General features: G+C 24.4%; 1 protein-coding gene across 2 annotated transcripts; it reads left to right on the forward strand.

Moving 5' to 3' along the window:
* The first annotated feature begins 7317 nt into the window (after positions 1–7317).
* LOC129613204 (carbonic anhydrase-related protein 10) lies at positions 7318–120465 on the forward strand. 2 transcript variants are annotated; one of them, XM_055527173.1, is made up of 7 exons: positions 7318–7678; positions 82830–83017; positions 83108–83320; positions 91958–92053; positions 92145–92366; positions 118822–118999; positions 120387–120465. In XM_055527173.1, the coding sequence occupies exons 1-7, from the start codon at positions 7621–7623 to the stop codon at positions 120413–120415; spliced, it is 984 nt and encodes a 327-aa protein (XP_055383148.1). In that variant the 5' UTR covers positions 7318–7620; the 3' UTR covers positions 120416–120465. The 2 variants fall into 2 exon arrangements, with proteins under 2 accessions (XP_055383148.1, XP_055383147.1); XM_055527172.1 differs by lacking the exon at positions 120387–120465 and having other exon boundaries at positions 118822–119068.
* Positions 120466–121896: the final 1431 nt, after the last annotated feature.

The raw sequence follows: 121896 nt of genomic DNA on the forward strand, positions 1-121896 counted from the left end.
TCTAAATTTTTAAACACTATATTAGTATATTCATTACCATAAATAATATTGGCCATAAATGAATTCTCAATAACTTGAAAACAAACGAAGTTTTAAAATAAATTTTATTCTATACGATTATTCTTAGTTCAAATAGGTTTGTTTATATTATGTTTTACTTGATTCGGCGAATGTAAAAAGTGACTAACGAATTGAAGAACAAAGATTGTGTGACACAGTAAAGATGAATTTTGAAAATTAACCTATATTTTGCAATTAAAAATTTTAGAATTCCTTTAGAGTCACCTTCATAAGTTGTCAAAATTGGCATATTTCCTTTTTTTTTCCATTATTAGTCTTATTAGGAGTATAGAGCTTCCACAAAGCCTCTCCATCTTTTTCCATTTTGGACAAGCGCTTTAACCTGGGCCCATGTTCTTCCTACTTCTGCAATTTCTTTCAATACACTTCTCTTCCAAGTATTTCTTGGTCTTGCCACACTTCTTGATCCGCCGGGGCTCCATTCTATTGTCTGTCTTACTATGGAGTGATCAGGTTTTCTTAGAATGTGTTCGAGCCATCTGCATTTTCTTTTCTCAATTTGTTTAATTTGCAATTTATCTACGTTTTTCTTGTTGTCTAGCCTGGTTTAACTGCCATATAACATGATGGACTTAACACATTCCATATTTGCGTAGATTTCGAAATTTTCCATAGATTTTGCAAATGTTGCCCTGGTCTTATTCAGCCTGTCTTCAATATCAATTTGTGTGCCTCCATCCGTACTAATTATGCTTCCCAGATAATTGTATTTATACACATCTTTTATCAGTAAGTTTTTTATTTCAAACCTTGGCATATAAATGTCAAAATTGACTTGATTTGTGTCAAAACTGGCATAAATCGGAAATTATTTTTTTGTATATTCTAAACGCTTTGTTGATATAACAACATTAAATTTCGGTGTCTCGCCACTGATTACAATTTTTTCACCTTTTCATTCGCAAGTGCTACGTGCATAAATGTGTATAAATATTTACCAGGTAATGTGTATGCTAATTTGTATGTATGATTACGTTAAGTGTTAAAATATGTTGAATTGAATCAAAATTTTATAAAATTACTTTTTTGATTTTTTAATATAATTTTCGTTTTTTTTTTTTAAACCTTCAGTTTTAGAATTGCAAATCAAGACATAATAAATTTTCTATAATGCTTTTTTTTAACTAACTGTATATAGTTCCTTTGATCTTATTCAATCTAGTATGGGCATTCATTTGAATAGTGTAAGGTTTATATGCAAAAATTTATTTTTCAAGTTTTCGGTTCAAGGTTTTGCGGTTAAAAAACTAAAAGTAAATAATATTTTTTAATAAATGTCTACGTTTTTTCTCTAAGGTTTTGTCACGGACCACGGTACACGAAATGCACTTTCTTCATTTATAATCAATAATAAACCACAAAATATAATTTATATTTCTTTGAAAAGTGTGTGAGCCAGGTAGAATTTATTTTTATGTATATAAAATTAAAAATATTATAAAAAATGTAGAGTTTATTTTTATATTCGGGCGGCAGTAAATGTGTTATTCAGGTCGAGGTTTTTTAGTGCAAAATTTCACATCTATTATGTGTGATTTTTAATTTGATTCAACAGATGCCTTATTTTACATAGTTAGTGAAATTTTCATAATATGTTTAGCAAAACTGTAGGGTTGTATATAAATTAATTTATTGTCTGCCACAGTATTAGTTTCACATTTCCAGATTCCCAAAAAAGCCAGTTTTTATTTCTATAGATGCATTTCTATTATTAAAAATTTATACAAATTGTTTGCAATAAGCCCCGATTTGTGCAAATGATGGTTAAATTTGGTAGGTCTAATAAGAAGAGCAAGGTATCATTCTTATTGTAATAAACACAATCCCGAGATCCTCTTTACTAATTTGTAGCTTTTTTAAAGAAGCACTTTGGGTATCGGCCCGTAAACGAGGTGCCTTCAGTTAATATAGATAAAGCTTAGGAAGTTGGTACCTCCCATTATAATCCGCACTTATGATGTTTATTCGGTTCTACTATTGTTTCTTATGTATACAAAAAAGCAATCAAAATTTATTCGCCATTTTAAAATTTACCATTAAAAAAATGATTTAATAAAATGCTTTTATTTGTGAACGCAAACTGATCTCATAATACCATAATCTTATCTTTATGTCTGACATTCATTGTACTTTCAATCTTGATTCTAGCTTTATTCTTTTATTTCTATGATATATGAGATTTTTACTTTTAAAATTTCTTCATATGGAAAGATTAATCAGCGATAGTTCATACCCTTTTTCATGAGGAACATTTTTATTTTTTCCCTTCACATCTTCTATTATATAAAATCAAAAGCGTTGAGAAGATGAAATGAAGAATAGAATCCATGTTCAACTAATCGTAGAATAAAATTTGGTGTGGAAAATTAATAATTGTAAAAATGAAATATTTGTGTAGGGGTGATGCAACCATATTTAATGGATGTGTATACTTACATGTATGTGTATAGTCATGCATTATTTATATAATCATGCATCTTAGGGTATTATTTTTTATATTTTGTTATTTTAGAACACTTATTAGCTAATAAAAGTGATCAGGTTTGATAAATTTATTTTTCTTTTTATACAATGAAATCAGGGTTTTTGGTGTTATACATTTTTATTAAAAACACAACGTTATAAATTGGATTTAAACGAATTTCGTTGAATTTTCAAAAATTGCCAAGTAATTCATTCGCAAGTTTTTATAAAAGAGTTCTTTGATATGGAAAAGAAAATCAGTAAATTTATTTGAGTTTTAGTGGTTTTAAAACGATAAAAAATATTTTACTATCATACTCGTATATTAGGTTAACGTAAATTACTTATTTCATATTAAATTTTTTTTCGGACGAAGTTAGTAACAACTTGTTAGGAATAACTTGTTATCACGTTAATTCTTCTAGCTGCTCGGTTTTCAATAAAAAATTGTGGAAATTTTCTACATTTTCGCAGCACATTTTTAAATCCCGTAAAAATTAGAAAAACTCAAATTTCCACCAATTTCATTTAAATTATATAAAAGCAAATTCTTTACGTAAACAAATGTCTTCTAATTCTGAAAGTGTAATTAATAATTTCAAGTTACATTTTAATTTTCGTACGGCTTGTTGAAATATCGTTCTCATCCTAAGAGTATGCAGTAATTAAATCATATTAATGATAAAATGTATTGTAATTTTTTTTTTTTGGAAAAATAAGTTCTTTCACTTGGAAATGTACTACTTTACAAGCCATTGGTATTTGATCTTAATTTAATTCTTCTTAAGATCAAAAATAAACTGTTGAATATAAAAGTGTGTAAGTAGTATGAATATAAATGCAAGTATCGATTCATATATGCCTAATTTGCATATTTTATATTTAATTATTCTTTATAATTTTATCTATCTATATTATATGCACAATTATATACATGAACAAATATACAAACATACGTATACGTATTTATATGTGAATATACATTAGAAATATTTGTTATTGGCATCCCAAGCCAAAAACTTAATTCAACTGATCTAATTTCAATTTTAATTTGATGGTACCACTTAATACTATTATTATTATATTTATATATATTATATTGTATATTAAAGAAATATAATATTATATATATGAAATAAAATATTTAGCCAAAAAGGATAATAAAAATAAGAAATTCATCCTTTGAGTTGCCATCTATATATGTTACATATCTTCTTATGTATACATATATATGTATATACATACAAATAAATAAAAGCTATATGAGCGGTATATTATATTTTATTTGTTTGAAAAGGAAATTAAATTTTTTGATTTGAAGTTTTCAGTTTTATTGAACAATAGTATGAAAATTGCATATACATATGTACATATATGTGCACATATAAATATACGTTCTATATAAGTTCTACACTATTTGATTGTTTTATATCTAAAGAGATAAAATAATATTTGAAATTCAAAGAATATTATTTAAGTTGCTTTAAAGGATCACATACATACTTATACATATATATTTGTATGGACATATGCTTTGCTATTTAATATATACCAATAAAATTTATTATAAAAATATTTTGGTATTGAATTAGGTAATAAGAACAAAAATTATTATAGAGTATAATAAAAAGGATAATAAATAATTTGAAAATTTATATCTTCAATTTGATGTTAGTGTTAAATTTAAATATATATTAAGAATTGGAAAACTAATTAAAAAGAATCTTTAATTCGAGAAGCACACTTTGACTTAAAATAATTGACGATAGATATATTGATGATATATACATATAAATAATTAAATATTTAATAGAAAGAATAGTTAAGCAATTTAGAATTCATTTTTGGTTTCGATTTCGAATTCTAAAATATTTTCATATAAAAAACAAGAATTTCTTATTTGCATATGGATGAGATTTGCATGGAATCCTTTTTCTTTTTTTATGTTATATAATATTGAATTGTTGGAATGGCTAATGGCATATCGTTTTCTATATACTATAGTCTTCTAATAATAGTTTTTCAATATGTATTGTTTAAGTAATTAGAAAAAATTTTTTTTTTTTGAAAATTTTTAATATTGAAATTTTTACAAGAGTTGAAGGAAGCAAATTTTCCATATATATGGAATTAGTAAAATTTCTGTTGAGTTCAGTAACCTCATAGGTATTTAAACTTGTATTCAAACCAAAATTATTTTTAAATTTTGAAAAAGGATACTTTTAAAAAGTGTTATTCCACAAAAAGAATTTATAAATACTTAAAATTTATACCTTATCATTCAATAAATTTTTGATGTTTTTTCCAGATAATATTTTGGTTATAACATAAGTGGAATCATCTAGCATTATTCAAGCAATTGTACTGCTTTGTTTATTTTTCTCATTACTGCTATATTATAACTTACAGAGATATCTACAATACACTAACAAACAGAGGTCAAAAACTTTTATTTACAAATTAAAATATGAATAATATTCTTTGCTAATTTTTAATGATTTGTATTAAAGAACTCTATTTCATGAGATCTTATTCTATTTCAGTTTCAATCATTATTTTTTTTATATTGATATTGAATTATTGACTCAAAAATGAGCTTATTACGTAACGCAGTGCATTTATGAGTATACTTGACTTGAAATCAGCTCAAATTTCAAGCGACACTTTTACTATGTCAGCTAATAAAAAATCTAATTTATGACAATCTAATTATGAAAAAAAATTATGTTCTGCATTTTCAAGCTCTCGAACTTTCAAACAGTGTTTTTACTTTAACATTTCAAGTCAAGTAAATAAAATTATTTCATTGACTTGAGTGAAGCCGGTTTCAAGTAACATTTATTTGAACATAAAATGACTTTGATTAGTTTTGAAGTTGTCATGTTGAAATGTAAATGGGTTGTGTGTCTCTTATAAAATTTAAAAAAATACTTTTGAGTCCTTCTTTTTTTTTGTTTTAATTGATAAGTCAACGAATTTATAAACAGACGTTCTATTTATTTAAAAATTTTCAAGTTAATTTCACATAATAATTTTTTTTGTTATTTATTTTTTAGGAATTTTCTATAAATACACTCACCATATTTACATATCAAATGCTTCTATATAAGCAAATCATTAGGCGTTTTAATAAAAAATAAAATTCCACAAACAGTTAAAAAAATATAAAAAAACTAAAAATAAAATTAATAAAATATTAAGTACTTGCATAAAAATCGCAATTAAGCACAAAAATAAAAACTAAATAAATAAAAGTAGAAAATTTAAATAATATAACAAAAATTAAAATAATTGAAAAACGGGAAAAAAATGTAAAAAATTAAATATAGAATAAAAAATAAACTTAAGTGAAGTAGAAAAGTAGCCATGCAGTAAGCAAGTGAATTAAGAACTATGAAATTTCAATTTTATAAACTTTAAATATAAATTTGTATATAAAAAAGAAACATATAATGTAAATGCATTTGCAAATATACAAGTAAATAAAAAAAAAATACATAAATATAAAAGTGAAGTAAAAAATATAAAATAAGTTTTATTTCTCATATACTTAGTAAGGAAAAAAAGGAAGAAGGAAATAAAAAAATTAAACTTTTTCGTCCTTTCTGAATGTCCTCCTAATTCAAAACAATAAAAATAACATAAAGAAAAATAGAAAAAATTTTTCAAGAAAATATGAACATTAAGTAAAGAAAATTTAAATAAAGAAAAAAAAACTGAAGAAATATAGTGAAAAAATATAAAATAATACTTTTGTGTTTTTCATCTTATTACTTGTCTGGTTTGTTTTTGTTTTGATTTTCTGTTGTTTTATATACTTTACTTTCTTCTTTTTTTACTTATAAAATACTATATAACAGTTTTGTATACATGTGTATATACCCAGCATTTATGATTCTATCTCAAAATTTAGCAACATTGTTAATATAAAAAAAAAAATTTTCATCTATTTGACCGTCTTATTCTAAAAAAAAAAATTTTTTTTATATTATATTATCGTGAGAATTTAGGCCAATGCTGTTGATTTTCATTTCAACCTAATTTTAAAAGTGAATAAAAATAAAAAAAAAAATCTTAACGTATAATAATAGCAAACACAGCAGAAACAGTAAAAATATAACCACTACAAATATAACAAAATTAATTTGTGTAATAATAATTGTATTGTCTGTATAACAGTATTACACTTAGTTAATATACATATATGCTACTGTATATATATAAATATAATATTGTTGTAAAAACTTGAGAGGCGAATTTTCAAGAAATTTAAAATAAACTGTAAAAAAAATAGAATATAAAAAAAGAAAATAAAATAAAAAGTGATAGAAAAAAAAAAGATTAAAAAAATATCAAAAAATATAAAAAAAATTTTCAATTTCTATACTTTTTTCCCAACTTGGTTAAGTGAAAATACACAGGTTAGTAAATATTTTCCATTCTATAAAAATTAAAACAAAAAAAAAAGGAAAAATGAAAATAGAGAATTGGCTACGCGAGTAATCTACAAAATATTCTTCTACAATATTTGAAAATTTACAAAAAAAAATAAAGTAAAATAATAAAACAAAAATTTTTAAATAAAATCTAACATTTAGAATAGAAAAAGATGAAAAGCTAAAAAGTACTTTAAAATAAAAAAGAACAAAACGAAACAAATTTTTTGAAATGGAAAAGAAGAAAAAAAATTGTAGTAGATAAAAAAATTATAAATTTTTAAGGGAGAGAAACTTGAAAATAAATAAAATAAAATAACTGTATATAATACACACACAATATAACATATAAAAATATTGTTATATATACATACATACATACTTATTCATTCACGAAATATTTTATTTGTGCATATTTATTTGCAAGAGAGTAGAGCATTTTATAGTATTAAAGAGAAAATAAAAAACAAAAACAAAAAAAAATTTTTTTTTTTGAAAAAGTATAACTTATTGCATTAAAAAAACATTGAAAGAGCGGGAAACAAGAAAAGTGAACTAAGAACGTGAGCACAAATTCGAAAATAATAAAGAAACAAAAACAAGAGAAAGAGAAACAAATAAAACAAAAAAAAAACACGAAATGGATATAGTAACATTTTGGTTTTTATTTTGTTTTATACTACTTTTAAGGACACAAGGTAAGTTATGAAAACTTTTATTTTTTCAATTTAATACTTTGGCAATTTTGTGAAAAAAAAAATTTGTTTAACAATTCAAAAGAGAAATTATTATTTTTTTTTCTTTTTTCGTTTGGTAATGGATGAAATTCACTTAAAATTAATTGAAAATGCTCAAAATTTGAATGTACTTACATGCACGATACCTAATCACTATTTTGAAAGATTGCATATATGCTCTGTACAATTCAAACCTTTTTGGACTTTGATTAAATGATCGTTTTGATTTCATTCTGTTATTTGATTTCGAATTCGGCATTGCGGGTAAATATTAACATCTTCAATTAAAATTTTAAATTATGATGCTCGAATTGACGCGGATCCTTTTGGTAACGTATTATAGGATAGGATTCGTCATTTTACGCTTATCATCTCGAAATTTCGCTTGAAAAAATTCCACCAACTGGAGAGCACACTTCGATTTCACGTCGTAATTTATGTATGCAAAAAAACGACCAAAAATATTCAGTTTGAAAAAAATTTTGGAAAATTCGAATTATTAATTGGAAAAATATTCTTCATCTTCATTTCTTTTGATTATAAACATAGAATGTTTAAGTTGATTTTAGACACCTCCAATGCAAAATAAGAGTTAAAGTAATTTTTTTTAAATTTATATTTATAAATGTTAATGTGATAACTTTTTGTTGATAACCTTAAAATAGGAAAAGGATATAGAAAATAAATGCAAATCTACCAGTACGTTGTAAATTGTAACGTTGAAAAATAAAGAAATCATTTAAAAATTAAACAAAAATTCAGAAAAGTTATTTTTCCGGATAAATTTATTTCGAAGTTTTCGATGCCTACGTTGATCATATTCTGATAAAAAAATACAAAACATAGAACTCTACGAAGTTTTAATTTGGAATGCAGTTCAATAACACTAATGGAATGCAATTCAATAACACTCAATCGACATTTAGAAAATTTAGTTTATTCCAACAGAATTTGGAAAGAGATCAATATTTTTATTCTAAATTTCATCAAGCTTCTAATTTTTTAAAGCAGAAACTAAAATCTGATTTTGAAGACAATTTCAAACCAAAAAATCCTGAATTTTCCTTAAAATAAGTTTAATAAAGTTGGGTCAAACCAATGGTCTGTATTGTAGCACTTTTCCCTTCAACAAGTGAAAATACTGCTTTTAAAAACAATCAATGTATATCCACCACACTATTAAAATTATTTTCATTCATAAACGAAACTGTTTCTAGGATTGCATATATTTAGGATGAACGATTTATGCAGTCTTTGAAATAAAGGAAAAATTAATATAAAGTGGGGTTAACATAATGCTCGATTTTAAGGGTTAATTGTGTGAGTTAAGAAAAATAATTGTATTTTTTAATGTCATGGAATTTACCGTTAGCTTTTTGCGTTTATAGAAATTTGAAAAAGCTTGCAGTTTCGGAAACATAAGGTGTCAAAAATTCAAATTTTACGAATTTCAAGAGGCGATAACTTGAGAGGGGGTGGAGATGGAGAAAAATTTTCTTCTAACGAAATGAACTATTTGTTAATGTCGAAAAGCCCCTAAAATTTCAAGCTTCTGCAGGCTAGGGTATAGGAGAAAAACGACATCAAAAATTTGGAAAAAAAGGACTTTAGATAACGGTAAATTTGAACGGCCATTTTGTTTTTCTAAAGTTTAACTATAATATAGTGCGCTAGGGAAAGCAAGCCGCTGCCTTTTTGCGTTTGCAAAATTTCAAAAATGCTTATGGTTTCATTGCAACAAATAGTTAAAATGGGCCATTTTTGTGGCTTTGGGGGGGTATAACTTCTAGAGGGGGGGAGATAGGTAAAAATTTTGTTCTACGAAAATAAGTTTCTAGTAAAGATCTATACACGTATTAAATTTCAGCTTTCTATCTTTAGAAATGTAGAAGTTTTGTAAACAGACACACGGACAGACGGACGGACGGACGGACTTTTTTTTCAAAAATTTTTTGGAAAAGTGCTAAAAATTATGTTTTACTTTAATGGTTATAGAACAAATTATTAATAAAATTCCAAAAACATTTTATGTCCTAATACAAAATTTATTGAAATAATTTATTATTTATTGTTAATAAATAAATATTTTTGTAATAAAACTTTCAAATAGAAAATTTAATGCTTTTAGTCTCTAAATTTTTTCTTTTAACGAAATTTTTTTCGAAAAATTTTTTTCAAAGCGAAATAATGTTTAGCAGGTGTTGCAAAATTTATTAGGGTAAAATTTAATAAAAAATTTTTCCAAGACCAATTTTGAAATTTAGCACAATACTTATGAAATATAGTTTAATAAAAATTGTTGAAAAACTTTACAAGCACTAGAAAATTGCGTTTGAATGTGAAGAATTTTATATAAAATATTTATTTTTGTGGAAATATTTTGTTAAATAAATTTTAATTAATTAATTATAGCTAAAAATTTAATTTTACCATTAGTGTTTACTGTTTGTTAATGAATTAATAACCACGAACTTCTAATGACTCTATTATTTTAAACTCGCCAAACTCGGGTTATGATATTCGAAGCTGGTACCTAAACTGTATAATAGGTTCTATATTTTTATGAAAATATAGAACCTATTAGTGGTTTATTGCCTCATATTATCGATTTGTAAATGTTTACATATTTGAAAATTTTTTATTAATTTAAGTGAATAAAAATAAATTTTCAATTTCCAAAAGAAAAAAATTCAATTTTTTCCCCAAAATAAGGTTTTTTTTGAATCTAAACAATTTTTGGATACATACTATATTTCATTACTAAGTACCGTTAAAAAATTTCCAAATTTTCCAAATTTTCATTTTTAAACAGGTTCGGTGTCGGAACTAAAAGATCTATGAAATTCATTGTATGCTTGTGAAAGAACTTATTTTATCACCTCTATGACACACCTAGCATATGTTACCTAACACAGCCAAACCAATAACCTATTTTGAATAAGGTTACATAAAAAGAAAATAGAGCTCTTAAACAAGATTTTAATAGCCCCCTTCTTCTATAACAATTTTTAAAGAGGCATATTGTGAAGCACTTCTTTTTCGTTGCTAATAAAAATCTACATAAATCTGGTATAAGTCAATCCACTCCTATAGTGAAAACCATTATTTAACATTTATGTAGGTGTAAAGGCCTCGAACTCCTACTAACATTTATTCATAAGAATTTCTTCTTATTAAATTACGACATTTTTACTTAATAACAAATAGTGGCTCATTTTAGCAAAACAATTTCTGTTTGCTTGCCTTTTAATTTTTCTTTGATGATACTGAAACTCAAATTCAGCATAAAAACACTTGTGAACAACGTACAATATTGCAATTATTAAGCATTTTTTTTTGTAAATTTATGTTTTTCCGACAAATCTTAGTAACTAGATCTATTAAAAATTAACTGTGTATATATGCACTGTGTTATACAAAAATCTATAATAAAAAAATTATTTTCTCCAATTTACATATAAAATAGATTTGAAAATTTATTACAATTGTAAAGGATTTTCCAGGTGTAAATTCACTTACATTTATTATTTTAACACACAAGGTAAAATTAAGTAGAAATTATTAACAAAATATCATAATTGTATATATATACGTACATATTTTACTTATTTATTAGTTCATACATTATTTTGTAAATCCTTTTGTAAAAATAAATCAAAAACAAAAAAAAATCTTTTTGTTTCCTTTTTCTACTATTTATTTTTTTTAAGTCCTTTTACGAAATTATTTGTTAAACATAAGTGTATAGATACATGAAAGCAAGACTTATGTGTATAGGGTGACAGGCGACAGAGTAATGTAACAAATAAATATGATCATGGAACCGTAAATGATCTATTCCGCTATATTACGTAACTGTGTGTATATGATTTGTACTATTATGTAAGTACGATCGGAAACAGATTACAAGAAAAGCTTATTTGATCTCAAATGTGTTATAAAAATAAATATGTAGCTATCATACAGGTAGATAAAAATAAACGACAATGTAAAGTAAGGATTTTTTTTTTCAAATTAATATGTAATGCTGTTTGGAGAACAAAAAAGTGTTAAAGAAAAAATTTTAGTATACTTTTATATTGTACAACTTTATCCTTTGTCATTGTATTTTTGCTTATATGAAAACGCAAGACGGCAAGTGAAATATTTCTTTTTTTTTGTATTTTAAACGTTTTATCTGTTAAAATTTTTATTTTTTTCTTATCTTATTTCGTACTTGTTTTATGTTACTAATTTTTTTTCTTTTTTGAAAAGGAAAAGGTTGTACACGTTGAGCCGATAAGTAATTTGTCGCGTGTGGGGATTCATACATATATATGAATATGTTCTAATACATAGACCTATCCATACACCTAACGCATGGACACGTTTTTAAAGATTTCATCTAATTTTGAGAAGATTATAAGATAAAAAATAAAGTGCATTAACCATGAAATTAGACTAAAGTTTATTTTATTTTACATACTATTAAAAATTATGTTTACAGAACGTCTATATACCGTTCAAGTAAAACAATAAAATTTTTGTACAGAAAATATGTCTTCGGCATTATTTCTCTTAGAAAAAAATTTTTTACGTACCCATCATTACCCATCAGAGTTAAAGTTCTTAATATTCGTGAATATTCAAGTGTTTGACGAACTACTATGTCTAAAGCAAAAATAATTTATAAATTTTGTAAACGCAGGAAGACAAAGCCTATCTATTTTGAAAAATTATAAGCAGAAGAAATGTACTGAATTGACTCTTCAAATTTACCATTATCTAAACCCAGGTTTTCATTAACAATCTTAGATTACTTCCAAATTTTAAAAGTTTCTATTATAAAAGTAGATAATAACATTTTTTTTTTTGTACATTATCTTTCTTCGAGTTTCAGCCTTTTGAAATTTGTGTAATATCAATTATCAAGATTTCAATATCTTTGGTAGTATAAGTGAAATTAAATTTCTAAAAAACCGAAAACATTATTATAACCATGCTCTTAGTGAAAGTACATCCTTATGTCATAATAAAATAATTAGCTAGCAGCACATTAAATTTTCATGTTAGTACTAAGTAAAATAGTAGTATCACTAAGACTTCCCCGAAATTTATGCAATATATATTTAATGATAATTACGTAGAAAAACATATATAAATTTTATTTATTTACAATTGAATATAAATGCATGTTCTAAATTTATAGTTCTTAGATATAAATTCGCTATTTTAAAATCAATCAATTTGATCGATTATATCTTCATTTAATTTATTTAAAAATGATTTTTAAAAGTAATAAAAATAAAATTTTGGTAGTATAGAAGTAATTTTACAGGAATTGACCAGTACCATTAGGCTGCAATAGCCAGTACTTTAAATAAATTTGCCCGTAATTTCAAATTAACACAAAATTGTTTCAGTTACAATTAAAAAGTTGAGGCTATAATAATGAACAAATTATGGATCAGGTCTTAATGCCTGAATTTTACTCTGAATTCATTACTCATTTATAAAAATTACCAATGAATTTACACAAAATAAGCTCACGTTGTGGACAAGAAGTTACTAATGAAGACTTTACAAATAAAGACATGCTTCCGGTCTCAGAAATTTCATTTAAAATTAATACATGGGACGGTCTTAAATCGTACTAAAATTTTTCTATAAATTAGTGACTACTTTATTTGAGATTATTATTTTAGAAGCACCCAGTATATAAAAAAAAAAAATTTTAAATATTTTAAGAATATTTTAATCTTTAATTTTTTCGTTGTGTTTTTGTTTTTTTCTTGTTCATATTTTTTTGTACATAATGCATGTGTATAGTTTGTTTTATTTTTTGTTTAGTATTTTATATTTAATAAAATAAATCCTTTTGTGACATCCTTACATTTTATTTCTATTTGTACATGTTGGCATGTATGTACTTGCATATACGAAATATATGAGTAAACTACCAAATATTATGTGAGTACGAGAAAAGAAATGAATTTTTTCCTTTTCTCAATTTTTTATAAATTTTTTTCTATAATAGCAATAAACAAGTACAGAAAATCCAATGGAAAACTTTTTTTTTTTAATTTTTATTTTTATTATTTGGAAATTTTCATTTCTTATTTTCTTTAACTCTGATATATAAATAACAAAATGGAGAAAAAAAATAAATTTTTTTGTGTCTGTTTGTATGTATTTTTTATTTTATAATTTGGCAGGCGAAATTATGTTATTTTCTTTTCTCTTTCTCTCTCTTTTTTTTTAAATATTTATTTTAATAAAATTCATATTTTGAGATATAAATTTGACACTTATTATGGGTTTAAAAGTTTTCAAGTGCAAAAAGAAAAGAAAAAACAGAAAAAAAAAAATTGAGAAAAACGAAAGAAAGTTTTTCTTTTCTCTGTTTTTATCGGAAAATATAAATAAATTTTCATGTAAAATTGAAAACTTTAGGAAGCTGTAAAATTTAAATCGGATAAAGAAAATTTCGATAAAAAAAAAACGGGAATAACCAATTATTGTGAAAATGATACTAAAAATTCAAAGCGTATTCTTCTGTTCTTGAATTCAATCAGTTAACAAAAAGAAGTAAGAAAGAGAAAAAAGAAAAAATACAGATTTAAGAAATTGAAAAAAGGGGTTCCAAAAGAAACCCTGATTGGTCTTTTAGGAGAAAATAAAAATAGAAACAAAAATAAAATGAAAAGAGTAAACAATTTTCTTATTAATTTTTCAAAAAGAAGAAAAATAAATTTTAAATATTCACATGAGAATTTTATATACGTATATACATACATTTATATATATACGTATACATAAAGAAATTTTATTGGATTATGAAATTTTTAAATTATTGGGAAAACAAACTGTGATTTTCGAAAATATATGCGTCCATGTTAATATATATAGCATTTGAGATATTTTGTAGCTTCTCTTAAAAAATTTAATTTTCGTATTGAACAAACACCTTATTTGATTTTTGTTGGTCTGCGATTATTGATTTTTGTCTCTAATTTGGTCAAGTAAAGAACTAAAGAAGTAAATTAAAGGGAAAAATTTTTAGTTATACATATGTACTCGTACTGGAATTGAAAATTAAATTTATTATCTTAATTCAAATAGAAGTAATTTTAATAATTAGAAATGTAATTCTAAATTTTTTGTATTGTATGGCATTTTTTTTTTTATAACAGATACTACTATTCCCAGAGCAGTTGAAACTGTTTTCCAATAGAGAATAACAATGAAAGACGACCTTTTATAATATAAATATAGCACGAGAGTTAAGAGTCTAAAGTACTCTCAGTGCAGGCTGCTATAAAATGAGTTGAAACACACTGAAAACAATAGTGGGCAATATAGTTTTCTCATTCTCTTTTCGAATTATTGAAGGTCTTCAAGTTTATGTTTCTGAGGAGTTTATATATTTGAGTCAGAATGTATAAAGTCGGTTTACAAAATTGATTGTAAAATTCACAAAATTACTTTAGCAATGGACTACATTTGAAAGGGTATTCATGTAATACTTTTTTAGTCTTGGCATTTTTTGAACAGTTCTATACATATTACAAATTGGATGCGTTATTATAATCAGGGCTCTGTTAAAATGGAACATATAAAAACTTATCTTATTCTATTTTGCAAATATGAAACAACCAATTTACATAGAGTGAGCTTTCCTACAAGCACTAAGAGTTTGTTAGCAATTTACACAAATTCTAATATAAAAATTATGTATTGCTTATTAAATTTATAATTATTTGTCTAACTTACTAGTAATAAGTTATAATTTGATTAATTCGCTTAATAAAATTTAAAGGCTCATTCAAAATTATGTCCTTTATTTCTAGGAATATTATTTATGCTTAATATTTGAACCAAAGAAGTCATGAGCATAAAAATATAAAATAAATTTATAAAATTTGTTTACATTAAATTTGTCTAACTTAAACTATTTTTAACTTAATATTACTATGTATAACTTTCATATTTTTATATAAAATATAAATTCATATAATGTAATAAAAAAAAATTTTCCTTATTTTTTAATCAATTTAATTTTACTTGCGGCAGATTATAATAAAAGATCATAACCGCACTTGATCTGGTATATGCATCAGAATATTAAATATAATTTTCTCTTTATTATGTTTTTATAAAATTTTCAACAACATTCTGAATTGAATTAATGAGATATAATATATTTATATGAGAATATATTTTATATAATAATCCTTTCACATATTATAAGAATATATTAACTATACGAAAAGATATGAAAAGATGAAAGACACTATATGTTCTTATTATATATACGTTTTCTGTCTTAGAGCTCTCTAAGTTCACTAAAATGTTATAATATAAGCAATTTAATATCATTTCATCCTTATCGCGTACTCATTTACCATCATGTACAGATCTTATGTATAGGTTAGATATATCTGAGAAAGACCCGCTATAAACGTATAGTTATATTATATAAGAATACTTTTATAATCTCTTGAATTTTATGGCAATTTATGTGATATTATTCCGCGTCACGTGAATTCTAAACTAATCTTAAAAAAAAAAAAAGTTTTAATATACACAATAGATTTATTTATCATTCACATGTACACATAATATGATTGTGAATATACATATACATATCAGATGTATACAGATCAGATGCTATATACAATATAATATATGCATAATAAAAAGAAAATTTAGATAGTATAGACAACGAAATGTGCCATGAAGATTTGTAATAGATGATCCGTTAGAATTTTATACCGTAAAATATAATAGTATTTTAACTATAACGCTGTCTTATTGTATCAGGTGCACATTTTCTATATATTAGAACTATATAGCAATCAATTTTTATGTATATATGGGAAATATTATTTTGCAGGATATTAGGGAAATGGGATTAACAGACGTTAGCAATAAAAAGTTTTTAATTTAGTTTCTTCAATATAGTGCACAAGGTATATGCAATGTTAGGTTCTTTTGAAAATATTTGTGTTTTTTTTCACTTAAGATTAAATAATTTATTATAAATTATTGGGTTGCTAACATTATAAGGTTATAAATTGACGAAAGAAATAATCTCCATTTCTTCAAGTTCTATAGAAAAAAAAAGCAGTTGATAAGGTATTTGGAAAATGGTAACTGGAAAATGGTAATTTCCAATTTCTGAATTAATAATTCCTAAATATTATAATACATATATGTATATATATATATGTTTTTCGAAGAACTTTTTTAAAGAAGTGGATCTACCTTATAAAATTATGTTTGGACAAAATTTTTTGAGCTAACCGGGACCTTACATTTGGACAAACTTGATGATACGTGATCATTTAAAATTATATTAAAATTTATAATGTTTTTCTAAAATTAACAGGATTTCTTCGAGTCCCACTTGGACATTATATTTTAACATTTAAACAGAAAAGTGCTTGAAAATTGAAGAGCTTGATGTTAAATATTTATTTGATGATCAACATTAATTCTACCCGATCATTATTTTGTTTTAAATTTCTTACTCTCATGAAAGAAAATGATTTATATGAAATTGCAACAAGACACCGATATCGAATCTAGAACTATAACACAATCAATTTATAAAGTTTTTCTTTACAATCACAGAATTGTTTAAATATTTTATTTTAAGTTTTGCATTTGCAAATTAAAACCATATTAATTTTTAATTGCACCTGTATAAACACAGATTTCATAGAAATATTATGGAAATATATTCGTTTAAGCCTAAAACTTAAAAACTTGAAATTGAATTATTCGAATTTGTAAAAGAAATTTTAGTAGCTATGTATATTTTTAAAATAAGTACAATATAATCTATATGTGTATATACAAAATATGAATCTAATTTACATAAATATCAACATACCGGCACAATGAGTATGTATATGTGATATTTTAGGAATATTGGTTGTTTGTTTATTTCTGATGCCTTCTTGAATTCTGGGACAATTTCAATATGGATGCAGCTTTGCAATAAAATGTGCGTAAATTACACAGTTTGATTAATCATGTAAATATTATAACAAGATCCTTATACATACATATATGTACATAACATGTGCTCCTATACTCATTTCATTTTTATAATTTTCATTTAAGAATATTGTCAAATCAAATAACAATAAGTAATAAAAAAGTCTACAATCCTTGACGTTGTCCTTGTATACATGTATAACTTTATTTACCATATTGTTTACATGTGTATATCTATATATAAACCTGCATGTAATATACAATTTTATTTATTTTTAAATGATATTACCATCAAATTCATATATATGTATATATATAAAATATTACACTTAAATCGAGCTTAATAATATGTGAACAAATTTCTCCTCTAAATAAATTTTGTATTAATAGTCTTATTTGGTTTATTTTGTAATTTTAGTATGACAAGAATATTGCTAGTGTCATGCGATATTATGTCAAATTGACATCATTGATATAATTTATTCTATATATGTGCCATCCTTCCTGTTTTGTTTTCTTTATTATTCATATGTGTTATTTATATGTTGAAAATTTTCCTTTCATTTTCTCTCTTTGTCCTTTTCAAATTCATTTTCCTTTTCAATGACTCTTTTACAATATGAAATTGAAAAATATTTGTTGAGTTTTTTTCTCTGCTTCAACCATAATAATAATAATAAAATGTAATAATTGTTTTTTTTTGTTTTTATTGTTATTATTGTTGTTAAAATATTCTTTTATTATTTTGGAGTATATATAACGGGAGGTAACGCGAAAATGTTCTATTATAACCATTACAATAACAATTAATTGTCATTCTGTTAGTGACATTTAGAAATTCTTCATTTATACTTTTATCATGTTTATTAGATGCTTGATTTGAAATGAATATTTGAGGTTTTGATTGTATAATCAATTTTCATGTTGACGTGTTTGAAATTGAATAAAAATAAAAAGCATAAAGAAAAATGGAAAAAATGTAAGCGAAAATTTTCAAAATAAAATGACAATAAATAAATTTGATTCGAATCAATGGTTTGTAAGGCAGCACATTTACCAAAAAAAAATATATATCATAAATATTGCATATTTTTAGGATGAGAACAAAGTTAAAAGAAGATTTAACATTGCGCAGTTAGATAATATCGCCTTATTTACTTAAGTGTTATCGCTTCCTACTTTTTTTGAAATATTTTATGAGAAATATAGGATTTTTGTTTGTAATTCTTTTCGCGAAAATTAATTCGATTTCAAAATATTATTTTAATCGTTCATATAAAATCAAATTTCTCGGCAAATTTCAGCGATCCATGCTTCATTATGCGCTCATTTGCAATAGAAGAAACAAGTTGTTGATTTTGGGCATTTGCCGAATTAAAACAATACGTTTTGTTGTTTATAGATACAATAAAATTGAGAAAAAATCGCAGTTTTAGGACTCTAAGGAGCCGTAACGTTTTGAAGGTATAAAAGGATTGTATCCTTTTAGACAAATGGGTTTTTCGCATAGATCCATTTAAGTATAAAATTTTAGTAATTTTATCTTGAATGGCATAGAAGTTTTGTAAAAATACATTCATACTGACAGACGTTTAGATTAACTAATATTTTAATTAATTATCATTTTTTTTTTTCAATTTTTCTAAAAAATGTGACGAAAATAAAATATGGCACATAAAAATGAAAGGGGAAAAGAAAAACAAATAAATATCAGAATAAAATTAATTTTTTATCGTATTTTATTATTTTTATTATTATTATTACAATGAAATGACTATATTTTAATTTAATAGCTAATAAACAATACCTGATCTATTAATAGAAGGCGCAATCCTTGCTTATCATGTCATTATTATTGTTATTATTAAATATAAATATAGCAAAGGATTCTTAGTATTGCCAAATGTTATAAAATAAAATATAATTACTTTGTAATTACCGCAACAAATTATTTAGTATGAATTTGATCGATTATTATTTTAAATAATAAAGAAGAGCCTTTATTTAATTGAATATTATTATATTGCGTGCTATTATGAATTATTTTAGGCATAGAGGGTAAAATATAATTATTATTATTATGAAGATTATTGAAGTTTATGGCGTTTAATGTTTGGTGAAAATTGGTGACGAAGTTTTCAATTGAAATTATATTCGATTGTATTGAATATACTGTAGTTAGCACTTGCTTGTCTATTTATTTGAAATTTTGAATTTCTGATTAAAAAAATATTCCGGATTCAATCAAATATATTAATTATTTCAATTACCCAATGAATTGAAATTTGACCATCCAAATTGATAGCATTTCAAATTAAATTATTTTTTAAATATTTGGTACTGAAATTTAAAAAGTTGATATATTTCAATACCAAAGTTTTTTTGTTTGAAAGTGGTCAATTTTTGCTCTGATGTTTCTTGATATTTGTGGTTATAATGCACTTTTCAAGAAGATTATTAAAAATTTTTGAATGAAATTGTTCGGTTTGTCATAAATTAGTTGAATATCGTTTGGTACAACGCAAAGTGGTACAAAAAAATACTAAATTTATAAGATTTGGCGTCAGATATTTTCAACAGACTTTATTTGTTTCTGCCTTCGCAAGGAAATTAATCAAGATTCTAATTACATTCGTGCGAGTAAAGAAAACGTAAGAAAATTTAAATTGGTCTGAGACAAGAAATGAAATTGTTGTTTCATTGGGTAGTTGTTATCACATATGTTAATTCATACACCAAACATAGTTCACAAATTCGTTAAATGCATAACTATGTCATGTATTTTTATTAGTTACCAGTCAGTGACATAAAAGCACATGCACAATATATGATTAACACATATTTCAAAACAAAAATCGTTTGATAAAAGTATAATCACTGCCAAATCAATCATTCATAAAAACAGATTTGTGAGAATTTAAATGAAAACTTTTGCAAAATGATAGGTTTTTGTAATGATAAACCGGGATAAAAAAGGATAACTTGATGAGTAGTAACAAATGATTGTGACGTTGTCCATTTTTTTGTTGTTTTTTGTTGACAAAAGTTGAATCCTTTATGAAATTAGTTTTTCATTCTTCATTTTAATATCCTGTGTTTTTCTTCATACAAATATATATATATATAGGTAAGTTAAAAGGACAAATATATTTTGCAGGGGACGGGATTAAAATTTGGTTTTTCTTTTTTTTTTTCCCCAAACAAATTTTCGCTTTTTTTGCATATCGTTGTGCTTGTTGAATAATTGGAATCAATTCCAGAATAGTTTGAATTTAAATTTGAAGCCATTTCAGTTGAAATGATTTACGTTATTTGCTAAATACTTTTTCTATCAGTTGCATAAGTTATAGTCAGTTTGTCATTGCAGACAAAGACGTTTAATAATTGGATTAAAATCTTTTAAAGAATTCTTTAAAGATCTGTTATGATTGCAATTGTGCATTTAATCAAAAAATTTGTGAGAAGAAAATCTTCTTCAGCGATTACTAATATTTTTTTTTTGGAAATTAAAATTTGAGAATTTTTTGGAAAAATATTGTATTAACCATTGCAGGATTTTTTCAAAATTTTGAAATTTTATAATCAAAAAGACTTTTAGTCTATTACCGGAGTAGGAGGAATGATGTTGAAAAAATTCCAATATCTCAAGAAAATCTACGAAATGTAGGAAAATGAGAAGAACTCGGTCCCCATTGATTCAGGCTTTGTACTCAGATATAACATGATAAAAAATACCAATTTGCTTCTTCCTAAAGTATGATTTTACCCCACGACGTAAGAAATCTAGATAATTAAACAAATTCAATTGAAGAGTTTAGATATATTATGTAAAATTCGAAATAGCACGTCAGAGAAAATCGTAATTATTAAATAAGAATTTTTTGTATTAATCGTACTATTCAAGTACCTACATAGCATTATTCTAAATATTAAAAGGGACAATTAGTATAAGTGATAAATTAAAATTTCTTTATATTCAGGCTCGAGAATTTACTTTTATTCAGATGATTTTTTAGTTATATATTAAGATTTTAGATTTTCATCAAAATTTTGATCACCTTTATCGTTAGCTTATGTACATTATTGTGTTTATAACTTTAATCGAATATTTTTGCGTTCCATTCTATACAGAAACGTTTATCCTTTTTAAATTTAAGTTTTTTAATTCATCAAAAGAATAAAACCGAAAAGTTTATTTTTAAATCATTTTTAAAATTTTTTAATAGATTTTTTTATGAGTACGCATATTTGGTGATTTGAGTTCAATAAGTTCATTTAAATCGTTTTAATTCAAAGGGATATTCATAAGAGATATTTATAAGGGATATTTGTGATAATACAAAGTTCGTTAACATTTCTAGATACTGAAAATTCGCTATGGTTGTTAATTATTTATCTTCGATAAAGCACCCTTTTTTTATTTTCCTTTGTATCAAAGTAATTTGAAAGGACATTTAGTCAAATAAAGAATTAAATTCTATTTTATATTCCTTAACATTTTAATACCAAAAGCCATAGGTCAATTTTATAAAATTCAATAGACATTACAAAGACACCAATGTGCATTTTCTATTATTATACAACTGTAATGTTATACATATAATGTTAATATAGTGCTTGTTTTCCTAGTATGTTGTGTTCAACATTGAATTGCAAAAAAGCATGTACGAAAAGAATGATTTTTTACATTCTATCAATCTGAAAAGAAAATTTCATATTAGATGCGAAAAATCCTAGAATTCAGTGTGAAAATTTTTTTTTCTGTTTACTAGATCATGCTTATATTATATCATATATATATATATATATGTATATATACATAAATATAACGCTAAACATAAGTGAGTATTCTGTCCAATATAATATGTTATATTGATAAGGATTCATCACTGATAGCAATATTAAACTAACTATAAGACTAATATGAAAATATCCTTGATAGAATTTGAAGAAGAGTTTTTTTACTTAAAGTGTTAGATTGTACACAGTACACATACGTACGGATATAGTTTTTGTTTTTTTGGTTATTTTGTATTTCTACCATAATTAAAATTCAAAGTTCGAAATATTTTTAATAATAAACGTGATTGATGCCTTCTATTAATTTATTTGATTCCTATACCGTACGGTACGGTATGGACGTGCGAAATTTTTGGAATTTTATTCTTTATAATTTTGTTTTTATTTTTTTGTAGATTTTTTTCAGGTTGCAAGAGATTATATTTTATTTTATTTTCTACAGTATTGCGTATTTGTAGGGTTCTTGTTGTATAACATTTTGTACTCCTATACAAGATAATACTAGCTTGGAATCTGATAAACGTACTATCAAATTGGGAAATTAGAAAGAATAACGTTTTTTTAAAGTATATCTAAAAAAAATATCAGAAAATGTGAAGGAAAAGCTTTTGATAAATTTTCGAAAACTATTTTTTGTTTTCTTGAATTTTTGTCGTTTAAAAACTTTATTCATAATGCATAGGAATTTTTTAAATCTTGTTTTGTCTTTAAAACATTTAGAGATTATGATTATAATTTTCCTACAAATATCAACTTCTAGTGACACAATTATTTATTAGGTAGCACATAACTATAAGACCTAACGCCATTTTGCTTGATTTCTTTTGTTTGCACATTCCACGAAAACAAAATATCCGTTTACTTTAACGTTCCCCTTAAAGGATGCAATATTTCGAAATTTAAATTTGTTATAATGCAATTTCAAATATGTGAATTTAAATCTCATTTTTGTCGATCTCGGGTTCAGCTACTTTACTGGGTATGTAAATTTATAGGGAAATATAGGTTAATTAGAAAGCTAAATGACTTTGTGATAACCAAGGCATCTGGTGGGCATCTGCTGCTAGAGAAATTTACAGATAAAACTTATAAGGAAATAGCAAGGTAGTTCGAAACTCTGTTAGAGGCTAGTTGCACGTGTCTGATTACAGGAATAATTTGCAAAATTTTGGTATCCTATCGGCTATGTTTATTAAATATTAATTTAATAGTTAATATATTGCAATTAACGGCATCGTTTCTGATATCCTGTAAGTTAAAGAAAATTTTTTATAGGAACAAAGCACGTTTTAAGGATTTTATTTATTTTTGTTCTCACTCATTTGTCCTACAGTTTCGTACATGAAATCTAAATTAGACTTAAAAGAGTAAGATTTTATTTCGAAATTTGTATGTTTTCATATATTTGCAATACTAAACAATAAAATTTTTAAGGCAAAATTTAAGAAATAAAGAAATTAGGAAGTTTCTTTCATGATTACCTTTTCAAATCTATGACAATTTATGTGTTAAGTGGATTATGAACACGACCACTTTTTAAGGCCCGGAAAATAGCAACTCCGCTAACGTGAGAGGAAACCCTACCAGTATTTTCCTTCTTCTATGAGCGAGAGCATGTATGAGTAAAGTAAGTGCTTAACAAAGGAAATATTTTTATTTGGTAAAAATTAAAAAAGTATTTTATCACAGATTTGTTGCCGCAAATTATTCGGAAATTCAAAACAAAAAAACGCAACCTTAAATTCACAATTTAATTAAGTATCTGGACAGAAAATAAAATCAAAAAATTTACAATTAATTGAACTTTTCGGAACCGGCAAGTTGTTGTTTATCAATTTGGAGATCAATATTTCAAGCACATCTCATCCTCTTCTTACCTTCAAAGCTACCAGAGATTTGTGATAAAACCATAAATGCATTTCAATTCATGAAAGTGTTATGGACATTGTTAAGATAACTACACTTATTAAATTTTGACTATTGATTTGTTTTTTTTTTTCACCATTAATTTCATTCAAATGACTTTTTTGCCGTAACACTTTCGAATAATCAAAAAAAAAAAGGCAAAAAGAACTTTGAATTCAATTTATTCGATGAATTTTTTTTTTGCTGGCATGAATTTACCATTCGTGTGCATGTGCCTTATGCCTGTGCATAAATAAGTTCATTGCTATTAGAGAACTATAAACTGATAAATTTGACATATAAATGAACATAAAACGTGACATGTAAAATTAACGATTTAGGAGTACAACTTTTGTGGTTTTCTTTTCTATATTCTCGGCATGAAATAGAAATTTTTGTGGAAAAAGTTCATAATATGCACATACTTTTTTTTTTTTACAGCTTATTTATCGTTTTATATTCATAGACTATAAAGAGTGAATTCATGACGAACTACTAAAAATTTTTTTTTTTTCGAAAAATTGGTTTCATATGTATGAAAAGTTTATATGCTAAGTGTTAATCTATTGAAATTCACATGTAGACGGGCCAACTATACTGCATAATTAATAAAAAGAATGTTGGAATTTTTTCTTTGTTTTGTTGGCATAAAAACAATTTAGTCCAATGTGAATCGATAAAAATTCAACATGAATGGCAAATATTCAAAAAGAAAAATAATTAAAAAAAGGACAAAAATTGTGGCATATTTTTTTTTCTAGACAAAACTTTTGGTGATAATTTTTAGGTTTCAGATGCTTTTTTTTTTCTTTTTAGTATTTTAAATTCATTCAATATTATGGTTTTTTAATTATTTTAGTTTTTAATAGTTGTTCAACCATTATTAAAAAAGAATTGGAACATTTGTTCGTAGCTGTTGTTGAAGAATTGGGTTCATTTTATAAAGTCTTATTGTAAATCACACTTCTTATTTTCCGGTATAAAAGAAAAATACAAAAATGTTTTTCAAAATTATTAATTTCTATTAATATTAAAAATGTGAGTGAAAGTTTACACAAATTTACTGGTTCTGTTGTAGAGAGTTGCAAATTGTACAAATACTCGGTAATTTTTGATGGTATTTTAAAGTTAATGTGTAGAATTGTTCTTGAAATTTTACTACTATGAAGGGAAATTAGAATTTTAATTGAGAAAATTAGAATTTTCTGAATTAAACTAATAAAAATCAGTGCGAAATTTGTTGAGCGTTGAATTGAGAAATAGTATTTCATAGTTAACAGGGTTCGGTATATTGCAAGCGAGTAATTGAAAAAAAAAGGAGCTTTTATTTAATATAATAAAAGAGCATAATAAAATCAGAATAATTAAAATTCAATTAATGTGATTGAAATATTTGGGGAATGTGACTATTAGTTGCTGTAATATCTACGTATTGCTAGTAGCCAGGGAATCACTAGAAATTGTGATAAAGCTGGTGCAAAATGAAATGTTTGTAAATTTGTTTTATTAGCACTTACGCAATAATATTAAAAAGCCATTTCAAAAATGACTAATTCTTTTATTATCAATATAAAAACTGAACAACTGCACTTTTATAAATTTAAAAATAAATTATTTACTTACAATTTTGAAACAAATTCATCGAACCATTCCTAATAAAATTCTTTAAAACAACAATTTTTCATTCACCTTATACTTACAAGTAAATTTATCACCTGCAAAATCAAAACAAAAAATTAAAAAATCTTTAAATCTTTATTTTTACCTGTCATTTATATTGGAAATTTTTATTTCTTCTTAATTCACTTCAAAATAAATGTAGATACAAATTATTTAACGCTCTTATAATTTAATTATAAATTCTATATATGTACATACATGCATACTTGGATTACAAAATATTTATATCAGAATTGATTTATAGTGACATGAAAAATAGAAAAATATTATTTTCGATAGCATCAAGGACATAAAATTTTTCATATATACATACATAGGAATAGGTATTTGAAATTATATACAAAATATTATATTGGTGTTTATTATTAAATTAGAGGTACATGTGTGCCACCGTGAATATAGTAAAATATAATATGTAGATAAGTGTGTATACTGGCACACATTCAGAATTAATAAAATAATATTTGTGTTACAATGTTCTAATATCCTGCTTAATATTCCAAAACAAATATATTTTATGTGTAGTTAGAATTATCAAAGATGCAAATAACATGTATGTATAACATGTATTCAAAATAAACATTTATACATATTATGTTTACTAGTTAGCTATTGACATTTTGGGTGAATATGGTTTTGTATAAGTTCAATATGTGTATACATACAGCGTATAACAATATTAGTAAATTTTACCTACATATATTATAAGTGAAGTATTTAGAAATGGGACGTCAGATCACATAATTAAATTGTTATTAAATAAAACTAATAAATATCGAAAAATGTCTTGAAACGTATTTTTATTTGTGACCTCTGTATTCGGATATATATACATACATTTGCATGTATGTATACTTGTATGTAGTACAATTTGATTAACAAAGTTGAATTGGAAAATTTTGTTGTTTACAAATAGTTTCTTTTTTCATTTGACTGGAAATTTTATCCTGATATGAAAGCTATACAAGTGCAAAATGGTTGGTAATCCTTGTAAAATTGTGTCTTCAGTCGAATTTTTATAATATAACAGTTTTAAAAATTAAAATTACATATAGATCGAGTTATAAAATTTTAATTCAATGATAAGGATATGTAAGGATATCCCCTATGGAGGAAGCAAAACAATAATATTGTAAATAAAGAAAATTATTTCAATTTCTCTTCTCTGTATAATAGTTTCCTTAATCAAACTTGTTGTATATATAATTGAAAATAAAAACCATATGAATGTGTTTGTCATTTATGTATTAATTGCAATAATGTTTTTTTTGTTATTATTTATCCGAATTAACAATAATTACGTATACATACATGTATGTATGTATTTATTATGTACCTACATTATAACAGCTCTCAATTGAGAATTTACTTAAAATTGAAAAATCAAGGTTTTTCAATAGAATTTTGAGAAAATTTAGATTTTGCGATTTTAATTTAAAACGAAACAATTTTTCTTATGAATTTAATAGAATTATTTAAAAGAAATTTATTTTAAGAATATTATTTAAATTAAAATAATTTACGGTAATGCATAATTAAAATTTTGCAATATTTTTGGCTATAGCGCTCTTTACTACATTTAAAGTGAGCGAGAGTAAGAATTAAGAAGAATAATTTATTTCAGAATTCAATGTTTCTAACCAATTCGTTTTATGGTATGTATTTATATTTACATTATTGATATATAAGTATTCTCCATAAATTGAACTTAGTAGGCTTTATTCTAGTTTGATTTGAAAAAAAAAACATCTTTTTTATTGAAAAAATTAAAATTTTTGAATCTAAAATTATTATAGCACTGCTTTCCATAATTAAATACGAAAATTTTTGTAAAATATTTGACATATAAAAATTTTGAAAATTTATTTTCAATGTCAAAATTTTAAACAACGCCAGTTGAATGTAAAAATTGACTATTGCAATTTTTTCAATTAAAATTAAAATTCAATACTAGAAGCCCAAATATTTTAAAACATTATTTTTGTTATCCTTTAATTTTTTAAAGAACATAAGCTCACTACATATATGTAGGAATAATTTTTTATTATGTATTAAAATTATAATTCTACTCGCAGATTAAAAGATTGCAACAAATTTGTTAAATAAAACTCCGTAGAACATAATTTAGACACATTGCTATGGTGAATTAAGTTTAGTTGCAATATAGTCATAATTCTTATATTGAAAATTTCAGAAATTAAAGTTGAGTTTAATTTATGTAAATTTAAATTATAAAATAATATGAAAAAAATATCACAACAATATTTAAATTAAAATCAGGGGAAATATGCGAGAAAAAAGAAGCGGGAAAAAAGGAGTGCAACAAAAGTTAAGAGAAACTGTACAAGAAGTAAAAAACAAAATTTTAAAACATAAATATGAAATAAAAATAGCAACAGATGGTGCTGATGGTGAATTAAAAAGTAAGAAAGCTGAACAAAAAAAAGTGAAACATTTTTTTTTTTTATAGTGATGAGAAAAAAATTAGGTACTTTAAAAATAGTAAACTAAAGTACTTTTTTCCTCATAAAAATTCGATTATTTTTTTTTTTTGTTGTTTGCTTTTGTTTTATCATTAGAACATTTTTTTCATAAATTTCTTTAAAATAAATTTATGTTTTCCTTTATTTTAAAAAATTAATGATGCTCATTTTTTTAGATACCTCGTTAATTCAAAGAAATCTGGAACTAATTTTACTTCTGATTATAAATTTAATTTTGTTGTCGTAGTAGAATACGTCCATACTAGTGCGAAATTCAACTTAAAAAAAAAATCAATTTCCTTTTGATTACGAGTATGAGGCTGAATTTCCGAATTGTAAATATTTTTAAGAGACATGGGAACTTTACTGGACTAATATCAAATATCCTGTATTCAGACAAAAAGAGTTCAAGGGTATGTTTATGATGAGTTACAAATTGTAATATTAGGTATGTGCATGTATATGAAATTTATAGGTATGGGAAATAATAGGTCAAAAATCACAAATGCTGTTGAAATATATGTTAATGCCAAGTTCCGAAACAGTATAATTTTAATATTTACAAAAATTAAATTAAATTTTTGTTACAATTTAAAATTTTTTTTAAAAATTTTGTTAATCTTAATTTGGTAAATAGATTTAATTGAAATTTTCACAATTTGAGGGATGTTCTTAAACAGTCTAAACTGAATGGAATTGATATTATGATTGCTTCTACAAATTTCAACTATTTTCACATTTTTTTTTAGTACTTGAAGATATTTTTGTTTTATTTATTTGTTTGTATTTGACGCAGTGGAATGATATCTTAAAATAGTAGAATCTATTTTGTAGAATTGTACACAAATTAGTTTTTATATCGAAAACGAAACTGTCCGCCATCATTTATTAAGAAATTTAATTGTTTGAATTAAAAATTTCAATTACTTTTAAAATAGCATTCAAGCAATTATTTTGAAATTTTATGTCTACATTTTTTTTAAATTTGATAAAATTTTGCATACTTATAGGATTACGTGTATTATCGAAATTATTTTATTTTTCATTTGATAATAAGGTTGCACTTAAGTAAGTAATTTAATATTTATTTAATTTCTGAACTTGAGCCTCACATACAGATATACTTTATTATCTATGTATGTAATTAGTAAATTTACATACATATTTACATAAATTCATTTACTTATATAAAAAAATTCTTACTCAAATTCTCAGTTGATTTTCTTCCTATTTAATAAAGTTAATTTATTTTCTTTTAATATTATTTAGAAACCCTTAGCAATCTTTTGTTTTATTGTCAAACTATTCAAAAGTTAATTTTAAATTAATAAATTTTTACTATTGTGGGATTTAAATTTAAACATACACACTTACTTGTAATCTTATGTGCAATATAAAATAAATTTCATAAATACTTACTGTTAATATATGCAATATAGGAAATATTTGTATGAATATGTACATATGTATGTATGTACATTATATGATATTAGAAAGTTATTCTAGAATTGCATTAACATTAGATACATACTCGTATTGTAGGTTAGATATTTGCCTAAACTTATTCACTTGTTCATGAATATAATTGAAATAAATAACAAGAATTTTAGAAATTCATTAAATTCAAATTCATATATCAATTAATATACAAATAAATGGAAACCCAAAATAAATTGAATAGATCTTGAAAATTTTGGTTATAATATTTACATTATGTACGTATGTATGTACGTATTTATATTTATTCTTACGTATAAATAAATATTTGTAAATTGATTATTTTTATAAAACAAAAAGTGAAGTTTACAGAAACTATAAATGTTACAAATATGAAAATTTTTGATCTTTTATCGTAGTATCGTAGGGTTGAGATTCATTTATAGATACATCGTCAGGAGCACTGGAATTTTTAAAAAATTTAAATATAATTTAATGCACTTTATAATAATAGACATTAATAGTTTTTAATTTCGAACAAAAGATTTAAAAACTAAAAATTGTAATAAGGAATTTAGAAATATTACTTACAAAAAATTTAAAACTTCCTTTTAAAATTTCCTGTTTTTAGGACTTTTCCAAAAAATTGTTCAAAAAAGTGCTTATTAGTTTCATTCTGTTCGTCCGTTCTGTCTGTTTACAAAACTTCTACATCCTTGAAAATAGAAAGTTGAAATTTTATACGTAAATAGATCTTTACTAGACACTTACTTCCGTGGAACAAAATTTTTACCTATCTCATTATTTCATCAATAGTGACAAATAAATTCAACAGTGACAAAAACTAAGTCTACGTAAAAAGTATAATTTTAATTAATAGATAGCTAGTGCGTACATAAAAATTCTATTGTATGCGCCATTACATCTTCAAAAAGTCACGAAAAATATTGATCTTTACCCAAGAACTGCGAATTAAGAAATCCAATCTTACTCCTTACAATATTTTAGTCCAGATTTTTTAATTTTAACTACGAATATTCGAACTTAATTAAATCAATAATCTTAACTTTTTTAACCTTAGGTATATTTCGAATCAAACACCGTTCAGAGATTATAGAGGAGTGAAAAAAGAAAATTAATACAAATTGATTAATTGTTAAAAACTTTTAATCAAAATGTAATTTTGAAATAAAATTTCTTGTTCCATAGTTATTTATGGCTTTTAAGGAGTTGTTTCTCAAACAAAGTCAATATTCTTCAAAGTAAATTTAACATTTTAAAAATCACATGGTATTAAATAAATAGTTGTGAAAACCAAAAACTCAACTGCAGTTAAAGTGGCATTATTTCAGATGTTTAAGAAGTTTGATATTTATTTTAAGAAATTTTTTGTGCTATATTTGACTGTTCTTGCTAGAAATCTTTCTATATTCCATTATTTACAATTTTTGCATTATTTTCTTCTCGTTCTATTATTTAATATGAAAATACTTTTAATGCCTAATACAGGGTACTCAAATATGGTTTAGGGTTGAATGTGAATATGTGTTATGTGAATAATAAAATTAAAATTATTTCGATGCAATGCAAATGTATAAAAATAAAATTTTTATTAATTTTTTAAAGTAACGTAGCTAGTTTCCATTGAAAATTTTTGAATATTAAATAGAAAATCTCATTATAAAATAATGTGAATGATGTTATTCGCAAACAAAAAAAAAAATAAAAATTTTTTTTTTCGTTTAAAAATTGATTTTTCTATGAAATTTAGAGGTTGGTTTTTTTTCTTCTAGTTATGCATTTACCATAGAAATATGCAGATTTTAAATTTTACATAAAAATATTGAGCATTTATTTTAGAAATTTTTAGATGTTATTAGCTTATATTACTGTGAATATGCATTTGCACAATTATTATATATACATATAAGTAAGTATATGTATGTACATTCTAAGAATACAAGTTTTATGAAAATTACCACAAAACCATGCATTTCAAAATTTAATATCGTATTTTATTTTATAATTTATTTTTATTTTTTTTTTTCTTAAAATTTTCCAAATACATAGTACATTAATGCATCAATATACGAGTATACATACCTGTACATAATATTAAATATCGTCGGCTGAGTGCTATTTTGATCCATACGCCACTTTCACGTTTTTTGACTTAAGACCACTTTCATAGGTTTTCGGGGATGATCTTTCATTTTATGAAATCAGTTTTTCGCTATCTCATTTAGTTTCATAGATACGCAGATGTCATTTTGATCCACCTCCACTTAAAATTCAATTTGGGATGCATTTTGATCCATATCCAAAATCGTTGGCGTATGGGTCAAATTTTCATGTAAATTTTTCAAAAAATTTTTGAGTGCTATAATGGTACACGTACATATGCATGGAACGTAGATCGCAGAAATTTTTTTTATTTCTGTGCTATTTTGGTACACATCCATAAAAAAAGTTGTATGTTGCAATATTCATCATTGATTGAAAATATTAATGAGTGTAAAAATTTGATATAATCATTTATTTAATGTTTTTAAAAATGCACAATATTATGTGTATATCTTCCATGACTTTTATTTCTGTACGTGTATTAATTTTCACTAATTACAGTTACATACGATATGCTTATTTGCATCTCGTATTGAATAAATATAATTATGTACATTTTATAGCCGTTAAATGTTTTTATACCTGGTTAAAGTGAAACTGAAAAGTATTTAGTTAAATTACATATTATATTATCTTTATGTATGTACATATTTTGACACAAACAAATTAAAAAAGTAAAAGTAATGTGCAAAAAATTTAATTATTAATTATACCAATAAAATTTCAAACAGATAAAAATGCCTTTGATTTGTTTCCCTGAATTTTCTCAATTCTTAACGCCTGATTTTAAACTATTACAAAATAAACTAACAAGAATATTAAATATAAAAAAACAGGTAGCTATTTAGCTGACTTTTGAAAAAAAAAATTATTCCAAATTCTTATGCACATGCAGAAATCAGGTAGTTTTATATAATCGTTAATATATTTTAACAGGTGCATATTACTAAATTATAAAACTGCAGATTCCCAAACTAATTTCAAAATTCATTCATTTTTAATAAAAATTAGGTGTGGACGAAAAATTGTCAATCAAGTACAAATCATCATTTTCCGAGATTAATTATAAAATATGTAGTTTATATAAGCCTGCGAAGAGAAAAACCGTAGCAACTCCAAAGAATTTATTAAGGAATCCAGTTATAATACTTTGTGAACATACGATTTCGAAGGAAAAAGAAAAAGATCTTAAAAATCTTATTCCGTTTTTACCACCAGAACACCAAAATTATATGCGAGCTATTTTAAAGATGAACTTATAAGTTCCTAATTATGAATTGATTAGTACAATTTCTTTTTAATTTAATTTATTTGTTAACTAAAACTTACTTTTATACTTTGTAATAAAAAACTTAAAGTATACGTCATTATAGTGGAATCTATTTATCTGACAATATTTAATAAGATTATATAGATATAAATCTCAAAAAATTAAAAAAAAAAAAAAACATTTAAAAAAAGCATAACGTGAATTTTATTTTTCTTAATGTTCACATAGCAGTAAATTTGTATGATATAGATAACAATGATTCTTTTATTTATTTGTGCTATTTTGATCTATATCCACTAATTTTTTGATCCACGTCATACAAAATGAACATTTAAGGTCAAAAAAGTGGATATGGATCAAAATAGCACTGGACCTTTTTTACTTAACTTGTTATAGCTCTCGATCCGTTTCATGAAATTGAATAAAACTTTATAGTTAAACTCTTAAAACTATAATAAACCTACTGACGAAAATTTAAGAAATCCCATCACGCAGTTTTGAAATAAATAGTTTCTAAACTTCAAACGCGATTTTCTCGATTCAGAAGTTGTGGCGTATGGATCAAAATAGCACTCAGCCGACGATATGTAAATAATAAATTATTTTTCAATACAAATAAACTTTTCTATTTTATGTCTTACAATTTTTAGAAATTTTCCTTGTAATCTATAAAAAGGAGAAGAAACAGAAGAAGAAAAAAACAAGTAGAAAATGAATTTATCCTGTCTAAATGTTATTAAATTTATATTTTTATATTTTTATGAACATACATATACGTACATAATATTCTTACATAAAATTTAATAATTTTCTTACTTGATCTTTATAAATTTTAAAGAATATTTTAGTAAATATAGAATATGTAAGGTGTACGGGATGTGAATTCATTTATGATCTATTTTTGGAAAAAAAGGAAAATGCATTTTGCAAAGGCAGGATGGAATGAAAAAAATTTTACTGTATAGTTAGTCAAGTAAGATATTTATACTTAAGGGTTATTTTTATTACATTGTATGAAGATAAATTTGCGCTTTCATTTGTAGTACTAACAAATTAAATTATATGATGTATAAAAACTAATTTTGAGTCCATTCGCATGTCTCATCATCGACGGTCTGTATGTCGATCGTACATAGCAAAACCTTAAGAAATAATTGAAGTAATCTCATTAAATTGTTATCAAAAATAGTTTATAATAGCAAATATCAATATTTTAATCAATTCTAACGCTACAGAGATAGTAGTTCAAGTACCAGTCATACATAATTTAAATTCTACAGTATTGAATTGTTGAACATTGAGATACTCGAAAAAAGGATACGAGTATAATAATATGTTGAATGCTCTTATTTAATATAGTTGAGGTACCATGTGTTTTGTTGATAGCTGCTATATAATAATTTCATATAGAGATAGTCTAAATTGTATTGCTATTTAAGACAGCACTATCTACATTAAAAATAATGTTAAATACGTTTTAGAAAATATTTAAGTCACAGTCTTCAAGTTTATTACAGATTATTTTAATAAAAAGATGGCAGTCGTTTTGTATTTTTACAATAGATGGTATGAGTCCATACGAGAATTTATTATGCAGCTCTTTAACTAAATTATTTATGATGGAAATCACATGTAATTAACGCGATCAAATCTACATTGATCTCATTATTTCAGAAAAATAATAAATTTTCTTATTAATGTAATTTTGTAACTATACGTATATGCACAAACATTCGGTTATAAGAAGAATTTTTCAAAATTTTATGTTCAATGAAGTCTAATTGAGCAAAATTTAAATAAGCCTTTCAAAATATTATCAGAAATTTGTCAAAAATGTTTTAAAAATTTTTTTTTTTTTTGCTTGTTTCTATAAATTTCAAATGCACAATACTTGTAAAGGTAGAAAATATTTATAAATGTTTTAATGTGATAAATTTAAAATTTATTTTATTTTTGGTATTTTTGACAATGAAATATTTTTGACGTGTATTTGTGCAATAATTTCATTATAAGTGTAAATATTATTAAGGAAAATGCACATAATTATATTGAGAAAAAAGAAGGTATTTGAGTACAAATTTTTAATATTAATTTTGGAAACTATGTATGAAATTAGTCGCTTTATTAAGCATTAAATGATAGCTCATAACTGGAATTGTTACTACGTTCATTTGGAACTTCGATGAAGATGACACAAAGTTTTTGTTTCAAATGAGTCTTTATTGATTTGGGATTTTCATTATCCGGTCGTAATTGCAAACTTTTTTTGTTTAAGGAATCTTGATGAGCAGATATGAGTGTCATAATATTTTCCAATTGTAGTAGAGTAGTATTTGAATCATTCGAATTATCGCGTACATTTACTAGCGTATATTTACTTTTTGTTAAAAACACCAGATAATTGTCCGATCTAATAAAAATTTTCAATTTATATAATATATAGCGTGATTCAGAAAGGAATACAACAATATATACCATTGGTTAGAGGATCAAAAATGGGTAAAAAATTTGTTCTAAACTGCCAAATCTCAAGGGTTTCCGAGTTCCAGGGATTTTAACGATATTTCACGAAATTTTTCCTTGGAATATGCTATTGTATACCTTTCAAAATCACCCTGTATATACATGTACTATATGCATACATGTGTACATTGGCACATTTAAATGTAGGAAATGATTGGATTTTCCCTTTGCAAAATCATGTACACGCCTTAAATTACATAAAGGATGTTGTATAAAAGTCAAATAGGAAAAATAAAGAAAAAAACTTATAGGTAATTAGTTTACCTATACGTATACATACATACATATAATAATGAAACAATATTATGTTATTAAGTTCGAAAATTATCGATAAAATATCTAAGATTAAAAGAAATTTAATTTTTGTAGATTAATTTCCTTCCTATTGACGTTTTTTTTCTTTGTCTTTATCAAACTGTGGCATTTTAAATAATTTATTAAAAAGGAAACTCCTTCGGAACCAAACAAATTATAATGCATTCAAAAAAAAAAAAACTAGAGACCTTTATCAATAAAATTAAAAAAAAAATTAAAAAAAAAAGAGAATAAAATGAAATCCAATACAAATTTGAAGGCCAAATTTTATACACGCATAAGTTTGCTATTTGATAATATCTTACTTTAAGGATATTTACTGTTATAACAGAAATTAAAACCTTTGCTGTTTTTCTATTTTTTTCTCTCTCTGCTAGTCAATGGCGTATACAATTCTCTTGGTTTTACTTATTCCCGATGTTGCACAGTAACAAAACGTTAGCGATAATTTGGTCTTGCTTTAAGCACGTTGATGCATTTTAATGTCTCGTTTAATATTGAGTTGGATGTTTATGATTCAGAAGTATATGTACTATTAAATTGTAATATAATTTAATCTCTCTTTAAAATCTTAAAGCTCTTATAAAGCGTTAATAGGACAAAGTTAACGAAACAAGATATTACACTTACTTTCTAAATTTATGTCAATTCAACTATGTAACTTAAAAACTTAACAAAAAAATTCTCTACTAAACGTAGAGATTTCAAGAGTCAGATTATTTTAGCCATTTGAGGTATATTACGACGCATGTAACACTAACAATTTATTACGACGCATGTAACACTAAGAAGGAAACATTTGCGATCCTACAAAGCATATATATTTTTATACAGAAAAACTTTAAAACACAAAGAGCTGCACACAGATTTGTTCGGAAGATTAGTAGGATTGACCCCTTCCTAGGAAGTGGAATTAAAATTCGTGTTTTCCCAATGTCGATTCGAATGATGTTAATTCGATGTGCGAAATATTGCTATTTTAAATAGCAGGCGATAAAAAATAAGTGTCTGTTTTTCTTCTCAATTTATGAGATCACTAAACCTGTTGTGTGATCTTCCATCAAAATGATCTTTTATTCAAGTAATGTCCGCCTTTTTATGAAGAAAACAATCGGGAAACTTACACAATATCGTTACCAACAAGAAAATTTGTTTCCCTTTACAAAATTTTCATGTGTAAATTATTATTCTTATTTTCATCTCATTTGTTTTCCTTCATTCTCTGTTTTCCTTTAAACATAATAGCAATTTTATTACTAATGTTGTCTTCTGTCTTGGCTAAGGTGTGTCCATTACAATTTTATGTTATGTTTTTTTGTTCGATGTTTATATTTAAAATTCGAAGAGTTACAAAAGAAAAAAAAGCCAAGAACAAAATGCTAGAGAAAAAAAAATTACGAAAAGATAGTAAGGACATTTTATACGATAAATTATTATCATTTTATAAAATATAAAGAACTATTCAGAAAATAACAGAAAAAACATGAAAGAATGGCAATACCTAAAAAAAAATTAAGAAAATAAAACAAAAACAGAATGGACAACCATGTAAACACATTGACGGTTTTGTTAAACAGAAAATAGTAATAATGAAGGTATATAATGGCTAAACAATAGTTAAAAAAAAATGAAAAATTATATATGAAATACAACAGATTCGGAAGTAGAACGTTAACAAATAAAGGCAAACAGAAAAAAAAAGATATAAGAGGTGATTTAGTTGTTCTGGAAACGTTGTAGAGGCGCTTTTGTAAGGCAAAATTTCAGTAAAATTGAATATTAAAGTTTTCTTGCTCGAAAATTGAAAATTCTTAGCAGATTGGTCATTTAATAAGAATTTGACCAAATTTTAAATATGGTTTACAAATCTAAGTGTCAAAAAATTTTTTTTAGGAATTTTATATGAATCTATCAAATGATACGCTTGCAACACTATAACATAAACTTATCAAACCTGGCAGCTTAAATCAAAATGATGTAAATCCTGTTTCTTTCTGTTTTTCAAAGTACAGAGAAGAAATCAACGTTAACATTCTTTATTGATTGTTTTTTAGGACAAAGTAAATAAATAATGCTCTGTTTTAAAGATTTGTTGTTCACTCTGTCAAAATAAAACGTCTTCTAACTAAGAATCTTCCATTAATTCAAAAAAAAAAAAAACGATCCCACTGCCGCATGAACTATAGTCAATAGCCGCTCAATTTTTTTAAATTTTTATTCGATTTTCCAAGATTTAAACGAAAATTTGATTTGCATCAAGTGACTGTGCCGCAAAAAATTGACAAATTTGGAAGAAATACTCGTATTATGGGTAAATTCAAAATTAGTAGTGAATATAAAAAATATACTCTCAAGATGACGACAGTAATTTAATCAACTCTGATAGGTCACAATGCATTCTTACCTGATAATTTTTTGCAATTTTTAATTGTACATTATCTTTTTGTAATAAAAATAATTAACTAAATAATTTCATGTTTATACCGTTATAATAAAATTTTAGCTGTACATTCTATGAAAAAAGATCATTTCAATTTATAATACCAGAATAATTTTATTCATTAATAATACTTTTTCTTTTTTAATGGATTAAATATAGACGTATACACAATAATAATAGAGAAAATATAGAAAGATATAAAAACCATCAGAAGTTAAATTGAAAAATAAAAAGTAGAAAAAGCAAAAAAATAATAAAATATTAAAGGACGGACGACATTCAATGGGCTAGGCAATGCTATTATCTGTGACTTGATTTGTGTTGTAAACTTGATAGCTTTCTATATATTGATATCTTCTTTGACATACAAAACTAAATACATACACATAATATAAAATACTTAATTTTATTGTAAATATAGATGTAGATGTAAGTGTGTATCTTGTATTGACTAAGTGGGAGGGGGGAAATCATTAAAAAGCTAACATAAGGCGACTATAAATGATAAAAAAAAAATTTTTTTTCTGTTTTTGCAAAATTATAACAAAAGAACGAAGAGAAATGAATGAAATCTAAATTGAAAAGCTGCTCCTCTTTCTAGGAAAAATTTTGTAACAAAACAAAAAGAAAATAGGATAGCAAAGAATGGAAAATTAGGACATTTGCGAATAATTTCACTCTTTTGGTATAAAAACACACTTTACACTCGCATATAAAAATGTTTTTTTTTGTTTTCTGTCAGAATATGGTGGTGTACAATCCGTTATTACGGTCCGTGATATAAATATGTTATACGTGCACGTGATACGTGTATGTGTGTATGTAGTGCGGAAAGGACGAAGATTAAAGACAAAAGAATTGATAAAAAATGATTTTTTTTTTTGCTTTTCCTTTTATTATTTTAATTTATTGTTGTTTTTTAATAAATGGGAAATTGTGAACTATAGATCTTTTTTTTTGTTTACTCATAAATTTTTTTCAAATTGTTTTTTTTTTGTTTTTTTGAGTTGCCTCAATCCTTATAATAGTTTTTAGATAATTTTTTAAAATTTATTTTTTATTTTTTTTTTATTAATATTCAAAAATGTCATTAATTTAATAATTAATTTTAGTTTCATCATAAATTTTTTATATTTCCCCAAGAAGATTATATTTCTATTAAATTATTATGAAAATTTGTTCACAATTAATATTAATAAAAATTGATAAAGTCAGCAGAGGAGTGGATTTTATTAATATGCATTTAGTTCCACTAGTAAAATATAGATGGTTGGTGGACGCATTCAAGTACATAATTCGACTTCAATTGTTATCAATAATTGTATTGGAAAATTGTATGCTATACAAATAGAATCAATTTAATTACGGGAACAATAAAAATGAGAATCGGAACTAGTTGCTTAAAGTAATTAAAGTAATTGAAGTGAAAATTAAAGTTAAAGTAAAATTTACTATAATTCAACTATACAGCGCGAAACTTTAACTGTAATCCAAAAATAAAAGCCATTCCTATTATTTGAAAAATTTAAATCGATTTACATTAAATGACATTTTATTTTTGAAAATCTTGGAAATGTTCAGTTAAGTTCATGTTTCTACACCATTTCAGGATCTTATATGCTTAGAATTACAATTGTGATAGAGCTAAAATAAAATCCCATAATTGTCAAAATGCAACAAATGTCAACACTATGAAAAATATTAAGACAATTATAGCAAACATTGCCAAAATAAAAATTAGAACACAGTTGCTAATTTTTTTTCATGAAAATTCTGTGAGCATCTTCTTCAGAACTAAATAAACTAAAAACAAACTGCTACTGTGAAGTATTGCTACAAAAAATGGGCTGCGATTGCAGTTCTAACTTTGTACTTTTTCTTGCTTTTGCTAATATATCGCACATTGGGAAGAATAACGACACAACTTTGACTTAAGTCTGTATTCTCGCAAATGTGCAATATGAGAATTGACTTAAAAACAAAGTTTTTGGTTTTCTCAATTATGCTCTCAAAATGTTAAGTATTATAATTTTTTGAATTTTCGTCAATCTAATAAAATCAGTACTATATTATTGTCAGCCCGATAACACTTATTGACAAAAGTCAGCACTGTTGTATAACAATATTGTTGAATGAAATTTTTTTTTTTAAATACAAAAATATTTCCAAATAAGTATATATATATGAATATTATTCCGATTAAAAATCAAAGTACATAATTAATTAAATAATATTATAATAAAATAATTAATTTATAATAAGATTTACTGTTAATAATTCGAATTATCCCGTAAAACATATTACTTATTGCACATTAAAATATTTCAATAATAAATGATATTATTGCAACTTCCGTTTTTTTTTTTTTTGATTTTATGGCACACATTCACTCATATATAAAACATTATACACTATTACGTATATATGTATATTACATAACATTTTAATGCTTGAAATCAAAAAATTAAAATTACAATGAATTTCTACAACTATATATATGTGTGTATACATAGAGTGTTGTCGACACATTATAGCAGGCTAAGCGACATATTTTCCAAAATTGAGTTGAATTGATTTTGATATTTGATAAACATCAATAAATAAAATGCTCAAATATGATATTGGATAAAGAATTGAAAATGTTTTGAAATATCAAAAATCTTTCGCATATATAGTTATTGTTATCGCTATAATTATCGTACCACATACATACATGTATGCCATTACGCATAACACTGCGGCAAACTTTTAAATTACTGTCCTGTAAAATTTAATGTTTGCTACATTTCATTGAGCTACTGTAGGTTATGGTGTGTCAACAAATCCGTATGTAAATTACACATACAACAATTAAGAATTTTATTTAAAGTTAAGCACAACATATTAAAAACATAAAAGAAATTTTCTTTTAAATAAAACGAAACAATTGAAAAATCGGAAAAAAAAAAATAATTTTCTTTTGTGTACGTAGGCAAAATGTTTATAATTTCCTTATGTTCGCACGTCCATTATTTTTTTTTTTTTGGAATATTTTTAATATGTACAAATGTTTTTTCACCTTCTCCTTGTTTTTTTTTTTTATTTTACTGAAAATTTTTCATGTTTATTATTATTTTTAATTTACATTGAAAAATTCATATTTTTTAACATTTTCATTTCTTTTTTTTTTTGAAATATTCCGCTTAATTTCATTTACAAGCTGCTTACTATACAGAAAAGTACAAAAAAAAAATTCACAATTATTATTATTTTTTTTTTATTTATAAAAAAATCTGCATAAAATTTTTTTGAGTGGGAAGAACTGAAAGGCGAAACTCAATTTTACATTTATAAGGAGGAGGGTAAACTATTTGGTATAGCAATAATTTTGTTATACAATTTTTTTTTATGGTATATAAAATATAAGGAAAATGAAAATTACTTCCGGATTGCAAACAATTAATAATAAAGTCGAATAATGTCGGCACATTAGTTGTTGTCGATTAAATTAAAACAGAGAGAAAAAAAAATAAAAGAATTCTATGTATTGTGTATGGTATGTCTGTATATATTTTCATCACCTAACCTGGTCGTAAAAAATTTCCTGAAAACACCTTTTTTGATACTTTCTGAATATTATAGTTATACTTAAATAGACTCATTCCCAAGTGTCATTTAATGCTAATGACCCTAGGGTTGATAAAGGTATATAAAAATTTTTTTTTTTTTGTTTTTTAACTTCTCATTTCTCATACATAATATGTTTGTAAAGATGTATGTAATTTTATTCCCATATCGATATACAGTAGTACTCATAGTTATATGAACATGCACACAATAATGATCAATCAATTATGTGAACAATTATTATTTGTATTTAAAAAATTATGTGAAAAATTATTTGAATACTCTGTTTTTTGAACTAATGCCCACTTGTATAAACATAATGTAAATTTTGAGATAAAATTTAAAATTAAATTATGCACAATAACACAATGTACAAGTATAATGGGTGTACAAATCTAATATTATTTAAAATTTAAATTTGAATTACTCTTTATATCTATTTCAAATTTCTTTCATTTGTATTAACAATTCTAGTATCTGAACCTCTTCTCACATTAATTAGTTCATTTAAATACGAGTTTACTGTATTATACTATCATATTGTTATACCGATATGGTCAATTCAAAAATATTCGCTTTATATTTCGTTATACAATTACATTTTTATAAATATCTTGTAATTTTATAATGCTTTTATAAAAGTATACTATATTTTATACTAAAAAATTGCATAACAGTTGAAAATAACGGTAAAAATATGAAAATATTATTACTTAAAACAGAGTTGAAAAAAAAAAAAATGAAAATTATTACCATGTCATCAAAATATGAATTGCGTGCCATAAATTGTTAGTAATTATTTCATCATATTAAATTAGCTGAAATAAAATGTCACCCACCCATAAAGTTAGCAATTATTATATAAGAATAATACGCGAATATATATATACATCATATATTCCTCATAACGTTTACGAATATTTCAATGGGGATATCAATTGTATATATACCATTGAATTAGAGCTGTATTTATACATTGACTGATTAGTCTGTTATCAAGCCCTTATTGTGTTAAAATATTCAAGAATGATAAGTGTTTTTGAAGGCATTGTTAATAATTTTACAAAACATTTTTATTAAATCTTTAAAATGCATAATTTATGTAGGATAATGCAAAATAATATCGATCTCTAACATTATCTTGAACTTATTAATATAATTACGAAAATTGACACAAAATTGTTGAAGAACTTGATTGAAAATTTATCAATAATTGAAAGCAGCCTCAATTAAATTATTGTCGTTTAAATTGTTATTTCATAAAAGAAGAATACCCTGCCTATGAGTTCATCTATCACAATAAATCTTTTCATTTAATAATTTTTCATATTATGTAGAAAATTGAGCACTATAAATTATAATTACTTCTTAACTATTAATTGTACACCAGAGCAGAATATTGTTACTTTAAGGAATAAGAATATTTGAATATAAAAATTATGTTATAGGGTATGCAACTCGCTTCAGGATCCAATATAAAGCAATATCTAGAATCCTATTTTGTTCCTTAACATTTCTTTCAGAATTCTCCAATCTTAGTACTTCTTAAAGCTATTTAACTTTCAATTTAGAAAATTATTAGTAGATATAAGGTTTTTTTGTCAATTTATTTTCTTTTTTGTCATATTTTTTTTATATCCTTAGTTAAATTGTTTTTGGCCATACCAAGTAAAATTCAATCATTTTTGTTTCAGTATCAAATTATGAACACATTAACCACAGATCTATTAGAACTGTAGCTTACTGCAAGTTAATAACCTCTTCTTAATTCACTAATAACTAACAATATTATAATATTAACAGTTTTTTACAGGATATTCAAATTTCACGCGAAAAATTTCTTGTGTTATACTTTCAATTTCTCTTTATATAAAGAATTTCCTTTGAGGTGACTTTAATGACATTTCATGGCAGAAGATACGGTAGAATATATTCAAAATGAAAGAAGGTAGAATACATTATAAAAATGTCAATAATTAATAACGAGGTGCATTAATAATTTGTGCAGTTCAACTTTTAATGGGAAAAGTTTAAATATATAGTTAAGGAGAAAAAAAACTATAAGAAAAATTTAAACAAAATTTTTTTTCATAATTTGTCATAGTTCTATAAGTAAAGCTGTTAAAGTTTTTACTCACTGGCATATAGGCTAATATCAAATTATTTGCATTTGGCGAAAAGAAAATTATGTTGTCATATTAAGAAATTATGCACATATTAAGAAAATTAGCAAGTGAACTGCAAATTTTTTTAAAATAATTCTTTCTGATCATGTCATTTCTATGAGCAGTTGCTCTTTTCCATATCAGTTTTCGATTATATGTATTTCTATTTTAGGCAATTTACTAAATTTTCAGAAATGAAATTGGTATTATACTTATTGCACTATATTAATAACATGCATACTTTGCCCTACATCTACTCTTATTTGATAGTCTTCCGAAAATTACTTAACAAAAACAAATCAGAAAAATTTAATTTAAATTGCAAGCACAAAAGAAATAATAAGGAACACTTTAATTTCAATTACAAATTAATTATTTAACAGAAAAACATGGAAATTTGAAAAAAAAGGCGCACAAAATCTATAAGAAATTTTCCTAATTTCCACAATTCTCCCAGAAAATTTTCTTTCGAGTGAATTTCAAGCAAATGTTTTTGTTTTCATTTTATTAAAGTTTTACAAAAATTATTGTTTTAATATTTCAAAAAAACAAAAAAAAATTGCAAAAGGAAGAAATGTAAAAAAAAATCTAAATTTTAAGAGCAATTTTCAATTAGTTACAATACACAGGAAAAAAAAATATAAAAAAAAGAAAAACTAAATATAATTTGAGAACTTCTTAAGCTCAAGGTTAAAACTTACATCATAATAAATATTTTTCTGTTCCTTCGTTTTTCTCTTTTACCCCGGCTTTCCACCCTCCTTTCCCGTGAAATATAGCTTACACTGAAAATAACAAAACACAAAAAAAACTCAAATTTATTTCGTTCATACTCTAAAAATGTTTAAAGCCTTCAAAATATCATAGGTATAGGTATACCTTTAAAACAATAAAAAAAGGAAATGAAAATATCCATTAATGAAAATAACAGTAATATATAGAAGGAAGAGAAAATAATAAACAAATGAAAAAAAGAAATAAAACGGAAAAGAAAAACAAAAAATCAAAGTTTTTCATGCTGTCAGTAGTACAAAAATATGACTTCCGGTTCGGTCAGGTCTTTTCTCTTCCAGGTTATGTTTTTATAGAAACTGCACCTATAAAAGCGAACGATAATTGTTTCCTGGTTTTAACACTGCTGTTTACCTTTATTATGGGCGAAATGGAAGAAAAAAATTTTTGTTTCTTTCATTTCAAAATTAATTTTTTTTTTGTTTTTAATTTTATTTCTTAATGTGTTTTTTTCTTTCTTCTTCGCCTCTGTATTTTCTCGATTCTTCCCCTATTTCGGGATAGTTTTAGGTAAGCAAGATTTACAGAGTATATTAATAAATTAAAATAGTTTTATAAGTACTCAGGGCTCATGTCCAGATTTTCGGAAAAAGAAATTTTTTGATACGTACTTGAGTTTCATTTGAAATATAGTGAATATAATGTGGCATTCAAGCCCTCAAAAGATTTTAGGACTTCGGATCAATCGATTCTAAAAATTTTTGAAAAAAGAACATTCTTTAAATGCATCGGAATTTATGTAAGATTAGATAAGTTTTATAAAGTATGTAACGCATAAAGGTTTTGATCTTGGGTTCCATAGTATCTAGTCTAAAAATCGAGCATTGAGCTATAAATTTCTGTAGATTTTCTCAAAATTTAAGCAAATAAAGAGCTGGAAAAATATTCCAGTGTACAATCCAAAAATTCATCATTTAATATTTGAAGCGAATTGCATTTATTCATTTTGAATTCGCTTTATAAGGATTAAATAAGTTTAAAACGAACTACATTTTGGAAATTTAAGGATTAACAATAAAGCAGTTTCAGGCATAAAGTAAATGAAGCAGTCATTGCTAAACTTAAAAATTTTTAGACTCTGTAAAACCGAAACCATATTAAAACTCTATAACACCGAAACCATTACCAACTCTTTAACTAATCCGGAAAAAATAAATGAATTTGGTAGTAATGTTTATATAGCCGTCACTATTACAACATAGATTTTCTTGTATAGTGTTGTAATTTGGCAGCATTGAAAAGTAAAAAAACAAAAAATAAAAAAAATAAAAATCTTTTATAATGTTTGTTGTTGTTTTTTTTATTGTTTCCATCCTTGCACCTTCAATATATTTATAAATAAATATTTTACATCATAGAAAAAAAAGTAACATCGAAATAAAGGATTTTTCAAAATCGTAAAAGAAGGAAAAAAAATCAAAAAGGATTTGATTCGGATATAGAAGACATAAAGAATTTTTTTTTCTCTTCGCATTCCGTTTTTAATTTTGTTTTTGTTTCTTAAGAAAATTTCAACACCTAGAAGAATCTATTCTTCTTTTTTGTTTTTAATGCTCGTACAAAAAAAAATTTAAGGAATTTACGGGATTTTTAAGAATTTATTTGTTGTCTTTGTTTTTTCTTCAGATATACGCAAAGCAAGCAATCTTTGATAATATTTTGAAATTTAAGAAAAATCTAAATAAAAAAAATTTAAGAAAATTTTAAATTCATTTTAAATTTAAATTTTTAAGAATTGAAAGAAAAAATTATTTATTAGAAAGTATTAAAATTTTTTAAGTAAAATTTGTTAAAGCTTTAGTCTAAAAATTTTATTTAGTTATAAAACTTAAAACGAATTTTAAAACTAAAGAGAATTTAAAGTAAGACCAGCCAAGGTACGTTTGTTCATTAATAAATTACAATCAAGTACCAAGTTGATCTTACCAAATTATTGATTCAGTTGTATAATTTACGGTAAATATAAAGCTTCCGCGACCGTAGTAGTTTTTTAAATTCTCAATAACAAAAACAAACTTTTGTGCTACAATAATTGAAAGTAATCGATCCAAAATTAATATTTTCAATTTAAATTAATAAATTCATGATTTAAATAAATTTTTAGAAAAACCAATTCACAAAAAATTTTCCATCGCATCTACTTTAAAATAAATTTCAATTTAAGAAGATTTTTATTAAAAAAGTTTTCTGAATTTTAATTTAAAAAATTTGCATGAATTTTATTATTTTTATCTTGAAAAAAAAAAAAAAATTCAATTATACGCCAACAAAAAAAAAATAATAACGAAAATTCTAAAATTGATACTTGACCTAACTGACTTTTAATGCACAAGTTTTTAACGCACAAAAATAAAAAATAACAATCTGATATGGTCAGTCCATAACCAACTGCAGTGTATATTGTCTAGTTTAACGAAAATATTATACACTTCTTTATAATTTTAAGGACACAAGTAAGGTTTTCGTTCATCGTATTCCGCGGAAAATGTAAATTTGGCTCTTAGTGCAGTTTTGCTATGTGTGATTCGAATTTTCTGAAAAAATCTCCAGTTAACAACCAGAACTCAAAAATATAATTCGGTAACAACCAGAACTCAATTATCAAATTTCAAGAAATTCCATCAATTAGTTCCGTAGATATGATTCAAAATTTAAAATTGGCCCGCGAAAAAGTGCGGTTCCCGAGTACAAAAATTATATCCCCCCAAATATTTAATTCCCTGATTTATCTCGAAAGTTGATCAATTCGTGAAATATTTCGAACTCACACATAAAATTTCAACCTCAAAACTGGAACACACTAGAAAAGTGCGTTCTCACTGGAAACTTGACATCCGAAATTTGTTGCTATCACAAAACTTCCCTTATTGTATGCAATGCAATTAGTTAAAATTAAAGTTGTAAAAATAAAAGTTGAAATTTTATCCTAAAGATATCACAGCATATTCAAAATATTTTTAATATTTCCACATCTAGTGGTAATGTAGTTTTAATGTTTTTCTCCCCGGAAAAAGGATAACTGATGAACAGTTTTACGCCTAAGGAAAATGCTTACTATTTTATTACATGAATGAAAACACAAATTATAAAAATAAAAAAAAGAGAAGTAAAAACCCATTGAGTTATTTTATCCGCAATCCTTGCAATCCATTTATCTTCAAACTCTTGTTCCCCGTGGTCCATGTAAAAAAACATAAAAGGTTGTGTTCCCCTAACTAAAATTTTGAATTTTTTTTTTGACATTGTAAAATTTTTTTTCTAAAAATACCTAGTATTCGAGGATTCTTCCATTAATTTAAATTTGTAAATGGCTAGATAAAAATTTATTCAAATAAAATTTGAAATTAATAAAAAACAAGAAAATGCTGGTTTTTTTTTTAAATAACAAAAAATTTTGAAATTTGCATAAAATGCACATTATAAAAATATATTTTAAATTTTAGGTACACACATAAATCTTTTCAATTCAATTGTAAATTCAGCAAAAAAAAAATGATAAATTTTAAAATTGAATTTAAATATTAAAACGAAGCTTAACAGTGTTAATAAAATTCAAATTGATTGTCAATTTTTGACATAGATTGCAAAACTTTTCTACTATTGTGAATTCTTAAGTCAATCAAATATTATAAAATATAGTAATGCATTATCTACGTTAATTTACATAACAAAGTTTTTAAATATTGATAAAATATCAGAGACACCCTCTCCTTTGTCTATTATTCTTACTATTATTTTAAAAATTTATAATATGTGGGTGAGTTTTTGGTTGAAGTAGTGCGTTCCGAGTGTTCTGAACAACCAAAAATAGGATCGGAATGGCGACAATTATAAATTTTGTATTTATGAGTATATTGTAACAAATCGTTGTGTTGCCTATTGATCTGCATAATTTTCCTGCACAATATTCTTATTAAATCAATTAAAGAGCTCAAAAAATCATGATTACAAAATAACATGCAAACTATTTTAAAAAAATTACATAAAATCGCATAAAAATGACGTATATGATTATTTTAGAGAGAAACAAATAATAGAGAGAGAGAGTGCAATGTTTACATTATGTTAAATTTTTATTCGATTTAAAACGAAACAAGGAGAAAAATGACACCTAACGCTTGCTACTTAAAAGAAAATTCTAGAATGAAACTGTTTGTTTTTCTAAATTTCATTAATAAACGAAAAATAATTCATTTCCGAGAAAATAGTTACTTTATTTTTCGAATTCTAAATTGAATTAATAAATAAATTCTGCAGATTTTAAAAAATCACAATGAAAATAAATTGTTAACAAAATCAAATATTAATCCTAAAAGTATGCAATTTTTTCGAATTAATTATTTCAGTTTTGCATTTTATTTTGAACAATTTTTTTTTTCTAAAATAATAAGAAAAAAGAACAATAACAATAAAATAAGAAAAATTTGTGAAAAAAAATTAAATCAGTTGCGTTTTAACATTGCTTTTTTTTGATTACTGAATGAAAATTGCCAAAAAACAAAAATGACAAAACAAAAGCAAAAAAATATAGGAAGAAAAAAATTAAAATTGAATAAAAGAATTGTTGTGGGCGAATGAAATAAAAATAGAAAATTGTACAACACATTCATACACAAACTCATATACAGGGTGTATGTTTTTGCTTATATTTTGTCCTTTTTTTCTGTTTTTTTTTTATTATTTATTATTACTTTTTTGAAAATGTTTAGATAAGGTTTATGTAAAAATGATTCACTCTTTACTTTTGATTTCGTGCATATTTTTTTGTTTTATTTTTTCCTCTAAAACTCAATTTTCATCATCGACATTTTTTTTTATTTTTTGTTTTTTATTTTTTGTATAAAAATAAAACGCTTCTAGATAAAAATTCTCGAACATGAATAAAAAGTAATTTTAATAAAGGTGTGTTCAGGTGGTAGCAATTTACATAAATGAAATTGCGAAAAGCACTTCGGTTTTAATAAAAATAAACAGAAAAATAAAAATAAAAAAAGCGAAAAAAGAAGCAGGAATAACTACGTATATAAAAAAAAATGTTTTTTTTTTTATTAATAGTTTTATTTTTAAAAAACATAGAAAAAAAAAAGAGAAAAATCAATAAAAAACAATAGAAATGAAAAATTTTTGAAAATTTGTTCAAATAAAATTCATGGAATGATAAATAAAAAGTTTTTGTCAGTGATAGCAATCAGAGCGAGTTTATTTTGAACGAATAAAATTAAATTTTTTTTTTTTGAAAAATTTTATGCATTTTATGAAGGATTTTTAAGGATTTTTGGGATATTTTAAACTTTTGGTTTTTGTTTTTTCTGTTTTATTTGAAATTAACAATTTTATAATATAAACATGCAGCTTTTTAAAATGGTTCTAGTATTTGAATAAATTTTCAGTTTTCAATTATAAAATTTTCGAATTGATATTTAAATAGTAAATAGCTACACAATAGAAATACTAGAAATAAGTATTGTGATTTTTAGTGTACGAAATAATTTGTTTTTTGTTAAAAAAAATTAACAAATTAAAATATTTTATGTTAAACAAGGGGTGGTTAAAGTTTTTTTAATAAAAATTTATTGTATTTCTTGTTAAACGTTGAATTATTGAATTTAAGAAAATCGACAGAGTAGACTAAGGAATTTAATTTTTAACCGGTTTGTGTTGTCTTTATTCCAGTATTTTTGGAATTTGAGTTTTAATATTAACTTTTAATTTGTTTAGAAAGACTATGAAGTTGACCCACGGTGTGTCTAGTTCTTATTTTCTTGAGCTAACAGGAACTGTTTTTCATTTTGAAAGTTCTCGGCTTGGTGAAAAAATTTAACAACTACATGTAATACTTATTATAAACATTGCATGCTTCCAGCTATTTCACACTGTTTCTCATGTGAATCAAACATGTATTTTAATTTCATATAGCTACGTGACTGTATTAGTTTGATTGAGATTGCGTTTGAAATCATGCACTATAACAAAATTAATAAGCCAAAAATATATTTTGAAAATTTTTTTCACATTTCTGTACTTTAGAAAATATTAGAAATGCTTTTATAAATGAAAATATTAGAATTTTATTTTTGCAAGACAAATCTTATATAAAGTTTCATTATAAAATTCTTTAAATAATATAGAGCCATAAGTTCTAAAATGAACTTAATGTAGAGCCATAAGCAATGCATTAAGTTCTAAAATATTAACGATTTTACAAACGATTCATAATCAATTTATTTAGACTTTGAAGTTTATGTAATGTGACAAAAGCTAGGCTTGAACACGGCGACCCAAGAATATCATAAAATTTTTTCGAATGAAATCTTTAAACTAGTTTACCAGCTACTAAAAAATATTAAATGCGACAATAATTAAAAAAAAACCGAATTTTTTCTTACCTATACTGTTTCTCTCAATTATTTTGGTGTTTCTTCTAAATCATTTATTTCACAAATAAAGAACAATTATTTTAAGAGACTTTAATTAATTGAGATATCTATAATGACTAACATAAAATGCGCCTACACGGCTTGCTACAAATGTCAAAATATAAAGGGCGAAGTAAAAGCTATAATGTAGATAACGAAATAAGTCCATTATCTACCATTCCATAGTGTTAGCTCTGGCAAAAACGTTGTTAAATCACATTTAATTAAAAAATGAAAAGAATTTATTTGTTTTTTAAAGAATTAAAAATGATAAAATTTTGATTAAAAAATTTATTTTTTTTACATTGCTTATTACACTAAATAAATAAGAATACAATTAATGTACAGTAAAACTAGCACGCATTTGCGCCTATGTATCAAGATTACCTTCATAATTTGATCAGATTTTTACTGCTCTTGAACGTTCTATGATAGAAAAATGCTTCTTTAATAAGACCACCTTTTAAAATTTGGAATAAAAAGAAACCTATTGAATCTGTATATGGATCAAAGCTAATGATGACCAGTGTCGACTATATATTCAATTTAATCTGGACCATTTAAAAATTTATGATAATTTTTCTTAAGAAATATTTCTATTTTATAAGATTTTAAAGTTCTAATAAACGCCTATTATACTATCGCTGAAACCAAGTTTAATTTTGTAAAGGTTATACAGGTAACTACTATGTAAGAATTGTAAAATCTATATTGTATGCCCTTGCAGTGTTTTGGTTCGTTTTTGGTAACAATATAGCCTTGAATTATGCAATATTATCGAATTAAAAAAATTAACAAGAAATTTCATAATGTCCTTTCATTTTTACGCATATTTTCTGAATAATTTCATATTCGTCTAATTTTAATAATTTTCCTCTAGAAAGTGTTGTGATAGGTAATTGATACTTACAAAATTTATATAGAAACTTAAAGTAGTTGTTTAGTAAAGGTTTGGGTAATAGTTCAGTCACTTATCATGTAAATTAATGCCGTTATGTTTCTTTAAAACCTTCAATCTCTTTTCTACTCTACCTATACAATATAATAATTTAAAAGCCGACAAAAGACTTATTAAAACAATAATTTATTTAAAAAGTTATAAAAGTTAAAGTTATATTCAAAAAAAATATTACCATAGACGAACAAATAGATTGAATAATAGTCATTATTAATAATAAATCTATGATATTTGTGAAAAATATCAATGAAAATAAATAAGTTTTGAGGTTAATAAAATAAATTTTTATTATTCATGTTCAATTTCATTAAAATGGATTACAAAAAAAAAAAAAGAAACAATGACCACGTTGAAGTTTTTTTCAATGAGTAAAGATGGAAAGGAAAATTATGAATTTTTTATTATTTCGAAAAACAATTCCAAAGTAATAATAAAGAGAAAAATGTATGTGGGCATAAGAAAATGTCATTTATATATTTGGGTTAAATAATTTTGACCTTTATTCAGTAATTTGGTGCCATTAAAAATATAGGTTATATTTGTAATATTTTAAGTACAATTTAGAAGTTTAAATGGCATTATAATTCACAAATTTCGCTTATATTGCGCAGAGTATATTCTAAAATTGTTTTTAATAAACACTCATATTAACAAATATGAGATAAACATAGAATATTTATTAAATATTTAAAATTTTTAATTATCACGAAATTTGAATTATCATAATTTGTTTTCTTGAGTTGGTACATTTTTGCCACAGGAGTTGCGACTTATTCATTTATTTGATAAACTCTAGATTTCTTTAAAAAAATTAAACTCCTGTTGTTCAATCATCAGCTCATGTTAAAGTTATTGTACTTAAAGTACTGGCTTGAGCATTCTCGACTTTTTATTCTTATAAGACCATTATTTTTTTTGAGTTCCGTAAGTGCAATTCTGTAAACGAACTTCTATAGGGGTGGGCTTCTTTTTGGGTGCCAGACTTCTTCTACATCTGTATATTTTAGCTGAACTTTAAAAAATAAAATGGCAGTTAATATTAACTGTTACCTAAAATCTTTTTTCTCAAATTTTTAAAAATCGTTTTTTATTTAGACAGCTGCATGTAATAAGCTGAAATTTTTGCTGGTTTTAGATATTAACAAATAATGAATTTCTTTGGAAGTAAATTTTTTTTTCACCTATGCCCCATCTCAAGTTATCGCCTTTCGAAATTTATAAAATTTGATGTTTCGGCAACTTATATTTTCGAAACGGCAGGGTTTTCTAAATTTCTATAAATGCAGAAAACTAACGGTAAATGGCTTTTCTAAAAAAAATTCAGTTATTTTTCTTAACTCGCGCAATTAACCCTTATAATAGAGCATTATATTATAAGTCTTTTTCATTTGTTTTTTTCTCATCATCCTGAATGTATGCAATTTTTGAAGCATTTTTAGATTATTTTTAGTAGCAATATTTTCATTTTTGAAAGGGAAAAGACTACTTTACAAACAATTGTTTTGATTTAACTTTATTAATATTATTGTATATTTTGTGGAATATTAAAGAAAAATAGTTTTTATTCCGTTAGATTGCAGGCAGAGTCCACTTCATATAAAATATCAGATGTCTCTTAAAATCTCTTTTGTTTCACATCATAATGACTAATAAACCCAATACATGTGTTGTAGTTAAAAATTTAATTAACTAGCTATATAAATAATTATTTACGATATAAAATATATGTACTCATAGTTCTCAATTATAATTAATATTAGGTTAATTAATCATTAGTCAAATAATAAACATTCATAATTATGCATATCAATTTAAAAAAAAAAATTATGTATGAAATTTATGTGCAATTAATTGATATCATTAAATTGCAATTAAATTTCCATACAGCTGTATGGATGATGAGTTCAGTAATTGTTATGTAAATACACTCTTGTACATTAATTAATTATAATTAATTAAATTTTAATTTTTCAATAAATACTTAATCATTTGTAAATTCAATTAAAATATCAAAGGACACTTATTACCTTAACAAATATGCTGGTTGTAAAAAATTATTATTGTATAAGGTACCTAATATTAGATTTCTAACGATTTTAATTGTATTCATAAAGTTTCAAAATATTTTCTCTTTAGTTTGTATAAGTTTTCTATTAAAAAATCATTATTAGCCTTACAATGAAGTGAGTCATGAATAATATTTGCATTCCTAGATTTTAAGTTATGTATGGAAATTTTTTATAATTTCCCCAAAAAAATACATTGAGAGAAAGAAATTGTAGTTTTTCCTCTTCATTCCCTTTAGAATTGATTTTTTAATTCATAAAATTCTTTTTGTTTTTTCTTGTTTTACTTTTTCATTTTTGGAAATTTTTATGAAAACAAAATTCATACAACCTTGTTAAGAACAGTATACAGAAAAAAATTAAAATAGATTTTTTTCAATAATAAGGAAGGTATTGTAATATTATCGAATTTCGCATGTTCAGATTAAATCAGAAAATAATATGGGGTAAGTGAATTTTTAGTAATTTTGAATTCGAGATTCGTTAATATTAAGGAGGTAGAACTTAACTACGAACCGAATTTATATTTTTAATTAAACAAATATTATATAATTGTACTTACATACAAAATAACGATCTACAATTTTTTATAGAAATCAGGTTGCCGAACGCTCGACGGGGTAAAATTATACATGCTGAATCTAAGTGTTTTCCATAAATTAATTAATTTCCTAATATATTAAAAAATTATCGATCAATTTTCTAAAAATTAAATTTTCAACTCTTGTTACTATAGAGCCATAAATTAAGAAGTTTTTTAAAAGTATCACCGGTTACAAACCGAACTTCTACTACAGACCTATTTTAAATTGTTATACTGTATACGTACAAGGTAATTAAGAAGTTTTTCAGGAGTATCAATGGCCATAAACCGAACTTGTACAGACCTATTTTAAATTCTTATACTTTATACGTACAAGGTAATTAAGAAGTTTTTGAGGAGTATCAATGGTCGCAAACCGAACTTCTACTACAGACCTCTTTTAAATTGTTATACTGTATACGTACAAGCTAATTAAGAAATTTTTCAGGAGTATCAATGGTCGCAAACCGAACATGTACTACGGACCTATTTTAAATTGTTATACTGTATGTGTGCATACAGTATAACAGTATAACAGAATTTCTCAAAATTTAATATATGAGCTCTGTTTTTCAACACCAAGCTAAATGATAAACGTTTCAGAAATATTGGCTATGTGCTGACCATATCAGATAATCTTTTTATTTTTTAAGACCTTTGTGTTAATATAGATGTATATGTTTCATGAAAAAAAAAATTTTATAGTTCATCAAATCAAATATTTATTGAAATCAAATCAAATGTGTATATGAGAAAAACGCTACCATTTTTATATAGATGATTATTACAAAAAAAAAAATTTAGTTCAAATTTTTCGAAATTCCTATACCTCAAATTATATTCATTAAAAAGTTTCAAAGAAATAAAGAAAACACGTAGGTAAATGAACTTTGCAACAAAATAAAAAATTTGTTTCTCGTTTTTATTAAAGTTTTTAATTGCAAAACTTCAATGTGAAAATTATTGTTGAAAAAAATGAAAAAATGAAACAAAAATTTTCTTAATTTGATTTTGAATTTGGAAAAATTATATTTTTTTTTTGGGTATTTTAAAATTAAAAATTTTCCTTAAAGGTTTCTGAGACAATGTGCGAAAAAAAATTGTGAAATTGTAAATAAATTTTTTAACTATTAAAAATTTTCATTGAACTTTAATTAGGGAAAAACTGTGTTTTTTGTTAATCAAAAATAGTTTTGCTTTTAATTGGAGGTTTTTTTTTCCATTTTCTTCCAAAAACGATATTGAAATGAAAATTTTCTCTAAAAACTAAAATTTATTTAATTTTGTCTTACTTAATTTCAAAAGCATTTTCTCAATTAGTTTACGGAAAAAAAAAAGAAAAGAAATTATTTGAGACCTTGATTTTTAATTTGTTGAAAAGGAAAGTTTTTTTTTTACGGTAATTAAATTTATGTAAGTTCCCAATAATGGGAATTTTTATTTTTTTGTGTGTTTCAATTTTGTTTCAATTCTTCAAAATGGTATAGAAGAATTAAATTAAAAGCAATAAATTAAGAATTTTTCGTGTGGGATTTCCAAATTTATGCAATTTATTTTATTGAAATCATTCGCTTCTTTCAGTTCCAATCAAGTTGCTGAAAACAAAATAATGAAACTTTTACATGATTGTTTTATGAAATTAGAAAAAATGGATTTGAAAATGTCATCATTTTTTTTCGTATTAGATGTGTGGTAACTAGGTAAAAATTGCATAATTTTAACTATACTTGGATTTTATTAAAACCAATATTCAAACGTGCGTTTAGGTAAAAGTTAGGGAAATTTGTAATGAAAATCGATTTTTTTAGAATTAAGATTTGCAAGTGCCATTTATTGTTGAGATTGTTGAGTTTAAAAATTTAGACACTTGAAAATATTTTTAAAAACCGTAGAAAACCATAGAGTTGCTGAAACCTTTGATTAAAACTTGATAAAATAAAGTCAATGATTAAGGAAATTCAAATACATATTGTAACATTCCTATTTGGCGCGGATTTGGCTGTTGCCGTTTTCTGTCTTTACCAAAGAAATAATTATTAACTTTTCTTTTATTTAATTATTAAAAAATCCATTAGCAATTTTATTTGAAAAATTATTGTTTTTCTGAAAATTTCTTAATTCAAAATTCTTGTATATATCTATACGCGTACCAATATCATTTATTTAAGCTTTAATATGTAAATTGTCGGCATGTCGAATTTTTATTACGATACTAATTTTTGTTCACATGTAAATTTCTGACATAACGACTGCCAATCGCATCTCTTTGGACGTGACGAATAACGAAATGATCGTTATTCTAAACCTGAAAGTGTTGAAAATGTTAAACTGAAAGTGCTAAAACAACATCTAAAACCTGTACAAGACCGGAAATCTAATAAATTTTATTTAATATTAGTTAGTTTTCAAGTAAAATTTGTAATATTGAGTGAAATAAATTTCAGTTTTTTACAATTGAGTTAAAAACTGTTAAATAACTTGTACACTAGCTTAGGGTGTTGACATATCATGAGAAATATCATCGTATAACCTCCATATTTTATTGCAATTTCATTTGATGACGTCTATTAGTAAACAACAACGACATATTATGGTGAACATAAAAATAAATAAAAAAAAAAAAACAATTCTAATGTCAAAGTTGATTTTCATAAATCAACGACCACAATTTATTATTTAAATTTTTTTTTAATTTGAATTTATTTAAAATTATAAAATTAGTTAAAATATAAAATGAGTACATTTTAAAATATAAATAAACAGTTATGTATGCGGAGAATTTAATGGTCGATTTTATGTCAACAAAAAAAAAAAATTTTTATTTAGTAAAACAGTTATTTTTTGTTTGTCATGTCATATGAATGTCAAAGAAGAGTACTTAATTTATTGAATTTATTTTATTATTATTTTGGGAACATTAATATGTCGCAATAATCAAATGTGTTGCAGCAGAGATAAAAAATATATTTTGAAAAAAAAAAAAAAATTGTTTTTTATTATCCTAACAAAGTAGCAAAAAAAAAATAAATAAAACTGATGAAAATTTTAATTTAGTCACTGGCGAAATTATAGTTTAATTGCTGACCAACTAATTTAATATAAAAAAAATTTTTGAATGAGAAATTAATTTAAATAAAATTTATTAAATAAAAAAAAAAAACAAGGGTTTTAAAATTTTCTTAATTATTTATAACAAAATTTAAATCATAAATAATTTATAAAATTAAATTAAAAATAATTTGAAATTAATTTAATAACGTTAGAAGTTTAAGCAGTTTATATGTACGCTATGCGAATTTTGAATTTAAAGTATGAAAAGTTTAAGTGCAGAATATTGTATTGGCCTTATTGCTTCTAATTTGCAGCAATAAAAATATTTCTAGTGGATAACGAAAAAAAATGTAATTACCATAGACGCAAAATATGAAAATTTTCTTAAGAATTAATACGGAATTTCTAAAAATTCAAAATATTATTAATTAACTAATGTTTCCTACTATTGTTTTTACATGTAGATTCATTGCAAGTGTATACAAACACACAAATCATTAATCCATTTGCCATAAGAATCAAAAATATTAAAGCAAAGAAATTATATAACGCCAAATATATTGCTTATGAATTTTGTTTGCTGGGAATTTGATGGTTTTCTAATATTTCGCTCAAATACTATCCACGAAAGTTTACACATCCAACTTTCAATCAAATCAGATATAAGACCAATGTATATATGACATAATATTATATTTTATATTCTTTCATAGTGGCCCCCGTTGTTATTCAACGCCTTAATAAATCAAGTGGCATCAGCATCTCAAAATTAAGCAAGAATTATTTTATAAAACAATATTTTTAAAGGTACTTTTTTGTACCTTTAGAATGCATATTTTCTAGAGGGTGTTTTTGAAAAAATTTCTTACCCTCCGATTAAAAAATTTTTAAATTGAAGGGAACTTTAATTTAATATTTATAAAATTATTTTTTCGAATAATTTCAAATAATTTAAGCAAACACATTACGAGTGAAACTAATACAAGCCATGTACAATAATAATATTTTACCAATAAACATGCGGAAATAAACACAAAAACAAAAAAAAAATTTTTAATTTTTATTTTCATATTTTATTTTGTGCGCCTAATTATATGCAATTAATTTTTATTGCGAGTAAGTGTTTTGAACTTTGTTATAAAATATTTTTATACAGTTTATAATTTTTGCCACTTTTTTTTTATATTTTTAACATGTTCTCTAATAAATCAAATAAAACAATTTATTGAAATATTGAGATTTTCTATTTGAAATTAAAAATACAACAAAAAAAAGAAAAAAGAAAACAACAGGAGAATGAAAAAAAAAATGTAAATTAAAATCATAAATTAGCAGTAATTTATTACAGCAAATGGGTGTAAATTACGATAAATATAATGTATACAATATATGTATGTGCGTATAATACAATATATGTATGTGCACAAGTATACAGAAAGAAATATTAGAGTAAAAAACATGTACTTACATATTTTATTATTTTGAATAATTTTATAGTATAATAATTAATTTCTTTAAGATTGGTTTTCTATGGTTAAAAATGTGTTGATGTGATGGAATGCTGACTTTGACACAATTCGAAAAATCATAATTATTTGAGTTCATTTATTGCTTGAGCTTCCGTTAAAACAATATTGAACTAGTAGTTTTAATTTCAATAGTAGTAATTACTCTACTTTATTCGTAGCTATTCAAGAGCAACTTATAAATTCATTTTATTTCATTGTATTTCCATTTGATCAAACTCATAGGCTTTTCTTAAATTCTTTGATTTTCATGAAAAATATTAATGTTTCCATGTTGTTGCGAAAAGAAAAAAGTTCAGCTTCAGATGCAAACTGTTTAATAGTTTTCTATAAGAAATATTGCAATAATTGCGGAGGAAAATCATCTGATTCACCTCACTTTCTCCTATTTATCAATTATTCTAGTATTTTTTTCTTGATAGAAATAATTTTCGAATAAAAGTATATTGAATGAATCGAGAAGTGCATAATGTAACGCTTGCATGGTGGTATAGAACAAAATCTCTATCCTTTTATAAAAATTAAACTTTAAATAAAATATTTTCCTAATTTCTTAAATATAATAATTTAAAGAGTAAGAAAATTTCAGAAAATTTTACCAAAATATCGACTTTCACACATACATACATTGAAATAAATAAATTTAAAATGAAAAATTTTTATATCGAATGCGATACTTTAAAATTTATTCATTAATAAAGTTGTGGTTCTCTTCCATTTCCAAAATTTAAACAGAAAAACAAAAAACAAAAAAAAACAATTTCAATATTATTTTAAAATGAAAATTTATTAAATTCTAATCAAATAAATTTTATCCTTTTATCAAAAAATTTTCATTGATTGTATATTCGGAAAATCGAAAGAATCGTTCTCGTTTAACATTCGAAATTCCAATAATCGAATTATCAAAATGTTTTTATAAAGAATTAAAATTGTTTTTTCATATTTGAGCTCTTTAGGAAAATTAATTCCGTATGAAAAAAAAAAAAACAAAACAAACATCTAAAAATAACTTTCAAACTTTTTCCTGTTTTTTCCTTTATTTTATAAAAATACGAAAATTAATTTTTTGTTCTCTTTTCTTTGTTTGTTTCTATTCTAAGTTTTTCTTTTTTTTTATTATTATTTTTTTACTGCTACTCTTCACCATTTTTAATTTGCATTCTCTTTTAGTTTTTTCTTTTTTTTTTTGTTTTACTTGAATTTCGAGTTTTCCTCGGCAAAAGAAAATTTACAAAAAAAAAAAATTCTGCAACAATAAGAAAAACGTTTTGTCTTTTTAGCGATTGAGTACACGAAAAAATTCGAAAATCTACAAAAATATTGAAATGAGATGGAACAAGGAATTTTTAAATTTTCTAAGTTTTTTAAATTGCCTTTGTATAGTACATTTTTTTTAATATTAAAATAATTCCTGAATTGTATTATAAATAGGAAGAAACTTTAGATTTTAGTTTTTATTATGCGAATGTATTTGTAAATCTGTAATAACAGGGCAAGACAATTTAAATGTAAGTTAGAATTGATAGTTTATAGAGTAATGAATGAAGATTCAAAAGCATTCTTGAAAATTTTTGAGGATTCTATCTAAAACTAAGGCTATAAAAAATTTATTTTAAAAATTTTTACTCGATCATTTTATTTATTTCCTAAAATATGAGATAATTAAAAAAGACTTAGTGCCTTACCATGTAATTCGATTTTCGTATTTGCAGATATGGAAAGGTGTATGTACTATATAAATTGATTGATACTACCTTATTATTTTTCCGAAAACGAAAATCGTTTCAAATAATCCAGGGACCTTAGGACTTAAAACTTCCAATTAAATTTTTAGAAAATATAAAAATTCACAAAAATTAAAATTCTTCAATAATTTCAAAAGAAATTTTTTTTTAATTTAAACAATAATTTTTGTTTTAAAATTTTCTTATTGACATTAAAATTGAAATTGATAACACTCTAGAAAATTGTCGTTTTCATATTTGATTATCATTATTCTAAATATTCGCCACAATTTGGCAATCTTGTAATTATTTTGTATTGACAAAATTCAAAATTGTTGTGATTAATACAAAATTCAGCGATTACAACTCATCAGCTGAATCGTGCTGATAATCGTACTGAAGCAAGCTTTCGCTCTGAAAAGATGTGGAAAAGATGTGCCATAATTTTAATTTAAGTTTTATAATTTAAGTCTCCATCTGCTCCAGCATTAGACCTTTTCAAAATTTTTTATTCGAAAATTATTTTTTTTTAAATTTTACTCTTATCAAATTAAATTGGGGCGTCATTGGTTCGATTAAGTAATTGGGAATAATTTGTATTCGCACGCATTCTCTAATTATTATTCTGTTAAGACCGTATTGAATAGACTGTTTATGTTTTCATGCTTTTTATTTTGCGTATCCTAATTAACAGGAACAAAAAATGTAGGTCGAACATAGAATTTTTCAATATTTCCTTTTATATTTTGTTGATTTTCTATTTTATTTGTGAATTCCTGTTACATTTTAGTGTTCCGTAACTTATCTATATATATTTACTAAAAATACTTTTTTTTCATCTTAGCTTTTCTTATACACTTACGTCCAATCTAGTAGTTGCGTACATCATCTCAGTCATATTCAATTTTTTATTTTTATTTTGAATTTTCATTTGAAAATTCACTAAAGAAAAAACACAAAAAAGTAAATAAATTTACAAAAATGAAAACCTGGAAAAAAAAAATATAAATTTTCGATTTGCAATTACTTAACCTTCTCGAAATGAAAATATGATGAAAAAACAAGAAGACACGAAAAAATAAATAAATAAAAAATTCTATAATATGAAAAAAATATTTTAAAAGAAAATTAAAACAAGATAGAACGAAAATCGTATTGAGAGTAATAAGGAGAGAAAGTGATAGAAAAATAATATTCTCAATTTCAAATAAACTATATAACGGGGTATTCTTTATGCTTGTAATACAAACCTCTCCAAAAATTTATGTTTCCTTCCTATATATAACGGGTATTAAATTCCTTTTTAAAATTCAATTCGTTCCCTATGCATATATATATATACATATACAGTTTCTCTCTCGCCTTAAGAACATTTCGTACAATATAAAAAAAAACTCTAAAGGATGCCGGTAATTTTTCACTTTTCATATTTTAACCATATTTTTTTTCCATTTCAATTTTATAGCTCTTTTCTTTTATTTTTCTTACTAAAGAAGAGCACATATTTTATGATTGAGTTTATACAGTAACAGGTAGCGTGCTATAATCATACCAATAAGTTTCCGGTTTAAGTTTTATTTAAAAATATAAAAAAAAAAACAAAAATAAAAAAAAAGGAAAATATTAAGTGGAAAACTTAAAGGTGAAAATGAAATAAATAAGAAATGCCGTTGTTCTTAGCACTTCAAAGATAAGAGCGATAAGCGAAACGGGACATAAAAATGAAGAAGAAATAGAAAATGAGCTTTTCAAGAAAAAAAAATTATGATATTCCAAGATATTCATAAGTTTATATGTATATAAGATGAAAAGTGCTCGATGTGTTCAAGGAGTCTTTGAAGAACAAAATCAAATTGTTTAGCTTAGTTAGGAAGAACACAATTATAAGAAAGAGCTGTTATTTTCCAGCTTCCTTGCATCCTAAGCAATGCAGCACGGAATATTTTAATTTTATTTCTTTTATAGAGTAAATATACTTACTCTTGAAAAAATCTTGCTGTTATAATTAGGCATGGGCTCAATCGTTTCTACTAAATTACTACTTGATCCAAATTTTCAGGTTTATTTCAGAAAATTACTAAAATCTTATTAGTCAAATAATTAAATATAATTTTTTGTGTTTTTATCTGAATATAAGCTATATTTTGTATATAAGTTTGTTATACAATCCTTTTCAAGATCCGCTATAACTTCACTTTTTGGTCAACATTAGCTTTAACGTTTGGTTTTTGATTCATAAAAACATGTTTGTTAAATTTATTTAGTGCTCAAATTATTAAAAATTTTATTTGCTGCTAGTAGTATGACAATCTCATATAAAATGAAGTGCATGTTGAATTTGCAATTTGTATAATTCATTTAATTTGTTCACGGTTTTATATGGCAACCTTTAACTTTTTCTTTTTCAAGGAATACAAATTTATTCTGGGTTCCTTCAGTCTTTATGCAATAACTAAATGAAATAATCCTTGTGTGGGAACACAACTAACTTAATCATAATACAAAATAAATTTTCTGAAAATCTAAATGTGATTTCGTTTAAAATTTTTAACGCTGAAGGTGTTAGCGTTTTGGCTAATTTCTCTAATACAAAAACATTTCTTGTCTTTTCCTGATTTTACAATGAATTATTTTATTATATTTTTAGATTTTAAGTGGTCTACTAGTCCAAGTTACAAAAAACATTTTAGTATATACTGATAAAAAACTAATCAATTATAATTGTGAATATAAACTTAGCTAAAAATATTGTGAGGATTTTAGAGTTAAAAACATAGTAATTTCGTAGCAAAGAAAATATTCATCTAAAAGTACAGAAATCAGGATGATCTTCATTAAAATTTTTGATAAAAAAGTTGCTTGCAACAAAATTATTAAAATTTTCGCGAACTTTATACGGATAGTCAAAAAAAAAATTTATTCATTTAGGAGTCCTTATTTTCTAAACTAGTTCCGATACCGACCTGTTGTGGTACAATTTTTTTACTTACAAACGAAGATCTACCACATTGTTTCAGTAAAAATTTTTATAAATGATGGAAAATATTCTCTTTTATTAAAAAATTTGTAAAGCATGCGAGTTATTGTTTTTCATTATTTCTAACAGCTTCAATTCAAATATAAATTTTCGGATTAAAAATTCGGAGTATTTTAGTCGAAGATGTAACACGTTGAAATATTTTAAGTTACAAATGAATTGTATTTTATGTAAATTTAAAAATATTTAATTTCTATTTCATTCTGACAAATAAGAAGTAGTAAGAGAATTAATATTTGTTAAAATTTAAAAAAATTGCATAACTATAGGCGTGTTATAAACTTAATTTTTAAAATTTTCACAAGAAATTTTGCAAAAGGCTATTAAATTCTGAAAAAAAATAAAAAACTAAATTAAATTTATATTTTTTAATTTGAATTTTTGTTATTTTTTTTCTCGAATTACTGAATTTGAAACAGTTGCATTAAAATATTTTACAATATACTTTTATATGTATGATCGTGAATAATTCAATAAGAAATACGAATATTTTGTTGTCTGTCTATACAATTACATTTATATACATACACATTATATTATACATACATAATTATATTCATATATATTCAACAATTATAACAATATATAGAAAATATTTGTGTAACATTTTATGAATTCTATAATAAAATAATTTTGAAGAAAAAGGAAAAAGGGTACAAGTGAGAGTATAATAGAGAGGAAAAGAGAGAAAAAGAGCTAAAGAAAAATTATTGTTGAAGGAAGTTGAAAATTGTTAGATTGCTTGCGGAAAATCAAGTTTTTCTTCTTTATTATTATTTTCTTAAAAGCCTTAAAATATTAAAGATAACATCGAGTATACTAACTTATATTTGCATATGGTTCCTATAAAAATGAGTATTATGTGCATGTTAGTTGATATTATGTGTATGTAAACTTGTCTTAATATATACTAAAAATTTATGATAAAATAATATATATAGAATTTTTTAAATATTTTCTACTTCATTATTTTAATAACTGAAGTGAATAACCTACACCTATTACTGAATATTTATGAACGAAATTTTATTTTCTATTATTTTGATAAATAACTAGAAATTTTACCGGTTGCTCTATAATAAAACTTATTTTACAAAAATAAAAAAGGATAATTATTATTTAGTTTTATATTTGTGAATACAATGTTATCATTTTCACTTAAATATCCTGGAACAATAATTAAAAGTTTTCTCTTATATTATTTGTCTGGAATTTTAATAAAATTCAAATGAGGTAGTTTTACCCAAGTAAATGTGAAAGTCTTATGGAAATATTTTGAATTATTTTAGGAAATTTTTTTGTATTATAATTGTAAAATTAATACTTAATTTGATTAATTATTATTTTTTGAATTTTTAAAAAAATATTAATTTAGCGCTTTTGATTTTACAAATATTTGTCTTTCATTTAGTTTTAAAGTGTAATAAAATTGTTTTCAAGTCTGTTTTTTGAATTAGCTGCAGATTATTTTATTAAACTTACCTAGCCGAAGTCCTGGCGATTATAAATTTGTGGGAATTGTGGTATTATTCAATAATTTTACTTACAGCAGGTTAGGTACCGATTTTTTCAAGTCTTTTGCTATTGTGACAAAATATTATCGGAAATTCCACTGCATAACTATGAAATAGATACTATAATTTAGATATGTTTCCTACTCGGATATACACAAGTGAACACTGGGAAGGAAAAAGGATATTCTCTTTCATCGACCAACGCTACTAAAATAGATGCATACGGAACTACAGTAATTTCGATAAACCTAGGCTTACGTCGTAATTTCACGCATATTTTTGTCATCGCCCGTGTTAATTGTGCAATTTTAAGTGCTGATTTCTTAGAAAAGTTTGGATTGATCGTCGATTTGAAACAAAGGAAATTAATAGACTTATCAACATCTCTTTCTATTAGAGCTTCGGTGGTCTTGGTGGATACTTCAACTCCTATAACCTACTCTTTGACGAATAATTTTGGTAAACTTTTAAAGGAATTTTGAGTCCTAACAGTTTTACCCGATTTCACTCACGTATCGCAACATTTCGTTGTCGAAGCTTAGAACATTAAATCACAAGAAGCATAGGATCGCAAAGAAAGAATTCGAACATATGATAGAGTTAGGGATTTGTATGCCTTCATCATAGAAATGATTTTGTGCATTGGTGTCCCTGCAAAGACTATCGCCGATTGAACGATGAAATTTTATATGTTGATTTTAAATAATGTTTAAATTAAATAGTAAATTAAAAAGCTACTTGTTCCAATTTGTCAACTCTTAATTTAAATTTCAAATAGAAAATTAATATTTTACTAAAATTGAGAGATGATAGATTAAATAAAGGACAATAAATAGATTTTGAACTTGCATTTTAGAAGAAAAATCGTGCTAAAACTTTAAAAACAGACACGACAGTACTTAAATTAAAGATGTACTCAATAATTGTGTATGTACAACATCTATTTGATTCAACTATTACATCCTAATTTTTCCATGTTTTTTTTTAATTACAAAGTACTTTTTTTGCGTAATTCAAAAATGCTCTATCTTTTACAATTGAACCCGAACCTATGATAGAGAAAATTTAGAATATTTCTGGTCCTACAAAAATAACTTTTAAAATTAAATTAATTTTCTTTGAAATTTTTACCTTTCTATTTCATATATTTGTGATTTGATGCTCAGTAGGTTGAATTATTCCTTGGAATTTTTTGTTTTTGGAAATGTCCTAGAATGCAAAAATTATTAAAGATTTTTAAATTTATTTCATTGCTTACAAGTTCTACTAAAATTTAGTTTTATTTCTACAATTAAAGCTGCTACAATTTTTAAATTTTATATTTTTGAAAAATTACATTAAATTTGCAACTCCCAATTAAATAATTGCAATTTGAAAGGAAAAGGTACTTTACATTTTCTAAATTAATATTAGATCAGATAAAAATTCGATAAAATTCAAGTTCAATTACCGTAAAATATTTAAAATTTAATATTAGATCAATCATAATGAGAGAATAATTATAAAGTAAGTTAATAAAGACAAAATTTATTTAAACAATAAATTACACTTAATTTGTATTAAATTTATTATTTGGAATTCAATTAGGCGAAAATTATTCGCTACTCTATTGGTAATCATTTTAAATGAAAGTGCATAGAATTACTAATTATTTTAATAGAATTTAAATAGTATAGAGAACAAACTAGAAAAAGTTGTAATTAAAATTTTTTAAATTGGATTTTGACATGCAAATCAACATGAAATTGCTTTACTACATAAAAAGTATATAGAAATGTTGAAAATTTTTAATTATAACAAAAATTTTTATCTATTATCAGAATTAAAGAATTTTTTTTTGTGAAATTATTTACACTTGCATAGCAATATGTGAGCAAGATATTTACTAATGTTTACAATTGTATTCATTAATTTCGGGCTATAACACAAAAACAAACAATTGGTTTATTTCTGGCCGATTATTTAATATTGAATTTAACATTTGTGAGGCCTTTTACATTGAGTTGTTTACATATTAAATTTGTAAGAACTGGACCATCTGAGTAGTCAGCATTGCTATTTATATTGAATAGTAATTGCAGCATCTGAATACTCAGTATCGCTATTTGATATGAAATATTTGTATTTCGCCTAATTTTTTTTAGGGTATTTCCTCGAAATCGTAATGGTTTTGGTAAAATTTTACCAGAATTTTTAAGTCTAAATTTCTTAAAAATAATTTCAAAAGTGTAATTTTCTTGTCTTATGGCGCTAAATGTGATTAAATCAAAGGTTTATAATAATATAAAAATATTAGAATTTGGAAGGATAAACTTGTTGATAATTATTACAATTACAATTACTCAAAATTACAATTAATTATCACAGTCTAACACATTATTTGTCATACCAAATCATATATGCACACATTGCATTTTGGGTTGATTTTTAAAATGATTTTGTTCGTTCCCAAATCTACATGTTAAGAATTGTATACTGGGAAAAAGTTGTTTACGTTGCATTATTCTCAAATACTTTCATATTTTATAATATACCCTACAGTTGCATAGAATTTAGACTTTGTATTTTTCTCTATATTTAATTTTATTTGTTAATTAAAAATAAAATTAAATAGTTTTGTAAAATTCCAATAAATCTTAATAGTTTTGAAACATTTTGTTTTTTGTTGAGTGTACATAGCTAGTTAAAACTAAAAATTAAATAAAAGTTTTCTGATTTGTTAAATTTATCGTTTTGTATTTTCGCTTTTTTTTTTTTTGTTTTTCCAAAAATTTTCATTCTCAGTGTTGTGTTTAAAATAAAAGCAACGATATTGTTTTATTATTATTGTTACATAACAATTGAAAGTTATTTTGTTCGACAACAATTATTAGTCTCTTGGCAATATAAATTTAGTTAACAAAAAAACAGACGTGATAATTGTTTATCGTTGAAATGGACGATATTAGGATTATTAAATTTGCGTGTGATTGAGAAATATTTTAAATTTATTTATTTATTGAATAGCAGCCTGAAATTTCTGGATTTTAGGTATAGTTTTTTCCTTATTATTGAGTTAAAGATTGCCTTAAATAGACAAGATTACTTAATTTCTTTTGGGTTTTCACTGAAAAATCTATGATTCTCAAATATTGTACGAATATTTTTTTAGAGATAGAAATTTAACAAAAGATAAAATAAATGCACTTGCCATTTTCTAATTGGAAAATCACTATTTTAAGTGATTGTATGTCCCAATTACACTAACAATTCTGATAAATTTGAATTCTTTTAATACGTTTTCATTTGAAAATTTGTTGAGCTGCCCGACATAATCAAAATTTCAATTTGTATGATTTGTTTTCGTGTCATTTTACTGCTACCAAATATTCTGAAGAGTAGTTGTTATTGTACGTCAGATGTATAGAATATTTCAATTTTGTTCTTTAAAAGGTATAGAAATTTCATATCACAAGAATTTCCAAGTCTCCTATCACATAACGCCATTAATTTGAACTAAATTCAAAGACCAATGTTCTTGAAAACTAAGCAAATCTCATTCGAAGGTTACTTGAGCTTTCATTCATTCGGCATTCAAATATTTCGGCATTCATTCATTCGAAACGAAAATTGTGATTCATTAAACAATATTTTCGATGTTTGTTTCTCCGTTAATAATTTCAAAAATTTAAGGTTCACTCATACATACATTAGCAATAAAATATATAAACATTTACTAGTTTGTATCATATGTGAATACAAAGGTATTGTAAATCAACAAATTTCTTTTTTTTATTTTCCAAAATACAACAATAACAAATATAGCAAAAAAAAAAGGAAGCAAATGGGATATAAAAAGGACATATGGTTTTATTATTTTCGCTTGTTTAGTTTTGTATAGCTAGTTGCCGAATACAAATAAATGCGTTCACATAACTATACACACACATGCATACATACATATTTCATTTTATATACACTAAAATGTGTGTAGAAAAAGCAAGAGAGGGAAAAAAGTTAAAACAATAAAATTAAAGATTTTTTAAATGCTTTTACAATGAACAATTTATCTATTTATTCGTTTATGTACTAATAAATATTTGGGGAGTAATAAAAAAAAACAAAAACAAAGAAAAAAGGAAGAACAAAACTTTTAACATAAACATAAAAAAAAATGCTCCATTTTTTAAAATCGTTTTATAATACTGTTGAGTATCTTTGTTTTTTTTTTAGGAAAATTCAGAAAAAAATAACAACAACAACAATTGGAAAAACAAAACTATGCCATTATTTGATTTGATTCATGGGAATTATAAATTAGATTGTTCGCTTTCTAAAAAAAAAAAAAAATTAAAATAAAAATTTTCAACTAAATCTACTAGCCATATAGAGTCTTAAAAATTAATTCGTTTTAGAATACAAAAGAGACAAACTATTATAAATTTCATAAGAAAAAATACAAAACTGCAGCAAAGGAACCAAATGTGCAACTCTAAACTGCAGTTATTTATTTTCATCAATTTAAAAATTTACTGGGGGTTTTTTTTTCCTCTATTTTTAATGCTGAAATTTCAAAATTATTGGAAAACAAATGCACAAAATATGCAATTTGGATGCTAGATAACATCACAAATGTGTCGTTTCTAAAAAAAATAAAAAATATTACCCTCACTTAAAAAACAATAAATTTAAGCATATTGACATCATAAAAATTAATTGCTCATTATATTTTAATTATTATACTGAAATTAGTTTTTTTTTTTTTAAATAAAAATTTTGATTTTTTGCATATTTATTAGATGTCAATTGTAAAATAATTTGTTATTTTGATTAAATTATGCAATTTCTCTGAAAAATTTCAAAATTTTTATTAATAATTTTTAAAAATGTTGATGAAAAATAATGAAGGTTTTTTTTTAAGAAAATATTAATATTTTAGTCAAGAGAAAATATTTATCAGAGCATTTTTAAGGTGGGTCCTGCTCTAAAAATTGTAATTAGTATTTTCGTGCAGCTTTCTTTAAGGTACCACTTTTAACGATTTTATTAATAATAATCGAATAATTATAAATCTGAAGAGAACTAGTTCAACCAGTAACGGGGTATCAATAAAAAATTATTCATTATCATAAAAAAATTAAAGGGTCTATGAAAATCTTATATTTAATACCGAAAATGGTTTTATCCTTTTATAATTTAATATCAAGATTTGAGTTCTATTTCAAAAAGAATGCACAATTCATATAGAACAAATATTTTTCGATTTCTGTCAAATTTCTGTCAAATTTCAATGCGTGAAACCTTTAAGTTTTCCCAAAGCTTTATACAAATTTACAAATTAAAATACAAATTTCTTTTTATTGATTGCTGAAGTTGGCATTGTCCACAAGTTTTGTTTAAAAACAGTACAGCCTGTTTTAAAATTTATTTCTCTTTTGAAATTATGGTATAATTTTTGTGACAGTGACAAATACGAAATTAAACTGAGTCAAATATGACATCCTTTTTTTAAAACTAACCGTATTACAAATTTTTCTAATTTCTTTAAAACACACCGTCAACTATATTTTTGTGTTTAATCGACTCGTTATTTGTTTAAAAAACGAGTCGATTAAACGAGTCGGGGGTAAAGATTCTCTGTTTGAAAACTTCAAAAATATAGGATATTCATGGTTGCATATTTAAGAAGAAGAATGACTCGAACAGATGTGGTTACTAATAATAGTTTTTGTATACAAAAGTGTCAAATATTTTGCAAAAGATTTGCCAACAAAAATTCAGGACTGATAATTGGAACTTTGATTTAGAACAAAAATCAAATAATGTGTACAATTACGGTACAGAAAAGGTTAATATGTAAAAAAGAGGGAACTATTGATATATTTTCCACGAAATTTTCTTGAAATCTTCTTATGTCTGAAACCTTTGACACCATCTCAAACTGAATATCAGAACTTACAATATATTTTCAATTTTATTAACTATTAAAAACATAGCAAAAAAATGTGCTTACTATCAGTCTTTTTTTCCCTTTTTCCAGCAATTTATTTTATCAATCAAAAATTCAAAAGATGCAAAAGATACACACTTATTCACACAAATATCTCTATAGTTCTTCTACCTAGCTTACTATAAAATTTTTTGTATTCGTAATCACTATCATAACATTTTTTTTAATTCATTAAATATAATAAAAAAAAAAGAATACGAAGATTATAACTCGGTCATTAACCTTGCAGTACAATGAAATTTATTAAAATTTCTTTTATATTATATAGGATTCACAAAAAAAAAAATAACAAAAAAACAAAAAATATCCTTTAATTTTACGGAAATATAACAGAATGTTAAATGAAACTAAAACAGAATTCTTCTGCAATAATCTACGATAAATTACAAAAGGAAAAAAGAAAGATTGTAAAATATTTCAAGCACAAACCATTAATTTTTTAATGTTTGGTATAAAAAGAGAGAGACAGAAAAAAAGACAGAAAAAAAAATCTTTATAATAATGACAAAAATATTTCATTGCGTTCTTTTAAGTGACCAAAAGTCTCTATACATGCTTTAAAAAAAAAAAATCATTAATATGCCATTATGGCTGGCCTTTTTCTTTTTTAGTGTTTTTATGATGTTAGAGTAGAATTTTCATTAAAATTTTATGAAATAAAATAATTTATAATAATTTTTTTTTCTGGTTCAATCAAAAAGCTATGGCAGTCTTTGCACTTAAATCTAATAAAGTTTTCAAAAAATTTCAATAGATGGAAGAGCAGTTAAAATTATCATTAACAATAAATTTATATTAGAGGATTATAAGTTATATTGCATAGAGTGGCTGGCATATCGCACAGAGTATCTAGAAACTCCTTGGGTTTTATATATGAAAAATTGGTGGTAAATATTTAAAAAAAAATAAAATTATTTTCAGTTTAGCTATTAAATGTTTAGTTCAGTGTTCAAATATTAAATTATTAGTATTCAGTATTAAATTAAAATGAAAATGGTTAATTATTTCTCTTTATATACGCAAAAATGTATATTTGGCCCGTAGTAAACGTCCAGTTGCTAATGCCTGAACAGCAACAGTCAAAAATGTAAAACAGGCCCGCTAAAAAGTGCAGTTTTCGAGGCCTGATATATCCCAAAAGTTGATCAATCCGTGCCATGGTCGAAATAAACCTATATATAAAATTTCATCAAAATCGGTTCAGCCGAACTTGAGATACACGTAAGCACACACAGACCGACATGTTGCTAAAAATAGTTCATTTAAGCTTCCCCACCATGGAGAAGTACATTCCCACTGAAAACTCGATATGTAAAATCTATTGCCATCGCATAACCTATACCTATTGTATACACAATACAAAGTGATAGAAAAATAACTGGAATTTTATTTATTAAAACTAGTGTTTTATTTAAATTTATTTTGCAAAATAATATGGAATTCGTTAGGGATAAATAATCAAGAAATTGGATTCGAAATTCATCCTTAGGCGAATTTAAAAAGTTCCTGAGTTAGTATTTACTCTTGGTTTCCGATGTCCGAATATTGTGTTTCTTTAGTTGCTTAATTATTAAATTTATACAGTGATAATCATAGATTAGAGATGCCCATATTGTTCTTTGTTCTTCCAATAACCTATTTTGTTTATACAACGTGCTCATGTTCTCCTGCTCAAGGATAAATTGAAGAAACATGGCGGTGTATACAAAATCGAATGCAATAATCGCGACAAATTTTACATAGAACAAACGAAGAGGCCTGTTACAACAAGATTTATGGAAGTAAAATGTGATGTAAAACATGCAAGAAGATAACGAATTAACAAAAATTTCAATTCAATGGTTTCAAAACACATTTTTGAAATAGATCACATAATTAGGGAAGGTAACTTGATGGTACTAAAAGGGATGAAAGGAAAACACAGGAGACCGGGTCATGAAAGTATGTAGATATACAAATCAAACATGGACTGCCTACTGAACACGGATGAAGGTAACGCGGCTACTTTAAATTAATTATTAATAAAAAAAAAATTTAATTTTAGATTAAGTGAAGTAAAAAATTAGGTTTAGTCAGGTATAATATTTCCAATTTTAATAGATTTTAATTTTATTGTTTGTTATCTTAATTAGAAGATCTTAATCAGCGTATGTAGCTTTGATAAAGTGCGTATGTAGCGCACGAAATATATATGTAAGCAAAAATAAAAGTGTTTTATTCCGAATAAAAGGGAGTTTTTTTTCATATACCTAGAAAAATTTCAGTAAATTATCATCATTTTCATTGAGAATTTTTTAAATGCGTAACTGCTCAACTATGCCTTTGTTTAGACTGACGAATTTAAGGTGTACAGTGCTTTATGCAATTAAATAGAACGTTATGCGCGTTCATATTTACATCATTTTTCGTAAGAAAACTATAATTAATTTGCTTATATAATAATTTTGAATATAAATTGAGTATATCAATTAACACGGTATAGGTTCATTGCTTCAATACGAAAGTAATGAACTTCATTTAAAATAAACTTTTCATTATAAACTTCAAACTTTCTTTTATTTACAATTAAAAACGATTAATATCAATTATGTATTATATTGCACTTTTATTTTGTATTATCGACAGTTTGTTCATAATAATTGCAAAATATAAAAATGCAAAATCAATAATTCAACATTTATTTTATCACTTTTATCGTTTTAATTTATATATGAAAAGTACAATTCTGTTCAAGAATGCCGAGATATTATAATTTTTTTTTATGAGTTCGAAAATTTTTATGGTGATTGTGGCGATGAAATTTCTGCATAAAATTAATTGAAAATAAATAAAATGTAATGCATAATTACACATGTACATACACAAAATAGTAAATACATATTATTTTAATGTGCATGTTTGTATATGTTTACTGTGGGCAAATGATTGCAAATGAGAAAGTCAATGAGCCTAATTAAAAGTACATATATACATTTTTGTACATAATAAATGCGTTATACATACTGTTGTTGGTATAAAAGTAATTAAAAATATTTTAAGTTTTGCAAGAATAAAGTGAAATAATTGTAATTAGTTGAGCCTTTATATAATAAGATATGTTTAGTGCGTAAATTTAAAGATTTTATATGAAAATAAATTTAGAAAATTAAAATGAAATTGATATTTTTGTGATATGCAATGAATAAAAACGATATTTTTATTGATAATTAAGACAGTTCACTCTGCCAATTATAATAGTTTCATTTCCTGCTCTTGTACAAGAATATCGCTTACGTGTTCATTTACACGTAAGCGATATTCTTCGTACACGCATACTAAAAATTGATTTCGAGTCAAACTTTAGACGTTTTGACAATACCATTTTTACAACAATTGAGAAAACTCTTCAACTTAAAGTTATATTTGTTTTTACTCAAAGAGATGATTAAACGAACTCTCCTGCCTTCAAAGTTTTGTATATGTACTTAGTAAAATTGAAATTTTTGATTGATGAATAATTTTGTCTGCCCATTCAGCAGAAGCCCATTTTTAGTGTTCAAAAGTCATGATAAATATTTTTATGTGAGAATGACATTTGAGGAATGAGAATTAGAGAATGACATTTAAATATTATGACATTTATATGTTTTAATGTTTTACGTCATTACTTTCAATCTTTATATTTTTCTATAAAATTCTCTCTACTTTTATTCTCTCTACTTTATATTTTTCATTCACAAGTTTTGTAATTTTAGTAATTATTGCATTCTGTCAAAGATGTCACCATACAATTTTTAATAAATAAATTAGTACTTATAAAATTATTACGATAAGAATAATTAAACTTGTTAAATAATTTAAAAAAGTTTTTCCTTTTTAAAATTTTTTTAATCACATAACAATCATATGTGATATTTTACTTAAATGATCTTAAAAAAAAAACGATAAGTGACATGATTCAAATAAAAGTTATGAAAACTGTTTTGAAAGAAAACTTTTTAATAAAATCATAATTACGATATGGAATTTTTTACATGGAATCCTCATGAGTGCAAGGAGAAAAGAAGTATTTAACTTATTTTGTTACTTGACGACAAGTTGGATTAAAAAATATTTAAGAAAAAAATTACCAACTCAACATTTTTATGTGAATGTGCGTTAAAGGATCTGCGAAAAAGGTAAGAACTGCTTTTGTTAGCTACCTATGTAATTACTATTGTAGCGTTATACTGTAGTGTTTACGTTTATTTTCGATTAAAATGTGAGTATAGCTACAAGTGAACCTTTCTAAAATTTAGAAATGAGTCTCCGCAAATTTCACTCCTCGATTTTGTTGATAGCTTCTTTTACGAGACTCAAATTCTTAAATTATTTCATAAAATTAATTGTTGCTTAAGAAAAGAAAATACATTTGTCAATCAAAATTTGGTGTATTCGAGACTTGAAATGAACTCGTTGAGAAAAATTAATCTTATTTTTCAATGTGAGTAATAAATTGCATCTCTCTTGAATTTATTGGACTTACCGTTATTAAAATTAATATTATAGTAAAATAAGTAACGATTACTTATAAAACGTAAGGAAAAGTTACGGTATGCGGTACTTGTTTTATTCAAAGATTTAAAAAAACAATTTAGATTGTATTGAATCAAAACTTACTCTGATATCTTTAAGTTTTCAGATAAAAGTCCAGCAAATTAGTAAATCTGAGGAATAAAAATGTTCTTTAACATAAAGGTTATAATTCCATTCCATCTTGATATTTAATGCCATCATATTTATTAATGTTATAAGCTTAATTTCCACTAATTTAAAAGGGATGAAAGGAAAATCGTGTTCGGAAAAAGAAAATGAAAAAGAAAAACTTTTGCAAAATTTACTTTCAATCAAAAAAAAAAAAGAAAGTTGTTAAACTTTTCTAACTAATTGTAAAATAAGTTTGATGTACGTGTGCATTTTAATATAAGAATTCTTTGTAAAGGGTCTACGTATTTATACGTTTTTATATAAGTAGGTGTGTTGCAGATACAGTCGCTATTAAAGTAAGTGATTAATGAAAGTTAAAGATGAAATTGCCATAATTTTAATTATAGGTATATATATTTTATATGGAATACAATAGAAAAACAGAAAAAATTTAAGTTTAATTGTTTGTGATTGAAGAATATGGCATACACTTAATGAGGTGCAGAAAATCGAACGGCATTCGACTCTCAAAATAATTTTGTTTTCCATGATAAAGCAAAATTAATTAATAAAGGAACTTAGTTTTTAAAATGATGATTAAGAAATTTGAGAAAATATTAAAGAGATCACATAATTTTCGCCATTTAAGAAAAATGTGGACTTGAAACGAATTAATCTATAAACTTGTTCACTTGCTCTATAAAGACATTATTGAAAGTAGTCACGCAATTCAAGAATTTTTTCAGCAAGAAGCGTAATGGAATTTTATTGAAAATTTTTAAAATCACTCTTTAAAATTTAAAATGAAAAATAAATACCGTTCAAGACCCTCAGATAATATACATATATGTATAACAATAGCACTTTTTTCTTATAAAACTTTAACGTATATGTCATTATAGAAGTCATCGATAAAAAATTTATTTGATTTTTAGTTATTCTTATCATTTCCGCAATTTTCAAAATGTCAAACTTCAATATTTTAAAAAATGACAAACTGCGATATAAGAGATTTAAAAGTAATGATAAATATACGAGTATAACAATATGGCAGAAGATAACGGAAAAATTTTAAAAGAGACAAAATATAACAAAAGCAAAAGTATTATAGGGATGAAGGATTGTTGTATACTATTATTTATGTATAATACATTGTAGTATTTTAAAAATATTTATTTGTTTCTTAAAGTTTGTTCAAAAGTGCGTGTGTTCGAATATCGTATAAATTCTGTATGATTCTTGTTTTGTTTTAAATTTGAACCATTTTTCCATCTAAATCTTTCTTTTTGTTCAATAGTTTTTTATTTTGAATTTATTATAATATTTAAAAAAAAATAGTAAAGAATATTCCGAATGACAATAGTTTAAGGATCAAATCATGTTAAAATAGAATACTGAATAAATTTTTTTAAAAAGCAAGGCAAAGCAAATAATTTCATATGCACATTAGCATCTGTAAATCAATATTAAAGTATGTAGGTGCATGTATTGTTGGAAAAAATAATAAAAATTCTACTCACGTCACAGCATACTTGCTGTCAGTTATGAAAAACTTTATTTGCATCTTGTGTAAATCATTTGAAACAAAACAGTAGGGGCTTATTATTGAAAGTCTCCTGTAAGAAAATAGTGAACATGCAATATTTCAATAATTTTATGGAAAAAATTGGATTTTTATGAGAATAAATTGACTTTTAATATAATATTTTAAGCTCATGGTGTGCGGGACCATTTCAAGTAAGAGGTAGTGATGCTCCTCGTCTATCATGAGGTAGATATATGCCATGGTGGTAATGTCGCTCCATACATATGGGCTGTGGCTTCAGGCAGAATAGTGACATTGGAAACAACAAGGAACATTTGCAGAGACTTGCATTCATATTTATTACTAGGGCTATAAGGACGAAACCAACCGCGGCAATGTATCTGATTTGAGACAAACCCTGCTGCATTTTGTTGTCGAGATGGCGACATAAAACCAAATTTTTCGAACCTATGTAGACGTATCCCATGAAATAAAAAATTACGGGATTGAACATTAAAATGTTTTACGAAATTTCAAAATAAAATTGCTCAGAAAAGATTTTCCCAAGTGAAAATTACTCACAAAAGCGTAGTATTTTCTCATATGAAAAAAAGTAATGTTACCCTAGGAACGTGAAGAGCTATCGTCAGAGTGTATTTTACGCTTACGTCGAATAATTGTAAAAAATTGCTGAGTTATCGATAATGTTGCGGCATTTTACTATAATTTTATCAATTGGTAAAGATAACTTATGAAAACTGTTATATTTCGGCCGAATTGGCTAAAATTTGTTGGTATATAGTGACAAATCTAAAAAAAGAATGTAAAAAATTTGGACATTTTTTACTGTGTCGAAAACACAGAAACTTTTTTCATTTATTTATTTTATTAAATTTCTCAAAAAAGAGCCAGCTTTCTGCTATCTCGTATAAAGTGTATAGAGGAGTGTTCTGATATTTATCAGTAAATTATATTAGTAAAGACTATACTCCATTTTATGCAAATATTTTAAAAACATTTCTAAAGAATGAAGCAATTAACTCTGATATTGATTCATGATTTCAAGGAAGTGCAAATTTTGACATTAAAAATTTTTATTATTTTTTTTCATGGTAATGAAAACACACTTTCATCTTAGAGGCTTTTATTTCTCAAAATTAATGTATTTAGTTCTATATTTGTGTAGGAAGAGATTTTGTTCAATCATCTAGTGAAAATGCATTGTCATAAACTATGCCATAAAATTCTTTTATAAATGTCTTAAGTATACAGTACCTATGCTTTATATGTCAGCAGTAAAAAGACTCATTTTTTTTACTTTTTACATTTTCTTACATAACCCTTAATCCTTCGTCATTTTATTTATTTATAATCGAAAGTTTCAGGAAAATTCTTCTTCAATCTTTTCAATATAAGAGCATGATTATTTTTTTATAATTTTTTTTTTATTATTTCCTATAAAAAAAATCGTCATATAAAATAGGAAAAAATCAATAAAGAAAAAAAACGTAAAATAAAAATAAAGAAAATTTTTGAACGTGATTAATGAACCGTTTTGATTAAATTTAATCATTGTTGAAATATTAAAATATTCATTTAGTTGAGATTTATCTAAATATATTATAGAAAATGTTATAAAATAAGTGAAAAAATTAAAACATTTTTGCATAAAATTGAAGATAAAACGAGAAATGAAAGAGTTGACCATGTCAACTGTGTGATAACCGAATACAAATGTTTTCTAGTTTTTGATCCCTGATAAAAAAACTTTATCACTCTACAATATATAGCTTCCAACATGTTACAAACAAAATGTTTTTGAAGTTGTATAATAGCTGATAGAACTTGTAGAACAATATTGTGAAAAGATATCAAAATACTGGCCCTATTAAACAAATTCTGTAAGCAAAATTTGAATACGCTTAATTTCAGAGTTTTCAATACAATATTATGAATTTTGTTTTATTATGAGTTTTGTTTTGAATTTTTAGGCAGCTATTGCAGTTGTTGTAAAAACTTATACGACCATTGCCAAATTTTATTAGAATAAAAGACTTATTACATATTTTTTGAATTTGAATACTATCGGGGCTTCAAAAACTAAATATATCGAGGTGTGTCGAGTGTATTGTTATCCACACTTGTAGACAAAATTCAATTATGTAATAATAATTGCAGCGAAATAAAAATCAGTTCAAAATATGAAATTTGACTATTTTAATTTTTCAATGGACAAAACACATTCGTCCCCAATCATTATAAACGAATTAATAAAATTTATTATACCTTCCATTTGCAGGCAATATTTGCAATAGTATCTAAAAAAAAAATGAGAACAAACACAACTTAACAAAAATGTAAAAAGGAAAAAGAAAAATTGATTTGACATGAAAAATTACAATTTTTTTTTTCCTTTCCACAACTCGGAAACTCTTATTAGTTTACCATTTTATATAGATATTGCATACTCATTCAAACATTTATTATTCTTATTGGATACTATCATCATTGAAGCTTACAACCATTAAAAAATATAAAATTTATAATAAAATATAAGAAGGATGAAAAAGTTTTAAAGAAAAAAAAAAAAGTTGGAAATGAAACTAGAACGAAGAAAGTTCAAGGTTGTTTTATACACGAGCACCGAGAATATTTTGTAAAGTAAACAGATTTTAAAATAAAAATGAATCTAAAAATGTTGATACTTTTACATTTTACTTTCAAAAACTATTTTAAGAATGCTTTAAAATAGCCATAAGTTTTTTAATATGTTTAATAGTTTTAGGACAGGATCATTTTACGAAAATTACTCCTTTTAAGATAAAAAATTCAAATTACTTAAACTTTTCGAAACTTACAAAACAAAAAAGTTGAATAAAAAGCAATGGAAGGGTTGAGCAGGAGACAATATTCTAATTGGCATAACGTAGAACAAAATTTATTTATTGAAGTGCACTACAGAGGTTTTGGCTTCTGGTATGCACATACCGTACGAAGCTCTTTTGATTTAAACAGCTCATGCAGAATTAAAAAATTGCATGTAGAACTGAGCCTGTTTTTTGTGTTAGCATTACGGGAAGCAAATCGTCAAACATATTATTGACACAGATTAAACTTCAATGGCAAATTAAACCTTATACGGTATTGCAGTTCTCAAAATCGGTATCGATATTGCAGTTCTTAAAATTTTTCATCCCTTACCAGAACCTAAATATTTTTAATATCTTAAGTTGAACTACAGACAGAACTTCTCAAGTTAACTAGAGATATTTGGGACTCTCTATGAAATGATAACAGGCGTACGTTGATATGAGCTCTCCCAAGAGTTCTTAGAATAAATGCTACAGCTTTAGAAAATTTGAGTGTTCGAGGCAAAAACACCTGTAGGTTTCATATTGAAACACCTGTATGTTTCATTATAGAGAAGAATTTCATGTACCTTCAGAGGACTTGTTTTTTAAAAAAATAAGAAGCAATAGCTTCGTTCTAGCGTCAAAAGTACTACAGGGCATTTTTTCCACTCTGGAGTAGTGCTTTCATTAGTACTGTGTCCGGTTCTTCGAAATAATTGCAAGCTACAACAACTTTTCAATTAAATTTTTTATTGTACACAAAAATATTTTGATATTTTCAAAAACAAAATATGTAATTGAGAATTGTAAAAATAAAGGAGTAGAAATTCCAATGATAAATTAAAATATTTTAGAAATATTTGCTTTTTTGAGTACTTTTTGAGAATAAAGTTGATGCCACTATAAAAACCACACAGATACTTTTATATTTTTATAAAAGTTATTTTAGTTTTGTCAACAATTTTTTGTTTTGCCTTCATTGAAGAGAAAAATTATAACAAATTTAAATATAATGAAATTACGAATGGTAATTAGGTTAATGAAGTTGATTTAGTAATAAAATTTTAATTTAAAAAAAAAAATTATTTAAGTGAGTAAAAATTATTTAAAAACTTTACGGTTTCTGTAGTGAATTAGGAAAAATTTTTCGTATAACATGCAAAAGTTGTTATAAATCGGTTAGAATTTCGAAAAATTTATTTTTTAAATGAAAAATTAAGGATGAACAGTTTTTAAGGATGAAAAATTATTTTGGAAAAATTGAACTAATTTTCAGTAATCCTAGGGAATTGCATTTATACGTAACAACCCTTATATTTGTATGGAAATAGAATTATTAAACTGTTTAGGTAAATTAAAGCTCATTGAACTTTAACAATGAAAACATAGTCAGAATAAAATCCATTTGAAATCCGAAATTAGTTAAGCACATTCCTTAAGAACAGTTGAGGGCAACTTGTATTGAGAGTCAAGTAACTATAATTATATCGAAATCTAGAAAAATTCAATTTTAAATAACAAAATGATCGTCATAAAATTTGTAAAAAAAATTTTGTTTTTTATTATAAAATTTTTATTAAAACTTTGAAATTTTAATCATAAAATGAAAATTTTAAAAAAGAAAAAATTGTACTTAAAAAAAAAAAAAATTTCCTCTTTTTATTTATCTAATTAAACAGTTGCTTTAACAGTTAGCTGGGAAGAATGGTGGACATATGATGGTATATCGGGACCATCATTTTGGGGTCTTATAAATCCAGAATGGTCATTGTGTAATAAGGGACGAAGACAATCACCTGTTAATTTAGAACCTCAAAGATTATTATTTGATCCTAATTTAAGGCCTTTACATATCGATAAACATAGGGTAAGAAAATAATTTACATATGTATTTTTAAATACACCTATACATACATATTATATAAATTTACATTGATATTTTATTGATTATTTTAAGATAAGTGGAACCATAACAAATACTGGACATAGTGTTATTTTTACAGCTGGTAATGATACGGAAGCAAATTATGATGGTATACAAACTCCTATTAATATATCTGGTGGACCATTATCGTATCGATATCGTTTCCATGAAATTCATATACATTATGGTTTACATGATCAATTTGGATCAGAGCATAGTGTAGAAGGTTATACATTTCCAGCTGAGGTAAGTTTAAATTAAATAATAATCATATAATATTTAAGGATTATATACATTTATAAGGAGCAGCAACATACATATGTATATATGTATTCTGAAATTGTATAGAACAGTTTTGATATAATTACAAACTGTACCCCAGAAATTTATTGACAAATTTATTAGCTACGTTATTTTCGATACAATTACTCTCAGCTTTGCTAATAACGCAAATATTTGTCTAATGTCTGCGCGTTAATTCAATTCTATTTTCGAAATTTTATACTTCAAAATAATTTCAAAAATTTTTGGAAAAATTATTGACATAATTACGAAGTTATTCTGAGCCTACAATGTACACATTACTTGTTTAATTGTTGAATTACCGTACACAAATTAAATGAAAAGAAAAACCATATACAATGAACTCAAAAAATGTATGATATTTGGGCAAAGATATCTGCTTTTATATTTTACTAAAGAACTGTGTAAGCAGTAACACAATTAATTTTCAATTCATGTACCATGTTCTTGTAATTACGGGAATATAAAATACCATGGATAATTTAACACTGCATATTTTCCATGTGTCGTTTTTTTCATACACATACAATAACTTTAATATTCAAAGTTAATTTAAATAAAATTACTATTTACTTTAATTTTAACCACATAATTTTAAATTAACAATATTTTTTTTTTTGCTTTTTTTCTCTCTTATATAAAATCGGTTTAAATTATTATTTTAATTCATCATTTGATTTGTGTCCATCTCCTATATGAAAGTGGTGTGTGTATGCATATAGAAAAATTGATGTTTTTACTGGTGGGCAATTTAAACAGAGTTTTGTGTATGCTGTTAATATCCTGTCGTTAATTAATAAAACTTGTTGTTTTTTTTTTTCATTTAACATTTTTATTCTCGGTCCTTTTTTATTTATGTTAATTTTTACCGCAATTGGAACAGCAGTTGAAATGAAAATAACGCAGATTAAGGATATGAAAATATTTTTGTTAAAATTTAATGTAATTTTCGAAAATTTTGGTTAATTTTCAATTTTACTTTTATTGTTTTAAATTTTTTTTGTAAATATTCACATATTTCGAATTTTCTTCAATATGGTGAGAAATGAAAACAAAAAAGGAAATGAGTGAAAATATTTTAAATGCGTGAGATTCTGTGAGATTAACGTGAAATAATTTTTAAGCATATTAAAAATGTATAGTGATAATAAGAAGTAAAGGGCCGCACAGCCATATGTTTTTCATAGATTATTGATAGATGAACAATTTTTGTGATTTCTGAGTAAAGGTTTTCAAATTGTTCACTTAATTTTTTTAAATTCTATCGCAGATATGCCCAGAAATTTGAAATAGACATCTAGTAAAAAGTGTATTTCTTGGTGGTAAGAATTTCCTCAAAAATGTTCCGCTAATTAATAGGGTCGATATCAAAAACTTCAATAAAATGCATTCTATCAAAATGACGGTAAAAAATGTGAAAATTGTTCTGCACTAGTGAAGAGTCAATGACCTAATTTAGTCGAATAGTTCCCATTCATTGAGTTAACTCAAATAAAAATTCTCAATTAAATTATTTCAGTTTAAATTAAGACACAACCAGGCTTACACATAAGGACAAGCTTTAAAATTGGTAGACTGACTTAAGAAAAAGAGAAAATAGTCTAGTTCAATGTTCCTGATATGAAAAATTTATTTTGAAAACTTTTCTTTTTAAAATTTGTCCGATTTTTTCCAGCATATTTACTTTAATTTTTAGTTTTTATTCTTATTTTGTGATTGGGGTACAACAAATACTGTGTAACACTTGAAATTAATTTCATACCAATTTAAATATCTGAGCCTTTATGACTCAACTAATTTAAATTATTTTGATAAGAAAAAATATGGTCTAGACCAGGCATGGGGAACCTGCGGCCTTAAGGCCGCATGCGGCCTTTCAACTGTTTTTTAGTGGCCTTTGTCCTTAAAAAAATTTATTTCTTATATTTCTTAAAAATTAAAATTTTGCTGCCAAATTTTCGAAAACAAATCAAACATTTAGAAAAATAAACCGTGCACATAAACTTTCAAATTTGAAAACTAAAAATTGGAAAATTCAAAGCCATGAAATTTCTAACAACGTTTGAATTCAAAATTTACATACATATTTGTTTGAAAACAAACCCATATTAATATTTGAATCCTATTAATATTATGAAATAAACTGTTTTATGTTATTTTTTATATTCTGACATAATTTTGTTTTCATCAACCTACACAAAGCAAAAATTTATAACCTTTGGACTTTTTTTAAACTTTGCGGCCTGATTGACTTTGCATTGACTAAAATTTGGCCTTATATAGAGAAAAGGTTCCCCATCCCTGGTCTAGACAAAAGTGAATTGAAAAATACCCAAGATCAATACCTTGCACGTATTTTATGAACTTTTAGGTATTCTACAGTACCTATAATATTTTACTCATGGAATTTCAAAACTCATATATCACAGATTTAGTAATGTGCCCTAATTATCAAAACAGTGATTAAAATTTAAACTTTATTTTACGTACGCCGTAAAAATTTGTAATTTATTTCTAGATTGCATATAACAAACAAAAATTGTGAAAATATAATATGTACACGCGTACGTGTATTTTACCTATATTAGAAAATTTGAATTATTTTACGAAATAAACCTTTTGTAAATTGATTCTTTAAATTGAAAATGGCATATAATCAATGAACTCGTATTTCCTATGCAATGAATTTGATGGTTTTAATCAACTATAGCCCTATAGTTAAAATATATCACTATAGCCCTGCGTATACATACTATATAAATACACACATGTAACAGTGTATGCAAATAATGATTAACGATAGAAATGAATAGCGTAAAATATTTATATTAAATATCAAAGTGAATACATAGAACGTGTATGTGTGAATTAATATTGGGCAGAAACGATTTTGAACTATTAAATTCCCTTTGTTTTTTCTCCAAACCACAAAAGTTATTACGGTCTTGTTCCGTATTATTAAAAGTTGATTTTTTTTTGGAATTGCACACTAAAGTATTCCTTATAGTTTTGAGCACGTGTACTATATTTTAATTTATTTTATTTTCCAAAAATTTCTAAATATTTCCTTAACTCTTTATAACTTTCATTGATTGATTAATTCTTTTTCTTCATCTACTTTATGAAAAGAAAAACTCTGTGATGAGAAAATATCTTTTATACAGAATATAACATTATACAAAAATTCTTGTGTTCTGTTATCAATATCATCTGCTATTTACACCAAATTACAATCAGCAATATTTCATAACAATGTTGCAGTTTCTATAATGGAAAATTAAAAGCAATCGTAGTACATACACTATGCTACCACAATAAAATCCCTATATGAATATAAATGCAGTTTGTTTACTATAAACAAAGTGTAAAAACAGATAGATTTTTCATACTCTTTGAATACCGTATCTTCATAACACATTAAGATCCTTTTCAAGTTCTTGGAATAAATTTCATTCATTTATATTAAGTTTTCCACTTTTTTTTTATTTAACAGAGTAGAAGTGTATATGTGTACATAGGTATGTAATTGGTGTACTGAGTAGTAGTGCAAGGATAATAATTTAATTATCTTTTTATTATTAAAATTTTCTTTCTCATTTCTCTTCCTTTTATGTTATTTTTCTTTCTCTATGAAAATTAAATTATTTTAGACTTTGTAACGTTGAAAAATAATATTAAGCATATATATTTATAGATTTGTAATTGTATATGTTTGTTATGTATGTATATGTTTATATAGAGTTTAATAAAAATGCTGTGGAGTAAATCATAGATAATTCGTACAATTCTCGATTTGTACAATTAATTCACAATTGTTTGTAGAATTTCCAGATTTTGAGTGGCTTTTCATGTCAGCTTGGCCGGATTTAAAGCGAGTTGTAAAAATGCAATAGTTTGTACTCGATTCTTCTTATTAATTAAAACTCGTCTTAAAATTGAGTTTTCGGATTTTAGCAAATTTTTAAATGGAACTTAATTTGGAAGAGGGCAATTTCTTGAAGAATAAAATCAAGATTATTTGAAATTTTATAAATAAGAAAAATGATCGTAAAATATAGAAAAATTCTTCTTCATTTCGAAAACAACTGCTTACCAAATTCTCTTCATTATAATGGCGAATAGCGAAAAAAAAAATTCATCTATTTTTCTGGTTTCTTTTTTTTTTTATAATTCTAAAAGATTTTTATGGTTCACAACCACCACTAATTCAATTCATTTGGGAAATATAAAAACTTATTTTTAGCGTTAAAAATTTTTATATAAAAAAAGAGAATAATAACGTCGAATTAAAACGGAGAGAAGGATGGTGGGGTCATAAACAACATAGACTAAACCAAAAAAAATGCAACAATGATGAATATTTTTCCTTATTTCTAACGAAAAAAAAATATTAAGAAAAAAAATTTGTGGAGAAAAGAATTTCGATTGGATTCGAACAGTTATTAATTTGTTCGTCCGTCTGATCGTTCTTTGTATTATTTGTTACAGAAAAATTAAAGCACTTTTAGATTATTCAATTCTCATCTTTTTTCTCGTCATCGGCAAGGTTTCGAGATTTTAATAAAGTTATGTTAGAATTTAATTGAAATATTGTCAATTGGATGAAATTTTGTAATTTTTGTATTATTTTGTTCGAAATATTCCTGAAGTACAAGAAATTATCAAGGAAATATTTGTTATTAAAGAGCTGTCGGCGAACTGTGAGTTTATTGAGTTTTCTCTATTACAATGTATAAGTAAGCAAGCTAGAGATATGAGATAAAAGGTGTTTGACCAGTTTTTTTATATTTTTCATAAGACACGTGGTTAGATGTAAGGTCAAAAAATTCTGGCTATAACAATCCAGCCTTGTACAGTAAATGTCGAAGGTCACAAAATTTTTAAAAATCTTTCCCAAATTCTCTACAATTTTCTTGTAACAAATAATATGGAAGGAGTCCCTGGTGTTAAAATTATTAAAATCAAAATTCTCCTAAACATTTAACAAATAATTTCTTTTTTAAAATAAAATGTGCTTTCCAATATCACTTCTTTTCTTCTCATTGACTCTACTCATACACCCATATACATTTACATGTGAATTAAGTCATTGAGTAATTAAATCTGATAAAGTTAAACAAAGAATTAAAGTTGTCTATGGTCTGAATATCACCATTTACTTTGTAACCGAAGATTTTCTCTTTTCATATTTTTGTGTTTTTTAAACAAAAAAAAAAAACTATATTTTTTTTTACAATGTTTCATAATATAGACTAATAAGCCATAGATAGAAAAAATTTACAAAGAGAAAACATGTATGAGAAGGATAGGCAAAAAGATTGAAAAGGATGGGAAGGGATAAAAGAGCGTCATTTATAGCTTTGTCTATAGATTCAATTATAATTTTTTTCTCCTTGCGCATACATCCTTTCATAATTGTATGGGATACAAGGAACATATCATACAGGAGTAAATGCCCTTCAGATATTCATTACTGCAATATTGTTACATTGTTATTTTCGTATATGAATTAAACCATTGTAAAAATTGATTTAAAAACTTTCAATAGCTTTAATAACGATTAAACCCGCCATACCATATAGTTGTCATTAAGTTAATCAACAAACGTTATATTGATAAGCAATCATAATGCCAAGTAGCTTGTGCAGCTCATGTTTTAATAAAAAAATTTTCGAAATTTCATTATTTTAGTTTTGTTTTTTTGATTTTGTGTTATAATTTGTGATTCAAGTTAATTCTTTTAAAGTTAGTTTTCCTTTCAATTATTACGTTTCTTATCTATCGCAAATAAAGAAAACTATAGTTAATAAAGTCAGGTAAAACCAATAGTTTGAAAATAACGTTTGACTTGAACAAGTGCAAATTTTTACATAAAATTCATTTAAAAAATTGCATATAATTAGGGGGAAAAAAATATTAAAGAGACATAATGCTAGAATTTGAATAAAGTAATTATACTTTTTGATGGAATGATATTTACGATTACCTCTGCACATTTATAGAAAGTTGGAAAAACTTGCAGTTTCGGAAATATAAGATGCTAAAAATTCGAATTTTATAAATTTCGATAGGCGATAGATAACTTGAGAGATAGTGGAGGTGGAAAAAAATTTTCTGTTAACGAAATGAAGTATTTATGAATATCTAAAAACTACTAAAATTTCAGACTTCTGCAACCTGACATCTAGAAGAAAAACGACATCAAAAATTTGGAAAAGACGGATTTTAGATAACGGTAAATTATAACGACCATTTTGGTTTTGTGAAGTTCAAATATGGTATGCCATCGTAGAGGAAGCTAGCCACTACTTTTCTGAGTTTGCAGAATTTAAAAAACGATTCTAGTTTTACTGCAATAATTATTTAAAAATGGTTTTTTTTTTAGCTATTTGAGAGGGTTGGAAGAGTAACGATAGATGAAAATTTTCTTCTACAGGAATAAGTTTCTAGTAAAGTCCTATGTACATATTGAGGATGTAGAATTCTTGTAAACGAAAGGACGGACATAGTTAAACTAAAAAGCATATTAAAATATTTTTTTGGAAAAGAGCTAAAAAGTAACACAATTTTAAAATTTAATGGAACTACATTATTTTTGTTTTTATCAGGAAAAGATGAAAATCTAAATTATTAATACAATTTTTGACTGTTCTGTATTTAAGAATAAATTCTGCTGTTGCAATATGGCCATAATTTCCCAAAAAATTGCGTATGTTGTTGCATTTTAACAAATATTTTTCTGCAGTAGAATACTACTAACTGGCTTGTTTAAGCTCCTGTTTATTAAATGTGAAAAATATTCAAAATATTTAAAATTTCATATTTTTTCCAATATTAAAAAATGTTTAAAGCGCACTTCAAATATTTTCTATTATAATTTAATTAATATTATTGCAACACCTTCCAAAGCTACCCTTGAAAAGACATTCTTAAAATATTTCATCCTTTCTCAATTTTATTCTATTACTATAAATTAATCCATTCTACTTTAAGAATTGAAATGATGATCTTGCAATTTAATTATTGTGGTCAGCATAACTTTAATAATAGTATTGTTCATAAATGCATATGTCATGCACATTTTTTTGCATATTTTTTATTAAGTACAATTCAATAATTAAAACAAAATATATGAAGACATTTTTTTCCTATATACTACACCTATGTGTGTAAGTTATGTGTCTGTTTACTAGTACCATTGTATACCAAAACAAAATTATGAAAATTCTTAATATTTTTCATATATACACAATTTTTTATTTTAATTTTTTTTTTTAATAATGTTTGCATATAAAAATGCAAGTTAATACCCAAGATAATACTCAAATATAAAACAAGTAATTGTGGTTCTGCATTATATAATATACCCAGCCCAAATCATACTACACGTATAATATAATTATAACTATACAAAGGAAGAAAAGGAATTCTCTTTATTATTTACTTTTTATTCTTGAAGTCAAGAGGTTAAAGTAATTAGATAAATAGATAATGTATAATATAAATGTACTTGAATTCATGAAAAAAAAATAACAAAAAAAATATGCAATTATAATAAAAGTGAAATGTATGTATTGTTGTTGCTGTGAAAGTGAACCTCATAATGGTTTACAATAGAAATTATTTAAATGAATAGATAGAGAAATGTAAGACTTAAATTGAGTTAAATGGAAAACCTATTATTTTTCCCCCCATTTTTAAAACAATTACAGTGAGTTTATTAATTATTTAATTATATAAAATAAAAACTGTCAGTGAACTTAGAATAGGAAGTTGGAAATTGCCCTTTTTTTTCTAGAGTTAGTTAGTTGATCTATTTATTGCATTTAATTGAAATCATTATATTAAGTCCATTATGAATGAAATTAATGATTATTTTGTATTTTGTGTTGATATCTTATGATAAGAAGATTGCTTTCTATCATAATTTTAATTGCGAGACGAAAACTCTTAAAATCCTTCGACACAAACAAAAATCATATTAATTACTTAAATCATTAACATTTGCCTATCCAAAAGTATCAAGATAGTTGCCTGAACATATTCCTCATATATTCACCTTTGAAATGCCTACTCAAAAGTTGATCAGATGTAAGTTTCATTACAACATATTGAATTTTCAAATTTGATTAATTGAAATGTTTACGGTTCGTTGCTTTCATCCAAGAAACAAAACCATTCGTGCAATTTTTCCCTTCCATAATTTAAAAATGTCAGTAAATATTTTATTTCATGGAAATTTGTTTTTATCTCCTTCTCTTCCTAAGCCATTCTGTTTTAAATTCTCTTGAAATGCCATTTACACTACGTTACATTTATCTCCTATTACTCCTGCTCAGCTTAAGTCATCTATTAAACTTCAACTAATAGAACTTTTACAAAGGCGAGATTTATATGCAAGGCGAATTTTGTAGTTAATTCTTTTCGATAACATTGTGATGGTTTTCTTAGTATAAAATTTAATTTAAATTATGTGTAGAAATTTTCTTGTTGAAAGAATATTTTTTTGACTTCATTAAATTTCTTATATTTTTTTAATAAATTGTGATTTTCTTTTTATTTTTTTTGTTTTTCAAATAGATTCAAATATACGGATACAATTCACAACTCTATCAGAATTTTTCAGAGGCTTTAAATCAAGTACAGGGAATTGTCGGTGTTGCCGTACTTCTACAGGTATAATATGATAGTTTTTGAATTAACATTGTCAATTATTGAAAATAATTACTGTTATATTAATTGGAATTTTTTTTTTTGATTTGTGTAGCTTGGTGATATGTCAAATAGTGAATTAAGAATATTAACCGATCAATTAGATAGAATACGTTTTGGTGGTAATGAAGTTTTAATTAAACGTTTATCTGTACGTAGCCTTTTACCAGATACAGAACATTATATGACATATGAAGGTTCAACAACGTCACCAGCATGTTTTGAAACAGTGACGTGGATTGTTGCTAATAGACCAGTTTATATTACAAAACAACAGGTAAGTATTTTAATTTTTAATTAAAATTATAAAGTAGAATGAAGTTTCTGAATTTAAAAGTTGAATGGAATTTAGAGTGATGTTCTTAACAATTTGTTATATAAGGCTACATTATAAACAGCTTTTTTCATTCTCTTATGAATTAATCATGTTAAATTGCAAATTAAAATTGTGTATTTCGGCAATTAATTTGATCGTTAACGCAAAATATTTCGGTTGAACCATGTAACATCGTCACTGACAATGACATTTCCCAATAAACTCAAATTTTAATTTTCTTCTTTGAACTATTTTTGATGCTGTTACCATTTTCACATTTTATTTACATTTTGGATAAATAATTTAAAATTATTAAGATATGACAAGGATATTCGCGAAAATCATTTCCAAAAAAATTAAAAATCCAATTTTTGTTTTTATTTTCGAATTTCATTCTCTTAAATTCAATTTAAATTTTTAACGATCAACATTACAATACACAAAATTTTTACTTAACCAAATAATGAAAAGGAAGAGGAAAACAAAAGCGAAAAAAACAAAAATTATTGTTAAACTTTTTGAAATTTTTTACTTTAACCTATAAAAATTTACTTTGTATCATATAAGAAAATAATTTCCTGTTCGTAATGAATAATAAATTAAGTTTCCTATTAATGATAGTTATGACTTTATGACACTTTTGACCGAAAATAAAATAGGAAAATAAATCAAGTTATGAGAATAAATGGAAAGAACTGAACTTAAACAGGATAATTTTGAAAAGCTATTATGACCTCTTCAGAAATTCTACAAAAATATGGAGAAAAAAAAATAATTCCAGTTAAGTTGGTACCAAAAATAATAACCATTTTTTTTTTGTTTTTCTTGATTGTTTTTGTTTATTTTGCTTGACCTCAAATAGTTTTTATAACTTTCTACTACCATAACTAGTTATAGCCAAAATATAACAATTATAAGAAGGACAGGGATGGTTTAAGAAATACAAAACTATTGTAGAAATTTTCTTATTTTATTAAAAAAGAATGGGGTACAGTTTTGGAATACTTGATGTTTTCAATTTAACACGTCGTGTATCGTACAGTTTGATACGTAGAACTAGTTCAAGTCGTCAATTTAACAAGTACAGCTAACAATCAATACAAATTTTTTACAGTCAATAAAGAGTTAACCATTTTCGTTTTCATTCAAAACTTTTATTACCCCGCATTAGTAAAGTTTTCAAAAAGTCTTCAAATTAAATTTGTCATTTTTTCAACTCGATAAGTCTGAGATTTGGTTCGATTACTTTTACAAATTTTAAAATATCGACAAAAATGGTCATCTTTCAAAATAAAATTCCTGAATTATTATGGAATACAAACTGGATTCGAAACGTTTTCTTCTAATTTGAAATTTAATACACGCAAAAATTTATGTTCTCACTCAATTTTGTGTGTTCTTTTCAGTTCCCACTTAATCTACTGTGAAAATTATGTTATTTTAACTAACACATTAGTTTTCAGGATTAAAAAATTAGAACAGGGTCAAATTAGGAAAATCTCAAACGATTTCATTATATAAAATAAAATATTTTTGTCAGTATTTTCCATATTTTCATCCCAGTCTCGTCACTTCACAAAATTAATCAAATTTTAATTTTCTATTAAATTCTATAAAGGTATGTGTTTTATCGAATCTTTGTAAAAGCAAGGAAATAGCGAGGACATATAATTATATAATATTTTAAAATAACAGTAATTAATTGTAAAAATTGTTCCATAATTATGTTAATGCTAATTTTAATTTTCGTTCCCCTAAAAGTAGACAATGCAATGAAATTATGAGAAAAGAGTAAGAATATTCATTGTAGTTTTACAAAATAAATTATAATGCTGAATATACTTTAAACAAACCTCATTTAAAATTCTAAATAATTTTCACAAAATTTCCATCTTACTTATTTCTTAAATTTCAAAATTCAAAAGAGTACCATTGAAAATACTTCTATTATTGAATATTATGTACGATCTGTTATCGCCTCTGACAAAATATTATTATTATTATTATTATTTCTATATTTCTTTAAGCACAAATTTAATATTATTATGAAACTTTAAGTATATAGATAATTTAATAAAGAGCGTAATAAATTTTTCTTTTATTATTATTGCTACACGCTATATACATACATACATACTTAAAAAGTTTAATCAAATGCACATATCCTAATTATAAGTGTAGTTACATTTATAATATGCCTTGAGTTATCATACGTTCAAATTCTTGTGTAGCGAATCCATGTACAGTTTAATCATAAAACTCCTATACTAGGATAAATTCATTTAAGTACACACATATTAAATTAACTGGAACCTGAAATGTACGTTTATATATTGTTAAAGGATAATAGTTTTTTTTTTTAGTTAAGTTGTTAAAACTAAAATACAAATTCAATATATTAAGAAAGTTTAAAAACAATTTTGTTTTGTTTTTTTTTTGTTTTTTCAAATAGAGCCAATTTTCATATACAGGATAACGGACTGAATATTATAAATTTAATATCCTTTTTTCATGTTTATAAATATTCAAATATGCGCAAATTATAATGCTAACTACATGTATAATATTAAATTTCATATGAAAAATTTTGCACAGCTGTATTTTATAGTCACGAGTATAGATCTAATTTTAAACATTATTTTATGTATGAATTTAAAATTTTATTTTAAGCGAAAAGGATATTTTAAATAATAATAATAAAATAGATTAAAAGCGTGACCATATTTTCACTTTTTCACATGTTTTTAATTTTTTTTGAATAATATTTTCAAAATTATCTATATATTCTACTCCTATATACATACATATGGGATAATAAACTCAACAACTTTTTCTTGTTAAATTTCCATTTAAAGGAAAAGTTAAATTTCATGTAAAGCGTACATTATCATTAAACTTTTGAATAAAATAAAATTTTTTTTTTTAATTTAATAATTTTTCAACTATCAAATTTTTTAAATATTTTATAATATATATAAAAATGAAAAATTAAGTGGATAAATTGAGGAAGGAATATAAATGGGAAATTTTAGTGAATTTATAGGAAAAAAAAAATTATACTTAAAGAGTACGTGTTTATTAAGGCTAATATGCTCTTCTATATTTGAAAAGTGAAGGCATGATTAAATATTTTTTTTGTTTAAAAAATTTCATTTAATTAAATTAAATAATTATTAATTTAATTTTTGGTTTAAAGTTAAGTATTCGTGTTATTTGAGAAATTCTACTTTATAAAAATGATTATTGTGAATTCATAGCAATATTGAAATATTGTGAATTGAAAAATTTCATAAATGAAATTTTTAATATTTTATTCAAATATTTCATTAATTCAGAATCAAATTTTGAAATTGTAATTTAATATTAGAGTTTAATTTTTTCACATAATTATTCACAATAGTTCAATCTGCCTAAAAAAAACGATTACTGAAACATTGGTTTGTTTTTGCTTCTTTGATTGCTATATTCTTAATTCTTATTGTGTTGGCCCGAATGGATAAGGTAGTGAATTTTTAAAAGTTTCACCTACTAAATAAGTTTTAATTACGAAACCTATAATTTTGTGTATATAAATTATAAAATTTAATCATAAATCATAATTTTTTAAAACTGTGTATCTATTAAAATTTTAAAAGAAACACAATTTTTCTATACTAAAAATTTGATTTCTTCGAAAAATGTTATTAAACTCATAAAATGAATTCCTTGAAATAATGAAATTTCAATTATTTTATTCAATAGAACCCTATGAAATTCAAGTATATTCAAATAATATTTATGTATTATTTATGTACAATACAAAATTTATTTTATGGTGCATACTTTCAATAAAATTAATGGGAAAAGTTTTCATAAGTATATTTATTGCAAAAGGATGTGTTTATATTCCGGGGTTATAATAATAAAATTTAAAATGAAATTTTGAATTTATAAATATTGTTTTTTTTTGGCCAATAGTTTAATAAAATTTTAATAAAATTTCAAAAGAACTTTTGAGAAAATTATTCCTTTTGTTTTTTGGGTTTTTTTACCTATGAGATTGATTCATGATAATTCAATCACTTTTAAAATCAATTGAATTTGGTTAATTTTGAAAAAATTATTTTAAAGTACAAATATAGACACCCTCAAGCGGTATTTCTCATAAAACTTTTCTATACTTTTCTATATAAAAATTTGAGCATCGGTAAAATATGAATTGAATATTCTTCTTTCATATTCATAATATGGTATAATTTATTAAATATTAAATAAAAATTAAATGTTTGTTTGAATACGAATATGTATAATTATTGACACCCTGGTACAACTATTGATATGGTATAAAAGTACAATATTATTGTCATATCTTTATGAGAATAATAAATATAATTTCAATTTATAAAAGGCCGTAATTAGTTTTATATTCATTATTATTGTAAGTACTATAGAAAATTCACAATACTTAGAAAGTACTGGAGAAATCAGGGTTTGAGTAATTGTACCGAATTTCTAGAGTGTCAATTATTGTACCTGTAACGCTATGTATTTTTTGTTTTCGAATTTACTTAAAAAATATTGCATACTTTCAGGGAATGAAATACACATAAGAGTATATATAAGATTTAATAGTTGAATAATTGAGGTTATTGATGAATAAAAAAAAGAAACGAAATTGTTTTTGAATTCAAATCTTCAACAATATTTGGTAGTGTTTTGAATATTCAAAAATTACAAGTGAACTTCTTAATATTGAAAATTTTGATAAAATTTATAATTTTTTTTTAAATTTAATGATTAAAACAATAATTTGGACATTCCTATAAATTTTTCAAATTAAATTTTCTTTAAATTACAAGAATCTCTAAGCTTCACTTTCTCTTACTTAAATCAACGTCATTGTACAGTAGCTTGATCATTCAAACCCATGCTGCAACTTTAATATCTTTATTATACTGCCAAATTGTTCTTTAGAGCTGACAAATTGGCTCTACGTTTGAAAAATTCCATAAATATTTTAATTTTTTTTTAATTTTTTATATAACTTTTATGAATAATTTTTATTTTACATACATACATACATGTAAAAAAAATTTAATTCATATTAAAAATAAATTATTCTACTTTATTCTACTTTTATATTGAAATTTTCTTCTATTATTATTATATAAGTATAATAAATTTTTATCATATTTATGCACTGCATAAAATTTTACACTTTATTATAACAGTTTTATTGTATATAGTAGAGTAAATGCATCACTATATTAATGTTATTTTTTATGTACCATCGTCATCATTGTTATTTACAATGTTAGATTTGGTATAATAAATTTTTTTACCTCCAATAAATTTTCGATATCTTAAAGAAGAATAGTTTTCTTTTAAACCCAAAAAATAATAAAAATAAAGTTAGAAAAAAAATTTTATATTTTATTATTTTTATTATGTTTTTCTTCTTTTAAATATTTTAGATCCTTGTGGAAGTGCATTCATATGGAAGTCAAAAAAAAAAAACAAAAATTTCACCACAATACTATTGAAAAATTTAAATTTTTTGATATACCAAAAACATTGGGATATGCAAAAATTTTTATTTGAAAAGTTATCACTTAAAGTTACTGAAATTTCGGAAAAAATAATTGATATTTTCAATGGGAACTAGATGATATAGGTTGTAGATACAAATTTATTATTGTGGTGACGATACAACATAGCTTCCACAATTTGTTGTGGCCCCCTTTAAGTATTCAATTTATTGACCAAAAATTTCATTGTACCTTGCTTAATGGTTTTTCTCGGTAGGTATTTTGTAGAACGACGCGTTCACTGTTAAGAACTCACACTTGCAGCCCTTTGTTTTATGAATCGATAAATAACATTGCCTAAAACCGTGCACTGGAATCTTCATTTCGAATTATGTCCCCTTATAAAACGTAGAAGATTGGCCCAATAAAATAGCTATTAGAAAGTGTATCAATGTTCTTACTTGATTGCTGTTCATTCTAAAGGTTATTGCAGAAACTATTTAAACATTCTAGAATTAGAAATTTAAAGTACCCTTTGTCTAATTTATTGCTTTCAATTTGAAAATTTAATTAACCTAATTAAATACTGGCTCTTGAAACTAAATCAATGGGCACTAAAAATTTTGTTCAAATACTCCACAACAATAATTGCCAAAATCAATTCAAATTCATTCAAACTCCTTCAAATTAATTTTACTAAAACAGACATTTTACTATTAAAATATTGCCTAACATGGTGTTCTTGTGAATTTTTAGCAAATCTTGAATATTATTTGTAATACACAGCGAGAAAATATTTGTTAATTTTCTATTATTTACTATATTTAATTCTAATTTACTTTATTATGTGCATTATATATAAGTAGGAAGTAGTGTAGGAGAAAGTAGTATACATAAGTAGAAAGTTCGGTAGGAAATTATCAAATACTCATTTCAACTTCATAATGCATACAATCTAAGTAATTCTAAATCTAATCTATTATATAAGTAAGAACACAGAGAAAAAAAAATGCTCAAGAAAAGAATAATAAAAAAAAAATTGAATTATTTTGAACTTTGAAATAAACTATCAAGGGTGAAATATATTTATGTATAATATGAAACGCTCCCACAAAATACAAAAACCTAGAAAAAATAATAAAAGTAAAAGCAAAAAAAAAAAAAAACAAACATTTTATTACCTTTTAAAAAGAGATAAATTCCTGACATATGCTAAAGTTATAGAAATATTCCCATATTTATGCAAAATAGAAACTTAAACTGGCAAGCTGCTGATGTTAACTAAAGATAACAATACAATGTTGAAAAAAAAAAACCGATTTTTTTTCAGAAATTTTTCTTTATACATCCATTATGTGTGTGTGGTTGTGCACTGCATATGGCATTTTATATTATATAAGGAACCTTTATTCACTTATACACATACACACAAACACCTATTTCTTAAAAAATCACAAACCAAAAGATCAACAATAATATTTTGGTGTTGGGTGCATTTTCACGTACAAAAACTGTATAAGAAGCAGACAAAAAAAAAATATGTAACAAAAGTACTCAGTATAATGAGAAGAAGAGGAAAAAAACGAAAACACTAAGTTTACAAAATATTTTTCCGTTCTATTTGTATATGCAAAATAAATATTTAAATACACATATGCATATTATTATTATTATATCCTTGTTATAGGTAACAACAACCACCATAAAGAAAATTTATCCTTTTTGGTACAATATTTAATTCTCTAGACACCTTTTATACCACACTACTACACTATGGTTTTTATACTCGAAAAGTAAAAAAAAATTCAAGTAAAAGTAACAAAATAAAAAAAAATCTATTATATTTTTACTGTTATACAAATTTATAATCCGTTATATAACTACATATTATATAACAAAAAAAATTTTCGTAAAATTTAAAATAAAAAAATATTATAAAAAAAAATTATCAAATATAAAATATAATACCAATTTTATATTAGAGTTTCCAATCACCTGGAATTCTGGTGACAAACATTTAAAATTAAAATAATTTTACACCAAATGCTCATTTTCAATCCCCTTGTTTCTCCCTTTCAGCTATAAGTTCAATAAGTTTTTTAAAATTTTTAAGCAAATAAATCGTACTTCTTCTTTCCGCCTCAAAATATGGATCGTAAGTCCTAAAACTCGGAATTTTCGCCTACTTATTATTATCAAAACTAAAAACTCTTTTTATATGTAAATGTCGCAATAGTACAGAAACGCTTTTTGAAAACAACAGAGGCAGTTGTTAAACAGAAACTATCGTTCAAATAAATCATTGCTCTAACCACCATTTTTTGTTAATTTTAAGACCGCATTTCTCTTAAACGATAAAAACAAGGAGGCTGAAATTTTACTAGCTTCTGTACACATTCATTTTATAAAAAACAAATTTTGTTTTGTCTTAGGAAATTTTCAATAATCGGTAAATCATTTTCAAATACTACATACAATAGATTGAGATTAATATGTGAACTTCTTTTAAATATACTCGTATTTGCTGATCCTAAAAGTATGCTATAATTATTATCTACAATATAAATAGAATAAAATCATAATAAAACATCCATTTTGAAAACAAAGGAGTTTTCTAAACAACTTGAATTATTTTTAAATAAAATTTCCTACTTTACAAACAAGTACTTCACTTCCAATTCATTTATTTTAAAAGAGAGTGGTAATGGCAACCTTTAATACTAAAATTCTTCTAAAAATTATAACAATATTACTGCTTTGTACTCTCATATAGTTATGTTTTCTTTTTTTACTCTCTTTTGTCAACTTACACAAAATATTGCAATGCATATATTATTTTTCTTATTTTTTTCTCTTTTAGTTTATATTATGTGAGTATTTTTTTTTTGTTCTTGGAAAAACTCGTGCAATGTGCGAAGTTAAATCAGACATGAGACATTGAACATAATGAATTATCCTTATTGCTTATGATCCTGTTCTTTAACTAAATAATGTAACTTGCAATACACAACCCAATGTAGTTATATATATATATATATGTATATATATGTATATTACAATAATAACAATATAAAAATGTTAGTTACTTTTTGAAATCTTCAATGGAAATTTTTTTCAAGAAGACAAAGAAAGAGAAAGAGAGAGAGAGATAAAGAGAAAAAGTAGTCAGAGTAAAGTAAAAAATAACTTAATTTTGTAAGCGGTAATAAACTTATTTATTTTAGGTTACATTTTATTTCATTTCATGTTGATAGTTTAATTTGAGAGTAAGAAAAAAATATTACGACTTTCGAGCGAAAGGGAAGCAAAACTTAATTTTAATTTATTTTAAATAAGGAAATCATTATTATATTTTTTTTGTTTTTTTTTTGTTTTTGCTATGAAATATGTAATAAAATTTCTCTCTCTTTCTCCTTCTTCTATACTTCTTGCATTGCATCACTAATTCACTTTTTGATTTATGAAGAGAATAATAACGGTTTATAAGTATAATTCGTATACAATATGAGTATAGAATTCGTATAGAGCGTATGTTTATTTAATGTGATATCTCAATATTTAAGACAATGATTATTAGCTATGTACAATATTTAACCAATTTTAATAAGTATAAGAACTTTAAAGAAATTAGATCATTAATTTTGTGATACACGTACGCGTGTAATATTGTATTTTGTGTGTAAATTGCAATAATTTAAGTCATTTTAATTTTGGAATATATTTAATCTCTTTTTTGTGAGAGTGTAAGTTCTTTAATCTAGAATTCAGTAATATGGTAATTAAAGTTAATGTGGAGCATAAAATGTTGCTAGTAATAGTATGTATCTATCCATTCCGGATCATGTAAAAATTGGCAAACTTAATCATGGTTTGAAGAAATTATTTTTTGAAGTATCTTTCAACATTTTGTATTAGGCCAAATTTTAACATATTAATAATATTTTGCATAACAATTTGGGTGTTTTATAGTAAAAAACTGTTCGTTTTTCCTGACCGCTCTGTTATAAATTTATTCAAATTATAAAGATAGCACTGTTACTGGTGTGACAAATTATAATAATTCTAAGTTAGAATAGTGAAAGTTATAACACAAAATTTTAACATTTTTAACGTACGGAGCCTGTAAATTTACGTTTTTTTAGTTACGTTGTGTTATTTTTTAAAATTACGTTGTGTTATTTTTTTTTTGTTTTACGCGCATTGTGTTATTTTTTCTTGTTGCCTTGAGTAAGTTATTGCACTACGCCTGTCGGCGTAGTTTTGATTTGATTTCTAGGAAAGACAGAGCAGATTCGACCCGTTATTTAAGTGTTAATAAAAGATATAGTAATAAATTTTTATAATTAGTTCAACCAAACTATGCGAAAACAACTAAATTTAAATAAAATTCAAGTGTACTACAATTCACATAAAAATTCTCTATCATTGTTGAGCCGCAAAGACCACCCTTAATTTTTTGATTAAATTAAAAGTTTAAAAATTAAAAATTTACAAATTATTTAGATTTTATATTTTAATTTTTAGGTTTAGAAAAATTTACTCTATAGGAAATCTGATAAAAGCCAAAAAAAAAAGAGAAAATTTAATATTCATAATTATGATTGAGGATAAAAAAAATGCCTGTAGTGATAAAATTTAATCACCTTTAATTTAAAAATTTTTTTTTTAATATTTTAATTCATAATTTTGTTGTTTGTATTTTGTTTTTTCTATTAATTTTCATAATGAAACTTTAATTGCATATTTTATTTTAAAAATTTCAATGGATTTTTAATTATATAATTTAATTTACAAGGATTAACATTAAAAAAAAATTTGCAAAAACACATTTTTCCTTTTTTTTTTGTGCATTAAAATGGATTTTTTTATGTATTCATTGTTTTTGGGGCATTTTTTATAGAATTTATAGGCAAAATATTATTTTTATAGAGAAATATTTAAAAAACTATAAATTTTATCCTTGCAGAAATTATTTAAAATATTTTAGTATTATTGTTAACAAATGATTTAATTCTTTAGTTAAATTGTTTTTTTTTTTAAATTATGCTTGTGAATAATTTGTGATTTTTATTGAAAAAAATTGGAATTGTTCTAATATTGAAATTTTAAACAATGGTATATAAAAGCCGAAATATTTATAAATAATTAAAAATCTGTTGTTATTGTGTCGACGCTACTCAGTTTAAGAGTAATGATTAACAGATCTCAAGTGATTCTTAACTGTTATACATAACATGATTTTCAACGATATAATGAAATATACATGCATTTATATTACTAAATATGTCATATAGATATAGGTCACCGTGTCAACTCTGTGAGACCCGTACAAATAAATTATTTTAAATATCGGATATAATTTCCATACAGTTACATACAACCTCCAGCTTTTCATATGTCTAGTGCTATTTTTTACATATATGGTAATTAGCCTAAAATAATGGCCACATCACCAATTTTCTCTGTTCAACATTTTAGGTTTGCAGTTTCAATAGTTTTTGAACTATGAATAAACAGATTATGAAATTGTATAGCAGCTACTACAAACAGTAATAGTACATACTAACTTAACAATACATGTATTTGGCTGTGCAAATTTCTGATATACGGTCAAATAAATTTTGAAGTTGTATGGCATCTACCAGAACGAGCCAAGCAATTTTAACAATTTTTAGTATACACAATAACTTAACTGAACTTTATTGTCACAACTGAATTTAATTCAAAGATTTCCACTCTTACAATATAATAAATATGGGTAGGCAATTGATTTAAAACATCTCTATATTCGTGTTTGTTTTGGACACCATTGAGTAAACTTATAATTAACCATCAAAATACTATCATTTTATATAGACCTATTCCTCTAAAACTAATTGTAAATCTAAGCCCCAGGTAATTAAATCTTAATACAAAACAAACAAAATCTTAAAATGAAATTAAAAAAGAACTGTTTATTTGTGAACTTTAACACACTCATACATCTATGTGGTTTTGGTCAATTTAATGTACTCATATAAATATTTTTTAATATAAGTATTTAAAAAAAAAAATTTTATTTTGTATTTTCATAAATATTAAATTAACTTATTATAATTTTAAATTAGTTTTAATTTAAATTTATAATGTTCTCACCCTCAATTTTGTTTTGTTAATAAAATAATTTTTAATGCCGGTTTAATAACGTAAAATAGTTAATTATTTTAAAGTCCATATTATATACATTTCAAATGTATAATGGTGTTTTTATGTGTTAACAGGCATGCCCATACGAATACAATTTCCAAGTGTTAATAAATATATAAAATAGGGTAGAGTTCATGTTAATCAATTATAAGGTCTGAAATTTTCTTTATTCCCATATGATTAGTAAATTTTATTCTCTACGATAAAACCAAGAAGAATTTAACTACTTATGTTACCGTTTTCCCTTTTATGTTTCAAAAAAAAAAAAAAAACTTATTAAATATTTTCCAATTTTATAAAGTTTTAAAATTCAGTTAGTAAAATTTAATTTTGTTATTGTGAATTTTATTTCACTATATATAACATTAGGTCAATGGGCTCATACATACACTGATACAGATGATAAGAAATTCAATTACAAAAACCATAGATAAATGAAGGGAATTATGTTTATATAACAGTTTGTGTATATAAAAATTATTAATAAACATGGAATGAAACATTATGTGTGGAAATATAATTCTGATATACCTTATAATGTAATATATAGGCTCTGTTAATTTGAGTATATGCATAGAGAAATGGTACAAACCAAAATATTTATGTGAAAAATATTTATTACATACCTATATAAAATGTGCATATATGTAGGAATATATATATACTACGTATAGACCAAATTTTAATTATCTGTTAAATTTTAATTAGGTTTCGAAAAAATATTTTCCATTTTTTAGACAACATATACGTCAAAAATAAATTCATATTGGTTTTGGTTAGACATTGGTTATTAAAGTTATTTAAATTAATAGTTTTGACATTCATTGTGTAAATTTAGCACGTATATAAATATAAAATGATTGATTCTTGTTTAAAATTCTCCTACACAATAATAATTTTCAACTTATTGATTTTTGCTTCCCCTAAATGTATGCAACATTTGATAATTAATATAAATCATTTAAATGAATTTTTTTCGAACTTCAGCCATTAAAATTAGTTTTGTGGGCCACCTTGATAAATGTGATATATCGTAGATGAAGATATGTCAAATATCGTAAATTACAAATATCGTAAATGTCATATATCGTAAATGCACATACCGCTATAAAATTATTAAATTCGAAAATTATTAGCCATTTTTTAAAAATTTAATTTGATTATACAAAACAGGATCGTTGGACGTGCACTAAGTAGATGCGTAACCGATAATAACATTTTTCCTAAACATTATACGATATTGTTTATACAAATAATGCAATACATACAAAGTTTATACAATGTAATAATGTAAAATTTTTAGGTAAATCTAATTAAAATGTAAAAAAAAATAGAAAATATTTAATGATATAATATAAAAATAATTCTAATTTAATGAAGCTTAAATCTGCGCGTAAATGTGTATATATACAAAAATGTGTAAAATTTTTACCAGGTTCTTTTATAGTTAATTATAATCAGATATAGAAAATTATATGTTAAAAAAAAAATATTTTTTTTTTGATAATTTTCTAAATAAGTTTTAATATTGATTCAAAAACAAATATGCACACAATTATATTTTGCCATACATACGTGGACACATGTGTAAATTTTTAGGGAAAATAGATTTTGTATTTAAATTATTTAATTATTTATTTTAAAAGTTTTCTCTCTCTCTATTGTCAAATAAATTAGCAATGTTGTCGTTTTTTGGGTAAACAAGTTAAAAAAAACAAATTAATTTTTTTTTTGTCATGAAAATGATGCTTTGGATATTTTTTTCGTCAGTTTTTTTGTGAAATTTGCAAATAATTAAATTAAGAAAATTAAATATGAAATTGAAAATTAAAATTGTATTGCACTTTCTTAAATGTTGATACTTAAACTAGTTTGTTTTTTAATAAATGCAATTAATTATAATTCTTTGCTTCGTTATCCTATTATATTAAAAAGCCGGAAATTTATTTTAGTAGGAGATGGTAGATTTGCAAAACCGTGTAATAGGGCACCGTGACCACGCATAAGAATCTATTGTGCTCCCCCTGTTCCCCCTGCCCTGTTTATTTTAAATGTCCTTTTTTATTACAGGAAATTTTATAATCATCAGACATTTGATTATAAAATTTTACATTATTTTCTGCTTGAATTATTAACAGGCACGTTTATTTGTTAAGAATTTAAAATTAAAATGTAACACGTTATTATGGCTAAAAAATTTGTACTCTTTCACTAAAATTTTGTTTATTTAACTCATAAAAAACACAATCAATTTAATAATTATCATGACACAATTAATTAATAAAGCTGGGTCAAACTAATGGTTTGTATTGTAGCACTTTTCCCTTCAACAAGTGAAAATACTGCTTTTAAAAACAGTCTATGTACATCCACCACACTATTAAAATTATTTTCATTTATAAACGAAACTATTTCTAGGATTGCATATATTTAGGATGAACCATTTATGCAGTCTTTGAAATAAAGCAAAATTTAATATAAACAGGGGTTAACATAATGCTCGATTTTAAGGGTTAATTGTGTGAGTTAAGAAAAATAATTATATTTTTTAATGTCATGGAATTTACCGTTAACTTTTGCGTTTATAGAAATTTGAAAAAACTTGCGGTTTCAGAAATATAAGGTGTCAAAAATTCAAATTTTACAAATTTCAAGAGGCGATAACTTGAGAGGGGGTGGAGATGGAAAAAAATTTTCTTCTAACGAAATGAACTATTTGTTAACGTCTAAAAGCTCCTAAAATTTCAAGCTTCTACAGTTTGGGGTCTAGAAGAAAAACGACATCAAAAATTTGGAAAAAAAGGACTTTAGATAACGGTAAATTTGAACGGCCATTTTGTTTTTCTAAAATTTAACTATAGTATACCGTGGGAGGGGAAGCAAGCCACTACCTTTCTGCGTTTGCAAAATTTCAAAAATGCTTATAGTTTCATTGCAACAAATAGTTAAAATAGGCCGTTTTTAGTGCTTTGGGGGGGTATAACTTCTAGAGGGGGGGAGATAGGTAAAAATTTTGTTCTACGAAAATAAGTTTCTAGTAAAGATCTATGTACGTATTAAATTTCAGCTTTCTATCTTTAAGAATGTAGAAGTTTTGTAAACAGACACACGGACGGACGGACGGACGGACGGACGGACGGACAGAGTGAAACTAATAAGCACTTTTTTTCAAAAAATTTTTGGAAAAGTGCTAAAAAGGAGAAACAACACGTTGAAATGTAAAATATAAGACAACGTCATCTATTTTTCATCACAGTTGCAACAATGTTGGAAAGAAACGAAAACCTAAACACTTTTCAAACTATTAAAATTTAGAAAGATAGAAGTTTGTTTCTTCTAACTTGGAATAACATTTAATCAAAGACATACCATTAGAAAATTCTCATTGAATTATGAACTTGGTTGCAGTTTTTTCCCATTCTAAACATATTTTTGCTCTTAGACAGTATAGAAAACCACATATAGAATAACACTAATTAGAAAAAAAAAATATATTGCAATAATGAGTTGATGAACTCTTTGATTCCAAACCCTCCTTTAATTCTTTTAATTTTATATTAATTTTTTACATTCTATCAATAATATTTTCATATACAAATCGCAATCGGCTTAGCTCATAGCTCAAAATCATTGTCACAAATTTCATTTCATGATAGGTTTTTCTTTCTGAAATAGTCACTTAATCAATAAAGGCTGTAAATTACTGGATTTTCATATATGTAAGAAATGTCTTCCTTACTTTTTCTTCTCCAAATTGGAAAAAAAAATTTAAACAAAGTCTAAATTGTTTTACTCATCTACATTATTAGTTTCATTATTATTGTTTATAAATTTCAAACTTATTGGTACATATTCATACACATATTTTATACTTTTATTGGAATTATTTTTCTTGCCTTTTTTGTTGAATTCTAAAAAGTAATTAAAAGTTTCCTCTAGCGTCTATTTAATAAATAACAAATAATCTAAGCTAGTCCTTATATTTAATTCAAATATATTTATATTTTATTTAATTCAAATAGAATTATACACTTAAAATACAAGCATATGCGTATGCGTGTGTTCAATATTAGTATATATATGTCAGTATACATATCATATTTAGTAATTTAGTAATAACTAATTTTTCTAAAATGCAAATTTCTAATATGCAGTACAATATTGCAATATGCATACCTATACATACAGATACAAACCTCTATACGTAGACATGAATAATAAACAAATTGTAGTACAATATACATATAAAAAACACTTACAATAAATAATTCCTTACATTATAGTATAGAGTATAAGTGCCTAAACTATTATTTTTTTTAATTTACAATATATTTTCTTTTTTCAATTGAAATCAATTCACAATCTGTTATATAATAGGTTAATTTTTCAATTTTACAATATTCATGAATATTTTTTTATTCATTTTAATTCACAATATAAATTTTTAATATCTTTTGTTCCATAAATTATTAAATTCACATTATATATGCCATTATGAATATATATATATTGTTTTTTTTTTTCAAATTATTATAAATGTTCTCATTTTCCATATCTCAATTTATTTAGTAAATATTCACACTTTCAAAATATTAATTATTTCTTTCTGAAATGCACAATATCTGATGCTTTATGACATACAAATATTCTTATTATATATTGTGTGCCCCGTATGATATGCAATTTTTATATATATATAAATATATTGATATTGCATATTATTATAAAAATATAGAAAGTAAAAATCATCATAATAATAATATTCATATAAAATATAGAGAAAGAGAGTCTATTAAAAAGTCCTTGAGCATTTGAAAGAATAAAAAACGTACATATATTATGAAGATATCAGAAAATAATTAAAAAAACCTTTTGTATAAAACGCATAATAATAATAAAGGATATGACTTTTTAAATGATTTCATATTTTTCTGTTTTATTGTTTTGTTGCTTCTATTATTTGCACTCGTATAATGTGAGTACATAAAATACGAAAATGTTAATAAAGGATGTTAAAAATAGTTTGTACTCCATCACTTCATAATAACGTGTTCAATATATATTTTAGTTTTTCATAAAATCCAAATCAAAACTGAGAACATATTGGTATTACCAATCTATTGTATAAATGTACATACACACACATACATAAACATATAAAAAATAAAATATTACTTGATTATTGAAAAGAGATTTTTTAAAATTACTTCCTTTTAACTTTTTCAAATTCTCATATCCTTCCTGTCAATTATATTGTACATTTCATATTTTAATACATTATGTATGGAGCCATATAACGTTTTATAATGATGATAAAACATATTTCATATGTAATTTTACAAGAAGTGTAGAAAATTTTTCAAATAATACCCTCTAATTATAATGCCTACTTGATAAATAAAATTCTTAATCATCATTACATTGTTATGAAATTGTTTTTAGATTATAATGATGAAAAAATTTTACATTTCTTTTAGTTTCTAACAAAATTGCACTCTACATTAAAATTAGATCGAATAAATCGGTCACTATTGTGTTCAATATCAATTCTATCTACAATAATTTGTCGTATATGCAACAATATGCATTCTAAATTTCATTTTATACCGTGAATAGCGAAAAAAAGAAAATTTTGCTCATTATTGAAAGCTACTCACGAAGATTTTATTTGCATGCATACGTGGACGGTCGGAATTTTACTGAAATTAAAAGAAATTTAAAATTATTTTTTTTTGCAAAAAAAAAGCAAACTTAGTCGAAGACAGCGGTCATATATTTTGAGTTTTTTACTTAGAAAGAAACCCAAAATTAAAGAAACTTAAAATAAATTCGGATCAAAGAAATAGTTTTGTAAAGTACCAATTTTCCCTTGAACAACTGAAAATACTTTTTATAAAAAATAATTTTTTACATAAATAGAACCTAGCTATTACAATATATCAAAAACATTAAATAGGTCGTAATTAAGTAGCAATTTAAATTGCAGTCTCAAATTTACTAAAAAAAATTTTAAATTATTGCATACATTTAGGATCACAAATCTAAAAAATTAAAGAATTAAGTAAATTAGTTAAGATGAAAAATTACATTTTTTTTATGGCACGACATTTACTGTTAGCTTTTTGTTTTTATAAAAACTTGGAAAAGCTTACAGTTTCGTAGTAAATACAGAACGCAAAAATTTCCGAAAATTGAAATTTTGTAAAATTCGAGAGGTGGAAAACTTAGGTTGGAGGTAGAAGAAATATTTCGTCTAATGAAGTAAATTATTTATTAGTGTCTAAATAAATTGTTAAAATTTAGACCTCTACAACCTACCTTCTAGGAGATTATATTAAAAATTTTCAAAAAAAAAATGATTTCAAATAAGGGTTAATTTTAATGGCATTTTGTTATGGTGATGTTTGAGCCTATACTGTTTGTAGTTCATGGAGAATAAGAAATTAAAAAGTTGGAACTTTAACTCATAAGTTAATCGAATGACACCAATAAATGTCATAATAATACCACAATCGTCATAATATTGAAATTCAAAACGCAAGAATATTGAAAATTAAATTTCAGTAATCGAAACAATAATAATAATTCTTGCGTCGAAATTCGTGCCAATATAATATTATTGAAATCAAAAAAATGTAAACTATTAGAAAGAGAATAATGGACCCTCATTAATATTTATTTTTGAAAAATATTCTTTCCAAAAGCAATATAAAATGCCCATACCAAAATAATCTTTGCAAAATCAAATTTTGCATTTACCTACGCATTTTTAATTGTGTATTTTGTTATTATTACTGCCACAACACATTAAATATGAAAATATATTTTGTAGTGTGTTGATAGTATTTTACGTTATTAATGTTATAGTGATTTGTGTTGATTCCTTATTGAAATTACCTTAAAACTTTTCAAATATGTAAGGATTTATGCACGAAATTTCTGTATAAATGCATTATTTAAATAATCATATAAAAAAATCTGATGTGGTCAGCACATAACCGACCGCATTGTGTATTGTCTAGTTAAATGAAAGTGTATAGAATATTATAAAAATGTCTGTTAAATACTTCTTTCCAATTTTTAGGACATTAGTAAGCTTATAGTTAACATACTTAGAAAAATGTAAATTTGGCTCTTAGTAGAGTTTCGCTTTGTGCTACCCGAATTCCCTGAAATGCTCGCCAGTTAGTTGCGGTAACAACCAGAACTCAAATATCAAATTTCAAGAAATTCCATCAATTTGTTCTGTGGATATGGTGAAAAATGTAAAATCGGCCCGCAAATCAGTTCTCGAGCACTGATCTTTCCAAAAAAGTTATATGTTCATTGCTTTAATATGAGGAATTCATATATTAAATTTGAATGAAATCGGTTGATTATTTCTCTTTATATACACAAAAGTGTATGTTTGGCCCGTAGTAAACGTCTAGTTGCCGATGCCTGATCTTTCCAAAAAATTTACGTGTTCATTGTTTTAATACGGGGAATTCATATATTAAATTTCAATGAAATCGGTTGATTATTTCCCTTTATATACACAAAAATGTATATTTGGCCCGTAGTAAACGCCCAGTTGCAGATGTCTGATTTCTTCCAAAAGTTAGGAATTTTTGCGTATGATCGCGCAAAGCTTATATATGAAATTTCAAGTAAATCGGTTGATTACTTTCTTTAAAATGGTGAAAAATTTAAAATCGGCCCGCAAATCCGTTTTCGAGCCCTGATCTTTCCAAAAAATTTATATGTTCATAGTTTTCATACGAGGAATTCATATATTAAATTTCAATGAAATCGGTTGATTATTTCTCTTTATATACACAAAAATGTATATTTGGCCCGTAGTAAACGTCCAGTTGCTGATGCCTGATTTCTTCCAAAAGTTAGGAGGTTTCATCGCCGATAGAGCAAAACTTATATATGAAATTTCAAGTAAATCGGTTGAATATGTTCTTCAATATGCTCAAAAATGTAAAACAGGCCCGCTAAAAAGTGCAGTTCCCGAGGCCTGATATATACCAAAAGTTGATCGATCCGTGCCATGGTGGAAACAAACTTACATATAAAATTTCATCAAAATCGGTTCAGCCGAACTTGAGATACACGCGTGCACACACAGACCGACAGACCGACAGACCGACAGACCGACAGACCGACAGGTTGCTAAAAATAGTTTATTTACACTTCCCTACTATGGAGAAGTACGTTCCCACCGAAAACTCGATATGCAAAATTTGTTGCCATCACATAACCTACCTATTGTTTACACAATACGGTCGGTAAAAATGCATATAGAATGACTTTAAGTCAACACGTAAGTTTCTACACTTTACAGCATTTATGGTAGAAGAAATCATATAAAGTGTTAAAATTATTCTAAAATTTAATTCTTCACTTTAAGAACATACCATTTGTTCTTCAATTTAACTATGCATATAAGATGCAGTGTTAAAAATACACTACATTATTTCATGTTACATTTTTCCCTTTAATTAATCGAAATTTTGATATTATTGTATGACTATTACCAATTTATAATATATGTATGTAAGAGTATTAAAGTTTTGAACATTAAATACATTTTGTCTATGTACATACAATCGTTAAAACCACATATACAATATTATTGTTGCAGTTCATTTTGCAGTTGAACATTACAATATTGTAAATGTAGTTTAAGAAAATTTTACTGAAAACCACTTTATCCTTATTATGATATTGTAATTAAATTTTAAAATGATAATTATAAAAACATTGCAAAACCGATATTCAATTTACTTTACATACTTTGTTAATGCATACATATAATGTGATAAACGAAAATTTCTATATAGAAAACTATATAGTTTAAAGGACATATTCAATCCATTTTTGTTTAGTTTTTAATATTGTTAAATGAGATGAAAGGAAACAGAAGCTTAACATATTTTGTAATAAAATTTCTATGTATTGTAGGATATTACATGTAAATGGGCAAAAATTTATTCATGTAAATGTTAAATTTATTATGTAAGTTTTTTCTTAAAACAATATTCTCTATTTGATCTATAAGTGAACATAGTTTTGTAACAGGTTTTGTAACTAAAAGTATGTGATATATGAATAGATATTCTTAAGGTGACAAGTTTTGAGTTGTTGATTGAAAAATATACGAAAATATTCATTTTCGCTCTAAATTCTAAGACTACTGACACAAAACGCAAGGGAAAACGCAAATTAAGGAAAAAATTCTTGTAAGAGAGCATTAAGTATCTGTCAAATTACTCTCTTCACGATTAGTACGTTCTTTTAGTTTTTCTCATTATAGCAAAAATATATTAGTACTGTAAAATGTGAAAGTATGTGTTTAATCAGATGTCAATACTTTTTTGGTTCATCTTCCCTTGTCACTTGTGTCATATTAATTTAAAAGATAATTAAAACACTCTTTCTGATTTTAAATTTTTCACTTGTCAAAATTAATATTTTTAAAATTCGATCTTAATCTGTGTATTGTGAATGTAACGTAGGTCGCAGATAAACATAAATGTGGCGATTCCACATTACTTGAATTTAAATACTTTAAGTACTCTAATATCTCGGCAATAATTTTACGCTTTCACTTTTATTAAGATTTAGTTAATTCTTGAATTTTTTGCAGAAGTCAAGGAATGAAGCAATTACAATTTTTTGATATTAAAAATATCCAATTCTGTCGTGGAATTTTGTCCATAAATTCGATTTTTATTATTGTACTTATGTGGTTTTACAAAACATTTAAAAAATATTTACTTACAATTTAATATACATTATTGTACACAATTACACATACCTTATTAATTACGTATATTTGTAAAAATTTCATAGTAATATGAAAGAAAATTCTTTAAATACAAAATATTAAAAGAAAAACCACAAAACGTTTAAATTATTTCTATGGAAATTAAAAAGTATTTGTGCAACTTATAAACCTTGTAACTTGAAGTTCTGCATTATTTACAATTTGTACAAGTACATTGTATATAATATGTATATATGGAAAAAGACAGCTTAATTAGTATCTCATGAATTTTCTGAACTTATTTATTGCGTGTTGCTCAGAGGCAATGACATTTTTTAATAAAGAATTCAAAAAAAAGTGGAGAGAAAGAAAAATATAGAGAGTTCATAAAAATGTCGCATGACAAAAATATTTTCTTCCTTAGAAAAAAACAATAATAATTGTATACGTCATCTACCCTTGTATGCATTCATTTATAATATTATATGTACAATACTACTTTGTTGAACTATATATATGTATGTATGTGTAAGTTTCATATATAAGTACAATATAAACAATGGAATTGTATGAATGAATAACAACATGCTATTTTTTTTATTGTCAATGATGAATCGAAATTCATTCCCGTATATAGAATCGTGAAGTACGAAAAATTTACGAGTGTATAATAAATTTTTTATATTATAATATGAAATTTTTTTTTTCAATTCACAATATTAAGTGAAATGCAGTCACCAGTGAATAAACAATAATTTGAACATCATTGATTTTAAATTGTTTAAACGGAAAATGGAATAGTAGAAGAAAATTTTCAATTTTCTTAAAATAAACTTGGATAATAAAATATAAGGTTCTTAAGAAATAAATGAACCGGTCGGGTATGATGGCACTTTTATGAATAAAATATAATAAAATAAATTATTCGTGAATTTTATATTAAAATAGGTGTATATAGCGTGTAGCCTTATTTTTTATAGAAGAACCAAAATTTTTTAGGTCAATTAAGACGTGCAGAAAAATATGGAAAATGATTATGTAATTTAAATAACTCAAGAGCGAATATATTCAGTTTTTCCAATTAAAATTTTAGGTTTCTCTGAAGAGATTTTAATATACAATGAGTGTATTAATTTTAGAGTCATAAGAAGAACATTAAAAGACCAACGTTATACTGATTTGGAATTAATTAATAAATTAAATCACAAAGAAAAATTACATTGATATTTTTGCAAATGCAAGAAGATTATCCGTTCCTGTAAGATTTTTAGGTCTGCTTTAATCCGCTTAGTTGTCTGGAGGTATTGTGACGCATTATTCCTAAAGATCTTTGATTATACATAAAATAAAAATTAAATATTATTTAAATTTAAAAAAATTTTTATTATAATATCTTGTTTTCAATAGCCCATTATTATTTGCGTATACTCACAAGTCAGAATACAAACATACAAAAATTGTAGTTTGAATATTAATGAATGCTAGACGAATTACAATTTGCATTTGTACGAGAAAAACCTCCAAACAAAATGAAGAACGTGTACCTTAAATTAAAAAAAAAATCTCGCTGTAAGTTCGTGTAACGTACTTGGTACTAGTATGTACGAGAATTTATTATATTCATTATTTTTGTTGAGCAGATACTGACGAGATACTGCGGAACCCTTAACTAAAATTAAACACTCAAGAATTTCAAGTTTTCATTTTTTTTTTTGTTAGTTAATAAAAAATATGATAGTCCACATATTAGAACTATATATAGAGTAGTTGAACACATTATGAAAATAAATTAGGGATACCGCTTTATGTTATTTATAATTCCCAAAAGACATGAATGGGAAATTACATGTCGTCTATATGGAAATATTTAAGAAATACTTACAAAATTTGATAAGTTCTCAAGATTAACAATTTGTGAAAAAATTTTTTGAATTAAACGAATATTAATAATTTAGTTGAATAGTGTGTGTTTCGGTATACTTACTGACCATCATATGTGCTATAACTTTATCGTTATGCAAATTTAATTTTTGTTAAATAACCACACAATTTGATTATCACTCTATTATAAAATCCAATATTTTAATAATGGTCTAGGGTTTTTAAAAGTTTTTTAAAGGCAAAAATGGAACCAAATCGAAATTTTGGTCAAAAAAATTTCAATTAAGAATGTTTGATAAACAAACTCTCAATCGCGGTTCAGAATAAACTGAATTGTTTAGGTAAATACATACAATATTTTCATCTTCTCCTTCTTATACTCTCAGAGACCATTGAGCCAAAATTAAGTTGGCTACTCCTCTTTTTTTGGCTATTTAACAGTATCTTGTCATCTTTAACAGAAAATCTAAAACAATTATTCAAAAATTAACAATGCTAATGATCTCCATTGAATTTCGAAAAATCAAATTATTCCATTTGCTAGAGCTTACAAGCATGGTGCGAAATGAAGCGGTAATCTCTAAAAACATGTTGCTTGATCTATAACAGCTTAAAACACAAATATATTTTTTAAGCACAATTTTCTAAAAATAAAATAACAAAATTACAATTTTAAATAAAATGTAATCCTAAATTTTTATAACTTAGATTATTTGCATGAATTTTATGCAAATCCTTTAACACCTACCCAAATTCATGCACATATGGGAACCCTAAAATAAAAACTCTGTAGTCAAAAAAAAGTTTCTTTATTTTTTTTTATACTTTTAAGGCTCTTATGTATGGGTTTTCTGATATTTTCTGTTTTCTATCACATTTTTCCTGGTGCAGAGCTAGAAAAATAAAAAACGCAAAAGAAAAACAAGAAAAAATTTTAGGGTTAAAGTTAAACCACTTTAATTATTTGCTTGCTTTATTAATTAATCGTTTTTACCCCTGAGATGTTGTGTTAGTAATTTAAGTTAATTAAAACACTCTCAGTTTAATTTGTATGTCTTTTTTTTATCCTTTTTTCCTACTCTCTTTCTCTATCTCCATATACCTTTGTTTATACACTACACACACATATACCGTTATAATTGTATTCGTTTTGAATATAATAAATGTGTATGCAAGCAGGCAAGATAATTCATAACCATAATACAAAGATAATAATGTTAGGATGAATGAATGGATGAGTACAAGAGGATATTATTTTTCTAGATAAAGACAAAAAAATAATTCGGGGGAAAAAAACTAAAATGAATTCTGAATAAAATATTGTAATAAAAAGTAAAACAACAGAGAGTTTTAGTTCACAGAACCATAGAGAGAGGAAGAGAGGGAGAAAGAGTCAATAAAGATAAAAATGAACTACATATACTGATAATTTGGAGAAAGTTGAATAGGTAAAAAAAAAAAATGAATAAAAGTTTTCCACTTAAAACCAAATTTTTTTTTTCCGGATCCATTTTTGGACTAAATAGAAAAAAAAAGAGAAAAAACAAAAATTTAATTCGGGGTCAATGCTATTTCTAGTTTATTATTTCTATTTATTGGAGAATAAGAGAATGTGGCAGTCTATTAATTATGAAAATTCCCTGCCTAAATGTTAATTAGAAAATATTATAATGAAAATGATTCCATTCACATCCAATAATCAAGACTCTTAAAATAAATGAATTAAAAATTGGTTATGAGTGAGAGTTCATTGAAGAAAAAAATTTTAAATAATAAGGTAAAATTAATTTCACTTCCAAATTTATTTCTGATATTTTTATAGAAAACACTCTGGAATAAATTCACTTTCATTTCCTGAAATTTTGTTGCTCTTAATTAATGAAAATAATTTTTAATAATAATAAAGAATTTAAAATATAAAATTTGAATTAGATCTAAAATAAAAACTAAATTAGGTTTTAATTTTTGAAGTATACTAAAATTATCATTACCGTTATCTTAAGATTATTCGTAAACTAATTTAATAAAAATATTGAGTTCCTTCCATCTAAATTAACTTGGTTACAAGAATGACCTTGCAAGACGTATAATGTCGATGGTAAGGTGAACAGATATGCCACGTAGCAAATTGTTCAAAATTCGTTTTTTACACCAATACTAATTTCCAACGATCCTCTTTTTTTGTCTCTTCCGAGAGGGGTGTGCTACAAATGGGTTAGGTGCACGATCGAAATAGCAAGAAAAGGTATAGTGCTTTCTTAGAATGTTTCTATTACAAGCACATCACTTGGTATTAAAAATTGATTACCCATTTTAGGCTAAATGCACGACCTTCTCTACAAAAATTTACATTTTATTAAATAAACTTATTGGAAATCAAAAATTAATTTAAGTTGTTAATTAACTGACTTCATTTCGCAAAATTTGCAAACTTTCTAAACGCTCCCTTACAAAATTTTAAATTTGCTACTTCGCATATCTTTGCACTTCACCATCGATGTACACTTGTAATTTAACTAATTACGAAATTTTAAAATTACACAATGCAGTCGAAATTAAACTAATATATTAATAATCCGAAAAATTATTCAAAATTCAAAAGTATTAAGTGTATTCCAGTCTTCACAAGCAGCATAATATTTTCAAGCAATGATGAGGGCTGCAGTTCTATTAATTTCGATCCTTACGTAGTACACCACCGAGTTATTGAAAATATTATTTCTATACAAGTACTTGACCCATCATTTCAAAACTTTATTCAAATTACAATATTGTTTAAGTGTTCCTAAAATTTTATATCTTATATTCAATTATAAGATTCCAAATAAAAAAAATCCAATTTCTGTTATAATTGGAATAAAATTCAATAATTTATTGTAAAAAACAAAAATAAATATTTTAAAAATATTGCAATTTGAAACAAAAGTTTATGAAAGTTTTAGTTTTTTTTTTTATTCCCAATTTGTAAAAATATTTTTTATTGTTTGCATACAAAAAAACTTTGAAAAACTTTTAGGTACTTACAAAATTTTGGTATTGAATATTATATGTAATAAAAATTTGTAATATAATATTGTAATTTCAGTTGCATGCCTTAAGACGTCTCATGCAAGGTGGTCCAGAACATCCAAAAGCACCATTAGGAAATAATTTTAGACCACCTCAAGCATTACTCCACCGGCCAATTAGAACAAATATTGATTTTAAAACAAAACAAAATGGTAAAGTTTGTCCTACAATGTACAAGGATATGCATTATAAAGGTAAAAATTATAAAATCGAAATTAATAAGACAATATTTTTCTCGACAAATAAAAACTTGTGAATTTTTTGAAAAAATAATTAAAAACCAAGACCGTGTGAATACTGTGATACCCGTACGAATGAATGATTTTGAGTATACTGTCTGTTAATTGCCACAGTATTTCATATGTAATCCTGCATTTTTATTCGTTTATGCAAAATTTCAGCACTGTAATTTTAATAGATACCATAATACACGACTAAATGTGTTTTCAAAGTTATATAGTCCATCCAATCAAATCCAATTTACTTAGGGTTCCGGCATTTACTATTATAAATCGTTTACGAAAATTGCTTGGTGAGCTTAGCTCAATTAGTTTTTGAATTAACGGACGGGCGGACACAGAGACCTACAAGTATGCACAAATCGAATCAGAATTCGACGCTGCTCAAAAATATACATTTATATTTATATCTCAGATCAATATTTTTAAATGCTACAAGCGGTAAGGCAAATTTCATACACCCTTTGAGCTTACGTTTGTACGGGTATAATGAACTTCGTATTATTCATCAACTTCAGTATCTTTAATTTGAGTACCTCCCTAAGAATCAAATTTAATTTTACATATTAAATTTTCATATTTTATTAAATCTGTGTGGCTACAAGCAAACACTGTGTAAGTCAAATTCGAATTATTCATAGTTAATATTTTTATGTCTCAAATCTCAATTCTTTTTCAAATATAAGGCATTAATTATAATATTTTCACATTCCGGTCGTAGTGGAATGAAAGCAATTGTGATTCTTTATTAATGACGTTTATCTAAAATGGATTATTTCTTATCGTAATGATTTTATTGTGTGGGTACAATTTCTGAAAATATTTGACTGTTGATCAATAGACTGATTCCAGATAATTTTAAAAACGCACTGATACGTATTTATACGTATTATATTTATAGTTAAAGATAGCTGAAATTCTGTATTACAAATAGAATCAATTAAACAACAAAATTCATAAATTCTAGTAGCACTATTCTTTCAAAAATTCATTCGTAACATCTTCCAAAAATTGAGTGCAATTGTACTTATACATTTTTAATTTAAGTTCATTATTTACTAGCCATAATAAATTTTTTTTAATCATCGACTAAGAGACAAAATAAGGCTCGTTTGCACACAGGAAATAAAATTTTAACAACATTGTACTAAAAATTTTCTTAGGCCCCTTGAAATGTTATAATTAATTGGATATGATTGGTGACAAAGGTATAGTTTCTAATAACAGAATTTCAAACATTTTGTGGAATGCAGGAATTAAAACTATAAATAAATCTTTAATATTGCTATTTCCATTTATTAATTTTAAGAATATTAACCAAAATTTTTATATTCTATTTCAGCAAATAGTTGGAAACAACATTTAAATTAATCAAGTACGATTGGGAGCTTCCAAGTAACAAAACACAAAAAAATTATATAATATAGCTATATACATATATATATATATATATATATATATATAAAATAAACTTTTTTATTGAAATATTTAGCAAATATAAATAAAATTTATTAAAATAATTAAATTGTATCACTTAGAAATTAATATCATAGTATTAAAAATTAAATTCGTATACATACTTTAAAATATGCACGACTGCTATCGGGCCTGAATGAGTATTAAGTTTTTTTAAACACACAGACTTTTCTGACATTCAACAATTTCTTTAATAAATTTTGTTTAAGGAAACAAACAATATAGGAGCAAAAAATTTTGCAATCTACTTCTAAAACTGAGTTATTTGATAAGAGTGAGTTAAACTTTAATTTTACTTACTCTTATCAAATTAATTAACCGAACACACATCACAATTCATCACAATTTCGCACTGATCTTTTACTAAAAATCACAAATTCCATTTCATTAAATTTTCTTATTTATTCTAAATTTCCATTTTATAATAATTAAAGTATTCAATTATTGATTTTAAAAAGAATTAATTTGAACAACCACATTTTCCAGGTGGACCTGGTAAACCTGGTAAACCTGGAATGCCGGGAACTCCTGCTTCTCCTTTTTTACCTATTCAAGAAAACAAGATTATAAATTAAAATCTAAGCTATTTTTATTCCTGAACCATGTTTATATACCTGGTAAACCTGGAAATCCTGGTGGTCCAACTACACCATCTTGTGCAGCAAAACTAACTAAAACTACAAGTAAAATAATTGTGTATTATTAAACAATAGATAACCAACGTGTTTAATAGCATTTAAATTGATATTTTAATTATAATTTTAAAAATCTTACATAATGAGAAGAGCAGACACAAATATGAAAAGAATTTCATTTTAACTTCTTGAAAATTTTAAAATACACTAACGACATAAAGCATAATTTCATCAAATTTATATTCTGACAAAAAGAAATTATAGAAATTTGATTAACAAATACATAAAATGAAATTGGAATTTCCATTTATTTAATCATTTAAAGTTTTTTTTTGATTTTCAAATTTGTATACAAACAAATTAACTAAAAATGACAACTATACATGAACTTTTAGTTGAAAGTTCATTGATAATGAAAAGTACTCCCTCTATATTTTCTTAAGATAACCATTTGAAATCTTTAAATGCGACAATATTATAGAAACGAAGCAATATTGTAAAAAAATATTTCTATTTGTTTAGGCGATATTATGAATTTAGAATAAAATCAAACACTTTTATTTCTAATATTTAAAATAGATTTGTTCGAAAACTATAAAATTTAAAAATTCTAGTGCTACAAATTGCTAAAATTGTCGCAACGCTTAAAATGATAGATGTTGAGATTCGTGGTATATGAGGATGAAACTTATTTCAATCAGACATCCAAGTTTTAGTTCTGCAAATGTTTGATTTCTTATT

The sequence above is a fragment of the Condylostylus longicornis genome, unplaced genomic scaffold, assembly GCF_029603195.1.
Source record: "Condylostylus longicornis isolate FDR11 unplaced genomic scaffold, ASM2960319v2 ptg000081l, whole genome shotgun sequence".
NCBI classification, from domain to species: domain Eukaryota; kingdom Metazoa; phylum Arthropoda; class Insecta; order Diptera; family Dolichopodidae; genus Condylostylus; species Condylostylus longicornis.

Coding starts and splice junctions, on each gene's coding strand:
- LOC129613204 (XM_055527172.1), top strand. CDS start 7,621: ATGGATATAGTAACATTTTGGTTTTTATTTTGTTTTATACTACTTTTA. Junction 7,679..82,829: donor ACTACTTTTAAGGACACAAG/GTAAGTTATGAA, acceptor CTAATTAAACAG/TTGCTTTAACAGTTAGCTGG. Junction 83,321..91,957: donor GTTATACATTTCCAGCTGAG/GTAAGTTTAAAT, acceptor TTTTTCAAATAG/ATTCAAATATACGGATACAA.